General features: G+C 54.9%; 3 protein-coding genes across 4 annotated transcripts in view; 1 reads left to right on the top strand and 2 right to left on the bottom strand.

Annotated features, from left to right (window-relative positions):
* Positions 1–17488, bottom strand: part of PRPF4 (pre-mRNA splicing tri-snRNP complex factor PRPF4) — a 26413-nt gene extending 8925 nt beyond the window's left edge. The window contains exons 1-9 of one of the 2 annotated variants that reach the window (XM_078883052.1): positions 17423–17488; positions 11249–11382; positions 10190–10379; positions 8252–8342; positions 7176–7255; positions 6233–6326; positions 5378–5472; positions 3776–3834; positions 3385–3508 (exon numbers count right to left, since the gene is read on the bottom strand). In XM_078883052.1, the coding sequence (XP_078739178.1) occupies positions 3385–3508; positions 3776–3834; positions 5378–5472; positions 6233–6326; positions 7176–7255; positions 8252–8342; positions 10190–10379; positions 11249–11381 (866 nt within the window). In that variant the 5' untranslated portion in view covers position 11382; positions 17423–17488. Of the gene's footprint in view, positions 1–3384; positions 3509–3775; positions 3835–5377; positions 5473–6232; positions 6327–7175; positions 7256–8251; positions 8343–10189; positions 10380–10625; positions 10641–11248; positions 11383–17422 lie in introns of those variants that run through there. The other variant, XM_078883053.1, reaches the window with a different exon arrangement.
* A 1013-nt stretch (positions 17489–18501) lies between these two features.
* On the top strand, positions 18502–37956 carry PIGC (phosphatidylinositol glycan anchor biosynthesis class C). Its single transcript, XM_078883010.1, is given in 9 exon segments — positions 18502–18588; positions 18591–18704; positions 21304–21373; positions 23137–23276; positions 27366–27478; positions 28120–28175; positions 29281–29419; positions 31620–31789; positions 37112–37956. Coding segments are annotated over 9 exon segments (927 nt in total). The 5' UTR covers positions 18502–18533; the 3' UTR covers positions 37182–37956.
* Positions 37957–46525: 8569 nt separating this feature from the next.
* Positions 46526–129897, bottom strand: LOC144952532 (uncharacterized). Its single transcript, XM_078882980.1, is given in 45 exon segments — positions 46526–46654; positions 47336–47533; positions 48556–48641; positions 49154–49237; positions 53552–53641; positions 54835–55492; positions 55938–56035; positions 57830–57960; positions 58492–58786; positions 60002–60094; positions 60714–60788; positions 61139–61354; positions 62139–62329; positions 64313–64424; positions 67274–67371; positions 68205–68631; positions 69812–70038; positions 71465–71747; positions 73907–73985; positions 74726–74987; positions 75207–75861; positions 81128–81409; positions 81501–82432; positions 83656–83896; positions 84439–84601; positions 85236–85417; positions 86423–86658; positions 89603–89752; positions 91078–91252; positions 91254–91405; positions 93602–94075; positions 100618–100937; positions 102583–103472; positions 103973–104041; positions 104601–104775; positions 105225–105309; positions 105984–106204; positions 109817–109914; positions 110299–110696; positions 111591–111806; positions 115038–115110; positions 115700–115835; positions 117272–117449; positions 121210–121386; positions 129575–129897. Coding segments are annotated over 43 exon segments (10272 nt in total). The 5' UTR covers positions 121325–121386; positions 129575–129897; the 3' UTR covers positions 46526–46654; positions 47336–47382.
* Positions 129898–144179: the final 14282 nt, after the last annotated feature.

The following is a 144179-nucleotide window of genomic DNA, read 5'->3' as shown; positions in this document are numbered from 1 at the left end:
ACACAGCAGGACGCACGTCACACACAGCAGGACACACGTCACACACAGCAGGACGCACATCACACACAGCAGGACACACGTCACACACAGCAGGACGCACGTCACACACAGCAGGACGCACGTCACACACAGCAGGACACACGTCACACACAGCAGGACACACGTCACACACAGCAGGACACACGTCACACACAGCAGGAAACACGTCACACACAGCAGGACGCACGTCACACACAGCAGGACGCACGTCACACACAGCAGGACGCACGTCACACACAGCAGGACACACGTCACACACAGCAGGACACACGTCACACACAGCAGGAAACACGTCACACACAGCAGGACGCACGTCACACACAGCAGGACGCACGTCACACACAGCAGGTGACACGTCACACACAGCAGGACACACGTCACACACAGCAGGACGCACGTCACACACAGCAGGACACACGTCACACACAGCAGGTGACACGTCACACACAGCAGGAGACACGTCACACACAGCAGGACACACGTCACACACAGCAGGAAACACGTCACACACAGCAGGACGCACGTCACACACAGCAGGACGCACGTCACACACAGCAGGTGACACGTCACACACAGCAGGACACACGTCACACACAGCAGGACGCACGTCACACACAGCAGGACACACGTCACACACAGCAGGTGACACGTCACACACAGCAGGAGACACGTCACACACAGCAGGTGACACGTCACACACAGCAGGAGACACGTCACACACAGCAGGACACACGGCACACACAGCAGGACGCACGTCACACACAGCAGGACGCACGTCACACACAGCAGGACGCACGTCACACACAGCAGGACACACGTCACACACAGCAGGACACACGTCACACACAGCAGGAGACACGTCACACACAGCAGGACGCACGTCACACACAGCAGGAGACACGTCACACACAGCAGGTGACACGTCACACACAGCAGGAGACACGTCACACACAGCAGGACGCACGTCACACACAGCAGGACACACGTCACACACAGCAGGAGACACGTCACACACAGCAGGACGCACGTCACACACAGCAGGACACACATCACACACAGCAGGACGCACGTCACACACAGCAGGACGCACGTCACACACAGCAGGAGACACGTCACACACAGCAGGACGCACGTCACACACAGCAGGACACACATCACACACAGCAGGACGCACATCACACACAGCAGGACACACGTCACACACAGCAGGAGACACGTCACACACAGCAGGACGCACGTCACACACAGCAGGACGCACGTCACACACAGCAGGACGCACGTCACACACAGCAGGACACACGTCACACACAGCAGGAGACACGTCACACACAGCAGGACACACGTCACACACAGCAGGAGACACGTCACACACAGCAGGACGCACGTCACACACAGCAGGAGACACGTCACACACAGCAGGACGCACGTCACACACAGCAGGAGACACGTCACACACAGCAGGACACACGTCACACACAGCAGGACACACGTCACACACAGCAGGAGACACGTCACACACAGCAGGACGCACGTCACACACAGCAGGACGCACGTCACACACAGCAGGACGCACGTCACACACAGCAGGACACACGTCACACACAGCAGGAGACACGTCACACACAGCAGGACGCACGTCACACACAGCAGGACGCACGTCACTCACAGCAGGAGACACGTCACACACAGCAGGAGACACGTCACACACAGCAGGACACACGTCACACACAGCAGGTGACACGTCACACACAGCAGGAGACACGTCACACACAGCAGGAGACACGTCACACACAGCAGGAGACACGTCACACACAGCAGGTGACACGTCACACACAGCAGGACGCACGGCACACACAGCAGGACGCACGGCACACACAGCAGGAGACACGTCACACACAGCAGGACGCACGTCACACACAGCAGGACGCACGTCACACACAGCAGGACGCACGTCACACACAGCAGGTGACACGTCACACACAGCAGGACGCACGTCACACACAGCAGGAGGCACGTCACACACAGCAGGTGACACGTCACACACAGCAGGACACACGTCACACACAGCAGGACGCACGTCACACACAGCAGGAGACACGTCACACACAGCAGGACGCACGTCACACACAGCAGGACGCACGTCACACACAGCAGGAGACACGTCACACACAGCAGGACGCACGTCACACACAGCAGGAGGCACGTCACACACAGCAGGTGACACGTCACACACAGCAGGACGCACGGCACACACAGCAGGAGACACGTCACACACAGCAGGTGACACGTCACCCGTGCGGTCTCTACACGGCCACATCGTGTCTTTGTCGACATCGTGTGTCTATCAGCGTCGTGCCTCCCTGTTGTGTCTATACGCGCAATCTCGTCTCCTCATTCTGTCTCCATCTGCGTCTCTCCGTGTGTCTCTGCGTTTCCGTGTCTCTATCTGCGTCTCTGCGTATCCCCGCGTGTCGCTGCATGTCTCTGTGTGTGTCCGTTTCTGTGTCTCGGCGTGTCTCTCTCTGCGTGTCTCTCTCTCTGCGTGTCTCTCTCTCCGCGTGTCTCTCTCCGCGTGTCTCTCTCCGCGTGTCTCTCTCCGCGTGTCTCTCTCCGCCTGTCTCTCTCTGCGTCTCTCTCTCTGCGTCTCTCTCTGCGTGTCTCTCTCTCTCTGCGTGTCTCGCTCTCTGCGTGTCTCTCTCTCTCTGCGTGTCCCTCTCTGCGTGTCTCTCTCTCTCTCTGCGTGTCCCTCTCTCTGCGTGTCTCTCTCTCTGCGTGTCCCTCTCTGCGTGTCCCTCTCTGCGTGTCTCTCTCTGCGTGTCTCTCTCTGCATGTCTCTCTCTCCGCGTCTCTCCGCGTGCCTCTCTCCGCGCGTCTCTCCCTGCGTCTCTCTCCGCGCGTCTCTCTCTCTGCATGTCTCTCTCCGCGTCTCTCTCTGCGTCTCTCTGCGTGTCTCTCTCTGCGTCTCTCTGCGTGTCTCTCTCTGCGTGTCTCTCTCTGCGTGTCTCTCTCCGCGTCTCTCTCTGCGTCTCTCTGCGTCTCTCTGCGTGTCTCTCTCTGCGTGTCTCTCTCCGCGTCTCTCTCTGCGTCTCTCTGCGTGCGTCTCTCTGCGTCTCTCTCTGCGTGTCTCTCTCTGCGTGTCTCTCTCTGCGTGTCTCTCTCTCCGCGTCTCTCCGCGTGCCTCTCTCCGCGCGTCTCTCTCTCTGCATGTCTCTCTCTGCGTCTCTCTCTGCGTCTCTCTCTGCGTCTCTCTCTGCGTCTCTCTCTGCGTGTCTCTCCGCGTGCCTCTCTCCGCGTGTCTCTCTCCGCGTGTCTCTCTCTGCGTCCGTCCCCGCGTCCTCCCCTCACCTCACGAGGTTCCACAGCTTCACGGCCCCGTCCGCGCTGCAGGAAGCCATGTTGCAGTCCTTGGGGTCAAGGCTCAGAGTGGCTTGCGGGTGCCACACGATCGCCCCCACGTTCTGGTCATGGCCTGGGTCAGGAGCAAAAGGACAAAGGTCCCCCGCGTAGCCTTTAACAGACTGCTGGGGCAAGTGCCGCTAGCGAGCGGCAGGAGCGTCTACGAAGGGCGGCACGGGGATGGGTGACCGGCAACGTTCAAGCCCCGGTCGCCCTTCGTCTTCCCAGCGGTGACGTTGTTGCTTGAATGGAACTCGGGGTCGTAGCCGGGTAGGAGGCGTGTGTTTGTTTGAGATGGCCACTGTGAGCAGAGGGACACGGAGAGTCTTTGCGGACAAACCTCTCAGGGTGCGGATCGGGGTGCAGTCTGGGACGGACCACAGCTTGCAAAGTCCGCTCCTGCAACCATCAACACCACAATCAGCAACAACCACCACCACCAACACCATCACAAGCAACAACAACAGCCATCATTCATTCGCCGCCGAGTGGCGGTGACGTCACCACGGCGCTTGTGCCATACTAGGAGGCATGAAGTGTCGAAGGCTCATGCTGGCAGGAGGTCATGGGGACAGACCCAGGTGCTGTGGGTTGATTGACTGAGATGACTGGCAGATTCATATGCAACACGCACAAAGACAAAAGATCCCCCGTGTAGCCTTAACAGGCTGTTGAGGCAAGTGCCGTTAGCAAGCACCTATAAAGGCCGGCACTGCACACGAGGGGGTGGATGGCCAACACCACGTAGGCCGCCTTTGTCTCCCCAGTGGCGATGTATACCCATTTGAGGCTGAGTCGACCTAGGGAAGGCCTAGATCAGATTCAGATAATCGTCACTGGTGTTGGCCATGAGCGGGAATCGAACTTGGGTCGCCGGGTTAGCAGCGCAGTGCGCAAACCACTACACTACCGCTCCCCACGTATACGTACACACACACACACGCGCGCACACACGTACACACAGACTACACACATGCGCACACACATACGTATACAGACGTATACACACGCACGCACACACACACGTACACAGACGTATACACACGTACACGTGCGCACACATACACACGTACACAGACGTATACACATGCACACACACGTACACACAGACATATACACACGTACACACACACACACGCGCACACACACGTACACAGACTACAACACGCGCACACACACGTACACAGACACACACAAGCGCGCACACACACACGTACACACACGTACACACACGTACACACACACACACGCGCACACACACGTACACATACACACGTACACAGACGTATACACACGTACACACACACACACACGCGCACACACACGTAAACAGACTACACACACGCGCATCATACACACGTACACGGACGTATACACACGTACACACGCGCACACACACACACGTACACAGACGTATACACACATACACACGCGCATCATACACACGTACAGACGTATACACACGTACACACGCGCACACACACACACGCACGCATGCATACAGACACACACGTACACACGCGCACACACACACACACACACACAGACGTATACACACGTACACACGCGCACACACACACACGCACGCATACAGACACACACGTACACACGCGCACACACACACACAGACGTATACACACGTACACGCGCGCACACGTACACACGCACGCATACAGACACACACGTACACAGACACACACAGACGTTGTACAAGTACACATGCGTACACACACGCGTACACACGCGCGCATACAGACACACACGTACACATACGTATACAAGCGTGCACACACACGTACACAGACGTACACACATGTACAAGTACACACGCGTACACACGTGCGCACACACACACACGTACGCAAGCGAACACACACACATACACACATACACACGTACACACGCGGAAAACCCACCCCCCCCACCAACCACCGGGACTCACCAGGAAGCCGTGGCCAGCATCTTGGAGTTGGGGCTGAACTGGCAGAAGGAGATGGGCCGACTGTCCCCGATCTGACTGCAGAAGTTACTGAGCGACTGCGGGGTGACGGGGAGCGGGAGGGTGGGGTAAGGTGGGCGAGAAAAAATAATTAACCCGTAAAAAGAAAGTTTTTCACTATAAATCCTTTATATGCGTGGCGGCTAGAGTCCTCTCGTCCTCTGGCTTGAGATGGCTGCCACCTATGGGTCAGATGATTGCATTGCACCATTAAGCAATTGGTAATTAATTATAATATTTTTTTCCTAAAAAGTGGAAAATTTTGGAAAAAAAATGTTCACGAACATTAATTGTCACGCACAACGAGTCTGTGTGCAAAATGTCAGCTCGATTGGATCACGGGAAGTGGGTTAAAAACGACCGCAAGATTTGCACGGTCCTAAGCAAGCAAGCGAACTTAATATAAAGGATTTAAAAACAAGTAAACCCGTAAAAACTAAGTTTTTCACTATAAATCCTTTATATGCGTGGCGGCCAGAGTCCTCTCGTCCTCTGGCTTGAGATGGCTGCCACCTATGGGTCAGATGATTGCATTGCACCATTAAGCAATTGGTAATTACATATAATATTTTTGTCCTAAAAAGTGGAAAATTTTGGAAAACATTTTTCACGAAAATTAATTGTCACGCACAACGAGTCTGTGTGCAAAATGTCAGCTCGATTGGATCACGGGAAGTGGGTTCAAAAACGACCGAAAGATTTGCACGGTCCTAAGCAAGCAAGCAAGTGAGCAAGCGAACTTAATATAAAGGATTTAAAAATGATGATGTTGTCGCTGCTGCTGATATCATCGCTCACCCGTATCTGCCGATGGAGCTCCTGTCTCTTTGCGTTCCTCGCCGCCTCCGGCAGCTCCCGATTGGCTCTTGACTCCTTCAGCCTCTGCATCGCCCTGACAGAGCGAGACACGACCGACCAATCGCAACGCACCACGCGGTGGGGGGGTGGGGGGGGCGACCAATCAGAAAGGCGTCATCGACACAACACCGGCCAATGAGAACGTGTCGTTGGAACACGATGGCGGCCAATCGGTGTGTTCGCGTCGTCAACGCGTCGTTGACCTCGGCCAATCGGAAGCGTCCGCTGCGACGTCGGTGTCTCGGCCAATCGAACGATCCACGGGAAAGAAACCGACCAATCGAAATGAGTCAAGAGGAACCAATGACCAGTTAGAACTCGCCAGAAGAATTAAGCGATCCAAGGTTAGTGAGGGTGGTTACCGTGGTAACAACTGATTCTATTACCATGGCAATGAGTTGTTAGTGAACTGGACTATGACGGTAATGTGTATTTAGCGAGGAGGGCGGTTACCATAGTGATGAGCAGTTAGCTAGTGTGGTTACCATGGTAATGAGTGGTTGGCTAGCTGGGTTACCATAGTAATGAGCAGTTAGCGAGTGTGGTTACCATGGTAATGAGTGGTTGGCTAGCTGGGTTACCATAGTAATGAGCAGTTAGCGAGTGTGGTTACCATGGTAATGATCGGTTGGCTAGCTGGGCTATCATATTAATGAGCAGTTAGCGAGTGTGGTTACCATGGTAATGAGTGATTGGCTAGCTGGGTTACCATGGTAATGAATATTTTCCCGAGGAGGAGGGGTGGCTACCGTTGTAATGAGGAGTTGGCGAGGGTGGTTGCCGTGGTAACTGGCTGGTTGAAGGAGGGTGGTTGCCGTGGTAACTGGCTGGTTGAAGGAGGGTGGTTGCCGTGGTAACGGGCTGGTTAACGGAGGGTGGTTACCGTGGTATCGAGTATTTGGCGAGCCAGATGCGGGCGTCCTTCAGCGTCTCGGGCCCCTCGTGATACCAAGTCTCCTGCAGCTGTGGGGGGGGTAGGGGGGGCAGATGGTGAGTGTGGTGTGTAGTGTATAGTAGTGTAGTGTATAGTGTAGTGTATAGTGTATAGTAGTGTAGTGTATAGTGTAGTGTATAGTGTATAGAGTGTAGTGTATAGTGTAGTGTATAGTAGTGTAGTGTGTAGTGTAGTGTATAGTGTAGTGTATAGTAGTGTATAGTAGTGTATAGTGTAGTGTAGTGTATAGTAGTGTAGTGTATAGTAGTGTAGTGTATAGTAGTGTAGTGTATAGTGTAGTGTATAGTAGTGTAGTGTATAGTGTAGTGTATAGTGTAGTGTATAGTAGTGTATAGTAAAGTCACGTAGAAGGAAAATAATAAAAAAAACATAATTAAATATTTCTCACGACGTTTCGGCCACAACGCAAGCAGCCGTCTTCAGGTGGAGAACAGGTCTGTCGAGAAGACAGGTCTGTCGCCGAAACGTCGCGAGAAATATTTTAGTATTTTATTATTTATTATTATTTTCCTTCTACGTGATGACTTTACCGAAAGAACCAAGAAGATGAATCCCTGCAGTCACGAAAGCTTTAAATCGAAATTTAGTGTATAGTAGTGTGGTGAGGAGAGTGGTGAGCGGTGTGAGCAATGAATGAGCCGAGTGGTGAGTAGGGAGTCGTGTGAGTGGTGAGTAAAGAGTGGGGTGAGTGGTAGGGAGGGAGTAGTGAGGTGAGTAGTGAGTGAGGTGAGTGGTGAGTGAGGTGGTGAGTGGCGAGTGAGGTGAGTGGCGCGAGGGCTGAGTGGCGAGTGAGGTGAGTGGTGAGTGAGGTGAGTGGCGAGTGAGATGAGTGGCGAGTGGGGCGAGTGGTGAGTGAGGTGAGTGGCGAGTGGGGTGGTGAGTGGCGAGTGAGATGAGTGGCGAGTGGGGCGAGTGGTGAGTGAGTGTGGTGGTGAGTGAGTGTGGTGGTGAGTGGTGAGTGAGGTGAGTAGCGAGTGGTGAGTGATGTGAGTGGACATCTCTACCTCCTGTTTCTTCTTCTGAGCCCTCTCCTCCTCCTCTCGTTTCGATTTCTTGAGAGCATCTTGACCCACGACAGACAGGATGTTCCGCAGCCTAGGCTCAAAGACAAAGGTCCCCCCTGTAGCCTTAACACACTGTTGGGGCAAGTGCTGTTCGCTAGTAGGTAGCAGCACCTATGAGCAAGGCTGGCACGGCACACGAGGGGGTGGGTGGCCAGCACCACGCCCGGCCGCCTTTGTCTGCCGAGTAGCGATGTTGACACACCGTACCAGGTACTCATTGAGGCTGAGTCGACCTCGGGGAGCCCCAGGACCGGTTCAGATAATCGCCACTGGTGATGGGCGTGAGCGGGAATCAAACTCGGGTCGCCGGGTTCGTAGCGCGGCACGCTATCCACTGCGCCACCACACCCCACACAACTACCACCATCGCCGACACCACCACCACCATCGCCGACACCACCACCACCATCGCCGACACCACCACCACCATCGCCGACACCACCACCACCATCGCCACCACCACCATCGCCGCCACCACCACCATCGCCGCCACCACCACCATCGCCGCCACCACCACCATCGCCGCCACCACCACCATCGCCGCCACCACCACCATCGCCGCCACCACCACCACCATCGCCACCACCACCATCGCCACCACCACCGCCATCGCCACCACCACCGCCATCGCCACCACCATCACCACACCACCACCACCACCAACATCACCAACACCACCAACACCACCAACACCACCACCAACACCACCACCACCACCACCACCACCAACACCACCACCAACACCACCACCAACACCACCACCAACACCACCACCACCATCATCACCACCAACACCACCACCAACACCACCACCAACACCACCACCACCATCGCCACCACCACCACCATCGCCACCACCATCACCATCGCCACCACCACCATCGCCACCACCACCATCGCCACCACCACCACCATCGCCACCACCACCACCATCGCCACCACCACCGCCATCACCACCACCATCGCCACCACCACCACCATCGCCACCACCACCATCGCACACCACCACCACCATCGCCACCACCATCGCCACCACCACCACCACCACCATCATAGCCATCTTCCTCAACAGCAGCTTCATCGCCATCAACGGCATCAATCTCATCGCCATCATCAACAGCACAATCCACAGCGCAGCGAGTCTACACCGGTAGTGCAGTGCAAACAATTGTGTAGATACACTGATAGTGCTGTAGTCTACACTGGTAGTGCAGTGCAAACAATTGTGCAGATACAGATAGTGCTGTAGTCTACACCGGTAGTGCAGTGTAAACAGTTGTGTAGATACACTGGTAGTGCTGCAGTCTACACTGGTAGTGCAGTGTAAACAGTTGTGCAGATACACTGATAGTGCTGTAGTCTACACTGGTAGTGCAGTGTAAACAGTTGTGTAGATACACTGATAGTGCTGTAGTCTACACTGGTAGTGCAGTGTAAACAGTTGTGCAGATACAGATAGTGCTGTAGTCTACACTGGTAGTGCAGTGTAAACAGTTGTGTAGATACACTGATAGTGCTGCAGTCTACACCGGTAGTGCAGTGCAAACAGTTGTGTAGATACACTGATAGTGCTGCAGTCTACACCGGTAGTGCAGTGCAAACAGTTGTGTAGATACGCTGGTAGTGCTGCAGTCTACACCGGTAGTGCAGTGCAAACAGTTGTGCAGATACACTGATAGTGCTGCAGTCTACACTGGTAGTGCAGTGCAAACAGTTGTGTAGATACGCTGGTAGTGCTGCAGTCTACACCGGTAGTGCAGTGCATGTGAGTCTACCGTGGTAGTGCTGCAGTGTATTGTGCGCGTCCACTGCTCGTGCGTTGCACGTAGCGACAGAGCCGCTGACCTCCCACCCACTCCCCACCCCCCCCTCCCGCACCTCTCTCTGCGCTCGGCGGGCCCCTCTCCGAAAAGCGAGGCGGGCTCCGCCAGCTTGCGCAGCGCCACCTTCACCTCGGCGTCGTCGGTGGACACGTTGATGAGCCGCGCGCGCTTCCGCCGCTCAAACTCCGCCAGCATCTCGGCCTGGCGTGACGTCACGCCGCCCGCCTCCACAGGCATCGACTCCCCTGGGTCACGGCACGCGGAGGAGGAGGAGGTTGTGGTGGTGGTTGTGGTGGTGGTTGTGGTGGTGGTGGTTGTGGTGGTGGTTGTGGTGGTGGTTGTGGTGGTGGTTGTGGTGGTGGCGGGGGAAACCGGAGCGGGTAGGGTTCGGGGAGGCGATAGTGATGATGTGACAGCGATGATTGTGATAGTGATGATTGTGATAGCGATGATTGTGATAGTGATCATGATGACGATGTTGCCGATGTTACCGCTGGAGATGTTGATGTTGCAGGCGATAGTGATGATGTGATAGCGATGATTGTGATAGTGATGATTGTGATAGTGATGATGGTGATAGTGATGATGTGACAGCGATGATTGTGATAGTGATCATGATGACGATGTTGCCGATGTTACCGCTGGAGATGTTGATGTTGCATGCGATAGTGATGATTGCGATAGTGATGATGTGACAGCGATGATTGTGATAGTGATGATGTGACAGCGATGATTGTGACAGCGATTATTGTGATAGTGATGATGTGACAGCGATGATTGTGATAGTGATCATGATGATGATGTAGGCGATGTTACCGCTGGAGATGTTGACGTTGCAGGCGATAGTGATGATGTGACAGCGATGATTGTGATAGTGATGATTGTGATAGTGATGATTGTGATAGTGATGATTATGATAGTGATCATGATGATAGTGATCATGATGATGATGTAGGCGATGTTACCGCTGGAGATGTTGATGTTGCAGGCGATAGTGATGATGTGTCAGCGATGATTGTGATAGTGATGATGTGATAGTGATGATGTGATAGCGATGATGTGTCAGCGATGATTGTGATAGCGATGATCGTGATGACGATGTTGCCGACGTTACCGCTGGAGATGTTGATGTTGCCCGCCTCGATGGCCGCTTTGATGGCATCGGGCGCTCGTGCCAGACGCTCGTGAGCCCGTTCCGCGGCGCTGTGGTGCGCGCGACCCGACCTCGCTCCCTCGTCCCGCGACATCCTGCCGATTACAGTTGTAGTGACATAAGAAGGGAGGGGCTGCTGGGGGGCTCTGGGACCCTGGGCGGGCCAGACGCTTAAGCCTCTTGGCGCCAGGGCTGGGTTCCCAGGCGGGTCAGACGCTTAAGCCCCTTGGCGCCACCAACGGGGGGGGGCTGTGTGTGCTCTGTGGGATGTCTGGTGGCGCACACAGCCCCACCCCTCGTTGGGGACTAGGCATAAAAGGGGAGCTCCCTGGACGATCAGGGCCAGTTGTAGCTCAATGACCCAAGACCCAAGACCAGCCATCTCAGGACCCTGGGACGCTGTGAGGGCCAGTGGTGGGACTCTGGAACTCCCGACTCTACGACCTTGTGAGGGCGAGTTCCAGAGCGTAGCCAGAGTAGAGTATCTAGGCTGTGTACCTAGGCTGTGTACCTAGGCTGTGTACCTAGGCTGTGTACCTAGGCCGTGTACCTAGGCCGTGTACCTAGGCCGTGTACCTAGGCCGTGTACCTAGGCCGTGTACCTAGGCCGTGTACCTAGGCCGTGTACCTAGGCCGTGTACCTAGGCCGTGTACCTAGGCCGTGTACCTAGGCCGTGTACCTAGGCCGTGTACCTAGGCCGTGTACCTAGGCCGTGTACCTAGGCCGTGTACCTAGGCCGTGTACCTAGGCCGTGTACCTAGGCCGTGTACCTAGGCCGTGTACCTAGGCCGTGTACCTAGGCCGTGTACCTAGGCCGTGTACCTAGGCCGTGTACCTAGGCCGTGTACCTAGGCCGTGTACCTAGGCCGTGTACCTAGGCCGTGTACCTAGGCCGTGTACCTAGGCCGTGTACCTAGGCCGTGTACCTAGGCCGTGTACCTAGGCCGTGTACCTAGGCCGTGTACCTAGGCCGTGTACCTAGGCCGTGTACCTAGGCCGTGTACCTAGGCCGTGTACCTAGGCCGTGTACCTAGGCCGTGTACCTAGGCCGTGTACCTAGGCCGTGTACCTAGGCCGTGTACCTAGGCCGTGTACCTAGGCCGTGTACCTAGGCCGTGTACCTAGGCCGTGTACCTAGGCCGTGTACCTAGGCCGTGTACCTAGGCCGTGTACCTAGGCCGTGTACCTAGGCCGTGTACCTAGGCCGTGTACCTAGGCCGTGTACCTAGGCCGTGTACCTAGGCCGTGTACCTAGGCCGTGTACCTAGGCCGTGTACCTAGGCCGTGTACCTAGGCCGTGTACCTAGGCCGTGTACCTAGGCCGTGTACCTAGGCCGTGTACCTAGGCCGTGTACCTAGGCCGTGTACCTAGGCCGTGTGTCTAGGCCGTGTGTCTAGGCCGTGTACCTAGGCCGTGTGTCTAGGCCGTGTGTCTAGGCCGTGTACCTAGGCCGTGCACCTAGGCCGTGCACCTAGGCCGTGCACCTAGGCCGTGCACCTAGGCCGTGCACCTAGGCCGTGTACCTAGGCCGTGTACCTAGGCCGTGTACCTAGGCCGTGTATCTAGGCCGTGTACCTAGGCCGTGTACCTAGGCCGTGTACCTAGGCTGTGTACCTAGGCTGTGTCTCTAGGCTGTGTACCTAGGCTGTGTACCTAGGCTGTGTACCTAGGCTGTGTACCTAGGCTGTGTCTCTAGGCTGTGTACCTAGGCTGTGTCGCTAGGCTGTGTCTCTAGGCTGTGTACCTAGGCTGTGTACCTAGGCTGTGTACCTAGGCTGTGTATCTAGGCTGTGTACCTAGGCTGTGTCTCTAGGCTGTGTACCTAGGCTGTGTACCTAGGCTGTGTCTCTAGGCTGTGTACCTAGGCTGTGTCTCTAGGCTGTGTACCTAGGCTGTGTACCTAGGCCGTGTACCTAGGCTGTGTACCTAGGCTGTGTCTCTAGGCTGTGTACCTAGGCTGTGTATCTAGGCTGTGTACCTAGGCTGTGTCTCTAGGCTGTGTACCTAGGCTGTGTACCTAGGCTGTGTCTCTAGGCTGTGTACCTAGGCTGTGTCTCTAGGCTGTGTACCTAGGCTGTGTATCTAGGCTGTGTACCTAGGCTGTGTGCCTAGGCTGTGTACCTAGGCTGTGTACCTAGGCTGTGTCTCTAGGCTGTGTACCTAGGCTGTGTCTCTAGGCTGTGTACCTAGGCTGTGTACCTAGGCCGTGTACCTAGGCCGTGTATCTAGGCTGTGTACCTAGGCTGTGTCTCTAGGCTGTGTACCTAGGCTGTGTACCTAGGCTGTGTACCTAGGCTGTGTATCTAGGCCGTGTACCTAGGCCGTGTACCTAGGCTGTGTCTCTAGGCTGTGTACCTAGGCTGTGTCTCTAGGCTGTGTACCTAGGCTGTGTACCTAGGCTGTGTCTCTAGGCTGTGTACCTAGGCTGTGTCTCTAGGCTGTGTACCTAGGCTGTGTACCTAGGCTGTGTACCTAGGCCGTGTACCTGGGAGTTGTTACAGAGTATCAGGACTGTTGAAGTGTTGGAGTGTTGGATTGTAATAAAGAAGTTACTTTTACAAGCGTCTCCGGAACTCGTTACACAGTGACACCACCGGGGGGGGGGGGCTGATGCTGTTATTACGATGATACTGCTAATTTTATTATGTTTTATTTCTATTATTTTATTATTTCCATTCTACGTGACTTTACCGAAAGAACCAAGAAGATGATACTGCTGCTGGTGTGACTGCAATAACGATGGTACTACCGTTGCTATGACGATGACACTGCTGCTGCTTCTATGATACTGACCGGCATGACGTCAGTACTACTGTTGCTATGACGATGACACTGCTGCTGCTTCTATGATACTGACCGGCATGACGTCAGTACTACTGTTGCTATGATGATGACACTGCTGCTGCTCCTATGATACTGACCGGCATGACGTCAGTACTACTGTTGCTATGACGATGACACTGCTGCTGCTTCTAAGATACTGACCGGCATGACGTCAGTACTACTGTTGCTATGACGATGACACTGCTGCTCCTATGATACTGACCAGCATGACGTCAGTACTACTGTTGCTATGACGATGACACTGCTGCTGCTTCTAAGATACTGACCGGCATGACGTCAGTACTACTGTTGCTATGACGATGACACTGCTGCTGCTTCTAAGATACTGACCGGCATGACGTCAGTACTACTGTTGCTATGACGATGACACTGCTGCTCCTATGATACTGACCAGCATGACGTCAGTACTACTGTTGCTATGACGATGACACTGCTGCTGCTCCTATGATACTGACCGGCATGACGTCAGTACTACTGTTGCTATGACGATGACACTGCTGCTCCTATGATACTGACCGGCATGACGTCAGTACTACTGTTGCTATGACGATGACACTGCTGCTCCTGTTATGATACTGACCGGCATGACGTCAGTACTACTGTTGCTATGACGATGACACTGCTGCTGCTTCTATGATACTGACCGGCATGACGTCAGTACTACTGTTGCTATGACGATGACACTGCTGCTGCTTCTATGATACTGACCGGCATGACGTCAGTACTACTGTTGCTATGACGATGGAACTGCTGCTGGTTCTATGATACTGACCAGCATGACGTCAGTACTACTGTTGCTATGACGATGACACTGCTGCTGCTCCTATGATACTGACCGGCATGACGTCAGTACTACTGTTGCTATGACGATGACACTGCTGCTGCTCCTATGATACTGACCGGCATGACGTCAGTACTACTGTTGCTATGACGATGACACTGCTGCTGCTTCTATGATACTGACCGGCATGACGTCAGTACTACTGTTGCTATGACGATGACACTGCTGCTGCTTCTATACTGACCGGCATGACGTCAGTACTACTGTTGCTATGACGATGACACTGCTGCTGCTTCTATACTGACCGGCATGACGTCAGTACTACTGTTGCTATGACGATGACACTGCTGCTCCTGCTATGATACTACCCAGTGTCTCACCACCCAGTGTCTCACTAGCAGTGTCTCACTACCAGTGTCTCACCACCCAGTGTCTCACTACCAGTGTCTCACCACCCAGTGTCTCACCACCCAGTGTCTCACCACCCAGTGTCTCACCACCCAGTGTCTCACCACCCAGTGTCTCTCTACCCAGTGTCTCACTACCCAGTGTCTCACTACCAGTGTCTCACTACCCAGTGTCTCACTACCCAGTGTCTCACCACCCAGTGTCTCACCACCCAGTGTCTCACTACCAGTGTGTCACTACCCAGTGTCTCACTACCTAGTGTCTCACTACCCAGTGACTCACTACCCAGTGTCTCACTACCTAGTGTCTCACTACCCAGTGTCTCACTACCCAGTGTCTCACCACCCAGTGTCTCACTACCAGTGTATCACTACCCAGTGTCTCACTACCAGTGTATCACTACCCAGTGTCTCACTACCTAGTGTCTCACCACCAGTGTCTCACCATCCAGTGTCTCACCACCAGTGTCTCACCACCACCCAGTGTCTCACCACCACCCAGTGTCTCACCACCACCCAGTGTCTCACCACCCAGTGTCTCACCACCCAGTGACTCACCACCCAGTGTCTCACTACCCAGTGTCTCACCACCCAGTGTCTCACCACCCAGTGTCTCACCACCCAGTGTCTCACCACCCAGTGTCTCACTACCAATGTCTCACCACCCAGTGTCTCACCACCCAGTGTCTCACCACCCAGTGTCTCACCACCCAGTGTCTCACCACCCAGTGTCTCACCACCCAGTATCTCACCACCCAGTGTCTCACCACCCAGTGTCTCACTACCCAGTGTCTCACCACCCAGTGTCTCACCACCCAGTGTCTCACCACCCAGTGTCTCACTACCCAGTGTCTCACCACCCAGTGTCTCACTACCCAGTGTCTCACCACCACCCAGTGTCTCACCACCACCCAGTGTCTCACTACCCAGTGTCTCACTACCCAGTGTCTCACCACCCAGTGTCTCACTACCCATTGTCTCACCACCCAGTGTCTCACTACCCAGTGTCTCACCACCACCCAGTGTCTTACCACCACCCAGTGTCTCACCACCCAGTGTCTCACTACCCAGTGTCTCACCACCAGTGTCTTACCACCCAGTGTCTCACCACCCAGTGTCTCACTACCCAGTGTCTTACCACCCAGTGTCTCACCACCCAGTGTCTCACCACCCAGTGTCTCACTACCCAGTGTCTCACTACCCAGTGTCCCACCACCCAGTGTCTCACAACCAGTGTCTCACCACCCAGTGTCTAACTACCCAGTGTTTCACCACCCAGTGTCTCACTACCCAGTGTCTCACCACCCAGTGTCTCACCACCAGTGTCTCACCACCCAGTGTCTAACTACAAGACGTTGTTGCCCGTATTGAAACGGCTGTACACGCCGCACGGACAACTCCATTTCCCCCGTACAAGCACACGGAGTCAAACCGTGTGGGTCGACACGCTGTGTGTGTGTGTCTCGTAGCTCGCTGCCTCGAGTGGAGGCACTTGCAGGGGCTGTGCCTTTGGCTACGAGCCGTAAGGGGGGGCGAGAGGGGGGAGGGGGTGGGCGAGGGGGGGGTCAAGGGGGGGGCGAGGGGGGGCGAGAGGGGGGAGCGAGGGGGGGCGAGGGGGGGCGAGGGGGGGGCGAGAGGGGGGAGCGAGGGGGGGCGAGGGGGGGGCGAGGGGGAGGCGAGGGGGGGGCGAGAGGGGGGAGCGAGGGGGAGGGGCAAGGGGGGGAGCGAGGGGGGGCGAGGGGGGGGGCGAGGGGGGGGGCGAAGGGGGGAGCGAAGGGGGGAGCGAGGGGGGGGCGAGGGGGGGGCGAGAGGGGGGAGCGAGGGGGAGGGGCAAGGGGGGGGCGAGGGGGGGGAGCGAGGGGGGGCCGAGGGGAGGGGCGAGTGGGTGAACTCCGTTGCGATTGAAGCCTGAGAATCCCACGCGAGGCCTGCTAGACTAGGCCCGAGTAGTTGACAATGTAAAAACCTCCCTCTGAATGAAGCTGCGAATAAACAAACACCGCCGGTCGATGTCCCCACGGATAAACGATGTGAACGTCCGTTACTCGGACGCGACTCGTACTATAACGACGACGACGATGACGACAGACAACAAACTCACTCGGAATACGAAGTCGACGCTGAACCGTGAGGAGAATTAGTGCAGGAGGAGGGGGGCGGTGCTAAGGGAAGGGGGCGGGGCGAACAAATCCGTATCCGGTTCCGGCCCCGAGTTACCCGCCAAAAAAACGAGGCCCGCCGATTGGTTGTTCGAACAAACCACGTGACTGTTGGGGTACGTCTGTGAGCGGTGGTGGAAGCGGTGACGCGCTTGCGCTGCAGTCACAGAGCGCAACCAATGGGAGAGAGGGGAGTAGAGACCCCTGAGTAAGATGGCCGCCTTGTCCCCTTCTTCCCCTGAGTAAGATGGGCGCCGTGTCCCCTCTCCCCTGAGTAAGATGGGCGCCGTGTCCCCCTACCCCCCCTGAGTTAAGATGGGCGCCGTGTCCCCTCTCCCCCTGAGTAAGATGGGCGCCGTGTCCCCTCCCCACCTGAGTAAGATGGGCGCCGTGTCCCCTACCCCCTGAGTAAGATGGGCGCCGTGTCCCCTACCCACTGAGTAAGATGGGCGCCGTGTCCCCTCCCTCCCTGAGTAAGATGGGCGCCGTGTCCGCTACCCCCTGAGTAAGATGGGCGCGGTGTCTCCCCCCCCCGAGTAAGATGGACGCCGTGTCCCCCCCCCCCCCCCACCCGAGTAAGATGGACGCCGCGTCCCCTTCACCCCCCCCTACCCCCTAAGCAAGATGGACACCGCGTCCCTTCACACCCACCCCTAAGCAAGATGGACGCCGCGTCCCCTTCACCCCACCCCTAAGCAAGATGGACGCCGCGTCCCCTTCACCCCACCCCTACCCCTAAGCAAGATGGACGCCGCGTCCCCTTCACCCCACCCCTACCCCTAAGCAAGATGGACGCCGCGTCCCCTTCACCCCACCCCTACCCCTAAAGCAAGATGGACGCCGCGTCCCCTTCACCCCACCCCTACCCCTAAGCAAGATGGACGCCGCGTCCCCTTCACCCCACCCCTACCCCTAAGCAAGATGGACGCCGCGTCCCCTTCACCCCACCCCTACCCCTAAGCAAGATGGACGCCGCGTCCCCTTCACCCCACCCCCTACCCCTAAGCAAGATGGACGCCGCGTCCCCTTCACCCACCCCTACCCCTAAGCAAGATGGACGCTGCGTATTCACCGGGCGCGCTTTGCATGGCAACCGACATGAGCACGGAGGCAGAAAGACAACGACGGAGGCGAAGAAGCCTTGGCGAAAGGTTTTGTACGAGAAGCAAGACTACCCCGACAACTACGTGGACGCGCAGTTCCTCAAGGATTTGACCAAGAACGGTAACGACACCGCGGCCCCCGTCGCCCTGTTCTGTAACGCGCGCGAGGCCTACACCGCCTAGGCTTTTTACGCACTTTCCTAGCCGCGCTGCCCGGGATGGGGCGCGCCCGTCCGCCGGTCGCGAAAATGAATGAACCGCGGGGAATCAGAAAGAAAAGAGAGGAAAACTTCACGGAGAATGGCTTCACGACGACGACAACGACATCGTAATCACAAGAGATTGGTGCCAGAGAGACGTGGCATATTGGGCCACTACAAAACAGAGAGGGGGAAATGTAAACAACAGCTGACAACTTGTGCAGTGGTTCACCGACAGGCTGTCTGCCCACGGATCGTGATTACGATGTACTATATACTATACGCTACTATACACTATACACTACACTATACGCTACTATTACACTACACTATACACTACACTATACACTACACTATACACTACTATACACTACACTATACACTACACTATACACTACTATACACTACACTATACACTACTATATACTATACGCTACTATACACTACACTATACACTACACTATACACTACACTATACAATACACTATACACTACACTATACACTACTATACACTATACACTACTATACACTACACTATACACTACACTATACACTACACTACTATACACTACTATACACTATACACTACACTATACACTATACTACTATACACTACACTATACACTACACTACTATACGCTACACTATACACTATACTACTATACACTACACTATACACTACACTATACACTACACTACTATACACTACACTACTATACACTACACTATACACTACACTACTATACACTACACTATACACTACACTACTATACACTACACTATACACTACTACACTATACACTACTATACACTACACTACTATACACTACACTATACACTACACTACACTATACACTACTGTACACTACTATACACTACACTACACACTACACTACTATACACTACACTACTATACACTACACTACTATACACTACACTACTATACACTACACTACTATACACTACACTACTATACACTACACTACTATACACTACACTACACACTACACTACTATACACTACACTACTATACACTACACTACTATACACTACACTATTACACACTACACTACTATACACTACACTACTATACACTACACCACTATACACTACTATACACTGCACTATACACTACACTATAGACTATTAGTACACTTACACTATACACTACACTGTTACACTATACACTACACTACTGCATTTACTACACTGTTACACACTACTATACACTGCACTATACACTGCACTATACACTACACTATTACTACTGTTACTCTATACACTACACTATAACTACACTGTTACACTACACACTAGCACACAAACTACCAAACACTACTAAGATATGCACTACTTGAGCCAGAGTGCCACTACAAGACCGAAAGAGATGAAAGTGTAAACAACGAATGCCACTAAATTTCGATTTGAAGCTTTCGTGACTGCAGGGATTCATCTTATTGGTTCTTTCGGTAAAGTCACGTAGAAGGGAAGTAATAAAATAATAAAAATAAAACATAATAAAATAATTCTCACGACGTTTCGGCTACAACGCAAGCAGCCGTCTTCAGGTGAAGAATGAGACACTGCCAAGCTTGGAGCTTATATATAAGCTGGGTTGGAGGTGGAAGAAGAGCGCCTTAACAAAAGAATGTGCATATCAAGAAGAGCTAAGCTAGTTCTAGACAGAATTCGTTTAGCATTAGAAGAAGTTACAGCAGCAGATGTTAGTGTAAATGCGTTTGGTATTACCTTAGAGTCGCGGCATCTCTTCAGAAAGGTGAGAGACTCGATTAGCTGAGCCTTCTCATCCCGTGGAGTGGACATCTACAGGGCCGTCTGCCCTTGGCTCGTGATGATGGTGATGATCAGTGGCGGCTCCTGCAAAATCTCTCAGGGGGGGGGCAAATGTCTGGATGATTGATAAGGATAAGGTCCACCCATGCAATGGATAAATTAACAGCTTAAGCGTGTAAAGGCAACTTCACTTCTTTAATATTAATGCAAAATAAAGTGACTCTTACAATACATCTTGTTTGTTTCTATACTCACTATTAAAACAAACCGCTCGGTTTATTTTATTAAAGATTCCACTAGGTGGCGACAAATAATATTGTTGACTGAAACGTGCTTACGTATGATGACGTAGGCACGTATGATGACGTAAGCACGTTAGGGCGAGCCCTCCCGGAAGCCATAGAGAATGCATTGCAGCGCCCCCACCGTTCGAAAAAAAACATCTTTGAATGTAAGTCTATGGGACCACTCGGGGCGATTCTCAGCCGGAGGGAAATCGCCCAAAAAGAGGCGGTACTCCACAGAACGTGACATGACGCTGATTGGACTATATCCAGAGGCACAGTGACGGCTAGCGTGACTCTGTGGTTGAATGACACTGGTGGTGCGTCGCCCAATCGCCCTAATGAAGAAACCGCCCCTGGTGATGATGACTCGTTAAAAGCACTTGCCCCAACAGTCTTGTTCAGGCTATAACCGGGGGGGGGGATCTTTGTCTTTGGCAGTGCGGGTCCGACACTACGATTACTGGAGCGTGGTGAACGAGTCTGCCATCATAGCCCAGCAGCTGTGCAGGTCAGAATTCAAGTCATGTCATGTCTCTCTCTCTATCTCTCGATCTCTCTCTCCTGACGCTAGATGCTCAACTATTTTATTTAATACTCGTAGGTTTATTTTTTCGGTAAAGTCGCGTAGGTAAAAAGAAAATGAAATAAAAGAAATGAAAATAAAATCGATAATTTATTATTATTTTTTTACCTGCGTGACTTTATCGAAAAAAAATCCTTGCAGTCACGAAAGCTTCAAATCTAGAATTATTTTATCTCACTAGTTTTATTTGGCCAGGTAAAGGCCCACTGAGCTGTAAAGCTGTATATATGGGACCGTCCATAAATGACGTCACGCGATTTTGGACGATTTTTGACCCCCCCCCCCTCGTCACACGACGTCACAAAAAGTCAGACCCCCCCCCCTCAAATATGACGTCACAAAGCTCTGCCCCCCTCCCTAAAACTATAAAACATTCCTCAAATCGCTTTAAACTATTGCCATTGTAGTGCGTATTTAATGTGGCGCTGCACTGATGTTGTAGGAGAAAACATTTATTAAAAAGTCTATTTAATTAATTAGAACGTGTTGACTGTATTAATTACAAGTTGCGCATTTTGATGTGACGTCACATTTCTCAAACCATCGTCACACATCGTCACAAATGTCTGACCCCCCCCCCCCCACCTAGGTGCGTGACGTTATTTATGCCCCAAATGATAGGTCAACGAAGTTTCTTTATAGCAGCCAAATACTCCATTGGTACCTCATTTGCCAGTAAAAAAATATGATAATTGCTTTTTTACCCTTCTATCTGGCAACAAAACTGACACCTTTTTTACGAGGAGTCATGTTTGCATAGACCACAATACCTGCGGTCGTAATGCAAACAAAAAACACAACTCTGATAATGTATGCACTGTCCTTGAAGTTGATTGGTCCACACCCGAGACAGCTTTCCTTAGAGCCTAGTCTCACATGGGTTGTGCCTTTTGGCGTCATCTGGTCCAACCCATGTGAGACTAGGCTCTAAGGAAAGCTGTCTCGGGTGTGGACCAATCAACTTCAAGGACAGTGCATACATTATCAGAGTTGTGTTTTTTGTTTGCATTATGACTGCAGGTATTGCGGTCTATGCAAACATGACTCCTTGTAAAAAAAGTGTCAGTTTTGTTGCCAGATAAACGGGTAAAAAACCAATTATCAGCCAAATTCTCTTTAAACGCATGTCGCTTTATTCTACAGACTCATAAGAGATCCAGAGACCCACACCTCAGAGAGACCGACAGAGAGACCCAGAGATTCTTAGTAGAACCATAGAGACCCATACCCGTCGAGACCCATACTAAAACTAAATTAGATGAGTCCACACACTTTCCTGATGTATCGCCTCCTTAACGCCCACCAACAAGTAGAAATGGCGTGAGATGGAACAGATGGAGATTAGTCCACACACTTTTCTGGTCTGTACCGCAACCGTGATTCCCTGGGGGTGTCGGACGTTACCAACCAAACCGTGTGTGTGTGTGATTACAGGAGATACCACTCCGTATATATAATGGTGGTATCTCCTGTAATCTCTCATTTACTTGAGCTGTGACGGTTCCACCTGAAGACACAAGCTTGTGTTGCCTCCGAAACGTCGTGATTTTTATGTTATTTTACTTTTATTAATTTAAATTTTTTTTACCTACGTGACTTTACCGAAAAAACCTAAGAATATGAATCCTTGCAGTCACTGAAGCTTCAAATCTAGAATTAAACCACGTGTGTGTGTGTGTGTTTTGCAGCGTGTGCGCGCTGGTGCTGGTGTGGTGGCACCTGTCGGAGGGCTCGCTCTCGCCCCTCCTCTGCGTCTGCGTGGGTCTCCTCCTCACCCTCGTCGGCTACGCGCTGCACGAGGAACTCAGCGGGGGCGGAGGGCGCTCACGTGAGGCTCTGCGAGTTTACCATCATCATTATTATTATTATTGCTACTTTACACATCACATCTATGTAGTGCTGAACTTTACGCGGACAGTTTTCGATTTGAAGCTTCTTTCGTGACTGCAGGGATTCATCTTCTTGGTTCTTTCGGTAAAGTCGTCACGTAGAAGGGAAGTAATAAAATAATAAAAATAAAACATAATCAAATAATTCTCACGACGTTTCGGCCACAACGCAAGCAGCCGTCCTCAGGTGAAGAACAGGTCTGGCAAGTAGACAGTCTAAAACTGTCTACTGCCTACTTGACAGACCTGTTCTCCACCTGAAGACGGCTGCTTGCGTTGTGGCCGAAAGGTCGTGAGAATTATTTTATTATGTTTTATTTTTATTATTTTCCTTCTACGTGACTTTACCGAAAGAAACAAGAAGACTAAGGGGAGTCCCCAACTAGAGTCGTGTTCATCCGTCTGGTTCACTTGTTAATCTTGTTAACACACCAACAAAGTGTTTGTTTCCTTCATCACGAGGCCTCCTTTGCCAGTAGCAAAATATAATAATAGGTTTTGTACCCTATTTTCGATTTAAAGCTTCTTTCGTGACTGCAGGGATTCATCTTCTTGGTTCTTTCGGTAAAGTCATCACGTAGAAGGGAAATAATAAAATAATAAAAATAAAACATAATAAAATAATTCTCACGACGTTTCGGCCACAACGCAAGCAGCTGTCCTCAGGTGAAGAACAGGTCTGTCGGGGAGACCGCGTCATTCAGACAACCCCCCAGTCTCACCAAGAAGATTCCCGCGGACAACTCGTTCTTTTTCCGTCGTCACTTTATTTGATCAAACATTTCGCCACCACTCTCCGCTCGCTCGCCGCACTCCGCCCGGCCTCGCTCGCTCCGTTCCTCCCTCTCTCGCCCCGTCTCTCTCTCTCTCTCTCCCTGCCGACTCTCCTCTCTGCTTCGACCGTCTCGCTCTCTCCCGGCTTCTCCGTCAGCCTCCGACTGTCTGTCTCGGTCCCGTTGCACTGCTAGCCTATCCGTCAGAGGTGTGGACTCGAGTCATGTGACTTGGACTCGAGTCAGACTCGAGTCATGAATTTGATGACTTGCGACTCGACTTGGACTTGCATAACAATGACTTTGTCCCACCTATGAGATGTGGACTCGAGTCATGTGACTTGGACTCGAGTCAGACTCGAGTCATGAATTTGATGACTTGCGACTCGACTTGGACTTGCATAACAATGACTTTGTCCCACCTATGAGATGTGGACTCGAGTCATGTGACTTGGACTCGAGTCAGACTCGAGTCATGAATTTGATGACTTGCGACTCGACTTGGACTTGCATAACAATGACTTTGTCCCACCTCTGCTATCCGTCCTCTCGTCTCCTCTGCTTCTTCTCCTCCTCCACCGCTCCCCTTATTCTATCTCTCGTATCTTCCTCGTCTCCACTGCTACCCGAAACTTCTTCTCCTACTACTCCACTGCTACCCGAAACTTCTCCTATCTTCTTCTTCGGCTACGACCGTCTCCGTCCAGCTCCCGGCACAACTCCCCGTCTCACTCTGACCCTCCTGTATTTATCCCCGTCCCTATTAATTTCCAATTAATTAACTGGCCCCCCCCCCCGACGCCCCCCGCCGCCACCTGCTCCCATCGCCAGACTTACTGGCGCCACCTCGTCCCTGACAACAACAACCGGCCAATCACTGCCCTCTATCCCCGAATTGCCTCACAGCCAACCGGCCAATCACTGCCCTGTATCCCCGAATTGCCTCACAGCGAACCGGCCAATCACTACACTGCATCCCATAATTGCCTCACAGCCAACCGGCCAATCACTGCCCTGCATCCCATGATTGCCTCACAGCCAACCGGCCAATCACTGCCCTGCATCCCATGATTGCCTCACAGCCAACCGGCCAATCACTGCACTGCATCCCATAATTGCCTCACAGCCAACCGGCCAATCACTGCCCGGCATCCCATGATTGCCTCACAGCCAACCGGCCAATCACTGCCCTGCATCCCATGATTGCCTCACAGCCAACCGGCCAATCACTGCACTGTATCCCCGAATTGCCTCACAGCCAACCGACCAATCACTGCCCTGCATCCCATGATTACCTCACAGCCAACCGACCAATCACTGCCCTGCATTCCATGATTGCCTCACAGCCAACCGACCAATCACTGCCCTGCATCCCATGATTGCCTCACAGCCAACCGGCCAATCACTGCACTGTATCCCCGAATTGCCTCACAGCCAACCGACCAATCACTGCCCTGCATCCCATGATTACCTCACAGCCAACCGGCCAATCACTGCCCTGCATCCCATGATTGCCTCACAGCCAACCGGCCAATCACTGCCCTGCATCCCATGATTGCCTCACAGCCAACCGACCAATCACTGCCCTGCATCCCATGATTACCTCACAGCCAACCGACCAATCACTGCCCTGCATCCCATGATTACCTAACGAGCCGTCCGTTGTCCCCCAGCAACACCAGCTTGTCCCGATACGACCCCACTGTCCACAACCGACGCGTGTTTACAATGACCCCCCTTGGTGCGCGTTAAACCACCACATATATATTGGGAAGAAGTTTTTTTTCCCATCTGGCAACAAAACAGGTGTTAAGTTTCGATTTAAAGCTTTCGTGACTGCAGGGATTCATCTTCTTGGTTCTTTCGGTAAAGTCACGTAGAATGGAAATAATAAAATAATTAAAATAAAACATCATAAAATAATTCTCACGACGTTTCGGCCACAACGCAAGCAGCCGTCCTCAGGTGAAGACCAGGTCTGCCTTTCCGACGCTGTCTTTCCGACAGACCTGTTCTTCACCTGAGGACGGCTGCTTGCGTTGTGGCCGAAACGTCGTGAGAATTGTATTTGATTGTTTAATTTGTATTATTTTATTATCTCCCTTCTACGTGACTTTACCGAAAGAACCAAGAAGATTCATTCTTGATTTGAAGTTTTCGTGACTGCAAGGATCTTTCGGTAAAGTCACGTGGGTAGAAAAATAAACTGAGAATAAAAGCAAATAAATTAAACCCCGTGTGCTCGTGGTGCCCCCGTTCAAAGTTCATGTATTAGGTGTAGCCCTGCGAGCCATTCGGCTCTTGAATCGGGTGCAACCGCAACAAACACAAAACAAGAAAACATTTTAAAGTGGCGCGTGGTGCCCCCGTGTGGCGTGGTGCCCCCGTGTGGCGTGGTGCCCGCGTTTGGTGCAGAGGTCGCAACCGGGTACCCGATACCCGTACCCTACCCGATACCCGGCTACCCGTACCCGGCTGGGTACGGGTACCCGTTTGCGACCCTGGTGCGGCCGGGTACGGGTAGACCGTGAGTCACTGGTGAGTCACCGTTTGTCACTCATTTCCCAACGTCTTGTCTCTTCTCACAATTCAAGTTCCTAGAATCAACCCACCCGCGCCTGCAACGTGGCTTCATCCCAGAGGTCGCAATCGGGTACCCGATACCCGTACCCTACCCAATACCCGGCCAGGTACGGGTAGGGTACGGGTACGGCCGGGTACGGGTACCCGTTTGCGACCCTGGTGCGGCCGGGTACGGGTACGGGTAAGGAATCAAAACCCGTTTGCGACCTCTGGTGTGGCATGGTGCCTGAGCGTGTGCCGTGGTGACACCGTGTGCCGTGGTGACCCCGTGTGCCGTGGTGACCCCGTGTGCCGTGGTGACCCCGTGTGCCGTGGTGACCCCGTGTGGCGTGGTGACCCCGTGTGCCGTGGTGACCCCGTGTGCCGTGGTGACCCCGTGTGCCGTGGTGACCCCGTGTGCCGTGGTGACCCCGTGTGCCGTGGTGACCCCGTGTGCCGTGGTGACCCCGTGTGCCGTGGTGACCCCGTGTGCCGTGGTGACCCCGTGTGCCGTGGTGACCCCGTGTGCCGTGGTGACCCCGTGTGCCGTGGTGACCCCGTGTGGCGTGGTGACCCCGTGTGCCGTGGTGACCCCGTGTGCCGTGGTGACCCCGTGTGCCGTGGTGACCCCGTGTGCCGTGGTGACCCCGTGTGCCGTGGTGACCCCGTGTGGCGTGGTGCCGCTTGTCGCAGGCCTGGCCGATGTGAAGAGTGCCATCTTCTTCCTGGGCTTCTCCTACGGCTTCTCGCCAATCCTCAAGACGCTCACCGACACCATCAGCACCGACACCATCTACGCTATGACGGTGACGCACGCACTGCACGTGGTGGTGGCGGTGAGTGGTGAGTGGTGGTGAGTGATGGGGAGTGGTGGGGAGTGGGGAGTGATGAGTGGTGAGCGGTGGGGAGTGAGGAGTGAAGAGTGGGGAGTGGTGGTGAGTGGTGGTGAGTGGTGGTGAGTGGTGGTGAGTGGTGGTGAGTGAGGAGTGGTGAGTGGTGGTGAGTGGGGAGTGGTGGTGAGTGGTGGTGAGCGGGGAGTGATGAGTGGTGAATGGTGGTGAGTGGTGGGTGGTGAGTGAAGAGTGGTGAATGGTGGTGAGTGGGGAGTGATGAGTGGTGAATGGTGGTGAGTGAAGAGTGGTGGATGGTGGTGAGTGGTGGCGAGTGGGGAGTGATGAGTGGTGAATGGTGGTGAGTGGTGGGTGGTGAGTGAAGAGTGGTGAATGGTGGTGAATGGTGGTGAGTGGTGGGTGGTGAGTGAAGAGTGGTGAATCGTGGTGAGTGGTGGTGAGTGGGAAATGCTGGTGAGTGATGAGTGGTGAATGGTAGTGAGTGGTGGTGAGAGATGAATGGTGGTGAGTGAAGAGTGTTGGGTGGTGAGCGATGACTGGTGGTGAGCAGGGAATGATGAGTGGTGAGTCGTGATGGTGATGTTTATTTATTGCAGACACTGATGCTGCTGGGACATCTGCTACTGTTTGATTACGGGATGAGTCCGAAGAGGTGAGAGATTACACCATCACCATCATGATCACCACCACCATCACCACCACTGTCATTACCATCACCATCTTCGCCATCGACATGATCGGTATGGTGTGGGCAAGGTTTAGGACTGTGGCTCATGTAGCTGCAATGGCTGCTTTGGGTACACGGTCCAAACCTGCCCTGAGACCCCGGCTGACAGAGGAGGTATTCAGGATGGTTGAGAAAAAGCGACAGGCCCACTCTCATCGTCTACAGCATCCCACGTCAGAGAATGTGGAGGCTTATCGCAGCCTTCACTCGGAGGTTCGGAGAGCCGTGCGGCGGTGCAAGGATGAGCGGTGGTCGCGTATTGCACGGGACGCGGAGTCTGACTCAGAAGCTGACAAACTACCCTTTGTTCCATTAAAAAGGTAACTTGCAGTGGAATTTACAATAACTGGGACCAGCGGTGTCAAGATCGGCCTCTGTGGAGGAGGCTCGTGAAGGACGCTACTGGGCAGTTGGAGGCAGTCGCCCTCCAGCAAACACGGAGGGCGGAGGAGCGACGCTCACAACAACGAGCGGAGCGCCGGGTGGCTAAAGCACAGCGAGTTGGCACAGTAGGGGGCACAGGTGGTGCATCAGCCAGTCATCTCGGTCATCTCAGTCAGTCGACCCGTGGCACCTGCTGGGTCTGCCCCGTGACTTCCTGCCAGCGGGCGTTCGACACTTCACGTGGCCTTAAAAGTGCACATCGCCTGGCACAAGTGCCGTGGTGACGTCACCGTCACTTAGTAGCGAATGGTGGTTATTGGCACTGGTCAGTGAAAATATCAGTATATATGCAAGGACTGTTTTCTTGAAATTTCTCTCACTTGATACAGCAGTCGTGCTGTGACGGTTCCACCTGAAGACGGAAGCTTGTGTTGCCTCCGAAACGTCGCGATTTTTATTTTATTTTTATTTAACTTTTATTAATTTTTATTTTTTACCTACGTGACTTTACCGAAAACAACCTAAGAATATGAATCCTTGCAGTCACGAAAGCCTCAAATCTAGAAGTGAAAATAAAACCTGTTATGGATGGGTGTATGGTACGGTGTGCATGGTATGGTACGGGTGTGTTTGTGCGTGTCCTTAGGGTGACTTCTCTGAGCATGGCGGTGTTTGGAGCCGTGTGCCTGGCATCGCGTCTCCCCACCGCCCCCCACGCCTTCGCCATCACCGCATTCGCCTACCAGATCTTCGCTCTGTGGCCGTCGCTGCAGCTCATCATCAAGGTGATGATGGCGATAGCGGTGGTGGTGATAGTGGTGGTGGTGGCGATAGTGGTGGTGGTGGTGGTGGCGATAGTGGTGGTGGTGGCGATAGTGGTGGTGGTGGCGATAGTGGTGGTGGTGGTGGCGATAGTGGTGGTGGTGGCGGCGATAGTGGTGGCGGTGGTGGCGATAGTGGTGGTGGCGATAGTGGTGGTGGTGGCGATGGTGGTGGCGATAGTGGTGGTGGCGGCGATGGTGGTGGTGGTGGCGATAGTAGTGGTGGTGGTGGCGATAGTGGTGATGGTGGCGATAGTGGTGGTGGTGGTGGCGATAGTGGTGGTGGTGGTGGCGATAGTGGTGGTGGTGGCGATAGTGGTGGTGGTGGCGATAGTGGTGGTGGTGGTGGCGATAGTGGTGGTGGTGGCGATAGTGGTGGTGGTGGTGGCGATAGTGGTGGTGGTGGTGGTGGCGATAGTGGTGGTGGTGGCGATAGTGGTGGTGATAGTGGTGGTGGTGGTGGCGATAGTGGTGGTGGTGGCGATAGTGGTGGTGGTGGCGATAGTGGTGGTGGCGGCGATAGTGGTGGCGGTGGTGGCGATAGTGGTGGTGGCGATAGTGGTGGTGGTGGCGATGGTGGTGGCGATAGTGGTGGTGGCGGCGATGGTGGTGGCGATAGTAGTGGTGGTGGTGGTGATAGTGGTGATGGTGGCGATAGTGGTGGCGATAGTGGTGGTGGTGGCGATAGTAGTGGTGGTGGTGGTGATAGTGGTGATGGTGGCGATAGTGGTGGTGGTGGTGGCGATAGTGGTGGTGGTGGCGATGGTGGTGGCGATAGTGGTGGTGGCGGCGATAGTGGTGGTGGTGGCGGCGGTGATGGTATGCAGTCGTGGAAATATCGGTCTCGGGCTGCTGTATCGGCATCCGATTGATCCGATTGATCCGATTGCGCTGTAGAGCAGGGGTGCCCACCCCCGGGCCAATGATGAACTGCCCCCCCCCCCCACCACCCCCCGGTCCGTGAAAAAATTGTCTTCCACGTAACCGCTCCCTGGCGCCAAAAATGTTGGGGGCCCGCTGCTGCAGTAGAGGTTTCCAATAGTGTCGTACATCTGGCTGTTGCTATATCAGCAGCACTGGGTCCCTGCAATCGGAATCTGTCACCCCCTCCCTCCACCCCCCTCCCCCTTCTCCCAACCCCCTCCCTCCACCCCCCTCCCACCTCCACCCCCCTCCCCCCACCCTCCACCCCCCTTCCCCCACCCCCCTCCCCCCACCCCCTCTCTCCACCCCTCCACCCCCCTTCCCCCACCCCCCTCCCCCCACCCCCTCTCTCCACCCCTCCACCCCCCTTCCCCCACCCCCCTCCCCCCACCCCCTCTCTCCACCCCTCCACCCCCCTTCCCCCACCCCCCTCCCCCCACCCCCCTCCCTCCCCCTCTTCCACCCCCCCACCACCACCCCCCCCACCCACCACCCCCCTCCCCCCACCCCCTCTCTCCACCCCTCCACCCCCCTTCCCCCACCCCCCTCCCCCCACCCCCTCTCTCCACCCCTCCACCCCCCTTCCCCCACCCCCCTCCCCCCACCCCCTCTCTCCACCCCTCCACCCCCCTTCCCCCACCCCCCTCCCCCCACCCCCTCTCTCCACCCCTCCACCCCCCTTCCCCCACCCCCCTCCCCCCACCCCCTCTCTCCACCCCTCCACCCCCCTTCCCCCACCCCCCTCCCCCCACCCCCTCTCTCCACCCCTCCACCCCCCTTCCCCCACCCCCCTCCCCCCACCCCCCTCCCTCCCCCTCTTCCACCCCCCCACCACCACCCCCCCCACCCACCACCCCCCCTCCCCCCACCCCCTCTCTCCACCCCTCCACCCCCCTTCCCCCACCCCCCTCCCCCCACCCCCTCTCTCCACCCCTCCACCCCCCTTCCCCCACCCCCCTCCCCCCACCCCCTCTCTCCACCCCTCCACCCCCCTTCCCCCACCCCCCTCCCCCCACCCCCTCTCTCCACCCCTCCACCCCCCTTCCCCCACCCCCCTCCCCCCACCCCCTCTCTCCACCCCTCCACCCCCCTTCCCCCACCCCCCTCCCCCCACCCCCTCTCTCCACCCCTCCACCCCCCTTCCTCCACCCCCCTCCCTCCACCCCCCTCCCTCCACCCCTCTTCCACCCCCCCACCACCGCCCCCCCCACCCACCACCCCCCCCTCCACCCCCCCTCAGCGCCGTTGCCCGGCAACGCACGTGTGCGTGTCGGTGTCGTGGTCGCTCGTCTCGCTGGCGATGTTGTACCACGTGGGCGGAGCGCGCGCCGCCGTCGCCGCCCTCGGCCTGCTCGCCCTGCCCACGCTGCTCGCTCCACTCGCCCTCGTGGCCCTGCAGCCCTCCAAGGAGTGAGTCTAGGTCCACTCAGCCTCGACACGCCTCTGTGTGTGTCTCTCTCTGCTCGCCCTGCCCACGCTGCTCGCTCCACTCGCCCTCGTCGCCCTGCAGCCCTCCAAGGAGTGAGTCTAGGTCCACTCAGCCTCGACACGCCTCTGTGTGTGTCTGTGTGTGTGTCTGTGTGTGTGTCTGTGTGTGTGTCTGTGTGTGTCTCTCTCTGCTCACCCTGCCCACGCTGCTCGCTCCACTCGCCCTCGTGGCCCTGCAGCCCTCCAAGGAGTGAGTCTACGCCTAGGTCCACTCAGCCTCAACACGCCTCTGTGTGTGTCTGTGTGTGTCTCTCTCTGTGTGTCTGTGTGTGTCTCTCTGTGTGTCTGTGTGTGTCTCTCTCTGCTCGCCCTGCCCACGCTGCTCGCGCCACTCGCCCTCGTCGCCCTGCAGCCCTCCAAGGAGTGAGTCTACGCCTAGGTCCACTCAGCCTCGACACGTCTCTGTGTGTGTCTGTGTGTGTCTGTGTGTGTGTCTGTGTGTGTGTCTGTGTGTGTCTCTCTCTGCTCGCCCTGCCCACGCTGCTCGCGCCACTCGCCCTCGTGGCTCTGCAGCCCTCCAAGGAGTGAGTCTACGCCTAGGTCCACTCAGCCTCGACACGTCTCTGTGTGTGTCTCTCTCTGTGTGTGTCTCTCTCTGTGTGTGTCTCTCTCTGTGTGTGTCTCTCTCTGTGTGTCTGTGTGTGTCTCTCTGTGTGTCTGTGTGTGTCTCTCTCTGCTCGCCCTGCCCACGCTGCTCGCGCCACTCGCCCTCGTGGCTCTGCAGCCCTCCAAGGAGTGAGTCTACGCCTAGGTCCACTCAGCCTCAACACGCCTCTGTGTGTGTGTCTGTGTGTGTCTCTCTCTGTGTGTGTCTCTCTCTGTGTGTGTCTCTCTCTGTGTGTGTCTCTCTCTGTGTGTCTGTGTGTGTCTCTCTGTGTGTCTGTGTGTGTCTCTCTCTGCTCGCCCTGCCCACGCTGCTCGCGCCACTCGCCCTCGTCGCCCTGCAGCCCTCCAAGGAGTGAGCCCACGCCTAGGTCCACTCAGCCTCGACACGCCTCTGTGTGTGTCTCTCTGTGTGTCTGTGTGTGTCTCTCTGTGTGTCTGTGTGTGTCTCTCTGTGTGTCTGTGTGTGTCTCTCTCTGCTCGGCCTGCCCACGCTGCTCGCGCCACTCGCCCTCGTCGCCCTGCAGCCCTCCAAGGAGTGAGTCTACGCCTAGGTCCACTCAGCCTCGACACGCCTCTGTGTGTGTCTCTCTCTGTGTGTGTCTCTCTCTGTGTGTCTGTGTGTGTCTCTCTGTGTGTCTGTGTGTGTCTCTCTGTGTGTCTGTGTGTGTCTCTCTCTGCTCGCCCTGCCCACGCTGCTCGCGCCACTCGCCCTCGTGGCTCTGCAGCCCTCCAAGGAGTGAGTCTACGCCTAGGTCCACTCAGCCTCAACACGCCTCTGTGTGTGTCTCTCTCTGTGTGTCTGTGTGTGCGTCTGTGTGTGTCTCTCTGTGTGTCTGTGTGTGTCTCTCTCTGCTCGCCCTGCCCACGCTGCTCGCTCCACTCGCCCTCGTCGCCCTGCAGCCCTCCAAGGAGTGAGTCTACGCCTAGGTCCACTCAGCCTCGACACGCCTCTGTGTGTGTCTCTCTCTGTGTGTGTCTCTCTCTGTGTGTCTGTGTGTCTCTCTGTGTGTCTGTGTGTGTCTCTCTGTGTGTCTGTGTGTGTCTCTCTCTGCTCGCCCTGCCCACGCTGCTCGCGCCACTCGCCCTCGTGGCTCTGCAGCCCTCCAAGGAGTGAGTCTACGCCTAGGTCCACTCAGCCTCGACACGCCTCTGTGTGTGTCTCTCTCTGTGTGTGTCTCTCTCTGTGTGTCTGTGTGTCTCTCTGTGTGTCTGTGTGTGTCTCTCTGTGTGTCTGTGTGTGTCTCTCTCTGCTCGCCCTGCCCACGCTGCTCGCTCCACTCGCCCTCGTCGCCCTGCAGCCCTCCAAGGAGTGAGTCTACGCCTAGGTCCACTCAGCCTCGACACGCCTCTGTGTGTGTCTGTGTGTGTCTGTGTGTGTCTCTCTCTGTGTCTGTGTGTCTGTGTGTGTCTCTCTCTGTGTGTGTCTGTGTGTGTCTCTCTCTGTGTGTGTCTCTCTCTCTGTGTGTCTGTGTGTGTCTCTCTCTGTGTGTCTGTGTGTGTCTCTCTCTGTGTGTGTCTCTCTCTGCTCGGCCTGCCCACGCTGCTCGCTCCACTCGCCCTCGTCGCCCTGCAGCCCTCCAAGGAGTGAGTCTACGCCTAGGTCCACTCAGCCTCAACACGCCTCTGTGTGTGTCTGTGTGTGTCTCTCTCTGTGTGTGTCTCTCTCTCTGTGTCTGTGTGTGTCTCTCTCTGCTCGCCCTGCCCACGCTGCTCGCGCCACTCGCCCTCGTCGCCCTGCAGCCCTCCAAGGAGTGAGTCTAGGTCCACTCAGCCTCGACACGCCTCTGTGTGTCTGTGTGTGTCTCTCTCTGTGTGTCTCTCTCTCTGTGTGTCTGTGTGTGTCTGTGTGTGTGTCTGTGTGTGTCTCTCTCTGCTCGCCCTGCCCACGCTGCTCGCTCCACTCGCCCTGGTCGCCCTGCAGCCCTCCAAGGAGTGAGCCCACGCCTAGGTCCACTCAGCCTCGACACGCCTCTGTGTGTGTCTCTCTCTGTGTGTCTCTCTGTGTGTCTGTGTGTCTCTCTCTGTGTCTCTGTGTGTCTGTGTGTCTCTCTCTGTGTGTGTCTCTGTGTCTGTGTGTGTCCCTCTGTGTGTGTCTCTCTGTCTGTGTGTCTGTGTGTGTCCCTCTGTGTGTGTCTCTGTGTGTGTGTGTCTCTGTGTGTCTGTGTGTCTGTGTGTGTCCCTCTGTGTGTCTCTGTGTGTCTGTGTGTCTCTCTGTGTGTCTGTGTGTCTCTCTGTGTGTCTCTGTGTGTCTCTCTCTGCTCGCCCTGCCCACGCTGCTCGCGCCACTCACCCTCGTGGCCCTGCAGCCCTCCAAGGAGTGAGCAAGCGAGCCCGCGCCTAGATCCGCTCAGCCTCGACACGCTCGGGACACCACCCGTCTTGTGCCTCTCCCCCCACCCCGCCACCGATGTGAACTGCTATCCGAATGCAAACAAACACAACTCTGATAATGTTGTACGCACTGTCCTTGAAACTGATTGGTCCACATCAGAGACAGCTTTCCTTAGAGCCTAGTCTCATACGGTGTTCGACCAGATGACGCCAAAAGGCGCACAACTCAAAGACAATGCACCATCAGAATATGAGAGCTCGGGGTCTGAAGCTTTTACACCATGGGAACCTCATTTGCCAGTAAAAAATTATGATAATTGTTTTTTTACCCTTCTATCTGGCAACAAAAATGACACCTTTTTTTACAAGGAGTCATGTTTGCATAGACCACAATACCTGCGGTCAGAATGCAAACAAAAAAAACACAACTCTGATCATTTATGCACTGTCCTTGAAACTGATTGGTCCACACCAGAGACAGCTTTCCTTAGAGCCTTGTCTCACGCGGTGTTGGACCAGATGACGCCAAAAGGCGCACAGTTCAAAGGCAACGCACCATCAGAGTAATGAGAGCTTCCCTTTGCCGGTACCAAAATATAATCGGGGTTATGGGAACCTCATTTGCCAGTAAAAATATGATAATTGGTTCTTTACCCTTCTATCTGGCAACAAAACTGACACCTTTTTACAAGGAGTCATGTTTGCATAGACCACAATACCTGCAGTCATAATGCAAACAAAAGAACATAACTCTGATAATGTATGCACTGTCCTTGAAGTTGATTGATCCACACCCGAGACAGCTTTCCTTAGAGCCTAGTCTCATATGGGTTGGACCAGATGACGCCAAAAGGCGCACGAGTGCAAACATGACTCCTTGTAAAAAGGTGTCAGTTTTGTTGCCAGATAGAAGGGTAAAGAACCAATTATCATATTTTTACTGGCAAATGAGGTTCCCATAGTGTAGATGCTTGCCCCGAGCTCTCATACTCTGATGGTGCATTGTCTTTGAGTTGTGCGCCTTTTGGCGTCATCTGGTCCAACCCATGTGAGACTAGGCTCTAAGGAAAGCTGTCTCGGGTGTGGACCAATCAACTTCAAGGACAGTGCATACATTATCAGAGTTGTGTTTTTTGTTTGCATTATGACTGCAGGTATTGCGGTCTATGCAAACATGACTCCTTGTAAAAAGGTGTCAGTTTTGTTGCCAGATAGAAGGGTAAAAAAGCAATTATCATAATCGGGGTTTTTCCCCTTTTTTCTGCCAACAATAATTGACTGCAAGTATTGTGGTTAATGTAAACATGACCCCCTTGCAAAAGGTCTCAGTTTTGTTCTTTGGTTCTTTTCGGTTAAGTCACGTCTAAAAATAAAATAATAACTCAAAATAAAATAACACATTACGACGTTTCGATTGCAACACAAGCAATCATCATCAGGCATGAAAGAAATAGCAACAAAAATCTAACTAATGCCGTTGTGATGTCTGTCTGCTTGTATGTCTGTCTATAGTTTTTTCTAGTTAGATTTTTGTTGCTATTTCTTTCATGCCTGATGATGATTGCTTGTGTTGCAATCGAAACGTCGTAATGTGTTATTTTATTTTGAGTTATTATTTTATTTTTAGACGTGACTTAACCGAAAAGAACCAAAGAATAATTCCTGCAGTCACGAAAGCTCCTAAATTAAGATTCAGTTGTGTTGCCAGATAAAAGGGGGAAAACCCCTATTACTATATTTTTTTGGTACATGATGTGGATGTCACGTAGAAGGGAAATAAAACATGAGAAAATAATTATTTTATTATGTTTACTTTTTATTATTTTATTATTTCCCTTCTACGTGACTTTACCGAAAGAACCAAGAAGATGAATCCCTGCAGTCACGAAAGCTTTAAATCGAAATTTAGACCTGTTCTTCACCTGAGGACGGCTGCTTGCGTTGTGGCCGAAACGTCGTGAGAATTATTTAAGTTGTATTTTTATTATTTTATTATTTCCCTTCTACGTGACTTTACCGAACGAACCAAGAAGATGAATCCCTGCGGTCACGAAAGCTTTAAATCGAAAAATGATGTGGATGCTTACCCCAAATATAATCGTGTTAATCCATCTGGTTCACATGTTAATCTTGCAAACACACCAACAAAGTGTTTATTTGGCTGCATCCGATTTGCCTGTCCGGTCGGTATCCGTGAACTTTGCCGATGCCAATGCGGTTCTAGCCCTTTTCCATTTGCTTCCTCGTCTGCCGTTAAATTGTGAAATCTCTCCCCCCCCACACCACCTCTCCCCTCCGCCCACTTAGCAATATCCACGGACCATGGGACGAAGCCGAGATCAAGGACGACGACATCGCCAGCTTCTTGTCCCAGTGACCACCAGAGGTCGCCAACGGGTTTTGATTTTTTACCCGTACCCGCACCCAGCCGGGTACAGGTAGCCGTTCCCTACCCAGCCGCTACCCGAAATGAGTGACAAACGGTGACTCACCAATGACTCACGGCCTACCCGTACCCTGGTCGCATCAGGGTCGCAAACGGGTACCCGTACCCATACCCGGCCGGGTACGGATATTGGGTAGGGTACGGGTATCGGGTACCCGATTGCGACCTCTGGGATGAAGCCACGTTGCAGGCGCGGGTGGGTTGATTCTCGGAACTTGAATTGTGAGAAGAGACAAGACGTTGGGAAATGAGTGACAATCACGGTGACTCACCAGTGACTCACGGCCTACCCGTACCCGGCCGCACCAGGGTCGCAAACGGGTACCCGTACCCGGCCGGGTACGGGTAGCCGGGTATCGGGTAGGGTACGGGTATCGGGTACCCGGTTGCGACCTCTGGTGACCACGTGAGATGTCCACTCTCCCCACCACCACCCCCACCACTGTCGCCCACGACGTATACTCCCGCAACTCCAATCGCGCTCCCCAAACCCATAACTTACGCTGGCACCACCAAAGTGCGACGGCGGCAGTAATAAACTTGTTGTTAGTTCTTCCGGTAAAGTCACGTAGAAGGGAAATAATAAAATAGAAATAAAACATAATAAAATGATATATTTTATCATGTTTTATTTGTATTATTTTATTAAAGTCACGTAGAAGGGAAATAAAAAAATAATAAAAATAAAAGTCAAATATACTATTTTATTTTTATTATTTCCCTTCTACGTGACTTTACCGAAAGAAAAAAAACAAAAAAATAGTATAAAATTTTATGTTTTATTTATTTATTATTTCCCTTCTACGTGACTTTACCGAAAGAAATAAAACATAATATAAAATTTTATCATGTTTTATCTGTATTATTTTATTATTTCCCTTCTAAAAACAAAACAGAAAAATAATATAATGATTTTATTATGGGTTATTTTTATTACTTCCCTTCTACGTGACTTTACCGAATGAAGACGAATCCCCGCAAGTCACGAAACAAAGCTTTCAATAGTAATAAACTTGTTTTGAGGTTTTTATTTCGATTTCATTTGTACATTTTTCAGCCAAATTCCTCTCGCGAGTGGTTTCCCTGCTCCGCGCCGATATTACGATTCGTCGTATTTCGAAGAGACAATCAGCCCCCCACCGCCCGCCAAGGACACGCACGCCACGCACACATCTGCTCGTGGGAGCTATGCAACCAATAAGCATCCACATGATCCACTCCCCGGCCCCAGTCCTGTAGCTCCCCGCGATCCACCAAACGATTCCAGCGATCGGTCAAAAAAAAAAATTGCCCCTTTCTCTGCCGCGTAGGTCCTCGCTCTCCCCACCATTTGGAATGTGGAATTTCCTCTCCCGTGTTTCTGCGTGGTGCTGAGTTGACCCGCATTGAGAATCGGCGTCGTAAAAGCATCCGGGCTCCCCCCCCCCCCCCCCCCCAAAGCGTAGAAAAGGCTCCGTTAAGATTTGTCGTAGCGAGGGTCCTAAATGTCCTAAGAGAAAAGGGATCGTTGCTCAAAGTAAATAAATGCTCTTAAGATTTTGGGGGAAAGTCACGTAGGTAAAAAAAAATGAAATTAAAATTAATAAAAATAAAATAAGTTTATTAATTTTTATTTCATTTTTTAAATAAAAAATAAAATAATAATTTTATTAATTTCATTTTTTACCTACGTGACTTTACAGAAAAAACTAAGAGTATTTATTTAAAGTAAATAAAGCCCAAGAGCAGTTGCTAGGGAGCATGTCACCACACCCACCGCACCAGCCAATTAGCTGCCAAGAAGACAAGCCCCAAGCAACATGGCCGCCACGATGTCCCCGCCACCCCCAAGCAAGATGGCCGATGAGAAATCCCCCACGCAACATGGCCGCCACGATGTCCCCCACGCAACATGGCCGCCACGATGTCCCCCAGGCAACATGGCCGCCACGATGCCCCCCCCCCCACGCAACATGGCCGCCACGATGTCCCCCAGGCATCATGGCCGCCACGATGTCCCCCAGGCAACATGGCCGCCACGATGTCCCCCAGGCAACATGGCCGCCACGATGTCCCCCAGGCAACATGGCCGCTAGGATGTCCCCCACGCAATATGGTCGACCTAACGCCACGAATGTAAAGGGGAAATGTTCCCAATTTAAAAAAAAAATATCAAAGGTGCATCCCCGCAACTGCTCCCTCACCCCCCTGCTGGCTGAAGTGCCTCCCGCCAGAGGGACCTCTGTGAGACGGGGGCAATTTTGGCCTCTCCTCCGCTGGCCAAACCATCCTGGAAAGAGGTTTTGAGTAACCCATACTCAAGCTAAACTTGATTTTTTTTTATTTCATCAGCTAAAGCTCACTGAGCTCTAGAGCTTTTTTTTTAAGACGTGGGGCCTGGCCCACAAGTGGATAAGCTCAACTTAGCGGCTCGTCATCACAGCGGTAGCCCAAACACTCTGATAAACGCACGTTGTCGATTGTAAATGTGGGCAAGGGAAAGACCGGAGATGACTCCATGCGATTACCACGGTGGTGGTGGGGGGGGGTGAGAGAGGGAGGGGGGGTGCGAGAAGAGAGAGACGCAGACTCCAAATCTATACAGCAGGCATCGTCAGGTTTGGGATCGAACCCACGACCTCCTGCGTACCCGGGGCGAGGGAGACCACATCTCCCCCCTCTCTACCAGTCGATGGGGTCCGGACCCCGGGGGTGAGACTCAAAACTCGACGTGCCGAGTCCAGGAGATGGAGTCAAAAACCCGGGTGGGGTGGGGGGGGGCGTTTAAATTTTTCCACTCCCCAAAGAACTTTGACTTCGTACAAAATCCAAACCGGGAGGGTGGGTGGGTTGCAGAAGCGGACGTCTCGGTCGCTCTGCAACGCTGAGAACGGAGCGCGTGGGGGAAATTCCACGTTTCCAGGGCGGGAGAGCAGGCGGGGGGACCCCCCATTTGTCTGTCCCACGAGGTGGGGGGGGAGTGACGACAGTGTCGTCGTTGTCATCGCCGTCGTCAAATAAAAAGCCAGAAACGACAAAAAAAAATCGCTGAGCAATGGAGCCACCTTTTGAGAATGTTCAGTCCTCGGACGCCCGTCTACCTGTGAAATGTCGTGACCAGGACACGCAGGGGCGGGGGTCATGTGGGGGTCATGTGGGGGTCAGGGGGGTCAGGGGAGGTCAGAGACACGTGGGAAGGAACATTCACCGCGGCGGCGCTGGTCACGTTCAGTTAACCCGCGCCAACCCCAACCACGTGACTGCACACGCACGCACACAAGGGGACGGGGTAAATACCAATGCAAAAAGCGGGGCTCGTGCACACGCACGCACGTGCACATGTACACGCGCACACATACATGTACACGCGTGCGTACATGTACACGCGCACACATACATGTACGCGCGTGCGTGCATGTACACGCGTGCGTGCATGTACACGCGCACACATACATGTACGCGCGTGCGTACATGTACACGCGCACACATACATGTACACGCGTGCGTACATGTACACGCGCACACATACATGTACGCGCGTGCGTACATGTACACGCGCACACATACATGTACGCGCGTGCGTACATGTACACGCGCACACATACATGTACGCGCGTGCGTACATGTACACGCGCACACATACACATGTACACGCGCACACACGTACACATACATGTACACGCACGCTGCCACTGCGCGGAAGGAAACGGCCGAGCTGCTTCGTGTCGCGACTATTTTCGGGGCGGCGATCGCCGCTGCGATCAGTCGTGGTGACCCGCGGCACGACCCTCCGGCCGAAGTCCACCCTCCTCCCCACACCGCTGAAGTCCACCCTCCACCCCACACCGCTGAAGTCCACCCTCCTCCCCACCGCTGCCCCCCCGTAGCAGCAGCAGCAGCGGCAGCGGCGGGTCTGTTTGAACCGTGAGCCGAGGCGGTGACGATCCCGTCTCGTCCTCCTTTCACCGTCGTTCGTGGCGATCCGAGATGATGGTGACAACGAAGACGTGAGCGGAGGCGATTGTGTTTTCCCTCTCTCTCCGTCTCTCTCTCTCTCTGTCTGTCTCTCCGTCTCTCCGTCTCTCTCCCCGTCGTTTTTCCTCTCTTCTCAACGTAGCGGTTCGGGCAAAACAACATGCGCTGTGTGTCACTGTGTGCGTGCAATGGGTCACTGCGTGTGTGTGTGTGCAATGGGTCACCGTGTGTGTGTGTGTGTGCAATGGGTCACTGCGTGTGTGTGTGTGTGTGCAATGGGTCACCGTGTGTGTGTGTGTGTGTGCAATGGGTCACCGTGTGTGCGCGTGCAATCGGTCACTGCGTGTGTGTGTGTGTGTGATCGGTCACTGTGTGTGTGTGTGTGCAATGGGTCACTGTGTGTGTGTGTGCAATGGGTCACTGCGTGTGTGCGCGTGCGATCGGTCACTGCGTGTGTGTGTGTGTGATCGGTCACTGCGTGTGTGTGTGTGATCGGTCACTGTGTGTGTGTGTGATCGGTCACTGCGTGTGTGTGTGTGTGTGATCGGTCACTGTGTGTGTGTGTGTGTGCAATGGGTCACTGTGTGTGTGTGTGTGCAATGGGTCACTGCGTGTGTGCGCGTGCGATCGGTCACTGCGTGTGTGTGTGTGCGATCGGTCACTGCGTGTGTGTGTGTGTGATCGGTCACTGCGTGTGTGTGTGTGTGATCGGCCACTGCGTGTGTGTGTGTGTGATCGGCCACTGCGTGTGTGTGTGTGTGATCGGTCACTGCGTGTGTGTGTGTGATCGGTCACTGCGTGTGTGTGTGTGTGATCGGCCACTGCGTGTGTGTGTGTGATCGGTCACTGCGCGTGTGTGTGTGTGATCGGCCACTGCGTGTGTGTGTGTGATCGGTCACTGCGTGTGTGTGTGTGTGATCGGCCACTGCGTGTGTGTGTGTGATCGGTCACTGCGCGTGTGTGTGTGTGATCGGCCACTGCGTGTGTGTGTGTGTGATCGGTCACTGCGTGTGTGTGTGTGATCGGTCACTGCGTGTGTGTGTGTGATCGGTCACTGCGTGTGTGTGTGTGTGATCGGCCACTGCGTGTGTGTGTGTGTGATCGGCCACTGCGCGTGTGTGTGTGTGATCGGCCACTGCGTGTGTGTGTGTGTGATCGGCCACTGCGTGTGTGTGTGTGTGATCGGCCACTGCGTGTGTGTGTGTGTGATCGGTCACTGCGTGTGTGTGTGTGTGATCGGCCACTGCGTGTGTGTGTGTGTGATCGGCCACTGCGTGTGTGTGTGTGTGATCGGCCACTGCGTGTGTGTGTGTGTGTGTGATCGGTCACTGCGTGTGTGTGTGTGTGATCGGTCACTGCGTGTGTGTGTGTGATCGGTCACTGCGTGTGTGTGTGTGATCGGCCACTGCGCGTGTGTGTGTGTGATCGGTCACTGCGTGTGTGTGTGTGTGATCGGTCACTGCGTGTGTGTGATCGGTCACTGCGTGTGTGTGTGTGTGATCGGTCACTGCGTGTGTGTGTGTGTGATCGGTCACTGCGCGTGTGTGTGTGTGATCGGCCACTGCGCGTGTGTGTGTGTGATCGGCCACTGCGTGTGTGTGTGTGTGATCGGCCACTGCGTGTGTGTGTGTGTGATCGGTCACTGCGTGTGTGTGTGTGTGATCGGTCACTGCGTGTGTGTGTGTGTGATCGGCCACTGCGTGTGTGTGTGTGTGATCGGTCACTGCGTGTGTGTGTGTGTGATCGGTCACTGCGTGTGTGTGTGTGTGATCGGCCACTGCGTGTGTGTGTGTGTGATCGGTCACTGCGTGTGTGTGTGTGTGATCGGTCACTGCGTGTGTGTGTGTGTGATCGGTCACTGCGTGTGTGTGTGTGTGATCGGTCACTGCGTGTGTGTGTGTGTGATCGGTCACTGCGTGTGTGTGTGTGTGATCGGCCACTGCGTGTGTGTGTGTGTGATCGGTCACTGCGTGTGTGTGTGTGTGATCGGTCACTGCGTGTGTGTGTGTGTGATCGGTCACCGTGTGTGTGAGATCGGCCACTGTGTCTGCGTGCTCCCTCCAGTCTCGTGGTGACGACTCCCTCCGCCAACACCGACCACGGTGGGCGCGGGGGAAGGCTGCCGTCGCCATGACGACGACGACGACGACGACGAAGACGACGACGACGACAACCGCTTCGTTCGAGATTCTTTAAATAAATGTCGCCGCTCCGTCGCAAGGCGGACGGGACGCGGAGAAGAGCGAGGAGAGGAGTTCACGAAGGGGTCGCGTGCCCCCCCCCCCTCCCCCCACCGGAGCCGAGCCAGGCCGACCGCGGCGCCACACATCCATCCGACCTCGAGCTTTGCGCTAGAGGCGTTCCAAGGTTCGAGAAGTTCACCGCGTCCGCGACCCCCAGCCACACACACGACCCTCCACTCTGACCCGTACGTTGCGTAGCGTTGGCCCCCCCGTCGATCCGTGCCGCTCGCCACCGCCCCCCCTTGGACGGACGCGGAGGAACGGTGGGTGGGGGGGGGGGGGCGCGGTGGGGGGGGGCGCGGTGGGGTGGGGGGCGGTGGGGGTTTGGGGGGGGCCGCCACGTCCCGTTGTGAGGACGTCGAGCGACTGACCGCCGCCATCGTTACCGCCACCGCCGCCATCTCCGTGTGGAGTGGGGGGGAATGGGGGGGCGGTCACCGTGACGGCAGTGGTGGTGGCGGTAGTGGTGGTAACAGTGGCGGCAGTGGTGGCGGTAACGGTGTTGGCAGTGGTGGTAGCAGTGGTAGTAGTGGTGGCGGCGGTAGCAGTGGTTGTAGTGGTGGTGGCGGCGGTGGTGGTGGTAGCAGTGGTTGTAGTGGTGGTGGCGGCGGTGGTGGTGGTAGCAGTGGTTGTAGTGGCGGTGGTGGTGGTGTCGGTGGCGTCAAGTGATAAAGGGGGGGAGGGCGGGGGGGAGGGAGGGGGCAAAACAAAATAATAATAAACAACACGGTTACATTAATATATATATAAAAAAGCTAAGTCTAAGGTTTAAAATTAAAACGCTAACAAACAAAACCGGAGCACGCCTGGGAAACACAACAGGAGAAAGGTCGAAGGGGACTGACCCAGAACCCGTCGCTTAACTCAACGGGGGCGAGGGGGGGGGTGAGGGGGGGGGTGAGGGGGGGGGTGAGGGGGGGGGGGTGAGGGGGGATGTGTGGGGGGGGGGCAGGGGTTGGCGATCCACGCAGAGATGCCTGCAAGACTGCAACAAGAGTCCCCGGGCTATGAGAGGTGGGTGGGTGTGTGGGGGGGGGGGGGGGCGGCACTGTACAGTGCTGGCAGCACAGCAACATCGATCCACCCGTACGGAATCCGGAATCCATCCGTGCGGAATTCCCGCGGAAGGCCGGGGGAACGGGGGGGGGGGTGGGGGAGAGGGGTGGTGGCGATGGTGGCGGTTCTCCTGGATGCCGGGGGAAACCGCGGTGCACCCACGGCACGTGCAAACGCGTGCCGTGCGCGTCACCGATAAAGAGGACTTCCTTGTGGGAACGTCGAGCTGTGGACTAGCGTCACTCCCTCCATCCCTCCTCCCTCCCTCCATCCCTCCTCCCTCCCCGCGGGGCGAGCGGTGACGACGCGGCAAAAACCGCCAACGCGACCACCAGCCGCCGCCCATTCCCTCCGGCTCCCTCCCTCCCCCCCATCCCTCGTCATCTTCATCCACCGGATGATGGGGCCACAAGCCTTGAAAAAGCTGGACCGACTTCATTTCTTCCTCCTTCCTACCGCCCCCCGCCCCGCCCCCTCTCCTTTCCTTCATTCCACCTCCACCACCTCCACCTCCACCGCCTCCACCACCACCGCCACCACCACATCGCCGTCGTGGTGGTCGTCAGGGCAACTCCTCCTGATCGCCGACGGCCCTCGCGCCGAGCTGCGGCTTGATTGGGCCCGTCCGTGCCGGCTTCCCGCACGGCGGCAGCGGCCCCTGGTGGACGGCGGCGTCGGCGTCGTTGCCGGCGGCGACGGCGGTGGCACCGCCGTCACCGCTTGGAACGCCGGGGGCCACCGCGGCCCCGTCGGCTGGGCAAGCGGCCTGCTGATCGTGGGTTTGTTCGGCGGTGGAGGAGGCCGGTGGTTGCGCGCCAGGCTTGCCCTGCTGATGGTGCTGCTGCTGCTGCTGTTGATGCTGCTGCTGTTGATGCTGCTGCTGCTGATGATGCTGCTGCTGCCCGGCGAAGAATTTCTGGGTCGACTGCAGAACCTCAGCTCGCTGCTTGGCCTGGAGAACGGTGGAGAGAGGAGAGAGGGGGGGAGAGAGACGGCGTCACAACTACGATCGCTGCCCCCCCCCCACACACCACCCCCATCGCCACCGCCCCGTCGCGATCACCGCCATCACCAAACCAGAGGTCGCAACCGGGTACCCGATACCCGTACCCTACCCGATACCCGGCTACCCGTACCCGGCCGGGTACGGGTACGGGTAGGCCGTGAGTCACTGGTGAGTCACCGTTTGTCACTCATTTCGGGTAGGGTACGGGTACGGGTAGGGTACCCATTTGCGACCCTGGTGCGGCCGGGTACGGGTAAGGAATCAAAACCCGTTTGCGACCTCTGCACCAAACAGACCGTCGGGGCGAGCGCCGTGAGCGAGCGGCGGTGGCATCTACGAAGGCCGGCTGAGCGCACGAGGCGTGGGGGGAGGGGGTGGGTGGGCAGCACCGTGACCATCGACGACGCCGCCGCCGTCACCGCCGTCACCGCCGTCACCGCCGGGGTAGCGGGCGGAGGCGCCGCGTCATCCACGGCGTGCCGACCCGCGTCGTCGCTCCGGCACAGACTCGTGCGTCCGCTTGCCAGGCCGGTGGGTTCCGTGCCGGCTCGGCTCAAACCAGCCAGTGGCACAAAACAAAACAAAAAAACCCACCCCCATGCCAGCTCAGCTCGGTTCACCAGCCAGTGGAAAAAAAAACCACACAGCCGCGCTGGCGCCGGCGGCCAAGGGTGGCATCGTTGCCGGCTGCGTCACCGTGGCGGCGGCGGCAGAGCGCGCCACGTTCGACCGAACCCCCCGCTCACCTTCATCTCGCGCGGGTTGACGAACGGTGGCGGCGATGACACCGCCACTTGGCTGCCCACCAGCGCTAGCGCGGCCGCTTGCTCCTGCTGCTGCTGCTGCTGCTGCTCCTGCTGCTGCTGCTGAGCGGGGGGCAGCGCCGCGGGCTGCTGACCGCCGCCGCCGCCGCCGCTGGGTGGTCTGGTGAACCGGGCCGCGATGGAGCCGCCCGGCGGAGCTGACGACGGCTGCTGCTGTTGCTGCTGTTGCTGCTGCTGTGGCTGCTGCTGCTGCTGCTGCTGCGGCGGCGTCGCCACCCGCGGCTGAGGCGTTGGCGGTGGCGGGCGCTGGATGGGCGCGGGGAAGGTGGTACCCTGGGCGGGACGCACCGTCTGGCGCAGCAGCGCCGGCTGGGGCATGGCCTGCCATGAGGGGGGAGAGGGTGAGGGGGGGCGAGAGGGGGGGGTGAGAGGGGGGGGAGAGGGGGGGTGAGGGGGGGGGGGGACACACGCTTCGTTGGTTCAGGGATTGTCTATCGCTGCCCCGACTGGAACTTTGGTTGCATCTTCCCGACCCCCCCCCCCGCTGACCCCACACACACAAAGACAAATGCCCCCTCTCCGTCGGTATAGCCTCTCGCAGGCTGTTTCGGGCAAGTGCCGTTAGCGAATAGCCCCTGTGAATGCCGGCCGCCTTTGTCTCCCCGGTGGCGACGTTTACCACACCGCACGAGCTACTCGTTCGATGCCGGGTCGACCTAGGGGAGGGGGGAGGGGCGACGGGGGTGGTGGGGGGGCGGTGTCCCCCCCCCGGCACCGGTTCACAGCAGAGGTCGCAACCGGGTACCCGATACCCGTACCCTACCCGATACCCGGCCGGGTACGGGTAGCCGTTTGTGACCCTGGTGCGGCCGGGTACGGGTAGGCCGTGAGTCACTGCTGAGTCGCCGTTTGTCACTCATTTCGGGTAGGGTACGGGTAGGAAACGGCTACCCGGCCGGGTACGGGTACGGGTACCCATTTGCGACCCTGGTGTGGCCGGGTAGGGTACAGGTAGGGTACGGGGGGTAAGGAATCAAAACCCGTTTGCGACCTCTGGTTCACCTGCGTGGGGAGGTAGTGCGGCGGGTAAGGGGGGGGCCCCCCGACCCTCACGGCTCCGGCTCCCGGGTGCTTGGGGAAGCACGGTGGGGGGGGGGCGGCAGTCGTCGTCGTCGCCGGCGGCAACGGCTGCGGCCCGGCACCACCGGAGACGCCGTCACCGTCACCACCGCGGTCGTCTGGGGGGTCAGCCCGGCCGTCCTGGGGGGGTCGGGGTCAGAGGATCGAACGAGGTCACAGCGGCTCCCGGTTTGTTTTCCCCCCTTCCACGTTTCGGGAACACGCAGCGTCGAGATGATTTCCATGAAATCAGAATCAGAAAGGGTTTTATTCGCCGTGAAAGTTCGCACAGACAAGGAATTCACTTTGGCCGGCAGGTGCATACATTCAACATGTAGGAAGCTTAAATCTTGATGATATTATCGTCACGTGGCCCGTCGATGCCCACGTGATGACGGGGGCCACTTGCCCGAGCCATCGCTTGTGGTGGTGGGACAGGGTCGCTCCGGACAAAAATAAGTTCATACCTTCAGCGGGGCTGAAGGTATGAACTATCGCCACCACAATTCACCGTCACAATCACCACCATCATGACTCATCACGGTCACAATCGCCACCACCGTGATCACCATCACTGTCACGATCACCGCCATCATCACCGTCACGGTCATAATCGCCACCACCACCACCACGATCACAATCACCGCCACCATCACAATCACCAGCACAATTCACCGTCACAATCACCACTACCATGACTCATCACGGTCACAATCGCCGCCACCACCACCACCACCACCACGATCACAATCACCGCCACCGTCACGATCACCACCACAATTCACCGTCATCATGACTCATCACGGTCACAATCACCACCACCACGATCACAATCACCGCCATCATCACGGTCACAATCACCACCACCACGATCACAATCACCGCCATCATCACGGTCACAATCACCACCACCACGATCACAATCACCGCCATCATCACGGTCACAATCACCACCACCACGATCACAATCACCGCCATCATCACGATCACCGTCACGAACGGCAGCATCGCAACCATCGCAATCGCCACCCCACCACCGTTACCGTCGCAGTCACCGCCACCACCACGATCACAATCACTGTCACGATCACCGTCCCGAATGGCAGGATCGCAACCATCGCAATCGCCACCCCACCACCGTTACCGTCGCAGTCACCGCACACCTGAAGGTGCAGGAGGAGGCCGGGCCGCCGAGGGTGGAGGAGCCCTGGCCGAGGTCCTCTCCCATTCGCTCCGACTCCCCCGGCTGCTGACAGAGAGCGCCACAGTCGGGGTGAGGATCGGGACGAAAGTCGCTCAGGGCGAGCGTCAGGGGTGAAAGTCAGAATCAGGGCCAGGACCACCCCCTACCGCCTTTGTCTCCCCCGTGGAGATGTTTACACACCGCACCGGCAGAGGTCGCAACCGGGTACCCGATACCCGTACCCTACCCGATACCCGGCTACCCGTACCCGGCCGGGTACGGGTACCCGTTTGCGACCCTGGTACGGCCGGGTACGGGTACGGGTAGGCCGTGAGTCACTGGTGAGTCACCGTTTGTCACTCATTTCCCAACGTCTTGTCTCTTCTCACAATTCAAGTTCCTAGAATCAACCCACCCGCGCCTGCAACATGGCTTCATCCCAGAGGTCGCAATCGGGTACCCGATACCCGTACCCTACCCAATACCCGGCTACCCGGCCGGGTACGGTTACCCGTTTGCGACCCTGGTGCGGCCGGGTACGGGTACGAGGGGAGGGGGGCCCCCACACCTCCACTCACCTTGGCGGGCGCCGCTGCAGCGCGGATTCCAAACGGAGGCTGCGCCGGCTGGGCGGGGAGCAGAGTGGCCGGTGCAAAGGAGGCCTGGACAGACAAAGATCGCCCCCCCACCGCCCCCGTATAGCCTTAACAGAGCGTCGGGGCAAGCGCTGTTAAGCGAGCAGGTGAAGGCTGGCGCAGAACAGGGGGTGGATGGGTGGTGGCCAGCACCACGCCCGGCCGCCTTTGTCTCCCCCATCAAAGACAAAGATCCCCCGTGTAGCCTTAACAGAGTGTCGGGCCAAGTGCTGTTAGCGAGCAGCAGCTGTGAAGGCCGGCACGGCACACGAGGAGACGGGAGAGGCCAGCACCACGCCCGGCCGCCTTTGTCTCCCCAGTGGCGATGTTTACTACACACAGCACCGGGCACTCATTTAGAGGCTGAGTCGACCTAGGGGAGGCCCAGGACCGGTGCAGATAATGGCCACCGGTGTTGGCCGTGAGCGGGAATCGAACTCGGGTCGCCGGGTTCGTGGCGCAGCGTAGCGCTAACCTCTGCACTACCGCACAAAAAAAAGACAAAGATCCCCCGTGTAGCCTGAACAGACTGCAGGGGCAAGTGCTGTTAGCGAGCGGCACCTACGAAGGCCGGCACGGCACACGAGGGGGTGGGTGGCCAGCACCACGCCCGGCCGCCTCTGTCCACACACTTGTCTGTTTGACTGTCCATCCGTCTATCCATCAAGCCATCGATCTTCTGTCTATCCATCTGTCTCGTCTGTGTGTCCGCCTGCCGGCATGCGTCTCTGTGTGGGTTAGCCTGTGTGCGGTGTGTAGTAAGCGTCCCCCGCTGGGGAGACAAAGGTGGCCGGGCGTGGCGCTGGCCACACAATCCTCTCTCGTGCGCCGTGCCGTCCTTCATGGGGTGCTGCTAGCTAACAGCACTTGCCCCAACGGTCTGTTAAAGGAAATATACGGGGGGATCTGTGTCTTCGTCTGTATGTGTTGGTCTCTGTCTTTAGCAGTGTCTGCATGACTGTGTGTCTGTGTGTCCGTGTGTCTGTGTGTCTGCATGTCTGCATGTCTGTGTGTCTGCATGTCTGTTTGTCTGCATGTCTGTGTGTCTGCATGTCCGTGTGTCTGCGTGTCTGTGTGTCTGCATGTCTGTGTGTCTGTGTGTCCGTGTGTCTGCATGTCTGTGTGTCTGCATGTCTGTGTGTCTGCATGTCTGTGTGTTCGTGTGTCTGTGTGTTCGTGTGTCTGCATGTCTGTGTGTCTGCATGTCTGTGTGTCTGTGTGTTCGCATGTCCGTGTGTCTGCGTGTCTGCATGTCTGCATGTCTGTGTGTCTGCATGTCTGTGTGTCCGTGTGTCTGCATGTCTGTGTGTCTGCATGTCTGTGTGTCTGCATGTCTGTGTGTTCGTGTGTCTGTGTGTTCGTGTGTCTGCATGTCTGTGTGTCTGCATGTCTGTGTGTCTGTGTGTTCGCATGTCTGTGTGTCTGTGTGTTCGTGTGTCTGCATGTCTGCGTGTCTGCATGTCTGTGTGTTCGCATGTCTGTGTGTCCGTGTGTCTGCATGTCTGCGTGTCTGTGTGTCTGTGTGTCTGCAGGTCTGTGTGTCTGCAGGTCTGTGTGTCTGCATGTCTGTGTGTCTGCATGTCCGTGTGTCTGCGTGTCTGTGTGTCTGCGTGTCTGTGTGTCTGCGTGTCTGTGTGTCTGCGTGTCTGTGTGTCTGCATGTCTGCGTGTCTGTGTGTCTGTGTGTCTGTGTGTCTGTGTGTCTGCATGTCTGTGTGTCTGCATGTCTGTGTGTCTGCATGTCCGTGTGTCTGCATGTCCGTGTGTCTGCATGTCTGTGTGTCTGCATGTCTGTGTGTCTGCATGTCTGTGTGTCTGCGTGTCCGTGTGTCTGCGTGTCTGCGTGTCTGTGTGTCTGCGTGTCTGTGTGTCTGCGTGTCTGTGTGTCTGCGTGTCTGTGTGTCTGTGTGTCTGCGTGTCTGTGTGTCTGCGTGTCTGTGTGTCTGCATGTCCGTGTGTCTGCATGTCCGTGTGTCTGCATGTCCGTGTGTCTGCATGTCCGTGTGTCTGCATGTCTGTGTGTCTGCATGTCTGTGTGTCTGCATGTTTGTGTGTCTGCATGTCCGTGTGTCTGCGTGTCCGTGTGTCTGCATGTCTGTGTGTCTGCATGTCTGTGTGTCTGCATGTCCGTGTGTCTGCGTGTCCGTGTGTCTGCATGTCCGTGTGTCTGCGTGTCCGTGTGTCTGCGTGTCTGTGTGTCTGCATGTCCGTGTGTCTGCGTGTCTGTGTGTCTGCATGTCTGTGTGTCTGCATGTCTGTGTGTCTGCATGTCTGTGTGTCTGCATGTCTGTGTGTCTGCATGTCTGTGTGTCTGCATGTCTGTGTGTCTGCATGTCTGTGTGTCTGTGTGTCTGCGTGTCTGCATGTCTGCATGTCTGTGTGTCTGCGTGTCTGTGTGTCTGCATGTCCGTGTGTCTGCATGTCTGTGTGTCTGCGTGTCTGTGTGTCTGCATGTCTGTGTGTCTGCATGTCTGTGTGTCTGCATGTCTGTGTGTCTGCATGTCTGCATGTCCGTGTGTCTGCAGGTCTGTGTGTCTGCATGTCTGTGTGTCTGCAGGTCTGTGTGTCTGCATGTCTGTGTGTCTGCATGTCTGCATGTCTGTGTGTCTGCATGTCTGCATGTCTGTGTGTCTGCATGTCTGTGTGTCTGCGTATATGTGTGTCTGTGTGTCTGCATGTCTGTGTGTCTGCATGTCTGTGTGTCTGCATGTCTGTGTGTCTGTGTGTCTGCAGGTCTGTGTGTCTGCATGTCTGTGTGTCTGCGTATATGTGTGTCTGTGTGTCTGCATGTCTGTGTGTCTGCATGTCTGTGTGTCTGCATGTCTGTGTGTCTGCATGTCTGTGTGTCTGCGTGTCTGCGTGTCTGTGTGTCTGCAGGTCTGTGTGTCTGCATGTCTGTGTGTCTGCATGTCTGTGTGTCTGCATGTCTGTGTGTCTGCGTGTCTGTGTGTCTGCATGTCCGTGTGTCTGCGTGTCTGCGTGTCTGCATGTCTGTGTGTCTGCATGTCTGTGTGTCTGCATGTCTGTGTGTCTGCATGTCTGTGTGTCTGCATGTCTGTGTGTCTGCATGTCCGTGTGTCTGCGTGTCTGTGTGTCTGTGTGTCTGCAGGTCTGTGTGTCTGCATGTCTGTGTGTCTGCGTGTCTGTGTGTCTGCATGTCTGTGTGTCTGCATGTCTGTGTGTCTGCATGTCTGTGTGTCTGCATGTCTGCATGTCCGTGTGTCTGCAGGTCTGTGTGTCTGCATGTCTGTGTGTCTGCAGGTCTGTGTGTCTGCATGTCTGTGTGTCTGCATGTCTGCATGTCTGTGTGTCTGCATGTCTGCATGTCTGTGTGTCTGCATGTCTGTGTGTCTGCGTATATGTGTGTCTGTGTGTCTGCATGTCTGTGTGTCTGCATGTCTGTGTGTCTGCATGTCTGTGTGTCTGTGTGTCTGTGTGTCTGCAGGTCTGTGTGTCTGCATGTCTGTGTGTCTGCGTATATGTGTGTCTGTGTGTCTGCATGTCTGTGTGTCTGCATGTCTGTGTGTCTGCATGTCTGTGTGTCTGCATGTCTGTGTGTCTGCGTGTCTGTGTGTCTGCAGGTCTGTGTGTCTGCATGTCTGTGTGTCTGCATGTCTGTGTGTCTGCATGTCTGTGTGTCTGCGTGTCTGTGTGTCTGCATGTCTGTGTGTCTGCATGTCCGTGTGTCTGCGTGTCTGCGTGTCTGCGTGTCTGCATGTCTGTGTGTCTGCATGTCTGTGTGTCTGCATGTCTGTGTGTCTGCATGTCTGTGTGTCTGCATGTCTGTGTGTCTGCATGTCCGTGTGTCTGCGTGTCTGTGTGTCTGTGTGTCTGCAGGTCTGTGTGTCTGCATGTCTGTGTGTCTGCATGTCTGTGTGTCTGCATGTCTGCGTGTCCGCATGTCCGTGTGTCTGCGTGTCTGTGTGTCTGTGTGTCTGCATGTCTGTGTGTCTGCATGTCTGTGTGTCTGCGTGTCTGTGTGTCTGCATGTCTGTGTGTCTGCGTGTCTGTGTGTCTGCATGTCTGTGTGTCTGCATGTCTGCGTGTCTGCATGTCTGCGTGTCCGCGTGTCTGTGTGTCTGCGTGTCTGTGTATCTGCATGTCTGCATGTCTGTGTGTCTGCATGTCTGTGTGTCTGTGTGTCTGCATGTCTGTGTGTCTGCATGTCCGTGTGTCTGCATGTCCGTGTATCTGCATGTCTGCATGTCTGCGTGTCTGTGTGTCTGCATGTCTGCATGTCCGTGTGTCTGCATGTCCGTGTATCTGCATGTCTGCATGTCTGCGTGTCTGTGTGTCTGCATGTCTGCATGTCCGTGTGTCTGTCTCAGTGGTAGAGGCTTGCCTGATGCTGTAGGTTGCCTCCTGGAGCCTGTGAAAACCCATTCTGCTTGTGTTGCTGATGATGTCCAGATGGAAACACAGTCTGGCATTCCTATAAGAACCGCAACCACCACCATCACCACCACCACAACCACCATCATCATCATAACCACAACCATTATCACAACTACCGCCACCGTCATCACCAGCACCATCACCACCACAACCCCCATCATCATCATAACCACAACCACCATCATCATCATAACCACAACCACCACCATCATCATAACCACAACCCCCATCATCATGATAACCACAACCATTATCACAACTACCGCCACCATCATCACCATCACCACCACCACAACCACCATCATCATCATAACCACAACCACCATCATCATCATAACCACAACCACCACCATCATCATAACCACAACCCCCATCATCATGATAACCACAACCATTATCACAACTACCGCCACCGTCATCACCAGCATCATCATCATAACCACAACCACCACCATCATCATAACCACAACCATTACAACTACTCCTACCGTCATCACCAGCACCATCATTATTATCAACACAACCACCATCATCATAACCACAACCTTCATTACCATCACCAGAACCACCATCATCGTCATAACCACAACCACCATCATAATAACCACAACTACCACCATCGCCATCATCACCACCACCACCACCACCATAACATACATAACCACAACCTTCATCACAACTACCACCACCACAATCATCACCAGCACCACAACCACCACCCACAATGACTATAATAACCACAACCACCACCATCTTCAACACCAGCACCAACAACCACCACCATCATCATCACAACCACCGCCATCGTCACCACCAACACCACACACAAACACCACCGCACCACCCCTCTCCTCTCTCACATTGCCGCTCACCCAGAGGTCGCAAACGGGTTTTGATTCCTTACCCGTACCCGGCCGCACCAGGGTCGCAAACGGGTACCCGTACCCATACCCGGCCGTACCCGTACCCGTACCCGGCCGGGTACGGCTAGGGTACGGGTATCGGGTACCTGATTGCGACCTCTGGGATGAAGCCGTGTTGCGGGCGCGGGTGGGTTGATTCTAGGAACTTGAATTGTGAGAAGAGACAAGACGTTGGGAAATGAGTGACAATCACGGTGACTCACCAGTGACTCACGGCCTACCCGTACCCGTACCCGGCCGGGTATGGGTAGCCGGGTATCGGGTAGGGTACAGGTATCGGGTACCCGTTTGCGACCTCTGCGCTCACCTGAGTCGTGCCGTCACCAACCGGAGCTCCGTACAACACCGGCGCCGGTCCCGGCAACTTCCCTGGCACCACCTCCCCAACCACAGGCACCGTCTGCTGCTGTTGCTGCTGCTGTTGCTGCTGCTGTTGCTGCTGCTGTTGCTGCTGCTGTTGCTGGTGGTGCTGCTGCTGTTGCTGCTGGTGGTGCTGTTGCTGCTGCTGTTGCTGGTGGTGCTGCTGCTGTTGCTGCTGCTGTTGCTGCTGGTGGTGCTGTTGCTGCAGCTGCTGTTGCTGCTGCTGCTGCTGAAGATGCTGCTGCTGAAGATGCTGCTGTTGCTGCTGCTGCAGATGCTGTTGCTGCTGTTGCTGCTGCTGCAGATGCTGCTGCTGTTGCTGCAGGAGGTGGTGCTGCTGCTGCTGCTGCTGCTGCAGGTGGTGCTGCGGCTGTAGTGGTGCAGCAAAAGTGGCGCTGTAAGCGTGAGGTTTCGCGGTGGTGCTGGTAGAGAAGAGAGCGGCTGGCACTCCACTCAGCACCACAGGAGCTGAGGGTGACTGCTGCTGCTGCTGCTGATGCTGCTGCTGCTGATGCTGCTGCTGCTGATGCTGCTGCTGCTGATGCTGCTGCTGCTGTTGGTGCTGCTGATGCAGGTTCCCTTGCAGGTAAGCCTGCTGTTGGGAACTAGGGACACACACGCACAAGGGCAGAGCCGGCGCTGGCGTTAGGGTCGGCGTCTGTGATTGGCCGAGCGGTGAACCCACCAAACCCATGACCTCTCACCCCCCGAGTCCGAGTCCGTGCCACGGCCACCGACACGGGACTGAGACGATCTGTAACCCGCTTCAGTTGGGCCTCTCCTAGGTTAACTCGGCCTTAAATATGCCCCCCCCCCCACCTCTCCCGCCTCCCCCCGCCCCCCACTCCACCCTAACCGGTGCGGTGGGTGAAAAAAACTTCGGCGTTGGCGCGACCCCGTGAGCTCCATTCGCCCACCGCGGCTAACCGGCACCGGCGAAATCTGAACCGGTGCACCGGGGAGACGGAGGGGGTGCCGGCACTTGCTGCTAGAGGCTATCCGGTTGCGGGCAAGGGGGGGGTGCGTCTTTGTCTTTGTGCGAGCCGATACCGGAAGGGAGCGAGCGATCCGGTGAACACGTCCTGCGGTGGCGCCGGCGCCGCGAGCGACGCGTACACCGGGAACGCCACCTGCTGCACCGGCGGCGGCTGCGGGACGCACACACGCACGCACACACACAGACACGCACGCGTACACAGACACGCACACACAGATACGCACGCACGCACACAGACACACACAGACACACACGTACACATACAGACACACGCAGACACGCACACACACAGAAACACACATGCAGACACACACATGCAGACACGCCCGCACACACACACACGCACACACACACACACACAGACATGCACGCACACACACGCACACGGCCATTGTGAACCAAGGGCGATGAGCAAACACTCACTCACGGTCACTCTGCAGGACAGAGGGAGAACAAAACAAACTCCACTCACTCACTCCTTCACTCACTAACTCCACTCACTCACTAACTCCACTCACTCACTCCTTCACTCAAACACACTCCTTCACTCACTCACAAACTCAACTCACTCACTCACTCACTCCTTCACTCAAACACACTCCTTCACTCACTCACAAACTCAACTCACTCACTCACTCACTCCTTCACTCAAACACACTCCTTCACTCACTCACAAACTCAACTCACTCACTCACTCCTTCACTCAAACACACTCCTTCACTCAAACACACTCCTTCACTCACTCACAAACTCCACTCACTCACTCCTTCACTCAAACACACTCCTTCACACAAACACACTCCTTCACTCAAACACACTCCTTCACACACTCACAAACTCCACTCACTCACTCCTTCACTCAAACACACTCCTTCACTCAAACACACTCCTTCACTCACTCACTCCTTCACTCAAACACACTCCTTCACTCACTCACAAACTCCACTCACTCACTCCTTCACTCAAACACACTCCTTCACTCAAACACACTCCTTCACTCACACACTCCTTCACTCACTCACTCCTTCACTCAAACACACTCCTTCACCCACTCACTCCTTCACTCAAACACACTCCTTCACACAAACACACTCCTTCACTCACTCACAAACTCCACTCACTCACTCCTTCACTCAAACACACTCCTTCACTCACTCACTCCTTCACACAAACACACTCCTTCACTCACTCACAAACTCCAATCACTGAAACACACTCACGCATGGTCACTCGGCAGGACAGAGAGAGAACACACAAACTCCACACACTCCTTCATTCAAACACACTCCTTCACTCACACACTCCTTCACTCACTCACTCCTTCACTCACTCACTCACTCCTTCACTCAAACACACTCCTTCACTCACTCACAAACTCCACTCACTCACTCACTCCTTCACTCAAACACACTCCTTCACTCACTCACAAACTCCACTCACTCAAGCACACTCCTTCACTCACTCACAAACTCCACTCACTCACTCCTTCAAACACACTCACTCACGGTCACTCTGCAGGACAGAGGGAGAACACACAAACTCCACTCACTCACTCCTTCACTCAAACACACTCCACTCACTCACAAACTCCACTCACTCACTCACTCCTTCACTCAAACACACTCCTTCACTCACTCACAAACTCCACTCACTCACTCCGTCACTCTCACAGAGAGACAAACACACGACTTCACTGAACGCTCACTAGCCCCCCCCCCCCACCGTGTTAGCGCCCCCCCCCACAACCACGGTAGCCCCCCACCACCGTGTTAGCGCCCCACCCCCACCCACCACGGTAGCTCCCCCACCACCGTGTTAGCGCCCCACCCCCACCCACCACGGTAGCCCCCCCACCACCGTGTTAGCGCCCCACCCACCCACCACGGTAGCCCCCCCACCACCGTGTTAGCGCCCCACCACGGCGGCGGTGGTGCAGCAGCGTCACCTGAGAGAGCGCCGGTTGGAAGGACGCCGTCTGGCCCAGCGAGGGAGGCGGAGGGTGCAGGCGCGGCTGGGCGGTGAACAGGTGGCCCACGTTCATGTAGAACGCGGGGCCCCCCGCAGACGACGCAAACACTGGGGGGGGGGGGGGGTGAGAGGGGGTGAGTATTGTGGGTGCACGCTACGCGCACCACGCGCACCATGCACACACGTGCCGCACACGCCTCGCTCGCACCTCACCACACCCGCAGTCACACACACCGCACACACACACACACGTGCCGCACACACACACACCGCACACACACACCGCACACACACACCGCACACGCCTCGCTCTCACCACACCAGCAGTCACACACACCGCACCAGCGCCGCACCATGCACACACACACCGCACGCGCCGCGCTCATGCTCCGCAGTCACACACCGCACACACGCCCCACTCACACACGCACCACACCGCATGCACCCCAGAAGTCGCAAATGGGTTTTGATTCCTTACCCTTACCCGTACCCGGCCGTACCAGGGTCATAAACGGGTACCCGTACCCGGCCGTACCCATACCCAACCCGTAAGCGGGCGGGTACGAGTAGGCTTCGGGTATCGGGTACCTGATTGCGACCTCTGATGCACCCGCACACACGCGCCGCACCCCCACTCACCGGGCAGCGACGGCGGCGCCAGCGACGGCACCAGCATGGGCCCGGCTCCCGCGCCAAACGGGCCGTACCCAGCCATCGTCGCGCCACCGCCACCACCACCGCCACCGCCACCCACCGCCGGGACGGTTGTGGGCGGCGGTTGTAGCGGTGGCGGCTGCTGGTGGTGCGGTTGTGCCGTCTGCGCCAGCTGCTGCTGCTGGTGGTGGTGGTGTTGTGGGGGAGCGAGCGGGGGCGAGCGGGGGGCGGCGTGGGGGAGGCTGGGGGAGTTCTCCCAGGCCTTGCGAGCAAACTCCATCTGCGGACGCGAGCACACACACACACGCAAAGACAAAGATCCCCCGTAGAGCCTTTAACAGACTGCCGGGGCAAGTGCCGTTAGCGAGCGCCTATGAAGGCCGGCACTGTGGCACACGAGGGGGTGGTGGCCAGGACCACGCCCGGCCGCCTTTGTCTCCTCGGTGGCGATGTTTACACATGCACAGACACACACACACAGACACACACACACAGACACGCACACACAGACATGCACACACAGACACGCTCCCACAATCATCCACACTTTCACTAAAACCCACACACTGAACCCATGCCACTCTGGTATCTTCGCAGAACAAAAGACGATCACATAATGGCACCAACACTGGGGTGACACCAACACCCACGCTCCCCGTGTCCCCATGTCCCCGTGTCCCCGTGTCCCCCGTGTCCCCCGTGTCACCGTGCCCTACTCTCCCCGTGTCACCGTGCCCTACTCTCCCCGTGTCCCCGTGCCCTACTCTCCCCGTGTCCCCGTGTCACCGTGTCACCGTGCCCTACTCTCCCCGTGTCCCCGTGCCCTACTCTCCCCGTGTCACCGTGCCCTACTCTCCCCGTGTCCCCGTGCCCTACTCTCCCCGTGTCCCCGTGCCCTACTCTCCCCGTGTCACCGTGGCCTACTCTCCCCGTGTCACCGTGCCCTACTCTCCCCGTGTCACCGTGCCCTACTCTCCCCGTGTCCCCGTGCCCTACTCTCCCCGTGTCCCCGTGCCCTACTCTCCCCGTGTCCCCGTGCCCTACTCTCCCCGTGTCCCCGTGCCCTACTCTCCCCGTGTCCCCGTGTCACCGTGCCCTACTCTCCCCGTGTCCCCGTGCCCTACTCTCCCCGTGTCACCGTGCCCTACTCTCCCCGTGTCACCGTGCCCTACTCTCCCCGTGTCACCGTGCCCTACTCTCCCCGTGTCCCCGTGCCCTACTCTCCCCGTGTCCCCGTGCCCTACTCTCCCCGTGTCACCGTGCCCTACTCTCCCCGTGTCCCCGTGCCCTACTCTCCCCGTGTCCCCGTGCCCTACTCTCCCCGTGTCACCGTGCCCTACTCTCCCCGTGTCACCGTGTCACCGTGCCCTACTCTCCCCGTGTCACCGTGCCCTACTCTCCCCGTGTCACCGTGCCCTACTTTCCCCGTGTCCCCGTGTCCCTGTCACTGTGTCCCCGTGTCCTACTCTCCCCCGTGTCCCCGTGTCCCTGTCACCTTGAGCGTGAGGTCGGCGGTGGCTGGAGAGTCGTGGGCGAGGTCAGAGGGCAAACCGCCGGGTCGCGACACCGACACCCCGGGCAGCGTCACCTGTAACGCACAAAGACAAAGGTCCCCCACGTAGCCTTCAACCGACCATCGGGGCAAGTGCTGTTAGCGAGTATTGGTGCCCGTGAAGGAGGGGGTTGGTGGTGTGGTCAGAGTGAAGACCGGCCCCCCCCCTCCTCGCGCCTCTCCCCCCCCGCCCCCCTCCCCCCAGCGTCTCTACCCCCCCCGCGTCTATCCCTCCCCCCCCCTGGTCTCTCCCCCCCCCCCCCGCGTCTCTCCCCCCCGCATCTCCCCCCCCCGCATCTCTCCCCCCCCCCCTCTCTCCCCCCCCCCCCCATCTCTCCCCCCCCGCGTCTCTCCCCCCCCGCGTCTCTCCCCCCCCGCGTCTCTCCCCCCCCGCGTCTCTCCCCCCCCCGCGTCTCTCCCCCCCCCCCCCGCGTCTCCCCCCCCCCCGTGTCTCTCCCCCCCCCCCCCGCATCTCTCCCCACCGTGTCTCTCTCCCCGCCGTGTCTCTCCCCCCCCACCCGCGTCTCTCCCCCCCCGCGTCTCTCCCCCCCCCCCTCTCTCCCCCCCCCACCGCGTCTCTCCTCTCCCCCCCCCGCATCTCTCCCCCCCCGCGTCTCTCCCCCCACATCTCTCCCCCCGTGTGTCTCCATCGTACCCTGGGCCCCAGGCTCTCGGCTGCAGACAGCCCAGACGCTGTCTTCACGTCTTCCGAAGACGCGAATCCCGCGCTCTGCACGACAAGACACAGGCAGTCATTATACGCAGAAATGGTCAGAGGTACACAAAGACAAAGGTCCCCCCCCCCCGTATAGCTTCTAACAAACTGTTGGGGCGAGTGCTGTTAGTGAGCGAACGTCGAAGGGGGTGGGTGGGTGGCCAGCACCACGCCCGACCGCCTTTGCCCCCCCAGTAGCGATGTTCACTACACACACCGCAGCACCAGCTACTCATTTCAGCCCAGTCAACCGAGGGGAGGCTCAGGACCGCTTCAGACAATCACTACTGGTGTTGGTCGAAGGGCAGGAATTGGCAGGTGCACCACGCGTACGCAGACAAGACGGGCCACGGGCGGACGGGCACCTTGAACGCGGGCGGCGAGTGCGTGGCGCCGCAAGGCCCGTGCCCTCCGCCGTCGGCGCCAGCTGCGTGCGGAGACTTCTCCGGCCTCCGCTGGCGCAACCAGCGCTCCTTGCCGATGGGGCCGGGCCGGTGCTCCCCCGCGGAGGGACCCCCCCCTCCCGAGACCGCCCCCACGCCGGTGCCGCCGGCAAGCGCCACACGAACCGCCTCGCCCAGCTGGCGGCGAGGAGGGGGGGGGGGTGGTGGGGGTCACGCGAACGCGGCGCGGGTTACACGGCTATCAATGCACTCGCTCGCTCAATTACTCACTCACTCACTCAATTCCCCATTACAAACCCACCTACCCACTCACCTACCTACTCACCCACCCACTCGCCCACAAACTCACTCACCCACTCACCCACCCACTCACCCACTCACCCACACACTCACTAACTCACCCACCTACTCACGCACCCACTCACAAAACCATTCATTCACTCACCCACTCAATTACTTGCTCACTCAATCCCCCACCCACCAAACCACCTACCCACTAACTCACTCACCCCCCCATTAACTCGCCCACAATCACCCGCTCACCCACCCACCCACCCGCCCACTCACCCGCCCACTCACCTACCCGCTCACCCGCTCACCCACTCGCCCATCCACCCACTCACCCCGCCCACTCACCCACCCACCCGCTCGCCCATCCACTCACCCACCCACTCACTCACCCACCCACCCACCCACCCACCCACCCACTCGCCCACCCCGCTCGCCCATCCACCCACTCACCCGCCCACTCACCCACCCACCCACTCACCCACTCACCCGCCCACTCGCCAACCCGCTCGCCCATCCACCCACTCACCCGCCCACCCGCTCGCCCATCCACTCACCCACCCGCCCACTCACCCGCTCACCCCCCCACTCACCCACCCACTCACCCAACCACCCACTCACCCACCCACTCACTCACCCACCCACTCTCCGACCCACCCACCCACCGACCCACCTCTCGAGCGTCTCCTCCGAGAGCCCCCGTCACCGTCACCGCTCTCTGCTCCTTGGCTTCGGGCAGAGCGGACGAGGAGGAGGTGGACGAGGAGGAGGTGGTGGACACCGACACCGACGCTGCCGACGAGCTTGAGGATGAGGACGAGGAGTTGGAATCGTCCGAGCTGCTGGCCGATGCTGGGGCACTCACTGGCGAGGTGTAAGAGAAGGAAGAGGTCCAAGACGACGATGATGACGACGAGAAGGAGGAGGAGGCGGCGACGTCGGCGAGAAGGCTGCCGCTGGCATCCCCCGCCATTCACCACTACGGCTCTCGTGCCAGGCTAGGTGCACCTCGAGGCCATCGCGTGAGCGAATGAGCGGGTGAGTGAACGACGAGCGGGTGAGGGGATGGGCGAGTGAGTGAATGGGTGAGCGAGTGAATGGGTGGGCGTGTGAATGGGTGGGCGAGTGAAGGGGCGAGTTAATGGGTGAGCGAGTGAATGGATGGGCGAGTGAAGGGGCGAGTGAAGGGGCGAGTGAATGAGGGGGTGGGTGAGTGAATGAGTGAGCGAGTGAATGAGTGAGCGAGTGAATGGGTGAGCGAGTGAATGGGTGAGCGAGTGAATGGGTGAGCGAGTGAATGGGTGGGCGAGTGAATGGGTGGGCGAGTGAATGAGTGAGCGAGTGAATGGGTGGGCGAGTGAATGGGTGGGCGAGTGAATGAGGGGGTGGGGGTGAGTGAATGAGCGAGCGAGTGAATGAGTGAGCGAGTGAATGGGTGGGCGAGTGAATGGGTGGGCGAGTGAATGAGGGGGTGGGGGTGAGTGAATGAGCGAGCGAGTGAATGAGTGAGCGAGTGAATGGGTGGGCGAGTGAATGAGGGGGTGGGGGTGAGTGAATGAGTGAGCGAGTGAATGAGTGAGCGAGTGAATGAGTGAGCGAGTGAATGAGTGAGCGAGTGAATGAGGGGGTGGGGGTGAGTGAATGAGCGAGTGAGTGGGTGAGTGAATGGGCAAGTGAGTGAATAAGTGGGTGAGTCAATGGGCGAGTGAGTGAATGAGTGGGTGAGTCAATGGGGGAGTGAGTGAATGAGTGGGTGAGTCAATGGGGGAGTGAGTGAATGAGTGGGTGAGTCAATGGGGGAGTGAGTGAATGAGTGGGTGAGTCAATGGGCGAGTGAGTGAATGAGTGAGTGAATGAGTGGGTGAATCAATGGGCGAGTGAGTGAATGGGTGGGCGAGTGAATGGGTGGGCGAGTGAATGGGTGGGCGAGTGAATGGGTGGGCGAGTGAATGGGTGGGCGAGTGAATGGGTGGGCGAGTGAATGGGTGGGCGAGTGAATGGGTGGGCGAGTGAATGGGTGGGCGAGTGAATGGGTGGGCGAGTGAATGGGTGGGCGAGTGAATGGGTGGGTGGGTGAGTGAATGAGCGAGCGAATGAATGGGCGAGTGATTGAGTGGGAGACTGAATGGGCGACTGAATGAGCGGGTGATAGCAAGTTTGTGAATAAACGAGGGAAGATTGTATTCTACCTCGTCCCCCACCTCCACCCCCACACGTCCCCCACACGTCCCCCCCACCTCCCCCCCCCCACCTCCCCCCCCCCACCTCTTCCCACGTCCCCCCCCACACGTCCCACCTCCTCCCCCCACCTCTCCCCACGTCCCCCCCCCAGACCACTCCCTCCCCCGTGCCTCACCCACGTCCTCCCCCCTCCCACGTGCCCCCCCCCCTCACATTCCCCCCCCACACCTCCCCCGTGCCCCCCCCCACGTGCCACCCCCCACACCTCCCCCTCTCCTGCGTGCCCCCCACCCACACCCCCCCCCCACACCTCCCCCCCCCCCCGTGTGCCCCCCCACACCTCCCCCCCCCCCACCTCTTCCCACGTCCCCCCCCACACGTCCCACCTCCTCCCCCACACGTCCCACCTCCTCCCCCCACCTCTCCCCACGTCCCCCCCCCCAGACCACTCCCTCCCCCGTGCCCCACCCCTCACATTCCCCCCCACACCTCCCCCGTGCCCCCCCCCACGTGCCACCCCCCACACCTCCCCCTCCTGCGTGCCTCCCACCCACACCCCCCCCCACACCTCCCCCCCCCCCGTGTGCCCCCCCACACCTCCCCCCACCACACCTCCCCCCCCCGCGTGCCCCCCCACCCCCCCCCACCCCCCCCCCGTGCCCCCACCGGGAGACTTTGCCGAGCCGTATGGGGAGCTGCGCTGCGAGGAGTTGGCGGAGGAGCCGTGCGAGTCCATGCTGAGGTCCACGCCGCTGTCGTGCTGGCTGGCTCGCGGCACCTGGGGGAGACAAAGACGGACGGGGGGGGAGTTAGGGGGGGGGTAGGGGGGGGGCTCAACGATTTGGGAGAAAAAGTCTCATTGCGATTTTTCTGACAGATATTGCGATTACATTTTTTTTAGTTCAATATTCACCGTGTAATCGATTTAAAACACGTGCTATGGACCATTACCACGTGATGCCATCACAATATTAACTGCTCTATATATTAAATTTCGATTTAAAATCACGTAGAAGGAAAGTAATAAAATAATAAAAATAAAACATAATAAAAGAATTATTTTATTATGTTTTATAATAAAATAATAAAAATAACACATAATAAAAGAATTATTTTATTATGTTTTATTTTTATTATTTTATTACTTCCCTTCTACGTGACTTTACCGAAAGAACCAAGAAGATGCTCTATATAATCTAATGCAAGGATGATAACTGAAAAGATATGGATTGCTTCCAAGATGTATTTATTAAAATGTTTTATTGAAAAAGAACAATCAAACGTGGAACAATCGTTAAGTTAAATAAATAAAGCCATAACATAGTCGTAGGTTTCTTCCTTCACCTGAAGATGGAAGCTTGTGTTGCCTCCGAAACGTCGTGATTTTTTATTTAATCGCTTGCACGCCGTCGCCCACCATTTTGGCCTCGCCCCCCCTCCCTCCCGATACGTTCCATTCATTGGCTACCATAGTCTGATGAGCTCCCCCTCCCTCTCCTCCCCCCCTCAACTCGCTTTTAAGGGATTACATCTTGAATCATTGCCTCACTTGATGCAGCTAATCTGGCTGTGACGGTCCCACCTGATGACGGAGACTTGTGTTGCCTCCGAAACGTCGTGATTTTTTATTTTATTTTCATTCATTTTGATGTTTTACCTACGTGACTTTACCAAAAAAACCTAAGAAGATTTAATTTTTATTTTACTTTTATTAATTTACATTTTTTACCTACGTGACTTTACCGAAAACAACCTAAGAATATGAATCCTTGCAGTCACGAAAGCTTCAAATCTAGACAGTCAAAACAATAATACAAAGAAAAAACAATTCCAATAACAAAGTAATAGGATTTGAAGCTTTCGTGACATTTTTTTTTCTGGCCTGGACTTTTGCAGCTGTTCTAGACTAATTTCAGGGTGCTGATTCCAAATCTGATCTCAGATTTGCTATATCACATCTCATTTTTATGCTATCGGCATACCCCATTTTCATTGATTTTACCCGAAATTAACTCTGTCACTTATGATTGCAAGTTGTTGCGAGTCAGTGACTGCTTTAGTGTTAAAATACGGTGCTGTATTTTTAGGACAGTGTGTTTATAATATCATTTTATGTAGATATCCACATTTACTTAATATTTTTCTTCTGCAGTTTGTATTGAAAATGCAATATTTGATGTGATAGACAAAAACTGATGCCAGATCTGGAATCAGCACCCCAAAATTACCTTAAAACCGTTGGAATTACCTTATGCCAGAAAAAGTGTGTTGACCAGTGCAATAGCTCACGACGTGTCGATCGCAACAGATACTACAGCAGTTTGTTTTCTTGCTGTGTTTGTCCCACCTGATGACGATTGCTTGCGTTGCGGTCGAAGAAACGTCGTGATCTATTACTTTTCTACCTACGTGACTTTACCAAAAAGTATAAAGTAATAGGACTTTTCAACCATTGGAACCTCATTTGCCAGTAAAAATATGATAATAGTTTTTTTACCCTTCTATCTGGCAACAAAACTGACTCCTTTTTTTACGAGGAGTCATGTTTACATAGACCACAATACCTGCAGTCATAATGCAAACAAAAAACATAACTCTGTTTGCATTATGACTGCAGGTATTGTGGTCTATGTAAACATGACTCCTTGTAAAAAAAGGAGTCAGTTTTGTTGCCAGATAGAAGGGTAAAAAACCAATTATCATATGTTTTACTGGCAAATGAGGTTCCAATGGTGTAAATGTTTACCCTGAGCTCTCATACTCTGATGGTGCATTGTCTTTGAGTTGTGCGCCTTTTGGCGTCATCTGGTCCAACCCATGTGAGACTAGGCTCTAAGGAAAGCTGTCTCGGGTGTGGACCAATCAACTTCAAGGACAGTGCATATCCATCATCAGAGTTGTGTTTTTTGTTTGCATTATGGCTGCAGGTATTGTGGTCTATGCAAACATGACTCTTTGTAAAAAAAGGAGTCAGTTTTGTTGCCAGAAAAAAGGGTAAAAAACAATTATCAGGACTTTTCAAATCGCAAAAAATCGCAGGCTTTGCGATTTAATAATCGCATCGTTTCAAATTGCGATTTCGATTCGAAATCGATTCATCGTTCAGCCCTAGAACAATATGGGGGGCGGCGTGCCGTTCGTCACGGTTGGGTCACAGACACGAAGCCAGCGCCGCTTGATATCCTGGGACTGTCTTGAGTGTCTGTCTCAAGGAGGTCATCATCAGAGGTCGCAAACGGGTTTTGATTCCTTACCCGTACCCGGCCGCACCAGGGTCGCAAACGGATACCCGTACCCGGCCGTACCCGTACCCTACCCGGCCGGGTACGGGTATCGGGTACCTGATTGCGACCTCTGGGATGAAGCCATGTTGCAGGCGCGGGTGGGTTGATTCTAGGAACTTGAATTGTGAGAAGAGACACAAGACGTTGGGAAATGAGTGACAAACGGTGACTCACCAGTGACTCACGGCCTACCCGTACCCGGCCGCACCAGGGTCGCAAACGGGTACCCGTACCCGGCTGGGTACGGGTAGCCGGGTATCGGGTAGGGTACGGGTATCGGGTACCCGGTTGCGACCTCTGGTCATCATCACAATGGCCGTGTCTCTACCCCCAGGGGTCGTACCTCGGCGCTGGCCGTCACGTCCGCCACGCGGAAGGAAGCGAGGGGCTTGGTCCAGGCGCTCACGGGTGGCAGGGAACAGCTGATCGCTCCAAACGCCGCTGTGGCACACGGCATTGTGGGAGGGAGACAGAGGTGGGGGGGGGGGGGGTTAGGATGGGGAGGGGGGGGGTTGTGGTTGGGTCACGTCAGAGGTCGCAAACGGGTTTTGATTCCTTACCCGTACCCGGCCGCACCAGGGTCGCAAACGGCTACCCGTACCCGGGTATCGGGTAGGGTACGGGTATCGGGTACCCGGTTGCGACCTCTGGGTCACGTGCGTACGTTGGAATTCTTTCGCACCGTACGTAGCCAACCGTGGGGGTGTGGCGGTTAGCGCGGCGTACGCTACGAACACGGCGAAGACCCCGGGGGTTCGATTCCCGCTCACGGCCAACACCAGCGACGATTATCCGACGCCGGTCCTGGGCCTCCCCTAGGTCGACTCAGCATCAAATGGTGTGGCCATGTCAAATAATAAGAAAAACTTTTTTCTTCTTGGTTTTTTCGGTAAAGTCACGTAGAAGGGAAGTCATAAAATAATAAAAATAAAACAATAAAATAATTATCACGACGTTTCGGCCACAACGCAAGCAGCCGTCATCAGGTGAAGAGCAGGTCTGGCGTTGTGGCCGAAACGTCGTGAGAATTATTCTATTATGTTATTTTATTACTTCCCTTCTACGTGACTTTACCGAAAGAACCAAGAAGATGAATCCCTGCAGTCACAAAAGCTTCAAATCGAAAAATAAAAACTTTCTTTTTTAATAATAATTTAAAAAATCATCGCAACCAGGGGCGACAAAAAGAGGCGTTACCATCACCACCGCCCACCGCCGCCCCACACAATCACTCACTCACTCGCTCGATTTGACCATTACGAACCCACGCTCACATTTCTTGACGACGTCCGTCAGGATGGAGGGCGACGGTGGCAGGGCCTCCCACGCGGCGGCTTCTCCTCCTCGCTCTCCTCCCCCTCCCCCTCCGCCCGGTGCCCTCTGCTGCCTCCGTACGGATGCTGACGCCTGCGCCGCCGCCGCCGCCGTACCCACCGAGTGATCGGCGCCCTTCCTGTTGCCGCGATCGCACAGCGGCAACGGGAGCTCGCCGACAAGTCTGCCGGACAGAGCCGGGTGAGGCGCCTGCTGCTGCTGCTGGTGCTGCTGCTGGTGCTGCTGCTGCTGCTGGTGCTGCTTGCGAGCGAAGCGGGGCGGCACGTTGGAGCGCTGGGCCTTCGTCTTGTCGACGGCGCGCGCCTTGGAGACGCCGCCGATGGTCGGCGCGGTTGCGGTTCCGGCGTTGGCGGAGGCCGCGGCGGTCTTTTTGGGAGCGGCCCAGGGCGGGTGGACGGGTGTGTGTGTGGGGGGGGGTAGTAGGGGTGTGTGTGTGTGGGGGGGGGGGGGTAGTAGGGATGGAGGGGTGTGTGTGTGTGTGTGGGGGGGGGTAGTAGGGGTGGGCGGGTGTGTGTGTGTGGGGGGGGTAGTAGGGGTGGGCGGGTGTGTGTGTGTGGGGGGGGTAGTAGGGGTGGGCGGGTGAGAAAGAAGATGGGGGGTTGAAAGGTCAAAAGGTCGTCGCCAAGCTAGGAACCAAGTGCAAACGATAGCAACCTAAACACAATTGACGTTCGTAGCTAAAAGGGGGTACCCCGATGCACATAAATACGCTCATCCGGCTTACGATGAAAGTCGGTCGAACGTTATTCCCGGTCGCCCAACAGCCTCCAGGGTGGATGGGTGCCCCGACTGGACATTCGTGAAACAAAGAGCTTCATAGCTCATCAGATTTTCTCCAGGAAAAAATAAAATAATCAAGATTCCGATCCAAGACTCACCCTGTCCCCGCCCCGGCCGCTGCCCGCGGTCGCAACCGGGTACCCGATACCCGTACCCTACCCGATACCCGGCTACCCGTACCTGGCCGGGTATCGGGTACGGGTACCCGTTTGCGACCCTGGTGCGGCCGGGTACGGGTAAGGAATCGAAACCCCACCATTGGTACCTCATTTGCCAGTAAAAAAATATGATAATTTTTTTTTTACTCTTTAATCTGGCAACAAAACTGACACCTTTTTAAACTCTTAGTTCTTTCGGTAAAGTCACGTAGGTAAAAAATGAAATTAAAATTAATAAAAAATAAATAATTTTAATTTAATTTTTTTACCTACGTAGTGACTTTACCGAAAGAACTACGAGTATGAATCCTTGCAGTCGCGAAAGCTTCAAATCTAGAAATGACACCTTTTTGTCAGTTTTGTTGCCAGATAAAAGGGTAAAAAAACAATTGTCGAATCAAAACCCGTTTGCGACCTCTGCCCCAGAGCCTAGCTCCAGGTGCAGCGAACCACCCCGCCCCCCAAGACGCAGGCCCTCGCGTAGCGGGCGAAGGCCGTAGGCTAACGGAACACCAGTCGACGGCCGAGCCAAACCAATGCCCCTGGCTGGTACGAAAACCCCGGCGGGGACAAGGCCGCGGGACGGGCGGGCGCTCGCTCGTGCTCACGGAGAGGCCTCTGTCCTCGTGTTGCCGGCGCTGGCGTCGCGAAACCACCGGCATGAAGCCGTCCACGGAGACCGCAGCGCCGCCGCCGCCACGCGACATCACCGGGACCGCCTCTCCATCCTCCTCCTCTTCATCTCCCGCACACCCGGCCACCTCCTCCTCCTCCTCCTCGTGATCTTCGTTGCCTTCATCGTCCCCCTTCGGGCGGTGGTCGATCACCACCACGCCTAGCGGTGGTGGGGGGGGGGGGGAGGTGGAGAGGTCTGGGTCTCAAACAGAGGTCCGCAAACGGGTTTTGATTCCTTACCCGTACCCGTACCCGGCCGCACCAGGGTCACAAACGGGTACCCGTACCCTACCCGATACCCGGCTACCCGTACCCAGCCGGGTATCAGGTAGGGTATCGGGTACCCGATTGCGACCTCTGGGATGAAGCCATGTTGCAGGCGCGGGTGGGTTGATTCTAGGAACTTGAATTGTGAGAAGAGACAAGACGTTGGGAAATGAGTGACAAACGGTGACTCACCAGTGACTCACGGCCTACCCGTACCCGGCTGGGTTACGGGTAGCCGGGTATCGGGTAGGGTACGGGTATCGGGTACCCGGTTGCGACCTCTGGTCTCAAACGAGTAGCTGGTGAGCTGGGGGAGACAAAGACGGCAGGGGCGCGCGGTGCTGGCCACTCGCCCCCCTATCTCGTGTGCCGTGTTCGTGAGTAACAGCTGCTGCTGCTGCTACTCACGAACAGAACTTGAAATTCCCTTGGTCACCACCACAGCTATCAGCACCACCAGAACCGCCATCACACACTAAACACAAATCTAAACACAAAAATAACTCTGAAGAACTGCTTTTTGTGTTAAGTTTGTTGTCCTTCCCCCGCACCTCCCATTAGCGCGGTTGGCTACGTTACGGTTCGAAAGAAGTTTACCATAATTACGTACTAACTATACACTACACACTAATATACACTACACTATACGCTACAATAGACTACACACTACACCACGATACACGGACACCACAATACTTAACTGAAAACTAATTTCGACGGAGCTGCTTCTTGTGTGTTCGTTCGTTGTCCTTCCCCCGTAGCTCCGATTAGAGCGGTTGGCTTCGCAAGGTGCCAAACAAGCCCAACGCACACACACACCCAGACCACACGCTCACCACCACTAAGCAACCACCATCATTTACACCATTGGAACCTCATTTGCCAGTAAATGAGGTTCCAATGGTGTAAATGTTTACCCCGAGCTCTCATACTCTGATGGTGCATTGTCTTTGAGTTGTGCGCCTTTTGGTGTCATCTGGTCCGACACCATGTGAGACTAGGCTCTAAGGAAAGCTGTCTCGGGTGTGGACCAATCAACTTCAAGGACAGTGCATACATTATCAGAGTTATGTTTTTTGTTTGCATTACGACCGCAGGTATTGTGGTCTATGCAAACATGACTCCTTGTAAAAAAAGGTGTCAGTTTTGTTGCCAGATAGAAGGGTTAAAAAACCAATTATCAACCACCATCATCACAACCACAGCCGACATCTCCACCAGCGCCACCTCTCTCCACACACACACACCGCACCAGCACCGGGCAACCACCACCGCCATCAGCACCACACCAACCACCACCACCACCACCGCCCTCTCACCGGCGTAGTTGTTGAGGTCGAACTGCGCCAACGCGTCAGTCTTCGCCGACCTCCTGCTAGCGCTCACTCTCCCCCCATGCTGCTGCTGCTGCTGCCCTTGCTGGCGCTGCTGCTGCTGCTGCTGCTGCCGCCCCCCGGAGCCGTCACCGAGCCTCCGTGCGGCGCTGGCGGCGTTGGTGACGGCGCGGGCGATGGCGCCCGGGTCGCTGGGGATGACGCGGTCGACACGGAACACGGCGGCAAACGGGGAGACGGACGGCGCCACCGCTCCTGCCGTGGGGGGCTTCCGGGATGGGGGGGGGGGTTGGGGGCTGGTCAACTCTACGGTTCCGTGACAGTGGTGGTGAAAGTGGTGGTGGTGATGGTGTTGATGGTCATGGTAGTGTAATAATCCTTCTTGAGACGGCTTCGGAATCAGTCCTTTTGTTTCCACTCCACAATACACTTTGCTCACTCACTCTCCGTTGCTGGCCGACAACGGAGAGAGGACAGACTTCGCACTGAGTCCCCACCGCGCACGTGGCACCCAGAGCCCCCGTCCGCGCGTGAACCTGCTCTTGTCAGTTTCCAGTCTGCTCTCGATCGTTCTCTCTCTCTCTCTCTTAATCCCTTCGTCAGGTGGTCCCCCCCAGCCAATCGTCCATGGACAGCTTCGACCATTCTCGATGGTTCCCTGTCAATCCTGGGACCACGCCCCTCATCCGGCTCCCCATTAGCTGGGGCCCCGAATGGCCAGGCCAATCACTCCTGATGACATGCCGTGATCACGCCTGGGCCATGCTCCCTATCTCAACCCTTATTGGCTACAAGCAGGACCGGCAAGCCAATCCCCACGTGAACCCTCTATGGCTGTTATTACATCAGTGATGGTATTGATAGTGGTGGTGATGATGATGGTGAAGTGATGATGTTGATGGTGGTGATGGTATTGTTGACGGTGGCGATTATGCTGATGATGGTAGTGATGATATTGATAGCGGTGGTAGTGATGATGGTGTAGTGATGTTGTTGACGGTGGTGATGGTGTTGTTGACGGTGGCGACGATGCTGATGATGGTAGTGATGATATTGATAGTGGTGGTGATGGTGTTGATGGTCATGGTAGTGATGGTAGTGATAGTGGTGGTGATGGTGTTGATGGCCATGGTAGTGATGATATTGATAGTGGAGGTGATGATGATGGTGAAGTGATGTTGTTGACGGTGGTGATGATGCTGATGATGGTAGTGATGATATTGATAGCGGTGGTGATGGTCATGGTAGTGATGATATTGATAGTGGTGGTGATGGTCATGGTAGTGATGATATTGATAGTGGTGGTGATGGTCATGGTAGTGATGATATTGATAGTGGTGGTGATGGTCATGGTAGTGATGATATTGATAGCGGTGGTGATGGTCATGGTAGTGATGATATTGATAGCGGTGGTGATGGTCATGGTAGTGATGATATTGATAGCGGTGGTGATGGTCATGGTAGTGATGATATTGATAGCGGTGGTGATGGTCATGGTAGTGATGATATTGATAGTGGTGGTGATGGTCATGGTAGTGATGATATTGATAGTGGTGGTGATGGTCATGGTAGTGATGATATTGATAGTGATGATGCTGATGATGGTAGTGATGATATTGATAGTGGTGGTGATGGTCATGGTAGTGATGATATTGATAGCGGTGGTGATGGTCATGGTAGTGATGATATTGATAGCGGTGGTGATGGTCATGGTAGTGATGATATTGATAGCGGTGGTGATGGTCATGGTAGTGATGATATTGATAGCGGTGGTGATGGTCATGGTAGTGATGGTAGTGATAGTGGTGGTGATGGTCATGGTAGTGATGATATTGATAGTGGTGGTGATGGTCATGGTAGTGATGATATTGATAGTGGTGGTGATGGTCATGGTAGTGATGATATTGATAGTGATGATGCTGATGATGGTAGTGATGATATTGATAGTGGTGGTGATGGTCATGGTAGTGATGATATTGATAGCGGTGGTGATGGTCATGGTAGTGATGATATTGATAGCGGTGGTGATGGTCATGGTAGTGATGATATTGATAGCGGTGGTGATGGTCATGGTAGTGATGATATTGATAGTGGTGGTGATGGTCATGGTAGTGATGATATTGATAGCGGTGGTGATGGTCATGGTAGTGATGATATTGATAGTGGTGGTGATGGTCATGGTAGTGATGATATTGATAGCGGTGGTGATGGTCATGGTAGTGATGATATTGATAGTGGTGGTGATGGTCATGGTAGTGATGATATTGATAGTGGTGGTGATGACAACTGTGGCCACAGAAGTGACGATGTTGATGGAGATGATCGTGTAGGCGACGGTCGTGATGATGATGTTGACGATGGTGTTGGAGGCGATGTTGATGGTGACGACGACGACTTTGACGTTGATGACGGCGCGCCGTCTCTCACCGGGTCGCGGGCGTCGGCGCCGTCCGGAGCCGGGGAGATGGCTCGTGTCCCCGTGTCTCCAAGCGCGTCCTCCACAGAGCTGAGACACCACAGAGACACGGAGATTGGTGTCTCCCTGCCTCTCCATCTCGCCCTGTCCCCACCCTCCATTCCGTCTCTGTCCCCCTGCCTCCTGTATCTCCCCGTGTGTCTCCCCGTGTGTCTCCCCGTGTGTCTCCCCGTGTGTCTCCCCGTGTCTCCCCCCGTGTCTCCCCCCGTGTCTCCCCCCGTGTCTCCCCCCGTGTCTCCCCCCGTGTCTCCCCCCGTCTCCCCCCGTGTCTCCCCCCGTGTCTCCCCCCGTGTCTCCCCCCCGTGTCTCCCCCCCGTGTCTCCCCCCCGTGTCTCCCTCCGTGTCTCCCTCCGTGTCTCCCCCCGCGTCTCCAAGCGCGTCCTCCACAGAGCTGAGACACCACAGACACGGAGATTGGTGTCTCCCTGCCTCTCCATCTCCCCGTGTCCCCACCCTCCCTTCCCCGTCTCTGTCCTCCTGCCTCTCCCCGTGTGTCTCCCCGTGTGTCTCCCCCGTGTCTCCCCCATGTCTCCCCCCGTGTCCCCCCCCGTGTCCCCCCCCGTGTCCCCCCCCGTGTCCCCCCCCGTGTCTCTCCCGTGTCTCCCCCGTGTCTCCCCCGTGTCTCCCCCCGTGTCTCTCCCGTGTCTCCCCCGTGTCTCCCCCCGCATCTCCCCCCGTCTCTCCATTTCCACGACTCCCCGTCTCTCCCCCCCCCCACTCCCATCACCCCCCTCTCCTTCCCATAACCGCCCCCCCCCCCCGCGCCTCACCTGCGCCTCCTGCCCTTCGACCCCGGGCCGTTCCTCTTGTCTGCCCGCGCGTTGCCCGCGGGGCTGGCCCGCTGGTGCCGCCCCCCCCCTCCTCCTCCCCCTCCTCCGCCCGCGTAGCCCTGGCCCTGGCCGGCGCCGTTGCCGACCGGACGACGGTTCTGGCGGTCGAGGGGCCGCTGGCTCGAGAAGCTACGCTTGGCCGAGGCCGACGACGACCCCGGAGCGCCGTCCTTGCGGCCACCCCCGCCGGACTCCGCCAGATCTGCTCGGGGGGTGGGGGGGGGGGGGAGCGAGGAGGGGGGGCGCGCAGGCAGCAAGGTTGATCACGAGCAGTTCAGGAATCACTCGAGACCGGCCGCGGCCTGCCGATCGAGTGCGTGGATCGTTGAGCGGGTCCGCAGGCAAAGGGCGCTCGCTCGCCGACAGCACTTTGCCGAAAGGCTTCGCCGGGGGAAACTCTGCCGGCTTCGCGTCCACTCACCGTCGGCCGCCGCCCCGTCCGGCGCCGGCGCGGGCGCCAGGGCCAGGGCGGCCTGCAGCGCCTCGTCGCGCTCGTCGCGCTCCCGGCGGTCGTTGAAGTCGCTGCTCTCCGAGGCCGTCTCCCACTCCTCGTTGGCCTGGTCCGACGAGTTCTGATTGGACAGGTCCGGCGACTTGCTCCCCGACGCCACGCCGGCGCCGTTCGCTCCGGAGGCGGCGGCCACCGCCGAGTTGAGCTGCGCCGGCAAGTCGCACGAAACCGCGGCCGCGTTGTTGTTGTTGTCGTTGCCGCCGCCGCAGCCGCCGCAGTCGTCGTCGTCGTTGCCGGCGCCCGCCGGCGTCGGCGAAGGTAGCGGCGACAGGGTCTCCACCGAGCCGGCGCTGCCCGAAGCCGCCGCCGCCGCCGCGGCCACCGCCGCCGCCGCCGCGGCTTCGCGCTCCTGCTTGAGGCGCCGGAAACGCGGCGGTTTGTCCTGGCGGGGCGGCCGCGCCGGGCGCTGGCGCCGAGGCGGTCGCTCCGCCCGGCAGCGCTCGTTGAAGCAGGGCCGCCCGGCGCCGTCCGCAGCCGGCGGCCCCCCCCCCCGCCGCCGCCGGCGAAGACGCCGACAGCGGGCAGCAGCAGCAGCCGTCTGGGCCGGCGGGGCAATCGGCGCAATCTGCCGTAGGGAGCAAGGGGGGGGGAGGGGGGTGGGGTGGCGGTGAGGTACCGGGGGATCGAACCCACGGTCTGGGGAAGGGCACCGGCTGTTGGGGGTTACGTACATCGTACCACCACCCCCCCAACCACACCCTCCCCCGCTTTCCCCGCTGGCACACAAGCAGCCTCGCGCGACCTGCGGCGTTGGCACGGGGTGGGGGGCCAAGCAGGGCCAGGGCAATCGATACGTTCACCCCCCGGCGTGCGACGCCGTGGGTTTAGTTGAGCCGAATGATGATCTTAGACCCCCCCCCCCCTACACACCCAACACCCCCCCCCCGCCCAATCACCAATAAGCACATGAATAAAAAAATTAACCCGTAAAAACAACGTTTTTCACTATAAATCCTTTATATGCGTGGCGGCTAGAGTCCTCTCGTCCTCTGGCTTGAGATGGCTGCCACCTATGGGTCAGATGATTGCCTGCCACCATTAAGCAATTGGTAATTAAATATCAAAAAAAAAAATCCTAAAAAGTGTAACATTTTGGAAAAAAAATTTCACGAAAATCAATTGTCACGCACAACGAGTCTGTGTGCAAAATGTCAGCTCGATTGGATCACGGGAAGTGGGTTAAAAAACGACCGAAAGATTTGCACGGTCGTAAGCGCGCAAGCAAGCAAACTTAATATAAAGGATTTTTAAAAAACACCCCGTCACGTTAACTTTGCTTGCGCATTCGTTTTGGGGGGGGTGGGTAAAAGTCCCGTTGCTCAGGGAAGGAATTAACGGAGGCAGATCTGAGACAACCCGCTTCTCTCCAAGAGCAACGGGGAGGAGGGGTGGGAGGTGGTGTTTGTTTGTTGCTTCCATGCAGGGGGAGGGAGGGTTCCCCACTCCCCTCTCTCCCAGACGACGCCTCCAACCTTCAGCGTCCCTCTCGCAGCGCGACGGGAGACGGGGATATCCGCGGCCGAGCGCTTTGTAGCTCATCGTCCGACCCCTCCGGCACACGCTGGGTAAGCCAAGAGGCTCTTCCACTTCTTGGTTCTTTCGGTGAAGTCACGTAGAAGGGAAATAATAAAATAATAAAATATAAAACATAATAAAATACAATTCTCACGACGTTTCGGCCACAACGCAAGCAGCCGTCCTCGGGTGAAGAACAGGTCTGTCGAGAAGACAGCGTCTGAATGAGCACCACCAGGCTTGGCAGCGTATATATTCCTTTGTCAAGGCGCTCTTCCCCCTCCAACCCAGCTTAAATATACGCTGCCAAGCTTGGTGGTGTTCATTCAGACGCTGTCTTTCCGACAGACCTGTTCTTCACCTGAGGACGGCTGCTTGCGTTGTGGCCGAAACGTCGTGAGAATTGTATTTTATTATGTTTGATATTTTTATTATTTTATTATTTCCCTTCTACGTGACTTTACCGAAAGAACCAAGAAGATGAATCCCTGCAGTCACGAAAGAAGCTTTAAATCGAAATGTAGGCTCTTCTCCCCGTCTGTCTATCCTGGCTAATCGGTCTCAATCACATAGTTTTTTTGTTTATATATATGTGTGTTAACAGGTCCCTGCGGGGTGGGCTGGTAGGAACGAACAAATGAATGGCTATAATAAAATGAAATGGCGGGGGTACGATACGAAGGGAGAGTTTGAGGCCTAGTTCTAGGCTTTAGGCCTAGCTGTAGGCTTTAGGCCGCTGTGAGTTAATTTTTTATTTAAATTTTTAAATTAAAAACTATCTCAGGGAATTATAAGGGAATGTTACACTTGTTTAGCCAGGAAAGCCTCACTGAGTCTAAAGGTTGTTGTAGGGTCCTGCCAAGTGTTTGCAGTAGGGGGCGATGTTGCTACACCTAATCGGACATCGGACGGACGGACGATATAATCTATTGTAGGCTGGTTCACTTCGTTCCTACCAGTAATATTATAATATACATCAGGGTCTCAGAGTATGTGGGGTGGTTGGGATCCATGTAAAGCGTGAATTTACGTAAGTTGGGGTTCGCCCATAAGAATGTATATACACACACACACGACTATATACTACTACATTACTGCTATATACTACTAAATCACTACTATATACTCCACTATATTACTATATATAACTTTACGAGTGTAGATGTAAAAAGTAAGTGTATATAAAATGTACACAAGTACTGTCAATGATTCACTGATCGTCTGTCTCCATATATATAAAAGGCAAAGTTGTGATTATGTGTGTCTGTTCAAAATGTTTAGCGTACTTCCCGACATGCAACAAACTTCATATTTGCCATGTGGGTACTTATAAAAATACACTTGTGTTTTTTTTTTTGGGGGGGGGGGGGGGAGCTCAATAATGCATCGATTTTTTTGCACGGCAAGTGAGCTGTGACGTCACATCTGTCACGTGACCCGCGCATGTGGAAGCGTAACGCGTTGTAGTGTAGCGGTTAGCGCTACGCCGTGCTGCGAACCCGGCGACCCGAGTTCGATTCCCGCTCACGGCCACCACCTCAGCCTCAAACGAGTAACTGGTCTGCTGTGTGAACATCGCTACTGGGAGTACAAAGGCGGTGAATGCAAGTCCCGGGCGAAGCCGGGTAGTAAAGCTCGTATGTTATAAATGCGAAAGATGCGAGCGCTTTGGTGAGACCTGTTTCTCGCGCGTGGGGGGGCGATGCGGGTTACACGCCGTCACCGAAGAGCGTGGTCGGATGAACCTCCGGCCAACGACAAGACGGGATTGAACCCACGACCTCCTGTATACCAGGCGAGGTAGTTAACATCTCCTAGCCACATGCAAACTCCAAATATACAGCAGGCATTGTCAGGGTCAGGATCGAACCCACAACCTCCTTTATACCAGGCGAGGTAGTTAACATCTCCTAGCCACATGCAAACTCCAAATATACAGCAGGAATTGTCAGAGTCAGGATCGAACCCACGACCTCCTGTATACCAAGCGAGGTAGTTAACATCTCCTAGCCACATGCAAACTCCAAATATACTGCAGGCATTGTCAGGGTTGGGATCGAACCCACAACCTCCTGTATACCAAGCGAGGTAGTTAACATCTCCTAGCCACATGCAAACTCCAAATATACAGCAGGAATTGTCAGGGTCAGGATCGAACCCACAACCTCCTGTATACCAGGCGAGGTAGTCACCAACATCTCAAAGCCACCTGCGGTATTGACCGGGGAGGGGGGGGGCTACTGCCCCCCTCCTTCCTGGATTGTGACCGCGCCAACCTCTGCCGAGTGCCCTGAACAAAATTCGTCGGCTCCAATTGCAACGGTTTCTTACGCTCAGAATACAGGCAAAGCATGGTGCGCGTGACAATGGTTTTATTTTGTACGCAAATGGCTGCGAGAGAGACCGCACAAATGGGACAGTGACAGATGTTTGATGGGATACAAGGGGACGGGGGGGGGGCAACGTCAAGGTACAAAGCTACGAGCATTCCTGGCAGCGATTTCAGCCGCACCACCTCTACATAACAGAAGGCTCAGTCAACCATTCTACACAACAAAGACTCATTTCCTGGCAGCGATTTCAGCCGCACCACCTCTACATAACAAAAGGCTGAGTCAACCATTCTACACAACAAAGACTCAGTTCCTGGCAGTGATTTCAGCCGCATCATCTCTACATAACAAAAAGGCTCAGTCAACCATTCTACACAACAAAGACTCATTTCCTGGCAGCGATTTCAGCCGCATCATCTCTACATAACAAAAAGCTCAGTCAGCCATTCTACACAACAAAGACTCATTTCCTGGCAGTGATTTCAACTGCATCATCTCTACATAACAAAAGGCTCAGTCAGCCATTCTACACAACAAAGACTCATTTCCTGGCAGTGATTTCAACCGCATCATCTCTACATAACAAAAACGCTCAGTCACTTTCACACGCACCTTTACATCATCCGCACCGAGTTTACACAACAAAAGCTCATTCCTAGCAGCGTGCTTCAGCCGCACCGAACCTCACAAAAATAATATCCAGGGCCTACCTTGGCTCCTCCCACCCTCAACCAGTATATATACAAGGACTGTTTCCTTGGAATCTCTCTCACTTGAAACAGCTGTCGTGCTGTGACGGTTCCACCTGAAGACGGAAGCTTGTGTTGCCTCCGAAATGTCGTGATTTTTATTTTATTTTTTATTTTACTTTTATTAATTTTAATTTTTTACCTACGTGATTTTACCGGAAAAAACCTAAGAATATACAAGGACTCTTTTCTTGGAATTTCTCTTTACTTGATACAGCTATCGTGCTGTGACGGTTCCACCTGAAGACGGAAGTTTGTGTTGCCTCCGAAACGTCGCGATTTTTATTTTATTTTTATTTTACTTTTATTAATTTTAATTTTTTACCTACGTGGCTTTACCGAAAAAAACCTAAAAATATGGACGAGGCGGTCGACTTCTCCGACCGAACTACGGATTGTGAATGGCGATGATTTTGCGGCGGAGGAGAGGTGGGGGGTTGTTTTTTTTAATTATAAATCACGGCCTAGAATCCAATAGCGGCACCAGCAGCCACGGCCAATACTGCCGCCGTCATCACAAGCACCACAATGAGCCTTCTTCTTGGTTCTTTCGGTAAAGTCACGTAGAATGGAAAACAAAAAAAACAATAAAATAAAACATTATTAAATCATTCTCACGACGTTTCGGCCACAACCTGTTCTACCACCTGATGACGGTTGCTTGCGTTGTGGCCGAAACGTCGTGAGAATTATTTTATTATGTTTTATTTTATTATTTTTATTGTTTTCCATTCTAGGTGATGACTTTACCGAAAGAACCAAGAAGATGAATCCCTGCAGTCACAAAAGCTTAAAATCACAATCAGCCTATTAACAGACTGTTGGTGCAAGTGCTGCTGGCAAGTAGCGCCTATGAAAGATGGCACGGTGGAGCACGATAGGGTGGGTGGCCAGCACCACGCCCGGCCGCCTTTGTCTCCCCAGTAGCGATGTTTACTACACACCGCACCAGGTACTCATTTGAGGCCGAGTCAACCTAGGGGAGGGCCCAGGACCGGTTCAGATAATCGTCACCGGTGTTGGACGTGAGCGGGAATCGAACACTACCACAATCACCGCCATCACCACTACCAACATCATCATCACTCGCACCACCGCAACAATCACCACCCTCAAAAGCCATCACCATCATCACACTACCGGCATCACTACCATCACCACCACCACCGCTTAAGCACTCACAACACAAGACCCGTTCGTCTCTGCGGGTCTTGCGGTCCCCTCCACGTCTCACCGTGCTGGTGCTGCCGCTGCTGCTGCTGCTGCTGGTGCAGCTGCTGGTGCCGTGCCGACAGCACCATGCTGGCGCGCGCCACGCCCCGCGACAGCGCCCCACCTCGGCCCCGGCGACTCGGCTCCCCCCTCGGCGCAAACGGCCGGTCCTGCTTCTCTTCGCCTGCGGCCGGCGCTGGCGACGATGCCGACGATGCCGCCGCCGCAGCCGGCGCCACGGCGACCCTCGCCGCTCCAAACCCCGCCGCCTGCTGCTGCTGCTGCTGCGGCTGCGGCTGCTGGTCTAGCCCGAGCAACCGAGCTGGCACCAACAGCTGCTGCTGCTGCCCGCGGTTGACGCCGCCGCTGCCGTTGTTGTTGGTGGTGCCGGATGCCTCTCGCTTGCCGGTGCCGCCGCAACCGTCCAGCGCGTCGCTCTCGGCGTCGCTCACCGACGCCCGCTGCTGGCGCCGCCGCTTTGCCAGTTCCACGCCGGAGCCACCGCCGGCGCCACCGCCGGCATCGGAATTCTCGCTGTCGTCCTCCGCGCCCCACTGCCCGCCGCTGGCGCCGCCGTAGCGGAAGCGTGGGTCGCGGTAAACTGGGAATTCGCGGTGGTGCCCGGCGCCGGTTCTGCCCCGCGTCGCCGGTGAGCAACCGGGACCGGCGCCGCCGCACGTCCCACGCGACGCCGCCGCGAGCGAGCCGACGGCGCCGCCCCCTCTCGACACCCTCGTGCCGACGCCGCCGCCGGGGTTGGCGGCGAGCCCGCCGCCGCCGACGCCGGCGGAGGTCGCCCCGCCGCGGCCGCGGAAGGCGCGCTGCTCAAAGGCCGGGTCGCGACGGCGCAGAGGCCTCGATGGCAACACCCCGCCGCCGCCGTCCTTGCCGCCGTCGGGCGGGGGGAGCGAGCGGTCGGGACGCGCGTCCCTCCCGCCCGCCCCCCCCCTGGCGCCCGGCTCCTTGCCATCCGTGCCGGCGTCGCCGCCCGCCGCCTTGCCGTCGGAGAAGCCGGCCGATTTGTCGTCGCGGTCGGCCGTCTTGAGGTCCTTGAGCACCGGCTTCTTGATGGGGCCGGTGCGCCGAGGAGGCTGCTGCTGCTGCTGGTGCTGCTGCTGCTGTTGGAGCGGAGCCGAGTTGCTGACGGCGCTGCCGACCGCGGCGGCGGTGACCCCGCCGGAACCCGGCTTGGGCCCCCAGCGGGTCTCCAGCTTGCCGTCCTTCCAGTGCGGCGGCTTCGCAAATTCGCCGGCGCCGCCAGAGGCCGTGCTGCTGCCGCTGGTGCTGCCGGCGCTTGGCGGAGTGGCGGCCTTGGCGCTGGCCTTGCCTGCGGGAGGCGGGGGAGGATGAGAGGGGGGGGGGGGCAGTGAGGTCACCCTGCTGCTGCTGCTCTATATAAGAACGGGAGACACAGCAGAGCCCCTCACCATTCTGGCGAATTGCCCGATGATGCTGGATGCAATTACCAGCGAAACGTCGTGCTACTCAAATTGTAAATTGTTGTGGTTTCACACTTCAACACACCGGGGTGGGGCTAAAGCGGTGAACTATTTGTCTTTTGTCAACGTGACACTTTTTTACTGATTGGCCATGTCGGGTGGTGGAGGGTTACGACACATTTATAAAGAACGCGACGATCTAAACCCAAAAACGTTGATTATGAATAATATTGGTCGCGAAAGCCTTACGTGTTAAACCGTGAGGTTGTTGCGGGAGGTGGCGGTGGGTGGATTATCGGCAGCACCGTCGTCATTAACCAGCAGGTACCAGCGCCAGCTTCATCAACACAAGCACCAACATCCACGCAACTAGAGCTGGCAGCACCGGCTACTCAATTGCAAAACCCACCGCCACCACAATCACCACGACACTTTCACTGCAACTAAAACCTCGCAACACCATCCCTTGAACGGCAATACTTTTCATTCATTTGTCTATTAATTTTCGATTTTGCTTGGTAACAGGGTTTCCAATTGCTTGGTAGTGGCTCCACATGGAACTTTGGTCCTCGTATATAATGAACGTACGATCAGGTTTCGGAGTACGCGGGGGCACGGTTACACGCTTTATTCAACTCGTACTTTCGTTCGCAACGCACGGAAGCCAAGCCGAGGAAGTCACGCAGCCCGCCACCACGCCAGCTCGTGCACGTACACTGACACCCCCCCCCGCCGCATACCCTGAGACCTTGCTGTACAGCGTTGTGGGATACTATTAGCGTGAATGACACGCTATTGTTATAATACCACAAACACCGCAGTGGCCACTTCAATAACCACCACCATCATCACGACCAAAAGACAAAGAACCCCCATACAGCCCATTAACAGACTGTAGGGGCAAGTGCTGTTAGCGAGCAGTACCTATGAAGGCCAGCATGGCACACGAACGGGTGAGTGGCCAACACCACGCCCGGCCGCCTTGGCGCGATGTTCGCTACACACCGCACCAGATACTCATTTGAGGCCGGGTCGACCTAGGGGATCGCCAGAGGACCGGTTCAGACAGCCCTCGGCAACGGCAACCACTTCCCACCGGCGCGCCACTCACCCTCTCCCCTCTGCCGGGTGTCTCCCCGCGCCGCCAATCCGCCCACCACGGCTCCGGCTCCGGGTTCTCTCTCCCTCTCGTCGCCACGCGATGCCGAAACGCCTCCACCGCAGCCGCCACCGCCGCCGCCACCGCCGCCGCCAGCTTCCTTCCTGGTGCCGGACAATTCTCCGCCGATCCTCCGCGGCAGTGGGGAGCGAGGCGAGTCATCGGGAGACGCGAGCTCGGCGTGCCGGTACAGCTGCGGGCAGAAGAGGCGGTGGGGGTGGGTGGGTGGGCGGGAGGGGAGGGCGGGAGCGGTAACGACCAAGGCACACAATGGCCGCGCCGGAGTTAATTCCGGTGAAGGAGTTGGCGGGGGGAGGAACGCGACGGCGATGGGGGGGGGGGCGGTAGTGCGCCGGTTAGCGCGCTGCCCTACGGAACCCGGTGACCCGAGTTCACGGCCAACACCCGTGACGATTTCCCGCACCTCCGATTGGCACGACGTTCTTACCCCGTACCCCTGACTGGACATCTGTGAGAAAGAGCTTCATAGCTCATCGGATTCCTCCTGCGAGCATAAATCACCATGCTGATTCTGTGCGTGCGTACCAAACGCGGCACGTGCTTGGAACCGATCCCCCGTTTAATCGTCAGCCGGTGCGGCTCGCCGCGAATGGTCGAGGGTGTGCGCAGTCACGCTACCTTCTCGTAGTGCGGCAAGTGGTGCTGCTGCTGCTGCTGTTGCTGCTGTTGTTGCTGCTGCTGGAACATCTGCTTGTCCCGGTAAGACCGCGGGGCCGATCGAATGCCGCCACCGCCGCCGCCGCCACCGTCATCAAACAGGTCGCGGTACATCGCCGGGACGTGGTGGTGCGGGGATACTTCGTCCGTGTCGAAAAGGTGGTGCTGCTGGTGCTGCTGGTGCTGCTGCTCGGAGCGCGAGCCCAGCACGAGGTCACGCCTGCGCCGAAAACAAACGCGCCGCACAAACGCGACGACGCGTTAAACGCACGCACGTACGCATTCGTCGCAATGTACACGCTCGGATGACACCGGCTAGATCCCCCCCCCGCCCTCAACCTCCCACGACCCGTTCGCGCGGCGCCGTGGGAGGTAGGCCCTTCATCCAGCAGTGAATCGGCGCGTTGCTGTAAACCATTATCGTACGACATTCGATAAAAAAATGAACCCGTAAAAACAAAGTTTTTCACTGTAAATCCTTTATATGCATGGCATCGGTTTTATTTTATTATTCATTTCTGTTTTTCTTGAGTAAGAGTTTCATTTTTATCACATTGGTATTTAAAATTAAATATGACATTTTTTTTTTCCTAAAAAGTGGAACATTTTGGAAATTGTTTTTCACGAAAATAAATTGTCACGCACAACGAGTCTGTGTGCAAAATGTCAGCTCGATTGGATCACGGGAAGTGGGTTAAAAAACGACCGAAAGATTTGCACGGTCGTAAGCGCGCAAGCAAGCAAGCGAGTGAACTTAATATGAAGGATTTTTTAAAAAGTTTTGCTCGCTGGCGGGCCGCAAGTTTCTTTACAAAGAATCCGCCGCGCACTGTCATAGCCTCTTAACCCTTTGCCGGTACATCTTCAAGGTCGGAAGATGTACCGAGGCTCCCACAAGGCCATGCGGCGGCAGGGGGCGTTCGTGTCGCGCCGTGTCGGCGCCGGATATCGGTCGAGTGCCGGCGGTCGTGCCGCTACGCTTCTCCGTGGTGAGGAACGACGTCTTTAAACGCAGCGGCGCTGCTGTGACTACGGCCTCCAACAACGGCGTACGCGAATCGTACACGTTGTGGGTTTGCTCTCCAAGACACCGGGTGTGCTGTACAAGTAAACGAATTGGCCACGTTCTAGTTTTCGATTTAAAGCTTTCGTGACTGCAGGGATTCATCTTCTTGGTTCTTTCGGTAAAGTCACGTAGAAGGGAAGTAATAAAATAATAAAATTTAAACATAATAAAATAATTCTCACGACGTTTCGGCCACAACGCAAGCAGCCGTCCTCAGGTGAAGCGTCTGAAATTCAGACGCTGTCTTTCCGACAGACCTGTTTCTCCACTTGAGGACGGCTGCTTGCGTTGTGGCCGAAACGTCGTGAGAATTGTATTTTATTACGTTTTTACTTTTATTATTTTATTATTTCCCTTCTACGTGACTTTACCGAAAGAACCAAGAAGATGACCACGTTCTGTTTACCTTACTAATTGGCCGTGTCGGGTGGTGGCAGGTTTAACGACACAGCATTGACATTTACGAGAGAGCCTACGCGTAGAACTACTACCAACGCCTCTCGAAACAACAATTAACGGCCGAGCCGCTCGCGCGAGTTCCGAGATTCAACGGCGAACGGAACACCCCAAAACCGCCCTGCAATTTGCGTTCGTCTCACAACGGGGAAGGGTTCGTCGGCTGTTGGGGCCAACGCTGCGAGCGGCGAGTAGCAGCAGCAGCGCCTGAGGGGGGGGCAGCGGGTGGCCAGCGTCACCACGCTCGGCAAACCCTGCCGACCCCTGACACCCGTGCCCCTGCCGTACGTCCGTGCTAATTTGTTTTATTTTACTTTTATTAATTAAAATTCTTTACCTACGTGACTTGACCGAAAAAACCTAACGGTATGAATCCTTGCAGTCACGAAAGCTTCAAATCTAGAACGTGCTAAGGAGTTTTTGCGGCTGATCGGATTCCTCCTGCAGTAATAATTAGCGATGCCAAGTCCGGTTGCGCCCTGCGGGACGACCCGTAACCGCGGACGACTCTCCCGTTACCGAGAGTCTTGCAGGAAGCGGGGAGGCTGCTGCTGCTGCTGATGCTGCTGCTGCTGCTGCTGGTGCTGCTGCTGCGGTGGCGGCGAGGTGGGGGTGACGGCGCCGGCTGCGGCGGAGGAAGGGGAGACGCGGCGCGTCGGCTCCGACGGTGCCGCCGAACCCCAGACGGCGCGGGGGGGGGGGTGGCGGGTCCGCGGGGGGCGTCGCTCGCTCCCGCAGCAGGAGTCCCGCCGGCGCTAGCGGGGACGGACGGGGGAGATGGGCGCAGGCAAACGGTCACACGGCGAGTCGCGGCGGCGCCGGCCGACGATGGGCCGGGGGCGCCGGGCGGGTGAATGCACGGCAAGGTGGCACAATTGGTGGGTATTCTTAGGTTTTGTCGGTAAAGTCACGTAGGTAAAAAAAATTAAGTTAATAAAATTTTAATAAAATAAAAATCACGACGTTTCAGAGGCAACACAAGCTTCCGTCTTCAGGTGGAACCGTCACAGCACGATTGCTGTATCAAGTAAATGTCGTGATTTTGCTTTTATTTTATTTTTATTTTATTAATTTAAATTTAAATTTTTTACCTACGTGACTTTACCGGAAAAAACCTAAGAATATGAATCCTTGCAGTCACGAAAGCTTCAAATCTGGAAACAATTGGTGGGGTTGAGGGGAGGGGAGGCAACGTTTGGGTGGATCTGGCGGTCAGCGCCGCCGTTGGCGGAGGTGGGCGAGGGTGGCGCTGCAGCTGCTCGTGCATTAGGTGGGTGATGGTGGTGATGGTGGTGACGGTGGTGATGGTGGTGATGGTGGCATTGATGCTGGTGCATTAGGTGGGGTGATGGTGGTGATGGTGGTGATGGTGGCATTGATGCTGGTGCATTAGGTGGGTGATGGTGGTGATTGATGGTGATGATGGTGGTGATGGTGGCATTGATGCTGGTGCATTAGGTGGGGTGATGGTGGTGATGGTGGTGATGGTGGCATTGATGCTGGTGCATTAGGTGGGTGATGGTGGTGATGGTGATGGTGGTGACGGTGGTGATGGTGGCATTGATGCTGGTGCATTAGGTGGGGTGATGGTGGTGATGGTGGTGATGGTGGCATTGATGCTGGTGCATTAGGTGGGTGATGGTGGTGATTGATGGTGGTGATGGTGGCATTGATGCTGGTGCATTAGGTGGGTGATGTTTGGTGATGGTGGTGATGGCGGCATTGCCGCTGGTGCATTAGGTGGGGTGATGGTGATGATGGTGGCATTGATGCTGGTGCATTAGGTGGGTGATGGTGGTGATGGTGGTGATGGTGGTGATGGTGGCATTGATGCTGGTGCATTAGGTGGGGTGATGGTGGTGATGGTGGTGGTGATGATGGTGGTGATGGTGGCATTGCTGCTGGTGCATTAGGTGGGTGATGGTGGTGATGGTGGTGATGGTGGCATTGATGCTGGTGCATTAGGTGGGGTGATGGTGGTGATGGTGGTGGCATTGATGCTGGTGCATTAGGTGGGGTGATGGTGGTGATGGTGGTGATGGCGGCATTGCTGCTGGGGCATTAGGTGGGTGATGGTGGTGATGGTGGTGATGATGGTGGTGGTGATGGTGGTGGCATTGCTGCTGGTGCATTAGGTGGGGTGATGGTGATGGCATTGATACTGGTGCATTAGGTGGGGTGATGGTGGTGATGGTGGTGATGGTGGTATTGCTGCTGGTGCATTAGGTGGGGTGGTGTACATATGAATGATGAACTTGTTTTGCACCATACGTATCCGACCGTGCTAGGAGGAGATGGTGATGGTGGCGCTGCTGCTGCTGCTGCTGGTGGATTAGATGGGTGATATTCTGCGGGTCTTTCGGTAAAGTCGCGTACGTAGGTTCAAAGCGCGGAGGTGGCTATGTTCATGTGGAAATAACAAACAAAAAATACAAAAATAATACAAAATTCTGAAGATAATAAAAAATTATAAAAATAATAACAAATTATAAAAATAAAAAAACGACGACGTTTCGATCGCAACACAAGCGTTCGTCATCAGGAAGAAAAAAAAAAAAGAGGGGGAAAGCTGCCGAGGCAGACTGTTTTTAAAGGTTTAGCCTTCTTGTCTCGAAGTCTGTTAAAAGATCTAATAGTTGTGTGTAAACCGTCCCCGTAGAGGCGGTTAAACCTTGACTTACAGCTTTCGTGACTGCAGGAATTCACATTCTGCGGGTCTTTCGGTAAAGTCGCGTACGTAGGTTCAAAGCGCGGAGGTGGCTATGTTCATGTGGAAATAACAAACAAAAAATACAAAAATAATACAAAATTCTGAAGATAATAAAAAATTATAAAAATAATAACAAATTATAAAAATAAAAAAACGACGACGTTTCGATCGCAACACAAGCGTTCGTCATCAGGAAGAAAAAAAAAGAGGGGGAAAGCTGCCGAGGCAGACTGTTTTTAAAGGTTTAGCCTTCTTGTCTCGAAGTCTGTTAAAAGATCTAATAGTTGTGTGTAAACCGTCCCCGTAGAGGCGGTTAAACCTTGACTTACAGCTTTCGTGACTGCAGGAATTCACATTCTGCGGGTCTTTCGGTAAAGTCGCGTACGTAGGTTCAAAGCAGCGGAGGTGGCTATGTTCATGTGAAAATAACAAACAAAATGGGTGATGGTGGTGGTGCTGGTGCTGCTGGTGCTGCTGCTGGTGCTGCTGCTGCTGGTGCTGCTGCTGCTGGTGCTGCTGCTGCTGCTGCTGCTGCTGGTGCTGCTGCTGCTGGTACTACTACTGCTGGTGCTGCTGCTGCTGGTACTGCTGCTGCTGGTGCTGCTGCTGCTGGTGCTGCTGCTGGTGCTGCTGCTGGTGCTGCTGCTGCTGGTGCTGCTGCTGCTGGTGCTGCTGCTGCTGGTGCTGCTGCTGCTGCTGCTGCTGCTGGTGCTGCTGCTGGTGCTGCTGCTGCTGGTGCTGCTGCTGCTGGTGCTGCTGCTGCTGGTGCTGCTGCTGCTGGTGCTGCTGCTGGTACTACTACTGCTGGTACTGCTGCTGCTGGTGCTGCTGCTGCTGGTGCTGCTGCTGGTACTACTACTGCTGCTGGTACTGCTGCTGCTGGTGGTACTGCTGCTGGTGCTGCTGCTGGTGCTGCTGCTGGTGGTGCTGCTGCTGGTGCTGCTGCTGGTACTACCGCTGCTGGATGACAGAGGAGCGAGCGAACTCACCCCCGTGACCTTGAGAGAGCGGCTGTGCGTTGGTGGACGTGACGCCGCCGCCGCCGCCGCCGCCGTGCTGGAGATAAGACTCCAGCGCAGAGGCAGGAGCGCCGTCCGGGTGTTCCCGACGCAGGGCTTGCTTCGGCGCCAGCAGGCCGGCTGCGGTAGAGGCGGGGGGGAGAGAGAGGGAGGGGACGAGCGGATCCCGTTGAGTACGAAAGGAGCGAAGGCGCTGCCCTGAAATTGCCAGCAGCACACCCGGCCGCCTTTGTCGCCCTCCACAAAAGACAAAGATCCCCCGTGTAGCCTTCACAGACCGTTGGGGCAAGTGCTGTTAGCGAGCACCTATGAAGGCCGGCACGGCGCGCGAGGGGGTGGGTGGCCGGCACCACGCCCGGACGCCTTTGTCTCCACAGTGATGACGCTTACTACACACCGCACCAGGTAATAATTTGAGGCCGAGTCAACCTAGGGGAGGCCCAGGAGCGGTACAGATAATCGTCACTGGTGTTGGCCGCGAGCGGGAATCGAACTCGGGGTGGCGGGTCCGTAGCGCAGTGCGCTCGCCGCTACGCCACCGCTCTTCAGACGCACGCCACGGACACGCACGCACGGACACGCACGCACGGACACGCACGGACACGCACGCACGGACACGCACGCACGGACACGCACGCACGAACACGCACGCACGGACACGCACGCACGGACACGCACAGACGGACACACGGGCACACACGGACACACGGGCACACACGGACACGCACGCACGGACACGCACGCACGGACACGCACGCACGGACACGCGGACACGCACGCACGGACACGCACGCACGGACACGCACGCACGGACACGCACGCACGCACGCACGGACACGCACGGACACAGACGCACGGACACGCACGCACGGACACGCACAGATGGACACGCACACACGGACACACGGGCACACACGGACACGCACACACGGACGAGCGAGCGAGATTTGACTCTTCTTGGTTCTTTCGGTAAAGTCATCACGTAGAAGGGAAATAATAAAATAATAACAATAAAACAATAAAATACAATTCTCACGACGTTTCGGCCACAACGCAAGCAGCCGTCCTCAGGTGAAGAACAGGTCTGTCGGAAAGACAGCGTCTGAATGAAACACCACCAGGCTTGGCAGCGTATATTTAAGCTGGGTTGGAGGGGGAAGAGCGCCTTGACAAAGGAATACATATACGCTGCCAAGCCTGGTGGTGTTCATTCAGACGCTGTCTTTCCGACAGACCTGTTCTTCACCTGAGGACGGCTGCTTGCGTTGTGGCCGAAACGTCGTGATAATTATTTCATTATGTTTTATTTTTATTATTTTATTATTTCCCTTCTACGTGATGACTTTACCGAAAGAACCAAGAAGATGAATCCCTGCAGCCACGAAAGCTTTCAATCGAACTTTAACCCTTGACTGGTGAGTTTGCGCCGCGTCGCCTAGCGCCACCTGAAGGATGATGCATCCCTGCGGCCGCCTGCGTGGACGAGGAGCCGTGCCTCCCCCCCGCCTGCATCATCCGCGGGTCCATGTAGGTGGGCATCATCATCCAGCGCGGGTCGTAGCTGATGGAGAGCGATGGCAACGGAGGCCCGGGCACCATCCCGCCCTGGTACTGAGTCCGTTGCTGCTGCTGCTGCTGTTGCTGCTGCTGCTGTTGCTGCTGCTGCGGTGGCGGAGTCAGCCCCGAGTGCGACAGCTGCTGCTGCTGTTGCTGCTGCGGTTGCTGCTGATGCTGGTGCTGATGCTGCTGCCAGTGGTGTTTCAACATCTGCTCCTGTGGTTGGGCAGAGAGATGTGTCAGGACGTTAGTGCTCCCGCCGTGTGTGCGTGTGTGTGTGCATAGCGCGTGGCCTCAACGTGCACCTGGCCTGGCACAGGCGGCGTGGTGACGTCACCGCCAGCGAGTGGCGAATGGATTCCCACTCACGACCACGAACACCAACAACGCCGATTATCTCAACAGGTCCTGGGCCTCCCCTAGGTCGATTCGGCCTCGAACGAGTGCAGTGTGTGTAAACATCGCCAACAGAGAAAGCCGAGCGTGGTTGCTGGCCACCCAACCCTCGTGTGCCGAGCCGGCCTACATAGGTGCTGCTCGCAAACAGCACTTGCCCCAAGTCTGTTAATAGGCTATACGGGGGATCTTTGTCTTCGTGCACACGAGCGCACCGCCAGAGTGCACCTGGCCTGGCGCAAGTGCCGTGGTGACGTCACCGCCGCTCAGTGGCGAATGGCGGCTGCTGTTGTTGCTGCTGTGTATACGAGAGTGTCACACCGACGACTTGTTTATTTTCCGTTTGAGGCCACAGCCGCACGGAGAGACGTGCGCGTCACTCGCGAACAGTGGGCGCGGCGCAAGCACCGCACGCCGAATTACCAGCACTGCCCTCCCTCCTCACCACCACACCGCCAACCCACACCCACCCACCAAACCCACTCACCCACACCCGCCAACCAACCAAAACCCACCCACCAAACCCACTCACCCACACCCGCCAACCAAACCCACACCCACTCACCAAACCCACCCATACCCGCCCACCAACCCAAACCCACCCACCAAACCCACACCCACTCACCAAACCCACCCACACCCGCCCACCAACCCAAACCCACCCACACCCACCCACCAACCCAAACCCACCCACACCCACCCACCAACCCAAACCCACCCACCCCCACCCACCAACCCAAACCCACCCACCAAGCCCACACCCACTCACTAAACCCACCCACACCCGCCCACCAACACAAACCCACCCACACCCGCCCACCAAACCCACACCCACCCACCAAACCCACCCACACCCGCCCACCAACCCAAACCCACCCACCAAGCCCACACCCACTCACTAAACCCACCCACACCCGCCCACCAAACCCACACCCACCCACCAAACCCACACCCACCCACCAAACCCACACCCACTCACCAAACCCACCCACACCCGCCCACCAACCCAAACCCACCCACACCCACTCACCAACCCAAACCCACCCACACCCACTCACCAACCCAAACCCACCCACCAAGCCCACACCCACTCACTAAACCCACCCACACCCGCCCACCAAACCCACACCCACCCACCAAACCCACCCACACCCGCCCACCAACCCAAACCCACCCACCAAACCCACCCACCCACACCCGCCCACAAACCCAAACCCACCCACACCCGCCCACCAACCCAAACCCACCCACACCCGCCCACCAAACCCACACCCACCCACCAAACCCACCCACACCCGCCCACCAACCCAAACCCACCCACCAAACCCACCCACCCACACCCGCCCACAAACCCACCCACACCCGCCCACCAACCCAAACCCACCCACACCCGCCCACCAAACCCACACCCGCCCACCAAACCCACCCACACCCGCCCACCAAACCCACACCCACCCACCAAACCCACCCACCAACCCAAACCCACCCACACCCGCCCACAAACCCAAACCCACCCACACCCGCCCACCAAACCCACACCCACCCACCAAACCCACCCACCCACACCCGCCCACCAACCCAAACCCACCCATCCGCCCACACCCATCCACCGACCCACACCCACCCAAACCCACCCACACCCGCCCACCAAACCCACACCCACCCACCAAACCCACCCACACTCCGACCCACACCCACCCACACTCGCCCGACCCACACCCATCCACACCCACCCACACCCGCCCACTGACCCACAAAACACTCCCGCCCACCCCGCCCACCGAACCACACTCGCCCAGCCAACCCATACCCATCAACCGACCCAAACCCACCCACCGCGCACGCCCCCCCCCCTCCCCATCCACCCACCAACCCACCCACCCGTCAGCCCACCCACCCGCCCGTCAGCCCACCCACCCACCCATCCACCCACCAACCCACCCACCTATCCACCCACCAACCCACCCGCCCGTCAGCCCACCCACCGTGCACACCCCTCCCCACCCACCCACCCACCTGCTGCTGCTGGCGCTGGAATCTCGGTGGCAGCGTCTTCTGGAAGTGGCGGGAGTAGGCGTGCGCTGGCGCCGCTTGCTGTGCCACCATCGCCCCCACCCGCTCCCTCAGCGGCCCCCCCATGCCGCCCTCCCCCCCCACCGATTCCCCCGCCCCCCTCTCCTCGTCCGCGGGGCGGCGGTGGCGGCGGCGGCAAGGCTGGCGCCAACGCCGCTGCCGTCAGCGCAGCGACAGAGGCTGGCGCCCCCGGCGCTGTCGGCTTCTGAGGTGGCGGTGTCGGAGTCGGGGTTGGTGGCGGTTGTGCGGAAGCTGCTGCTGCTGCGTTTTTGACGGAGCTCATGCTGCTGCTGCTGCTATTGCTGCTGCTGCTGCTGTTGCCGATGTTGGCGGTGGCGCTAGCGGAGAGGGAGGTGGAGACGGGGAGGGACACGCGGCCCGCGCCCTCTTTCCAGCCCGCCGGCGCCAGAGGGGGATCTGTGAAGGCACAGGCGCGCAACCCGCGCGGTGGCAGAGAGCGAGCGGGTTGAGTGAGCGAGCGGGTAGATGAGCGAGTGGGTGGGAGAGTTTGTGAGCAGGTGAGTGAGTGAGTGAGCAGGTAGGTGAGGGAGGGGGTGGGTGAGTTTGTGAGCGAGTGAGAGAGTGAGAGAGCGAGCGGGTAGGTGAGGGAGGGGGTGGGTGAGTTTGTGAGCGAGTGAGAGAGTGAGCGGGTAGGTGAGGGAGGGGGTGGGTGAGTTTGTGAGTGAGTGAGTGAGAGAGCGAGCAGGTAGGTGAGGGAGGGGGTGGGTGAGTTTGTGAGCGAGTGAGCGAGTGAGAGAGTGAGCGGGTAGGTGAGGGAGGGGGTGGGTGAGTTTGTGAGCGAGTGAGAGAGTGAGCGGGTAGGTGAGGGAGGGGGTGGGTGAGTTTGTGAGCGATTGAGCGAGTGAGAGAGTGAGCGGGTAGGTGAGGGAGGGGGTGGGTGAGTTTGTGAGCGAGTGAGCGAGTGAGAGAGTGAGCGGGTAGGTGAGGGAGGGGGTGGGTGAGTTTGTGAGCGAGTGAGCGAGTGAGAGAGTGAGCGGGTAGGTGAGGGAGGGGGTGGGTGAGTTTGTGAGCGAGTGAGCGAGTGAGAGAGTGAGCGGGCAGGTGAGGGAGGGGGTGGGTGAGTTTGCGAGCGAGTGAGCGAGTGAGAGAGTGAGCGGGTAGGTGAGGGAGGGGGTGGGAGAGTTTGTGAGCGAGTGAGAGAGCGAGCGGGTAGGTGAGGGAGGGGGTGGGAGAGTTTGTGAGCGAGTGAGAGAATGAGCGGGTAGGTGAGGGAGGGGGTGGGTGAGTTTGTGAGCGAGTGAGCGAGTGAGAGGGTAGGTGAGGGAGGGGGTGGGTGAGTTTGTGAGCGAGTGAGAGAGTGAGCGGGTAGGTGAGGGAGGGGGTGGGTGAGTTTGTGAGCGAGTGAGCGAGTGAGAGGGTAGGTGAGGGAGGGGGTGGGTGAGTTTGTGAGCGAGTGAGCGAGTGAGCGGGTAGGTGAGGGAGGGGGTGGGTGAGTTTGTGAGCGAGTGAGCGAGTGAGAGAGCGAGCGGGTAGGTGAGGGAGGGGGTGGGTGAGTTTGTGAGCGAGTGAGAGAGTGAGCGGGTAGGTGAGGGAGGGGGTGGGTGAGTTTGTGAGCGAGTGAGAGAGTGAGAGAGTGAGCGGGTAGGTGAGGGAGGGGGTGGGTGAGTTTGTGAGCGAGTGAGTGAGTGAGAGAATGAGCGGGTAAGTGAGGGAGGGGGTGGGTGAGTTTGTGAGCGAGTGAGAGAGTGAGAAAGTGAGCGGGTAGGTGAGGGAGGGGGTGGGTGAGTTTGTGAGCGAGTGAGTGAGTGAGCGGGTAGATGAAGGAGTGAGTGGGTGAGTTTGTGAGCGAGTGAGAGAGTGAGCGGGTAGGTGAGGGAGGGGGTGGGTGAGTTTGTGAGCGAGTGAGAGAGTGAGCGGGTAGGTGAGGGAGGGGGTGGGTGAGTTTGTGAGCGAGTGAGTGAGTGAGAGAGTGAGTGGGTAGGTGAGGGAGGGGGTGGGAGAGTTTGTGAGCGAGTGAGAGAGTGAGCGGGTAGGTGAGGGAGGGGGTGGGTGAGTTTGTGAGCGGGTGAGTGAGTGAGAGAGTGAGCGGGTAGGTGAGGGAGGGGGTGGGTGAGTTTGTGAGCGGGTGAGTGAGTGAGTGAGTGAGCGGGTAGGTGAGGGAGGGGGTGGGTGAGTTTGTGAGCGGGTGAGTGAGTGAGAGAGTGAGCGGGTAGGTGAGGGAGGGGGTGGGTGAGTTTGTGAGCGAGCGAGTGAGTGAGAGAGTGAGCGGGTAGGTGAGGGAGGGGGTGGGTGAGTTTGTGAGCGAGTGAGAGAGTGAGCGGGTAGGTGAGGGAGGGGGTGGGTGAGTTTGTGAGCGGGTGAGTGAGTGAGAGAGTGAGCGGGTAGGTGAGGGAGGGGGTGGGTGAGTTTGTGAGCGGGTGAGTGAGTGAGAGAGTGAGCGGGTAGGTGAGGGAGGGGGTGGGTGAGTTTGTGAGCGGGTGAGTGAGTGAGAGAGTGAGCGGGTAGGTGAGGGAGGGGGTGGGTGAGTTTATGAGCGGGTGAGTGAGTGAGAGAGTGAGCGGGTAGGTGAGGGAGGGGGTGGGTGAGTTTGTGAGCGAGTGAGCGAGTGAGAGAGTGAGCGGGTAGGTGAGGGAGGGGGTGGGTGAGTTTGTGAGCGAGTGAGAGAGTGAGCGGGTAGGTGAGGGAGGGGGTGGGTGAGTTTGTGAGCGGGTGAGCGAGTGAGAGAGTGAGCGGGTAGGTGAGGGAGGGGGTGGGTGAGTTTGTGAGCGGGTGAGTGAGTGAGAGAGTGAGCGGGTAGGTGAGGGAGGGGGTGGGTGAGTTTGTGAGCGGGTGAGTGAGTGAGAGAGTGAGCGGGTAGGTGAGGGAGGGGGTGGGTGAGTTTATGAGCGGGTGAGTGAGTGAGAGAGTGAGCGGGTAGGTGAGGGAGGGGGTGGGTGAGTTTGTGAGCGAGTGAGCGAGTGAGAGAGTGAGCGGGTAGGTGAGGGAGGGGGTGGGTGAGTTTGTGAGCGAGTGAGTGAGTGAGCGGGTAGATGAAGGAGTGAGTGGGTGAGTTTGTGAGCGATTGAGAGAGTGAGCGGGTAGGTGAGGGAGGGGGTGGGTGAGTTTGTGAGCGAGTGAGAGAGTGAGCGGGTAGGTGAGGGAGGGGGTGGGAAAGTTTGTGAGCGAGTGAGAGAGTGAGCGGGTAGGTGAGGGAGGGGGTGGGTGAGTTTGTGAGCGGGTGAGAGAGTGAGAGAGTGAGCGGGTAGGTGAGGGAGGGGGTGGGTGAGTTTGTGAGCGAGTGAGAGAGTGAGAGAGTGAGCGGGTAGGTGAGGGAGGGGGTGGGTGAGTTTGTGAGCGAGTGAGTGAGTGAGAGAGTGAGCGGGTAGGTGAGGGAGGGGGTGGGTGAGTTTGTGAGCGAGTGAGTGAGCGGGTAGGTGAGGGAGGGGGTGGGAGAGTTTGTGAGTTTGTGAGAGAGTGAGAGAGTGAGCGGGTAGGTGAGGGAGGGGGTGGGAGAGTTTGTGAGCGAGTGAGCGAGCGAGTGAGTGAGAGAGTGAGCGGGTAGGTGAGGGAGGGGGTGGGAGAGTTTGTGAGTTTGTGAGAGAGTGAGCGGGTAGGTGAGGGAGGGGGTGGGAGAGTTTGTGAGTGAGTGAGCGAGTGAGCGAGTGAGAGAGTGAGCGGGTAGGTGAGGGAGGGGGTGGGTGAGTTTGTGAGCGGGTGAGTGAGCGGGTAGGTGAGGGAGGGGGTGGGTGAGTTTGTGAGCGAGTGAGTGAGTGAGAGAGTGAGCGGGTAGGTGAGGGAGGGGGTGGGTGAGTTTGTGAGTGAGTGAGTGAGAGAGCGAGCAGGTAGGTGAGGGAGGGGGTGGGTGAGTTTGTGAGCGAGTGAGAGAGTGAGAGAGTGAGCAGGTAGGTGAGGGAGGGGGTGGGTGAGTTTGTGAGCGAGTGAGCGAGTGAGAGAGTGAGCGGGTAGGTGAGGGAGGGGGTGGGTGAGTTTGCGAGCGAGTGAGCGAGTGAGAGAGTGAGCAGGTGGGTGAGTTTGTGAGCGAGTGAGAGAGTGAGAGAGTGAGCGGGTAGGTGAGGGAGGGGGTGGGTGAGTTTGTGATCGAGTGAGCGAGTGAGAGAGTGAGCGGGTAGGTGAGGGAGGGGGTGGGTGAGTTTGCGAGCGAGTGAGAGAGTGAGAGAGTGAGCGGGTAGGTGAGGGAGGGGGTGGGTGAGTTTGTGAGCGAGTGAGCGAGTGAGAGAGTGAGCGGGTAGGTGAGGGAGGGGGTGGGTGAGCGAGTGAGCGAGTGAGAGAGTGAGCGGGTAGATGAGGGAGGGGGTGGGAGAGTTTGTGAGCGAGTGAGCGAGTGAGAGAGTGAGCGGGTAGGTGAGGGAGGGGGTGGGAGAGTTTGTGAGCGAGTGAGCGAGTGAGAGAGTGAGCGGGTAGGTGAGGGAGGGGGTGGGTGAGTTTGTGAGCGAGTGAGAGAGTGAGAGAGTGAGCGGGTAGGTGAGGGAGGGGGTGGGTGAGTTTGTGAGCGAGTGAGAGAGTGAGAAAGTGAGCGGGTAGGTGAGGGAGGGGGTGGGTGAGTTTGTGAGCGAGTGAGTGAGTGAGCGGGTAGGTGAGGGAGGGGGTGGGTGAGTTTGTGAGCGAGTGAGAGAGTGAGAGAGTGAGCGGGTAGGTGAGGGAGGGGGTGGGAGAGTTTGTGAGCGAGTGAGAGAGTGAGCGGGTAGGTGAGGGAGGGGGTGGGTGAGTTTGTGAGCGAGTGAGTGAGTGAGAGAGTGAGTGGGTAGGTGAGGGAGGGGGTGGGAGAGTTTGTGAGCGAGTGAGTGAGTGAGCGGGTAGGTGAGGGAGGGGGTGGGTGAGTTTGTGAGCGAGTGAGTGAGTGAGAGAGTGAGTGGGTAGGTGAGGGAGGGGGTGGGAGAGTTTGTGAGCGAGTGAGTGAGTGAGCGGGTAGGTGAGGGAGGGGGTGGGAGAGTTTGTGAGCGAGTGAGAGAGTGAGCGGGTAGGTGAGGGAGGGGGTGGGTGAGTTTGTGAGCGGGTGAGTGAGTGAGAGAGTGAGCGGGTAGGTGAGGGAGGGGGTGGGTGAGTTTGTGAGCGAGTGAGTGAGTGAGAGAGTGAGCGGGTAGGTGAGGGAGGGGGTGGGTGAGTTTGTGAGCGAGTGAGCGGGTAGGTGAGGGAGGGGGTGGGTGAGTTTGTGAGCGAGTGAGCGAGTGAGAGAGTGAGCGGGTAGGTGAGGGAGGGGGTGGGTGAGTTTGTGAGCGAGTGAGAGAGTGAGAGAGTGAGCGGGTAGGTGAGGGAGGGGGTGGGTGAGTTTGTGAGCGAGTGAGAGAGTGAGAGAGTGAGCGGGTAGGTGAGGGAGGGGGTGGGTGAGTTTGTGAGCGAGTGAGAGAGTGAGAGAGTGAGCGGGTAGGTGAGGGAGGGGGTGGGTGAGTTTGTGAGCGAGTGAGAGAGTGAGAGAGTGAGCGGGTAAGTGAGGGAGGGGGTGGGTGAGTTTGTGAGCGAGTGAGAGAGTGAGAGAGTGAGCGGGTAGGTGAGGGAGGGGGTGGGTGAGTTTGTGAGCGAGTGAGAGAGTGAGAGAGTGAGCGGGTAGGTGAGGGAGGGGGTGGGTGAGTTTGTGAGCGAGTGAGAGAGTGAGAGAGTGAGCGGGTAGGTGAGGGAGGGGGTGGGTGAGTTTGTGAGCGAGTGAGAGAGTGAGAGAGTGAGCGGGTAAGTGAGGGAGGGGGTGGGTGAGTTTGTGAGCGAGTGAGAGAGTGAGAGAGTGAGCGGGTAGGTGAGGGAGGGGGTGGGTGAGTTTGTGAGCGAGTGAGAGAGTGAGAGAGTGAGCGGGTAGGTGAGGGAGGGGGTGGGTGAGTTTGTGAGCGAGTGAGTGAGTGAGCGGGTAGATGAAGGAGTGAGTGGGTGAGTTTGTGAGCGAGTGAGAGAGTGAGCGGGTAGGTGAGGGAGGGGGTGGGAGAGTTTGTGAGCGAGTGAGAGAGTGAGCGGGTAGGTGAGGGAGGGGGTGGGTGAGTTTGTGAGCGAGTGAGAGAGTGAGAGAGTGAGCGGGTAGGTGAGGGAGGGGGTGGGTGAGTTTGTGAGCGAGTGAGAGAGTGAGAGAGTGAGCGGGTAAGTGAGGGAGGGGGTGGGTGAGTTTGTGAGCGAGTGAGAGAGTGAGAGAGTGAGCGGGTAGGTGAGGGAGGGGGTGGGTGAGTTTGTGAGCGAGTGAGAGAGTGAGTGAGTGAGCGGGTAGATGAAGGAGTGAGTGGGTGAGTTTGTGAGCGAGTGAGAGAGTGAGCGGGTAGGTGAGGGAGGGGGTGGGTGAGTTTGTGAGCGAGTGAGAGAGTGAGCGGGTAGGTGAGGGAGGGGGTGGGTGAGTTTGTGAGCGGGTGAGTGAGTGAGTGAGCGGGTAGGTGAGGGAGGGGGTGGGTGAGTTTGTGAGCGGGTGAGTGAGTGAGAGAGTGAGTGGGTAGGTGAGGGAGGGGGTGGGAGAGTTTGTGAGCGAGTGAGTGAGTGAGAGAGTGAGCGGGTAGGTGAGGGAGGGGGTGGGAGAGTTTGTGAGCGAGTGAGTGAGTGAGAGAGTGAGCGGGTAGGTGAGGGAGGGGGTGGGTGAGTTTGTGAGCGGGTGAGTGAGTGAGTGAGCGGGTAGGTGAGGGAGGGGGTGGGTGAGTTTGTGAGCGAGTGAGTGAGTGAGAGAGTGAGCGGGTAGGTGAGGGAGGGGGTGGGTGAGTTTGTGAGCGGGTGAGTGAGTGAGAGAGTGAGCGGGTAGGTGAGGGAGGGGGTGAGTGAGTTTGCGAGCGGGTGAGCAAGTGAGCGAGCAAGCAGGTAGATGAGCGAGTGTGTGGGCGAGCATGTGAGCGGGCGAGCGAGTGAGCAAGCGAGCGCGCAGGGAGACGTGACAGTGGATGGGTAGGTGTGCGAGTTCGTGAGCGGGTGAGCGAGGGTGTCAGCCGGTGAGCGGACAGATGAGTGGGTGGGTAGCTTGGTGAGTTGGTGAGCGAGCGACCGGCTACACAGTCTCCAACCCCGGCCATTTAGACCTTCGTGCACCCCCCACCCCATCTCCGTACCGTGTGCCCCGATACTTCGATTGCCGGCTCCGCTCTCCGCGCCGATCCGGATCCGGCACGCGCCGGTTCCGCCGGTGACGCCGACCGGCGCAGCCTCCGCTTCTTTCTTTGGCGCCGGCGCGGGAGCCGGCTTCAGCGGGGGGAGGGGCGGGGCGGAGCAGGTGGTGCCCGAGGGGAGGGGCGAGGAGGAAGAGGAGGAAGAGGAGGGGGGGGCGGGCGAGGTGGTGGTGGTGGTGGACGACGCAGCAGCAGCAGCAGCAGCGTCGGGAGGAGGAGCGGCGGGAGCCACTTTGAGCTCCGAGTCGGATCGGGGAGTTCGACTGTGAGAGAGAAGATGGCGATGATGATGAGGATGATGACGATGAGGATGATGACGAAGGTGATGATGACAATGATGACGATCGTGAGGATGACGATGATGACGACGACGACGAAGATGATGATGACGATCGTGAGTATGACGATGACGACGATGACAATGATGACGATCGTGAGAATGACGATGATGACGAAGATAATGATGACGAAGGTGAAGATGACAATGACGACAACGAAGACAATGATGACGATCATGAGGATGACGATGATGACGACGACGACGAGGAAGATGATGATGACGAAAGATGAGATGACAATGACGACGATGACGACGAAGACAATGATGACGATCGTGAGGATGACGATGACGAGGGAAGGGAGGGAAAAGGGTGGAGGAGAGGCGTGAGCCCGGTAGGAGGCACAAAACAGAGAGAGGGGAAAAGGAGAGGAGTGAGAAGGGTGCAGGAGGGGAGATGGGAGGGTATGAAGAGAAGAGAGGTGGAGAGAGTGATGCAGGTGAGAGCGCGGGGAGAGGGAACAGAGTAGAGAGAGCACGAGAGATGAGAGAGGAAAGGAGTGGGGGGGGGGTGGGGAGATGCAGGGGAAACAGAGAGAGTCATTTGCTAGTCCAATTACACAGAGCTCCACTCACACAGAGCGGTGCGCAAACCAACGCACGGCACACGTACGGAGCGCACAAACACCGTGCCAACAACAACACCACCTTCTCCAACCATTATATAAACGGAGTGGTAGCTCCTGCAATCTCTCATTTACTTGATACAGCTGTCGTGGCTGTGACGGTACCACCTGAAGACGGAAGCTTGTGTTGCCTCCGAAACGTCGTGATTTTTATTTTATTTTTTAATGTTTTTACCTACGTGACTTTACCGAAAAAAACCTAAGAATACGCAGTGCACAATACATGGCACCAGAGGACGCCAAATACAAAGATCCCCGAAATTTTGACCGAAAACTTTCGTGGCCGCAGGAATTCATATGCTTGGTTTCTTTCGGTAAAGTCACGTAGATAGAAAATACAATCAATTGAGAATAATAAAAGCAAAAATAACCACGACGTTTCGGATCGCCTGATGAAGACCGCTTGTGTTGCGATCGAAACGTCGTGGGTTTTTTGCTTAAATTATTTTCTATTTATTTATATTTTATTTTTTATTTACGTGACTTTACCGAAAGAACCAAGAATACAAAGATCCCCTGTATAGCCTTAACAGACTGTAGAGACAAGTGCTGTTAAGAGCGAGCACCTATGAAGGCCGGAACGGTACACGATGGGGGTGATGTTGGCCAGCACCACGCCCAGCACCGGTTCAGATAATCGTCACACCGGTGTTGGCCGTGAGCGGGAATCGAACTCGGGTCGCCGGGTTCACAGCGCGGCGCAGCGCTAACCGCTACACTACCGCTCCCCACACAAAGACAAAGATCCCCCATGTAGCCTTTAACAGACTGCCGGGGCAAGTGCCGTTAGCGACCGCCTATGAAGGCCGGCACTGTGGCACACGAGGGGGTCGTGGCCAGCGTAGCGCTACCCGCTACACCACCGCTGTGCAGAGTACACCACACACACACGCAACAGCACGCGCGCACGACACACAAACTCCACCCTCCCCGGCATCCACTCACATCGCCAATTCCGTCGCCGCCGCCGCCGCCACCGGCGCCGTCACCGCCGCTCCTCCGTCGCGCAGTTCGGCGGAGCCGGCGCGCGCCTGCCCGGTCCCCACAGCCACCGCCACCACCTGCTGCTGCTGCCCTCCGCCGGCTAGCGCCGTAGCCTGCGTCATCAGCATCATCTTCGCGTCGAGGCGCTTCAGCTTCTCGGCGCAAGCGGCCAGGCGCTCCTCCTCCATGCGCCGCTCCTCCGCCCCGCGCCGGCGCCGCGCCCGCTCCACCGCGGCCGACACGCCGCCGCTCGCCTGCTGCCGCCGCTGCCGCCACGCCTCGTCCTCCGCCTCCTCCGACGGCGCCTTGGCTCCCGGCGCGGGAGCCACGGGCGAGCCCGGCGCCGGTGGTGGCGGCACCGGCAAGGACCCCCCTCCTCCTCCGGGGGCGGGGAGGATGCCCCCACCCGCTATGCCACCGCCACCGCCGCCGCCGCCGGCACCGGCAACGGACGCCGCGGCCGCCGCTGCCGCCACGGCCGCGGCCGCCACGGCGACGGCGACGGCGGGCGGCATGGACGACGGCGCCTGCAGGCTGGGACGTCCCGGCATGAGCGCCAGCGGCAGCTGCAGCTGTTGCAGGTGGTGCTGCTGCTGTTGCTGCTGTTGCTGCTGTTGCTGCTGCTGAGGGAGGTGGTGGTGCTGTTGTTGGTGCGGGTGGTGCTGCTGCGGATGCTGCTGCTGCGGGTGGAGCTGGTGGAGGTGGTGCTGCTGTTGTTGGTGCTGCTGCTGCTGCTGCTGTATTAGGTGGTGCTGCTGCTGCTGCTGGTGCTGCTGCTGCTGAAGGTGGTGCTGGTGGAGGTGATGGGGCGCAGGCTGCGAGCCCAAGAGTGGCGACTGCACTCGCTGCCCCTGTGGACAAGACGGGCACGGTGTGTTAGGAATGACGGCGGTGGGTGGGTGAGGGCGGAGGGGTCACATCTGCTAGTGCCAAGGCTGCTGGTGTTGATGACTTCTCCCGCTGGAAGAGTTAACACTTCCTCCCTCAACGCTGCTTGTACCCGCTAGCACTAGTACCGCTGTTGTTACTGCGAGTGGTAGTACCTGCACCAGCGATGGTGGTGCTGTTGCCAGTGCTGGTGCTGCTTCTAGCACCGTTAGTGTTACGACCGACAGCGCTGTCAACGCAACCGCCACTGCCGCCAGTAATCGTGCGAGGACTGCTTGTGCTCTTGCAAACGCTGCCGGTATTACTGCTGATAGTGCTGCTGCTGCTGGTGCTGACAGTGCTGCTACTGCTGGTGCTACCAGTGTTACTGCTGCTAGCGCTGCTTTCCCTCTGCGTGAGCCGTTGCTGCTAGTGCCGGCGTGAGTGCCGCTGGTGGTGGTGGTGGTGCTGCTGCGAGCGCTACCACGGGGCAGGGGAGTTCCGGCGGGGCGAGACGGCGCTCGAAGCCGGGGCGGCCGGGCAACTTCCAGCTCTGAGGCACAGCGAGAGAGAGAGAGATACGAAGGGGTCACACAACGCCTGCCTGCTGCCCATGGGCCAGACACGGCCCGGTTACTTTGTTTCATACGACCCACGACCTCATTTCAAAAGGCCCACATGTTGCCTTTGGTTCAAGGCCTGGGTCCGAGTTCATAACGGCCGTGTCGGTTTCACTGCGTCTGCACTTTTCGATTTAAAGCTTCTTTCGTGACTGCAGGGATTCATCTTCTTGGTTCTTCCGATAAAGTTATCACGTAGAAGGGAAATAATAAAATAATAAAAATAAAACATCATAAAATTATTCTCACGACGTTTCGGCCACAACGCAAGCAGCCGTCCTGAAGGACGCTGTCTTTCCGACAGACCTGTTCTTCACCTGAGGACGGCTGCTTGCGTTGTGGCCGAAACGTCGTGAGAATTATTTAATGTTTTATTTTTATTATTTTATTATTTCCCTTCTACGTGACTTTACCGAAAAAACCAAGAAGATGCGTCTGCACTGCCAAGATTCCCGGGTTCCAGTCCTTGAGTCGGGGTGCATCCTAACTCGCCTGCTGATGCTGCTGCTGTTGCTGCTGCTGATGGAGCTGCTGCTGCTGCTGATGGTGATGGAGCTGCTGCTGATGCTGATGTTGCTGCTGATACGGCCCAGCTTGCGAAGACTGCATCAGTGCAGATGCCTTGATGGATAGCTCCGAAGAGGCATCCGCTCGCTGCTGGGCCACCCTGGAGAGAGAGAGGGATACACGGGCTCTCAAGGGGCACACAAACGGCCGCGTCAGGCACGCCAAGCCGGCAAATCAGAGAACCCGAAAAACGTGGCTGGCTCAGAATGGCCGTGCGACTCTTGACCACGGGCCGTACCAAAGCTTCATCTTCTTGGTTCTTTCGTTAAAGTCACGTAGAAGGGAAGTCCTCAGGACGGCTGCTTGCGTTGTGGCCGAAACGTCGTGAGACATTATTTTATTATGTTTTATTTTTATTATTTTATTATTTCCATTCTACGTGACTTTACCGAAAGAACCAAGAAGATGAATCCCTGCAGTCACGAAAGCTTTAAATCTAAATTATTTAATAGGTTTATTTTTATTATTTCCATTCTACGTGACTTTACCGAAAGAACCAAGAAGATGAATCCCTGCAGTCACGAAAGAAGCTTTAAATCGAAATCGTACCAAAGCTTCTTCTCCTTGGAGCCGTTGGGTTCGTCGTCGTCGCTGAAGTTGAGCTTCTCCGAGTAGTCGACCTCGTCCTGAACGCCTGGGGGGGCGGGAAGGGGGCGAGCGCCACGCACGTCAATAATGGAACAGCCCGCCGGGTCGACGGAATAGTCCAACTGAAGAGTCACGAGAGGGAGCAGCTTCCTGCTGCTCAAATGAGCATCGAGACATTGGCGACCAATCTCCTGCGCGGAGCCAGTGGTGGACATTCCACGACCCTATGGCTGAGGGGGGGGTGGCAGTACATCCATAGGTACCCCTAACTGTTGACTTACTCCCTCCCCACCCCCATCCCAGCATAAATAGTCGCTGCAAGCCTGGGGCGTGCCATTCAGACTCTGTCCTCTCGACAGACCTGTTCTCCACCTGAGGACGGCTGCTTGCGTTGCGGCCGAAACGTCGTGAGAATTATTTTATTATGTTTTATTTTTACTATTTTATTATTTCCCTTCTACGTGACGACTTTTCCGAAAGAACCGAGAAGAGAAAAGTGGTACTCATTCTATCAACCCAGGAGGGATGATGATGATGATGATGGGCCGGGTCAACCGCTAACCCCGCTCCCACCCCAATCAAGCGGAAATTGAACTCCGACCTTCTGACTGCGAGCCACCCGCCGCTCAACCGACAAACCACCACCCGGCCGCATCCAAATCTACAATCGGGCGGGGGCCAGGGTTGGTGGGACACGATGAGATGCGTGTCTTTACGCACCGGCCCATCCGTCGTCGGCCTCGCTCTCCAGCGTGTCGAACTCCTTCAGGTCGTTGACGTTGACGATGCAGGGACGCTCCAGCGGTTGCTCGCCGCCCGCTGGCGGCGTGGCGCCGCCCCCCGAGGACAAGGCTGCGGCTGCCGAAGACGCCGTGATCACGCACAGGCCTCCCACCACGCCCGGACCGCGTGGTACGGCGCGGCCAGCTCCCTGGGCAAACCTATGGGGGGCGGGGGAGCGCGTGACATCATCGTGCTGAGTCTACGGGCAGTGCTGGGTCTATTGGCAATGTTGAGTCTATTGGCAATGTTGAGTCTATGGGCAGTGCTGGGTCTATTGGCAATGTTGAGTCTATTGGCAGTGTTGAGTCTATGGGCAGTGTTGGGTCTATTGGCAATGTTGAGTCTATTGGCAGTGTTGAGTCTATGGTGCAGTGTTGAGTCTATGGGCAGTGCTGGGTCTATTGGCAATGTTGAGTCTATAGGCAGTGTTGAGTCTATGGTGCAGTGTTGAGTCTATGGTGCAGTGTTGAGTCTATGGGCAGTGTTGAGTCTATAGGCAGTGTTGAGTCTATGGGCAGTGTTGGGTCTATTGGCAATGTTGAGTCTATAGGCAGTGTTGAGTCTATGGTGCAGTGTTGAGTCTATGGGCAGTGCTGGGTCTATTGGCAATGTTGAGTCTATAGGCAGTGTTGAGTCTATGGTGCAGTGTTGAGTCTATGGTGCAGTGTTGAGTCTATGGGCAGTGTTGAGTCTATAGGCAGTGTTGAGTCTATGGTGCAGTGTTGAGTCTATGGGCAGTGCTGGGTCTATTGGCAATGTTGAGTCTATAGGCAGTGTTGAGTCTATGGTGCAGTGTTGAGTCTATGGTGCAGTGCTGAGTCTATGGTGCAGTGTTGAGTCTATGGGCAGTGTTGAGTGTACGGGCAGTGTTGAGTCTATGGTGCAGTGTTGAGTCTATGGTGCAGTGTTGAGTCTATGGTGCAGTGTTGAGTCTATGGTGCAGTGTTGAGTCTATGGTGCAGTGTTGAGTCTATGGTGCAGTGTTGAGTCTATGGTGCAGTGTTGAGTCTTATGGGCAGTGTTGAGTCTATGGTGCAGTGTTGAGTCTATGGGCAGTGTTGAGTCTATGGGCAGTGTTGAGTCTATGGTGCAGTGTTGAGTCTATGGTGCAGTGTTGAGTCTATGGGCAGTGTTGAGTCTATGGTGCAGTGTTGAGTCTATGGTGCAGTGTTGAGTCTATGGTGCAGTGTTGAGTCTTATGGGCAGTGTTGAGTCTATGGTGCAGTGTTGAGTCTATGGGCAGTGTTGAGTCTATGGGCAGTGTTGAGTCTATGGTGCAGTGTTGAGTCTATGGTGCAGTGTTGAGTCTATGGGCAGTGTTGAGTCTATGGTGCAGTGTTGAGTCTATGGTGCAGTGTTGAGTCTATGGTGCAGTGTTGAGTCTTATGGGCAGTGTTGAGTCTATGGTGCAGTGTTGAGTCTATGGGCAGTGTTGAGTCTATGGTGCAGTGTTGAGTCTATGGTGCAGTGCTGAGTCTATGAGCAGTGTTGAGTCTATGCTGCAGTGTTGAGTCTATGGTGCAGTGCTGAGTCTATGAGCAGTGTTGAGTCTATGGGCAGTGTTGAGTCTATGGTGCAGTGTTGAGTCTATGGTGCAGTGTTGAGTCTATGGTGCAGTGTTGAGTCTATGGGCAGTGTTGAGTCTATGGTGCAGTGTTGAGTCTATGGTGCAGTGTTGAGTCTATGGGCAGTGTTGCGTCTATGCTGCAGTGTTGAGTCTTATGGGCAGTGTTGAGTCTATGGTGCAGTGTTGAGTCTATGGGCAGTGTTGAGTCTATGGGCAGTGCTGAGTCTATGGTGCAGTGCTGAGTCTATAGTGCAGTGTTGAGTCTATGGTGCAGTGTTGAGTCTATGGTGCAGTGCTGAGTCTACGGGCAGTGTTGAGTTTATGGGCAGTGTTGAGTCTATGGGCAGTGTTGAGTCTATGGTGCAGTGTTGAGTCTATGGAGCAGTGTTGAGTCTATGGGCAGTGTTGAGTCTACAGGCAGTGTTGAGTCTATGGGCAGTGTTGAGTCTATGAGCAGTGCTGAGTCTATAGGCAGTGTTGAGTCTATGGTGCAGTGTTGAGTCTATGGTGCAGTGCTGAGTCTATGAGCAGTGTTGAGTGTATGGGCAGTGTTGAGTCTATGGGCAGTGCTGAGTCTATGGTGCAGTGCTGAGTCTATGGGCAGTGTTGAGTCTATGGTGCAGTGCTGAGTCTATAGTGCAGTGTTGAGTCTATGGTGCAGTGTTGAGTCTATGGTGCAGTGTTGAGTCTATGGTGCAGTGTTGAGTCTATGCTGCAGTGTTGAGTCTATGGTGCAGTGTTGAGTCTATGCTGCAGTGTTGAGTCTATGCTGCAGTGTTGAGTCTATGCTGCAGTGTTGAGTCTATGCTGCAGTGTTGAGTCCATGGTCCAGTGTTGAGTCTATGCTGCAGTGTTGAGTCTATGGGCAGTGTTGAGTCTATGAGCAGTGCTGAGTCTATGGGCAGTGCTGAGTCTATGGGCAGTGTTGAGTCTACGGGCAGTGTTGAGTCTATGGGCAGTGTTGAGTATATGGGCAGTGTTGAGTCTATGGGCAGTGTTGAGTCTATGAGCAGTGCTGAGTCTATAGGCAGTGTTGAGTCTATGGGCAGTGTTGAGTCTATGGGCAGTGTTGAGTCTATGAGCAGTGCTGAGTCTATGGGCAGTGTTGAGTCTACGGGCAGTGTTGAGTCTATGGGCAGTGTTGAGTCTGTGGTGGAGTGTTGAGTCTATGGTGCAGTGTTGAGTCTATGGGCAGTGCTGAGTCTATGGTGCAGTGTTGAGTATATGGGGAGTGTTGAGTCTGTGGTGCAGTGTTGAGTCTATGGTGCAGTGTTGAGTCTATGGGCAGTGTTGAGTTTATGGGCAGTGTTGAGTCTATGGGCGGTGTTGAGTCTATGGGCAGTGCTGAGTCTATGGGCAGTGTTGAGTGTACGGGCAGTGTTGAGTCTATGGGCAGTGCAGAGTCTATGGGGCAGTGTTGAGTCTATGGGCAGTGCAGAGTCTATGGGCAGTGTTGAGTCTACGGGCAGTGTTGAGTCTATGGGCAGTGTTGAGTCTATGGGCAGTGCTGAGTCTATGGGCAGTGTTGAGTCTACGGGCAGTGTTGAGTCTATGGGGCAGTGTTGAGTCTATGGGCAGTGCTGAGTCTATGGGCAGTGTTGAGTCTACGGGCAGTGTTGAGTCTATGGGCAGTGCAGAGTCTATGGGGCAGTGTTGAGTCTATGGGCAGTGCAGAGTCTACGGGCAGTGCTGAGTCTATGGGCAGTGCTGAGTCTACGGGCAGTGTTGAGTCTATGGGGCAGTGCTGAGTCTATGGGCAGTGCTGAGTCTATGGGCAGTGCAGAGTCTATGGGGCAGTGCTGAGTCTATGGGCAGTGCTGAGTCTACGGGCAGTGCTGAGTCTATGGGCAGTGCTGAGTCTACGGGCAGTGTTGAGTCTATGGGCAGTGCAGAGTCTATGGGGCAGTGTTGAGTCTATGGGCAGTGTTGAGTCTACGGGGCAGTGTTGAGTCTATGGTGCAGTGTTGAGTTTATGGGCAGTGTTGAGTCTATGGTGCAGTGTTGAGTCTATGGTGCAGTGTTGAGTCTATGATCAGTGTTGAGTCTGTGGTGCAGTGCTGAGTGTACGGGCAGTGCTGAGTCTGTAGTGGAGTGTTGCCCAATGTACAGGGGGAGTTGATTCCAGTGGAGGGGTGGCGATGAGCGTGAAGGAGCGTCAATGGGATCGGGCGCAGGGTGGACGCGGCGGGCTCGGCACACTCACTTGGCCGCCTCAGCCGGCGTGAACGGGAAGCGAAATTTCGTGGGACCAAAAGCCGGGGCGAATGTCATCCCTCGCAGAGACCCCGAGGGGTACCCCATCTGTGGTAAGGAGGGGGAGCGGGGGGGGGTGGTGGTGGTGGGGGGGGGTCAGGGGAAAACGGGGACGAAAATACAAAGCACGGTTTAATTTGTGGTGGTGAACCGGTGATAGCTGTGGAATTTTAGGCACGTGCCAACGTACAAAGGGCGCAACGGGACTCGCCGCTTCTCGGTTCAAACGGCGAGGGTGCAGCCCTGCAATCGCTCTGCTCGCTCACGCAAACGCCGGCCAAAGGGCCTCCGCTAGCGGGCGCTCTAAGAAGAGGTGTGTTTGTTCTCCACCCGTCAACAACAACAACAGCCGCACAACAACCACAACCCCTAACCACAACAACCGCAACGCCGCGCAATCCCACGACCCGCACACGATGTCGCCACGCTTACAAAAGGAGGCCCCCCCGGGCCACGGAAGGGCGCCGGCGAGAACGCATTGCCGACGGCGCCAGCAGCAGCAGCTGAGGAGGAGGAGGAGGAACCGGGCGCCATCATCTGCGGCGTCGCCAGCAGTCCCGGGCTGCTCGTCTCGTGCGCCGGCGCCCCCCCCACCCCCACCCCCCCCAGCACCCCTCCCCCTCGGGGGCCGACGCCGTTTGCGCCTCTGGGGGGCTCGGGGTCGCCGAGGCTGGCGCCAGGGGGGACGCCAGCGCCTACGGACCCCGCCGAGCCGGCGCCGGCTGCCGATGCCGACGATGATGATGATGCCGCCGCCGCCGCGTTTCCTCCAGCCGACGCTGCAGCTGCGCTTGCGATGCGCCCTCCGCCCTCCCGCCAGCTTGCCACGTCTGTGACGGGGGGGGGGGGGAAAGGAGATATTGCCACATCGGTGTGGGTGCCATCGTCATCCATCGACATCGGTACCATCGATAATTGTTTTTTTACCCTATTATCTGGAGTCATGTTTGCATGACTCCTCGTAAAAAAGGTGTCAGTTTTATTGCCAGATAAAAGGGTGAAAAAACTATTAGCATATTTTTTACTGGCAAATGAGGTTCCAATGGTGTAAATCGGTACCATCGTCATCCATCGTCGGTGTAGGTGCCATCGTCATGATCATCATCATCATCGGTGTAGGTACCATCGTCGGTGTAGGTGCCATCGTCATGATCATCATCATCATCGGTGTAGGTGCCATCGTTATGATCATCATCATCATCATCATCGGTGTAGGTGCCATCGTCATGATCATCATCATCATCGGTGTAGGTACCATCGTCATGATCATCATCATCGTCGGTGTAGGTGCCATCATCATCATCATCATCGGTGTAGGTACCATCGTCGGTGTAGGTGCCTTCGTCATGATCATCATCATCAGTGTAGGTGCCATCATCACCATCATCATCATCAGTGTAGGTGCCATCGTCATGATCATCATCAGTGTAGGTACCATTGTCGGTGTAGGTGCCATCGTCATGATCATCATCAGCATCATCGGTGTAGGTGCCATCGCCATCATCATCATCGGTGTAGGTACCATCATCGGTGTAGGTGCCATCGTCACGATCATCATCAGCATTATCACTGTACGTACTATCGTCATCATCATCAGCATCATCGCCGGTGTAGGTGCCATCGTTCAGCACCATTCCCGGCCGCCTGAGCCTCCCCACAGACAAAGATCCTCCATATAGCCTTCAACAGCCTGTTGGGGCAAGGCATCATGGACCCCCACTCACTCTGTGGGCGCAGGCTGGGACCGGGTCCGTACGCTGGCACGGCACCGTCGTGGACAGCATCCCCGCGTTGCTCCGCCTGCTGCTGCTGCTGCTGTTGCTGCTGCTGTTGCTGCTGTTGCTGCTGTTGCTGCTGCTGCTGTTGCTGCTCCCCGGCCGCCTGCAGACTGGGGAACTCCTGCTGAGACAGCCGCGAGCGCTGGCTCGGAGCAGCCACTACTGTGGTGGGGGCAAGGTGGGAGGGGGACGGGCAAGGGGGCAGAAGGAGGAGAGGTCACACACACAGTGGCGGGATGGAGGGGGGAGGCCTCGCAATCATAATAATTATCGTTTGTCAAGTGACGCGCGTTGTATCCGTAGATCCCACCAATGAGCGACCGTGTGTGGAAAGCCAGGAGATAATCAGAACCTGCAGGGTAGACAGCCAGCGTGGACAAGGACATGGTGGTTGTGAGGAGGAGGATGATGATGATGTTGTTGCGATGGGTTCGAGTACCAGGGCCATAAACATCACCAAGAACAATAACACGAACCTGACCACCACCACCACCACCACCACCGTCGTCATAATCGCTACCATCCCCCCAAGCGCCACAATCGTTACGTCGAAAATAACTATCCCCACCACCGCAACACCATCCCCGTCGCCAACAATCGTAATTTACATTTGGAAAGTGGCGCTTATCACGGATCTTCATGCGCCACCGCCGTGTATGGCAAGCCAGGAAATGAACACAGAACCTGCGGTGTAAACGGACCGAATCGGAAGATTGATTTGCACTGCAGGAGGAATCCGATGAGCTATGAAGCTCTTTAGCGCAGATGTCCAGTCGGGGCACGGGGTAACAACGTTACAACAAACAGTACAAAAAAACACGATAGTCGTACAAAGGTAAACAAACCAGCAAAATAATAAAAATAAAACATTATAAAATAATTCTCACGACGTTTCGGCCACAACTCAAGCAGCCGTCCTCAGGTGAAACCAGGTCTGTCGAGGCGACAGCGTCTGAATGAAACAGCACACGTGCTTGGAGCATATATATATGCATATATATATGCATATATATATGCTCCAAGCATATATATATATGCATATATATATGCTCCAAGCACGTGTGCTGTTTCATTCAGGGGGCAGAAGGAGCTGGTTTCACCTGAGGACGGCTGCTTGCGTTGTGGCCGAAACGTCGTGAGAATTATTTTATTATGTTTTATTTTTATTATTTTATTACTTCCCTTCTACGTGACTTTACCGAAAGAACCAAGAAGATGAATCCCTGCAGTCACGAAAGCTTTAAATCGAAATTTCAATCAGCTAAAGTACATAGCGAAACTAAACTAACCCCATCCTACCAGGCAAAGGCTTGAGGTATTAACGCATTTCGATTTAAAGCTTTCGTGACTGCAGGGATTCATCTTCTTGGTTCTTTATTTTATTATGTTTGATTTTTATTCTTTTATTATTTCCCTTCTACGTGACTTTACCTAAAGAACCAAGAAGATATGAACGTATTGTTTAAAAAGTGACTTGGCTACCACAAATGGTAGCCCAATAACAAATTGGTCCATCGCTTGGACATTTCTAGCACCAAATTAATCGAAATAATCCTCAACGCACGTTTTCTAAACGGGGAGGAAAAAAAATCCACGCGACCACGGGAAGAGAGACACGCAAACTCCAAATATGAAACTTAATTTGGAGCTATCGTGACTGCAGGAATTACCCTTTGGTTCTTTCGGTAAAGTCACGTATAAAGACAAAATAACAAATTAAATACTAGCATACGACGTTTCGATTGCAACACAAGCAATCATCATCAGGTATAAATGAAATAGCAACACAAATCTAGTATATTTAGAAATGTAATGTAATACAACAGAGAGTCAATGTAAGTAGGCGAGTTTTCAAGACGAGACTTAAACAGCGCTCACGACTCCGAATGTCTTGATCGCAAAGGCAACGCATGCCAAAGCACGGCAGCTGCACTGGCAAAAATCCCGATCGTGGTACAGTAATCCCTCGCCACTTCGCGGTTCAAGTTTCGCGGCCTCAGTGCATCGCGGATTTTTCGAACTGATTTAAAGGCCTCATTATACCTGTGCAGTAACACCATCATCATCATCATTCATCATCACATTCATCGAACTGCACAGGTCTGTCATCGTCGTCATTGTCATCGTCATTGTCATCGTCGTCGTCGTCATTACTGGAGTCAAGTCTCAAGATACTACTGTCATTGGTGAGTGTAGAACACCATAATACGTATCGTATGAGAGAGAGAGAGTGAATGTATAATATTAAGGTTTTATAATTAAATAGATTTAAGTAAAATATAAAGTATAAATATACATATTTTAAACATTCTGGTAGCCACACACACATATACGGAAATTCCTAGGGGGGCCAATCCCACTTCGCGGATTTTCACCTATCGCGACGGGGTTCCGGTCCCCATTAACCGCGATCAACGAGGGATCACTGTACTTTGGCAAGGCCACCCCTCGACATCTTGCCGCCCTATCCGCCCCCTGCTCCTCGTTTCCACCAAAAGCATAGCTGGGTAACTGGCTACGCTATCATTCACGTGGGATTAAACTGAGCACCAGGAAAAGAACGCAGCCATGTGCAGCAGCAGCTGCAGGAGCAGCTTAGCCACCACCGCCCCCACCACCACCAGCACCACCGCCAGCACCACCGCCAGCACCACCGCCAGCACCACCACCGCCAGCACCACCACCGCCAGCACCACCACCGCCAGCACCACCACCGCCAGCACCACCTCCAGCACCACCTCCAGCACCACCACCACCACCACCAGCAGCACCACCACCAGCACCACCACCACCACCAGCACCACCACCACCACCACCAGCACCACCACCACCAGCACCACCACCAGCACCACCACCAGCACCACCACCAGCACCACCACCACCAGCACCACCACCAGCACCACCACCACCAGCAGCAGCACCACCACCACCACCACCACCACCAGCAGCACCACCACCACCACCAGCACCACCACCAGCAGCACCACCAGCACCACCACCGCCAGCACCACCACCAGCACCACCACCACCAGCACCACCAGCACCAGCACCACCAGCACCACCAGCACCGCCACCACCGCCACCACCGCCAGCACCGCCAGCACCGCCAGCACCGCCAGCACCGCCAGCACCACCACCAGCACCACCACCAGCACCACCAGCACCACCACCGCCAGCACCACCACCGCCAGCACCACCACCGCCAGCACCACCACCGCCAGCACCACCACCGCCAGCACCACCACCGCCAGCACCACCACCACATCCACCGCCACCAGCACCACCACCACATCCACCGCCACCAGCACCACCACCGCCACAACGCACCCATCGCCGCCACCACCATCCGCACCCAGACCAGGGAGTCAAACCCCACAGATGTGGGCCACTCACCTTCTACGTGAACCTTGGTGCCCCTGGGAGCAGGTGGAGCCCAGGAGGTGACATTCGTCTTGCAGGTCGCACTCTGCCACCCAAACACGAGCAAAGAAACACACGAACCCCGGACAGAGTCAGAGGGGGGGGGGGGAGCGCCGGGGTGGGCGGGGGCTGGGGAGAGGGGGCGTCACGCCGGACAAACGCGATAACCCACGGCAACTTCAGCGCCCGCGGGAGAAGCCGGCTTGCGATTGGCGCGATGTAGCAGCTCGCAAATTACCGGCAGCGATCGTCGCGCGGTCGTCTACGGGGCGATGGTCAAATTATGACGGTAATAAGAAAAACCAGAGCTGGGATACAGCCGACTTATCTAGGAAATGGCCCCGGTGGCACTGGACATTGCCGCTGGACGGGAGGTGATGAGCGGCGCTCGGCAATACAATCGGCGTCGTCATTGGCGGCATTGCGACCCGCTGGGCGGGTGGGGGAGGTTACAATTCCACGGACCACGAGGACGGTCCATGTACATGCGCGCGTGCACACGTATGTACGTGCGCGTGTGCGTGTACACGTATGTACGTGCGCGCGTGTGTGTGCCTGGCACAAGCGTCGTGGTGACGTCACCGCCACTTAGTGGCGAATGGCGGTTGTTGTTGTTGTTGTGTGTGTGCCCTCACCTCTGTGGTGGTGGTGGTGGTAGTTGTGGTGGCGCTGGCGTTGGCCGAGGGGGGCGAGGGGGCGGAGGAGACGGCGCAGCTCGGCGTAGCCGGCGGCGGCAGCGACTCTGGCTGCAGTGGAGGCGGCGCCCGAGGCCTGTCAACACGAACGGCGACACGCGCAGACACAAACAACAACAACGACGACGACAAAAACGTTCCCCCGTCGAGCCTCACCAGTGCTCTAAGCGAGCAGCATCGCCTACCAAGCCCGGAACGGCACACCGAGGGGATGGGTGGCCAGCACCACGCCCGGCCGCCTTTGTCTCCACCGTGGAGATGTTTACCACACACAGCGCCAGGTACTCGTATGAGGCCGAGTCGATCTAGGCGAGGCCCAGGACCGGTTCAGATAATCGTCACTGGTGTTGGCCGTGAGCGGGAATCGAACTCAGGTCACGGGGTTCATAGCGCAGCGTAGCGCTAACCGTTACACGACCGCTCCCCAAAAACACACACACACAGATATAGACACACACGTAGATATAGATACACACACACGGAGATATACACACACGCAACCCACAAAATGGACATAAGTGTGTGTGCGTGTGTGTGCGTGCACAAGTGGGGAGCAGTGGCGTAGTGGTTGGCACTTGGGCGTAGCAGAGTGTGAGTGTGCCAGTGAGCAATTCGAGTGAGCGAGTAAGAGAGCGAGTGGGTGGGCGAGTGGGTGGGCGAGTGACCGAGCGTGTGAGCGAGTGAGCAGTTTAACGCGTGAGCAGGTGAGCGTGCAACTGAACGGGTGGGCGAGCAAGTTGGTGAGCGAGTGATATCGGTGAGTGATCGAGCAAGCGAGTAACGGGATGAGTGAGTGGGTGAGTGGGCGAGCGAGTAGGCGAGCGGGTGAGTGAGTGGGCAAGTGGGCGAGCGAGTGAGTGAACGAGTGGGCGGGCGAGTGAACGAACGAGTGGGCGGACGAGCGAGTGGATGAGCGAGTGAGTGAGTGGGCGAGCGAGTAGGCGAGCGGGTGAGTGAGTGGGCAAGTGGGCGAACGAGTGAGCAGGCAAGTGAACGAGCGGGCGGGCGAGTCGGCGAGTGAGTGAACGAGTGGGCGAGCGAGTGGGAGGGCGAGTGAACTGAGCGGATGAGTGAGTGGGTGAGCGAGCGAGTGGGTGAGGGAGTGAGTGGATGAGCGAGTGGGTGAGCGAGCAAACTGAGTGGGTGAGCGAGTGGGTGAGCGAGCGAGTGGGTGAGGGAGCGAGTGGATGAGCGAGTGGGTGAGTGAGCAAACTGAGTGGGTGAGCAAGTGAGTGGGTGAGCGAGCGAGTGAGTCGATGAGCGAGTGGGTGAGCGAGTGAGTGGGTGAGCGAGTGAGTGGGTGAGCGAGCGAGTGGGTGAGCGAACGAGTGGGCGAGCGAGTGGGCGGGCGAGCGAACTGAGCGAATGAGCGAGTGGGTGAGCGAGTGAGTGAGCGAGTGGGTGAGCGAGCGAACTAAGCGGGTGAGCGAGTGGGTGAGCGAGCGAGTGGATAAGCGAGCGAGCGAGCAAGTGGGTGAGCGAGCGAGTGGGGGTGAGCGATCGGGCACGCACGTCTTGTCGTCGCGAGGCTCCTGCTTGCTCGCCCATCCCGATCCGTCCTTGGGCACCAGCGTCACGTTGGGGTCGTTGCCTTTGTTCTCTGCCTTCAGGCTCGGCAGGTTGGCAGGTGGCGGCATGCGCCTCGCCGTGGCCACCTTCCCCAGGCTCTGCAGGCCATGTCTCGTAGCGACTGCATCACCATCACCGCCATCGGCACACGAGCATCCCCGGTTAGTCGGGGTCGAGCTCGCAGTCGGGTTTGCCAGTTGGTTCAAAAGAGCTTCACAGCTCACAAGATTTCTCCGGGGCAAATAACAATTGCATTTCCGGTTCACGGGCCGAAGGATCATCTCCTTGGTTCTTTCGGTAAAGTCATCACGTAAAAGGGAAGTAATAAAATAATAAAATTAAAACATAATAAAATAATTCTCACGACGTTTCGGCCACAACGCAAGCAGCCGTCCTCAGGTGTAAAGCATGTCTGTGTTCTTCACCTGAGGACGGCTGCTTGCGTTGTGGCCGAAACGTCGTGATAATTATTTTATTATGTTTATTTTTATTATTTTATTATTTCCCTTCTACGTGACTTTACCGAAAGAACCAAGAAGATGAATCCCTGCAGTCACGAAAGCTTTAAACCGAAGGATCATCTTCTTGGTTCTTTCGGTAAAGTCACGTAGAATGGAAACAATAAAAGTAATAAAATAAAACGTATTAAAATTATTCTCACGACGTTTTTTATGTTAGGTTTTATGTTTTATTTTATTATTTTTATTGTTTCCATTCTACGTGACTTTACCGAAAGAACCAAGAAGATGAATCCCTGCAGTCACGAAAGCTTTAAATCGAAGTTTAACCGGCCCGAAGGATTTTGATTATTTTTTTTTGCTTTTTGGTTTTCACGCCTCGACGCACCGGGCCGCAGGCTTATCCCTCCTCCGCACTGAGAACCGGCGTGCGTTCAGAGCAGCAGTCCCTGGTAGGTTACAAATTGTTCAGAACGCGGCAGTTATAGGGGTGATCACCCGAACCCCCCCCGGTTGCGTGACATTTCTCCGGGTTCTGTTATCATGACACTGGCTTCATTGTCTTGAAACGTGTAGAGTTCTAGAGCCTTCTAACTAGTACCGGTAGGAACCTCCTGGTTACACCAGCCGAGAGGGGATTATTGTGTCCGTCGTGCAGGGAGGGGAGGGTGGGGAGGGACTGGGTGGGGAGGGTGGGGCTGGGTGGGGGGGGAGGGTGGGGAGGGGCTGGGTGGGGAGGGGAGGGTGGGGAGGGGCTGGGGGGGGAGGGTGGGGAGGGGCTGGGTGGGGAGGGTGGGGCTGGGGGTGGGAGGGGAGGGGCTGGGTGGGGAGGAGCTGGTCACCCCGTGGTGCCCTTATAAAACTCAACGTTTCACCTACTCACGCCGGCTTGTGCCCGCCCTCACAGTCGGGCATATTTGCGGAATACACCACGCCGCCGTTGACCCTGCAGGCCATTGACCGAGCAACCCAACGTTCCTACCAGCTCCCTCCGCAGCAGGAATGTGTTTTTTAAAGACCTTGCATGGACTGGCACCAACACCATATATTCGCGAGTTAATGCATCCGTACAACCTCCCTGAAGGTCGTTAAGATCTACAGACTTCTTTGCGTACCTCGATCCCGGCTGCGTTCCTGGGGTGTGAGCGGGTCACTTCCTGCGTCTGTGCCACGGTTGTGGAATTCCCTACCGCTGGAAATTCGTTGATCCGACAACGTGGATACTTTTAAGCCTCGCCTTAAAAACACGTCCTCTTAAGTCCGTTTATTCTTCGATGTAAAGCTTTCGTGACTGCAGGGATTCATCTTCTTGGTTCTTTCGGTAAAGTCACGTAGAATGGAAATAATAAAATAATAAAAATAAACCTATTAAATAATTTCGATTTAAAGCTTTCGTGACTGCAGGTATTCATCTTCTTGGTTCTTTCAATTAAATAATTCTCGCGACGTTTCGGCCACAACGCAAGCAACCGTCCTCATGTGAAGAACAGCTTCTGTCTCTCCTAGCCTTTCCCCAACAATTATTCTTACAAAGGGGCCTTGAGACATCAGTGTATGGCAACTCGCATATAAATGTAAATTGATATTCTCACCCACCCCCCCCCTTGTTGAATTTGCATTGAGCCAACAGGAGTTCCGAAAAATGAATGCATTAATTATGAGAAAATCGATTTTTTTTTTTTTACCCGATTGTCCATTTTGTCAGGTATCCTCTAACTAGCTATGTAACTTCACGCAAAAAATAATCAACAAAGCATGTGATGTCATCTGTTCGCGCTTGCCGGTTACCCTTGTAAACCCGCATTGTTTAAGATCAGTGAGTTTAGAAAGGTCTTTCATATCATTCTCAGTAACCACCTGGATTTGTTATCATAGTTACCTTATCTTGGCAAATTCATACACGATAATTCACCAATGGGCTCGCGTGTGTATCAATTCACACGTTTATACATCACACTCGCGTACCCTCTGGGACATTGCCACGTACACCCCCAGGAGTCTGCGTACCCCCGGTTGAGAACCGATGGTTTTAGATTCTAGATTTGAAGCTTTCGTGACTGCAAGGATTCGTGCTCTTAGGTTTTTTCGGTAAAGTCACGTAGGTAAAAAATAAAATTGAAAGTTAATAAAAGTAATAATGGAAATAAATAAAATAATAAATTATAATTATTTTATTTCCATTAAAAGTTAATAAAAGTAATAATGGAAATAAAATAAAATAATAAATTATAATTATTTTATTTCCATTATTAGTTTTATTAACTTTTAATTTTATTTTTTACCTACGTGACTTTACCGAAAAAACCTAAGAGTATTTGGCTCCTACTGCTGCTGCTCCTATAAATTTCCACACTGTGATGATGAGCCACTCACTTCCTTGAGCTATCATTGGTGGTGGCCGAGCCGCTTCTGAAACAGAGCTACGTGGCGGGGCTCAGTGGGCCTCTGGTGGTGGAGACGTCTCTGGTCCTGCGACTCGCACAAAACCAGGTTGGTCTGCCCGTGTGTCCCCCTCGTCTGGCCGTGTCTCCCCCCCCTTGTCTTCCCGTGTCTCTCTGCGTATACCTCGTGTCTCCCCACGTTCGCCGTATCTCCCCGTGTCTCCCCGAATGTCCCCACGTCTCCCCACACGTTCCTCATGTCTCCCAGTGTCTCCCCGGATGTCCCTATGACTCCCCACACGTTTGCCATGTCTCTCCGTGTCTCCCCTGTATGTCCCCCATGTCTCCCCGTGTGTCCCCCCTTGTCTTCCCGTGTCTCTCTGCGTATACCTCGTGTCTCCCCACGTTCGCCGTATCTCCCCGTGTCTCCCCGAATGTCCCCACGTCTCCCCACACGTTCCTCATGTCTCCCCGTGTCTCCCCGGATGTCCCTATGACTCCCCACACATTCGCCATGTCTCTCCGTGTCTCCCCTGTATGTCCCCCATGTCTCCCCGTGTGTCCCCCCTTGTCTTCCCGTGTCTCTCTGCGTATACCTCGTGTCTCCCCACGTTCGCCGTATCTCCCCGTGTCTCCCCGAATGTCCCCACGGCTCCCCACACGTTCCTCATGTCTCCCCGTGTCTCCCCGGATGTCCCTATGACTCCCCACACGTTTGCCATGTCTCTCCGTGTCTCACCGCATGTCACCATGTCTCCCCACAAGTTGCCCGTGTCTCCCCACACATTGCCCGTGTCTCCCTGCATCTCTACCCACATGTCTCCACGTCTCCCCACACATTCCCCACACATTCCCCGTGTCTCCCCGTGTCTCCCCGTGTCTCCCCGTGTCTCCCCGTGTCTCCCCGTGTCTCGCCGTGTTTCGCCGTGTCTCCCCGTGTTTCGCCGTGTCTCGCCGTATCTCCCCGTGTCTCGCCGCACTTTACCCGTGTCTCCCCGTGCGTGTCCCCATGTGCGCCCCCCCCACTCCCCACCCAACGTACTGGTAGTCTTGTGGGTCTCGATGCTCTTGCCCTTGTAGGTGTTATAGAGGCTGAGCGACGCGTACTTGGTCTTGCCGTCCTTTCCCTTTGCGCTCTGCCCCGCACGCTCGGACATGGCTCAGAGCGATCATTGAGTACGGGTGGCTCACGGCGTCGCTCCCAGGACGCGGCCCCAACCTGCGCGGCGACAAACGGGAAGCGTGAAGTGGCGGCGACAGTGGCGGCAAGCAGGGGAAGCATCAGGAGGGGCAGCAGTAGCAGCAGCAGCTCCCACCACCACTCTCTTATCCCCACCAGGTGGAGGTAGGGGGTGGGCAGAACCACTCTTCCTTCCTCCCACGTCACCTCATCAATAACGTCATCACACCGCGGACTTCAATCCTCAGCAGTTAAAGGTAACTCGCATGATGTTATCGTTGTTAATTCAGCGATTTGAACACTCGCTGCTTTTTGTAATATCACTTGTGTTTTTATTTGTGCTTAGTGAAGGAACCGGCAATTTAGTTCGGCTTTTGACGAGTGCGACCGTGGCTTGCCCTAACCCCCTACATTACCCATAATGCCTTGGCGGTTTTGCCAACCACGGCGGTTATCAGGACGGTAAGCCCCGCGGTTGGCGAGGTGGATTGTTGCATGGTTAAAATTGCCACGGGCACATCAATTCCCAAGCTCGGGCGAAGCAGCAAGAACCGCGGCAAGATAACACACAGTCCCTTCGTAAGAATCGGAGTACAATGAAACGCAAAACGGAACGGCAGAAATTTCTAGAGGCAGCAGCAGCAACAGAATGAGAAGCACCAGTATGTGCGTGTGTGTGTGTTGAACTTCTTTCACGCCGTACGTAGCCAACGGTACTAATCGGAGGTGCGGGGGAAGGACAACAAACTAAACACGTAAAGGAGTTCTAAATAAATGAATGTTCTATTTGTATTTTAAAATGTGTAGCTCCAGCGGCTTCCAAATATCGGAAGAAGAGCGTTCCAGACGGCCGAAGAAGTGCATCTGAAATCGCGCGATTCGTCTTTGTTCGACGGCGAGCCAAAATCCGCTGCGAGGATGACCGTAGTTACAGTACGCGTAGGTTTTTTCGGTAAAGTCACGTAGGTAAAAAATAAAATTAAAAGTTAATAAAAGTAATAATGGAAATAAATTAATAAATCACGACGTTTCGGAGGCAACACAAGTCTCCGTCATCAGGTGGGACCGTCACAGCTAAAATTACTGCATCAAGGTTTTTTTTTTTAGCTGTGACGGTCCCACCTGATGACGGAGACTTGTGTTGCCTCCGAAACGTCGTGATTTATTATTTTATTTCCACTATTACTTTTATTAACTTTTAATTTTATTGTTTTACCTACGTGACTTTACCAAAAAAACCTAAGAGTTTGAATCCTTGCAGTCACGAATGCTTCAAACGTAGTTACAGCGATGGTTTATATTCCTTGATGAGATCGGCAAGATATTGTGCTTTTCGATTTAAAGCTTTCGTGACTGCAGGGATTCATCTTCTTGGTTCTTTCGGTAAAGTCACGTAGAAGGGAAATAATAAAATAATAAAAATAAACCAATTAAATAATTTCGATTTAAAGCTTTCGTGACTGCAGGGATTCATCTTCTTGGTTCTTTCAGTAAAGTCACGTAGAAGGGAAGTAATAAAATAATAAAAATAAAACATAATAAAATAATTCTCACGACGTTTCGGCCACAACGCGAGCAGCCGTCCTCAGGTGAAGAACACAGACCTGCTCTTCACCTGAGGACGGCTGCTTGCGTTGTGGCCGAAACGTCGTGAGAATTATTTTATTAGGTTTTATTTTTATTATTTTATTACTTCCCTTCTACGCGACTTTACCGACAGAACCAAGAAGATATTGTGCTTTGTTTGCGGCAAGCACTTTGCGCGTGCGTAACGAGAGCATGGCAGCAGCAGCAGCAGCAAGAGGATTGAGAAGAAGCGAGCTACAAGCAACGACAACAGAGGCAGCCGGAAAAGCAATAAGTATAACCAGCAAAAACAAAGTTTTTCACTATAAATCCTTTATATGCGTGGCGGCTAGAGTCCTCTCGTCCTCTGGCTTGAGATGGCTGCCACCTATGGGTCAGATGATTGCATTGCACCATTAAGCAATTGGTAATTAAATATAATATTTTTTGTCCTAAAAAGTGTAACATTTTGGAAAAATTTTCACGAACATTAATTGTCACGCACAACGAGTCTGTGTGCAAAATGTCAGCTCGATTGGATCACGGGAAGTGGGTTAAAAAACGACCGAAAGATTTGCACGGTCCTAAGCAAGCAAGTGAACTTAATATAAAGGATTTTAAAACGAGAGGCATCAGCGGAAGCCGGAGGGGGGGGGGGAGAAAGAGCAGCAGGAGGTGAAGCGGTCGAAGCGTGCGGCAGAGGTCGCAACCGGGTACCCGATACCCGTACCCTACCCGATACCCGGCTACCCGTACCCGGCCGGGTACGGGTACCCGTTTGCGACCCTGGTGCAGCCGGTTACGGGTACGGGTAGGCCGTGAGTCACTGGTGAGTAACCGTTTGTCACTCATTTCGGGTACGGGTACGGGTAGGGAACACGGGTACGGGTAGCCGTTTGCGACCCTGGTGCGGCCGGGTACGGGTAAGGAATCAAAACCCGTTTGCGACCTCTGGCGTGCGGTGAAGTGGAACGGAAGCAGGGAAGGTAAAGTGAAGCAGGAGTAGAGGAAGCAGCAGTTAAAGCAGCAGAAGCACGGGAGAAGAGACAGAGACGCAACAGCAGTCGCTTGAGCTGCACGTGCCGCTTGCCGTCTCGTACAATGCACGCGTGTACACGGTCAATTCCGTATTCAGTGCCGGATTAAGCGAGTGCGGGGCCTGCCTGTAGCCCATGTTATAAAGGGGCCCTAAATAATAAAAAACACACAAATATGAAAACACATTTTACTTGCATAGTAAAATAATTGTAGTTTTTCATTTGCTATACAGCCAGATAATACGACTAATCGCTAACCTTAAACACCCGGTCGTTCATAAAAGTTGAAGGCGGTATAGTACTATAGTAATAGAGCAAGTGCAGAATCGTTGAACAGGAATTGATAGATTTAAAGCTTTCGTGACTGCAGGGATTCATCTTCTTGGTTCTTTCGGTAAAGTCACGTTATTTTATTACTTCCCTTCTACGTGACTTTACCGAAAGAACCAAGAAGAGGAATTGATAGCTTGAAAGCATTTAGCGCGGGGCCCTTGAAAGTGCGGGGCCCGTAGCTACTGCTACTTTTGCTTCGAGGATAATCCGGCGCTGTCCACGTTCCTGTGACAGGGCCAAGGTTACCCATCACTGATCAAGGAGAAGAGAAGCAGCAGCAGCAGCAGCAGCAGCTGGCTTTCATTTCTCTGATGCGAGTGGTACCTATTTTATTCACCATGGAAATCATGACAACTATGACGACGATGTGCATAATTGACGGGCGCAAAATCCACGCGCGCACAGGAGGCAACCAACCTCTTGGGGGTTCAATCATCCCTGCCGGGTTCATAAAATCACAACCAAGTCAACATGTGATGCAGCGCTGCACAGCATCCGCTCGCTCTCGAAGAGAGGACAACGCAGAGAGAGAGGACGACTCGGAGAGAGAGGACGACTCGGAGAGAGAGGAGGATGACAGAGAGTGTGGACAAAGAACCACAAACCAGCGGGAAGGCAGCGGCAGCCACACAGCGACCCGTAGACCAGAGGTCACAACCGGGTACCCGATACCCGTACCCTACCCGATACCCGGCTACCCGTACCCAGCCGGGTACGGGTAGCCGTTTGCGACCCTGGTGCGGCCGGGTACGGGTACGGGTAGGCCGTGAGTCACTGGTGAGTCACCGTTTGTCACTCATTTCGGGTAGGGTACGGGTAGGGACCGGCTACCCGTACCCGGCCGGGTACGGGTACGGGTACCCATTTGCGACCCTGGTGCGGCCGGGTACGGGTAAGGAATCAAAACCCGTTTGCGACCTCTGCTGTAGACTCACTCTCACCCACAGATTCAAACACAGACACATCGACTATATAGGTACAACCACAGCATTGCATCGAAACCCATGTCGTCACGTAGAGATGTGATTAAACTGGATTCTCACGCGTAGTAAGTTGATGGTTTCAGCCCGGTGACAAGAGACCTGTAAACTCACACAGAGACCCGTAGACTCGCTTTACGCCATAAGATTCAAACACAGACACATAGACTAGCAGGTTGGTTACCCAGTCTTGCATTAGGCAATTATATCGTCTCGTAGACAACAGTCATTCTTCAATTGGCTTCTCCAGTGTAAATGTGGTTGGTTTTTGCACTCGATGTCACCAAATCCCAGCTACGAGAATTAAGGATACCAATTTGACCGTCGCGCAAATAGCAGTTTTCAGGGAGAATAAATTACGTGGTGCCTCTAAAAATAATTATTTTATAGGCAATACCAAACAAACTCATCAAGTTCATCAAAAACATTCTGATGTTAAAATGAGAAATATATCATAGGTAGCTAACATCTCGCCACGGTCGCTAGGTGATGTTAACTACCTCGCTTGGTATACAGGAGGTCGTGGGTTCGATCTCGACCCTGACGCCTGCTGCTGTATATGTAGAGTTTGCATGTTCTCCCCGTGGTCGCGTGGATCTTTCTCCGGGTCCTCCGGTTATTCCTTCCACATTTAAAGTCAACAACACGCGTATTTGGCTTGCGATACATTTCCACGTGATAAAAAGACACTTTATTGAGCTATAATTTGTGATACCCAGGTTGATTCTGAACAAGAGGCTACGTTGCTCAGTGGAGCCTTCCCTGGCAAATCAAAATAGTTAAAATGTAGTGTGTGGGTCTCGATGTATCTGTATGGGTCTCTATGCATCTGTATGGGTCTCTATGCGCCTCTGTGTCTCTATGGGCCTCTATGGGCCTCTATGCATTAATATTAATTGCCTGCTGCTATAAATCCCCATGTGATGATGATGATGAACGACTTCGTTGAGTTATCATTTGTGATATCCAGCTCGCTTCTGAAAAAGAGGCTACGTTGCTCAGTGGGGCCTTACATAGTGAAATAAAAATATAAAGTTTATCTTCTTGGTTCTTTCGGTAAAGTCACGTGGAATGGAAATAATAAAATAATAAAAATAATTCTCACGACGTTTCGGCCACAACGCAAGCAGCCGTCCTCAGGTAGAGAGCAGGTCTGTCGAGAAGACAGAGTCTGACTCTGTCTTCTGTTTTATTTGTATTATTTTATTATTTCCATTCTACGTGACTTTACCGAAAGAACCAAGAAGATGAATCCCTGCAGTCACGAAAGCTTTAAATCGAAATATGTAGTTTAGTTCAATTAAAACGTCTGGTGCCACAAAATAAAGAGGACACCAGAGGGTGATGACGCAAAGGCTGAGAAGGGCCCTTTCCCCCATCAAATGCTCGAGCTACATTTGATATGCAGATACATTGATAGATATTTCCACACACGATGTGCATATACATTGTATGTATAGACAAAGATTCCCCCCCCTCCCCCCCTCTGTATAGACTGAGCAAACCTTTGGGGAAAGTGCTGTTAAGTGATGCCATTTGTCCGAAACGCATACCTGTCAACCCACACGCGGTTTAGGCCATATTCTTGAACTGGGAAATTTAGTTTTTCAGGCCCAAACGGCGCGTACAGCCGTTTCAATCCGGGCAAAAAAAATGCGTTTGTCAATTTGTTTGAGGTCCTCCCTTGTGATGGGACTTTGTAGGATGAACGGTGAGGTTTATATGGGCACGCGGGGTGGCCAAAAATGTCTAAATTGGTCTGTAATAAGGTAGGACAACTGATAAGGGGTTGACAAGTATGTAGTAGTGTAGTGTACAGTGTAGTGTACAGTGTAGTGTATAGTGTAGTGTATAGTGTAGTGTATAGTGTAGTGGAGTGTAAAGTGGAGTGTATAGCTTAGTGTATAGTGTAGTGTATAGTGTAGTGTATAGTGTAGTGTATAGTGTGGTGTATAGTGTAGTAGTGTATAGTGTAGTAGTGTATAGTGTAGTGTGTAGTGAATAGTGTAGTGTGTAATGTATCGTGTAGTGGAGTGTAAAGTGGAGTGTATAGCGTCGTGTATAGTGTAGTGTGTAGTGTATAGTGTAGTGTATAGTGTAGTGTGTAGTGTAGTGTGTAGTGGAGTGTGTAGTGGAGTGTATAGTGGAGTGTATAGTGTAGTGGAGTGTAAAGTGGAGTGTATAGTGTAGTGTATAGTGTATAGCGTAGTGTATAGTGTAGTGTATTGGATGAACGTTGACATTCATGAGGGCACAGGGTGACCACCTATAAGGTCTGAATTGGTCTGTAATAAGGTACGGCAACTGATGAGGGGTCGACAGGTATGGAACACGTCACATTTGTCTTCTTTTTAAAGGGCATTTCTCGACGAACGCGTTTGCGTTAATGGTATTTTGTGCCAAAGCGGGAGGGTTGTCGCCAGATAAACGTTAATTTCAGCACTCCTAGACTCAACCAGATGTATCTTTCGACGAAATTCAGGGAGGGGGGGGGTAGAAGCGACACACGCTCTCTCACTATGCTCACAACCCCATTGGGACACAGCGGTCGTGCCAGGCTAGGTGCGCCAAAGAGGCCGCGTGACACAAAGGTTTGGTTGGGGAGGGGTGGTGGTGCAAATCTCACTCGCACTGGATGCGTTCTGCGAGCTCGGAAAATGAGCGGGCATTTGTTTGCGTTCGTGTACAGCAGCACATGGATACGTACAAAATATACACACACACACGGTACCGTTGTTCCCTCTATTAAATGTGTTTAACGCGTTTCTTTAGAACCGCTTGGTTGCGTTTCGTTTGCCGTCCTTCGCCCGCACACGCCGGCTACGTACGGCGCGAAAGAAGTCTAACATGCCTCACACGCACATTCCGTACTTGCACCAAGGCGCCTTCGTTTAAATAGGCAATGACCGGCGCGGTGAAGTATGGTTAAAGATCCCCTCCCTACAACAACATCCACCACCACCATCATGAGACATACATACGGGCGTGATGATGGAGAAAATCCCACCCCACCCCCCCATCTCTCCTCCACCCCCAATCTCATCCAGCAGTGGATAAAGCCGGTGGGGTGGTGGTGGTGGTAGTGGTGGTGGTGCTGTGCATGTTAACCACACGGCACAGAGATCGACGGCCGAGACGAAACGAAAGCAGCAAATGTGGATGGAGGGAGAAACGTGGTGGGTGACTGCATGGGTTTCATCCCACATCGCGTTGACGTTTTGACGGCCACGCACCACGCGTGAAAGCGACAGCGGTACCGTAATGCGAAGACAACAACAACAACAACAGCAGCAGGAGCAAGCAAGCAAGCAACAACAACAACAACAACGCCGAATGCATCAATCGTTCGATTAACTTGCGCACGAGAAAAATGACAAAGGCCGATGGTTAAGTCAGCCTCAGCCTCGCCACCCCCCCCACCGGCGTCATTTTACAGCCGCGATTACAATAAAGTCAACGCCTAGCGCCTCTTCGTACGCAAATAGTGTTGTTGTTACGAGTTGGGACGTTTAAATGTAAACAAAAAATGTTTTCTCGTTAATTTCAAGTCACTGTCTGCAGTCGCCATTTTGACACCCCCCCACCCCCTCTACAACCGCTAATCAATTAAAAGGAACACAATTGCAACTTATTACAACTGCATCTGAACGAGCTCCGTTTTCACGCGTTTCCCAATAGCTCCGTCACACGCGGCGTTTTTAGTTGCACGATGCAAAATTAATAGCGCGGCGATCGCACCTTTATCAATTTGGTATGCGTCACTTTTTTTTGTAAATTAATATCACACCAGGCCGCAAACGGGCCCTAGGCCCTCGCCTGAATCGGCTGCCTGCGCGCGTGGGGGGTCTCCCCCACCCGCCCGCCCGCCGAGCCCGGCACGGGGTTGAGAGGGAGTCGGCGTAATCGTGGGGTTAATTTTTTTCGCTACTTTTTTTTTAACGACGTGAATGTCCGACGCGAGTCGCGACAAGGATAGATATAGATCCACACGGGAGGTTTGATTAGAAATTCACCGTTTAAAAGAAGAGTCAGGCCGAGGGAAATCTGTGCGGCATCCGCTGGTTTAAGATGGCGGCGGCTGCTACGGGTCTCTCTCCACCCCCCCCCCCGTTAACAACACACACAAAAACCCTCTCGCGACGTGGAAATACAAACTCGAATTAGGCAGGAAAAAAATAACAAAAAATATACCGAGCAACGGTGAAGAGTACCGAATCGGAATCCGACGAGAGAAAGGCGCGACGGGTTAAGATGGGGGGGGGGGAATTTACAAGAAAATAGCAAACGTGACGGTGCGCCGCCGCCGCTCACCTTTAGTGTTATTCTTAGACGCGGGAGTTGACGGCACAGAGGCGGTTGACGTTTAGCCGATTGTAATCAATTGCGAATTAAATGTCTTTAAACTTGCTTTTTTGTTGTCCCCCCCACCCAACACCACCAACACGCTAGCGCTTTATTGTGTCGCTGTAAAATAACTGCAGGTGGATCGGCGTTCTTTTTTTTTGTGTGTTACTTTGCTATTTTGCCCAAATGTATTTCTTTTCTCTTTGCAAAGCGGGCCCCCGCGTGGAATGCGACCGACTATTGCGGTCCCCACAGATGCCCGCGCGCAAGCAGCAGCCGCCGCCGCTTTCGCATAAATTATGCTAATTTATGCTAAGTGTGAGCGTCCTCCAACCCGTCTGGAGGTGACGTCACGCGATTGTCGACATAAATTATGCTAATTTATGCTAAGTGTGAGCATCCTCCAACCCGTCTGGAGGTGACGTCACAGATTGTCGACATAAATTATGATAATTTATGTTAATCGTCCGCATCCTCCAACCCGTCTGGCGGTGACGTCACGCAATTGTCGACATAAATTATGCTAATTTATGCTAAGTGTGAGCATCCTCCAACCCGTCTGGAGGTGACGTCACGCAATTGTCGACATAAATTATGATAATTTATGTTAATCGTCCGCATCCTCCAACCCGTCTGGCGGTGACGTCACGCAATTGTCGACATAAATTATGCTAATTTATGCTAAGTGTGAGCATCCTCCAACCCGTCTGGAGGTGACGTCACGCAATTGTCGACATAAATTATGATAATTTATGTTAATCGTCCGCATCCTCCAACCCGTCTGGCGGTGACGTCACGCAATTGTCGACATAAATTATGTTAAGTTATGCTAAGTGTGAGCATCCTCCAACCCGTCTGGCGGTGACGTCACGCAATTGTCGACATAAATTATGATAATTTATGCTAAGTGTGAGCATCCTCCAACCCGTCTGGAGGTGACGTCACGCGAGTGTCGACATAAATTATGATAATTTATGCTAAGTGTGAGCGTCCTCAAACCCGTCTGGAGGTGACGTCACGCGATTGTAAACATAAATTATGCTAAGTTATGCTAAGTGTGAGCATCCTTTAACCCGTCTAGTGGTGACGTCACGCGATTGTAAACATAAATTATGCTAAGTTATGCTAAGTGTGAGCATCCTCCAACCCGTCTGGAGGTGACGTCACGCAAGTGTCGACATAAATTATGATAATTTATGCTAAGTGTGAGCATCCTCCAACCCGTCTGGAGGTGACGTCACGCAAGTGTCGACATAAATTATGCTAATTTATGCTAAGTGTGAGCATCCTCCAACCCGTCTGGAGGTGACGTCACGCGATTGTCGACATAAATTATGATAAGTTATTTCTAGATTTGAAGCTTTCGTGACTGCAAGGATTCATACTGTTAGTTCTTTCGGTAAAGTCACGTAGGTAAAAAATTGAAATTAAAATTAATAAAAATAAAACAATAAAAAAAATATCGATTTTTCTTTTTAATGATTTTTCTTTTTTATTGTTTTCTTTTTATTAATTTTTATTTCATTTTTTACCTACGTGACTTTACCGAAAATTAATAAAAATAAAACAATAAAAAAAAATCGATTTTTCTTTTTTATGATTTTTCTTTTTTATTGTTTTATTTTTATTAATTTTAATTTAATTTTTTACCTACATAGTGACTTTACCGAAAGAACTACGAGTATGAATCCTTGCAGTCACGAAAGCTTCAAATCTAGAAGAGTATGATAAGTTATGTTAATCATCCGGCAGACTCCAACCCGTCCGGCGGTGACGTCACGCGATGATTTACATTAATTATGTTAATTATTAGCGCGCTTCGAGCCGTCTAGCGATGACATCACGCGGGTGGTCTGCATAAATTATGCTAAGTTATGTTAATTTTTGGCACGCTCCGACCGTTTAGCGGTGACGTCACGCTACTGTCGACATAAATTATGTTAATTATTAACATCAAAGCTCGTTCGGCACGTGCGAACTTCTATCGCGCCGTACGTAAGCCAAACCGCGCGAATAATCGGAGATGCGGGTGAATCACAGCAGACCAAAGCTGTCTCGGGTGTGGACCAATCAACTTCAAGGACAGTGCATATCATTATCATCATCAGAGTTGTTTCTTTTTGTTTGCATTTTGACTGCTTGTGTTGTGGTTATTGCAAACATGATGCCTTGTACAAAGGTGTTAGTTTTTGTACCAGTTGAAAGGGTAAAAACCTATCACTATATTTTGCCACTGGTAAAGGAGATGTCTCAGCAGGAATAAGCGGTTCTGAAGAGATGAGTTTATCAATCTATTTGATGATGATGATGATTTAAAAGTGCACCGAAGTTCCAGTAGCTTCCTAATATGGGTCGGGTAAGAGCCAGTGCAGGATGAAGCGAGTGTGGGGCTTGTAGCAGATGTTTTACAGGGGCCCTACATTTTTTATTTTTAAACATAAATGTTAAAACACCTAAATTTTAAGTTGCATTGTAAAATAATTGTATTTTTTCATTTGCTATACAGCCGGATAATACGACAAATCGATAACCTTAAACACCCGGTCGTTCATAAAAGTTCAAGGCGGTATAGTACTATAGTAATAGAGCAAGTGCTCTATTACTGTGCCTAGGGCCTACTCACTCCCGCACTCACTCACCCACTCACCCACCCACTCACTCACACACCCACTCACTCACACACTCACTCACCCACTCACTCATCCACTCACTCACCCACTCACCCACTCACTCACCCACTCACCCACTCACTCACTCACCCACCCACCCACTCACCCACTCACTCACCTACCCACTCACTCATTCACCCACTCATCCACCCACTCACTCACCCACTCACTCACCCACTCACTCACCCACTCATTCACCCACCCACTCACTCATCCACCCACTCATCCACCCACTCACTCACCCACTCACTCATCCACCCACTCACTCATCCATCCACTCACTCACCCACCCACTCACTCAATCACACACCCACTCATTCACCCACTCACTCACCCACCCACTCATTCACCCACCCACCCACTCACCCACCCACTCACTCACCCACCCACTCACTACCCCACCCACTCACTCACCCACCCAATCACCCACTCACTCACCTACCCACTCACTCACTCGTTCACCCACCCACTCACCCACTCATTCACCCACCCACTCACTCATCCACCCACTCATCCACCCACTCACTCACCCACTCACTCACCCACTCACTCACCCACTCATTCACCCACCCACTCACTCATCCACCCACTCATCCACCCACTCACCCACCCACTCACTCACCCACCCACTCACCCACTCATTCACCCATCCACCCACTCATCCACCCACCCACTCATTCACCCACCCACTCACCCACTCACCCACTCACTCACCCACCCACCCACTCACCCACTCACTCACCCACTCACCCACTCACTCACTCACCCACCCACTCACCCACCCACCCACCCACCCACTCACTCACTCACCCACCCACTCACTCACTCACTCACCCACTCACTCACTCACCCACCCACCCACCCACTCACCCACTCACCCACCCACTCACCCACTCACTCACCCACCCACTCACCCACCCACTCACCCACCCACCCACCCACTCACTCACTCACTCACCCACCCACCCACTCACCCACTCACTCACCCACCCACTCACCCACTCATTCACCCAACTCACTCATCCACCCACTCATCCACCCACTCACTCATCCACCCACCCACCCACTCATTCACCCACCCACTCACCCACCCACCCACTCATCCACCCACCCACTCATCCACCCACTCACTCACCCACTCACTCACCCACTCACTCACCCACTCATTCACCCACCCACTCACTCATCCACCCACTCATCCACCCACTCACTCACCCACTCACTCATCCACCCACTCACTCATCCATCCACTCACTCACTCACCCACCCACTCACTCAATCACACACCCACTCATTCACCCACTCACTCACCCACCCATTCATTCACCCACCCACCCACTCACCCACCCACTCACTCACCCACCCACTCACTACCCCACCCACTCACTCACCCACCCAATCACCCACTCACTCACCTACCCACTCACTCACTCGTTCACCCACCCACTCACCCACTCATTCACCCACCCACTCACTCATCCACCCACTCATCCACCCACTCACTCACCCACTCACTCACCCACTCACTCACCCACTCATTCACCCACCCACTCACTCATCCACCCACTCATCCACCCACTCACCCACCCACTCACTCACCCACCCACTCACCCACTCATTCACCCATCCACCCACTCATCCACCCACCCACTCATTCACCCACCCACTCACCCACTCACCCACTCACTCACCCACCCACCCACTCACCCACTCACTCACCCACTCACCCACTCACTCACTCACCCACCCACTCACCCACCCACCCACTCACTCACTCACTCACCCACCCACTCACTCACTCACCCACTCACTCACTCACCCACCCACTCACCCACCCACTCACCCACTCACCCACCCACTCACCCACTCACTCACCCACCCACTCACCCACCCACCCACCCACCCACTCACTCACTCACTCACCCACCCACCCACTCACCCACTCACTCACCCACCCACTCACCCACTCATTCACCCAACTCACTCATCCACCCACTCATCCACCCACTCACTCATCCACCCACCCACCCACTCATTCACCCACCCACTCACCCACCCACCCACTCATCCACCCACCCACCCATCCACCCACCCACTCACTCACCCACTCACTCACTCACCCACCCACCCACCCACTCACTCACCCACCCACTCACTCATCCACCCACCCACTCACTCACCCACCCACTCACCAGGGCCCTATTATCCACTTGTGCCTAAGGCCTACGAAAACTAAAAGGACCTAAGAAAAATTATTTGACCATGTTTTTTTTTTATTTGTATGATAAAGAATGTAACCAATGTATACCTTCATGAATACATATATTTATTTATAGAAAGCAAGGATAGCTTGTCAATGTCAAACTTTTGTCTTCATTAGGTGAGTGGCAAATTAACACCGAGGATGAAACTGGTCTAGATTTTTAGTGACATTGCAAATTAACAATAACATCTTCAAGTGGCGTTTTTCGCACAATCTCAAGATTTTATTTGCAGCATGTATTGGGTTTAGAGGATGGCAGGAATAAATCAGATTTCAAGGTAAGGGGCCGTCCATAAATGACGTCACGCGATTTTGGACGATTTTTTACCCCCCCCCCTCGTCACACGGCGTCACAAAATGTCAGACCCCCCCCCTCAATTATGACGTCACAAAGCTCTGCCCCCCGCCCCCCCCAAAACCATATTTCCATTTTGAAAATAAAACATGCTTCAAATCGCTTTAAACTATTGTCATTGTAGTGTGTGTTTAATGCGGAGCTGCACTCTGATGTAGTAGGAGAAAACATTTATTAAAAAGTCAATTTAATTAAGCAGAACGTGTCGTCTATATTTATTTAAAGTTGCGCATTTTGATGTGACGTCACATTTCTCAAACCCCCCCCCCTCTCGTCACACATCGTCACAAATGTCTGACCCCGCCCCCCCCTAGGTGCGTGACGTCATTTATGGACGGCCCCTAACGATGCTCACAATTTAGTTCTAGATTTTGAAGCTTTCGTGACTGCAAGGATTCATATTCTAATTAATAAAAGTAAAATAAAAATCACGACGTTTCGGAGGCGGATGCTTGTGTTGCCTCCGAAACGTCGTGATTTTTATTTTTATTTTACTTTATTAATTTTAATTTTAATTTTTTACCTACGTGACTTTACCAAAAAAACCTAAGAACACAATTTAGTCATCGTGCGTCTTGCGTTCATACGCATGTCAGTTCACCAAAAACAAATCCTGGTGTTAAGCAGGAGCCCTAGGCACTTTTGTTTCGTAGTTACTGCTGCCCCATGTTACAACTACTACACTCTGTCTTCTTGGTTCTTTCGTTAAAGTCACGTAGAAGGGAAGTAATAAAATAATACAAATAAAACAATAAAATAATTCTCGATTTAAAGCTTTCGTGACTGCAGGGATTCATCTTCTTGGTTCTTTCGTTAAAGTCACGTAGAAGGGAAGTAATAAAATAATACAAATAAAACAATAAAATAATTCTCGATTTAAAGCTTTCGTGACTGCAGGGATTCATCTTCTTGGTTCTTTCGTTAAAGTCACGTAGAAGGGAAGTAATAAAATAATACAAATAAAACAATAAAATAATTCTCGATTTAAAGCTTTCGTGACTGCAGGGATTCATCTTCTTGGTTCTTTCGGTAAAGTCACGTAGAAGGGATGTAATAAAATAATAAAAATAAAACATAATAAAATAATTCTCACGACGTTTCGGCCACAACGCAAGCAGCCGTCCTCAGGTGAAGAACAGGTCTGTCAAGTAGACAGCATCTGAATGAAACAAAGCTGTCTCCCCGACAGACCTGGTCTTCACCTGAGGACGGCTGCTTGCGTTGTGGCCGAAACGTCGTGAGAATTATTTTATTATGTTTTATTTGTATTATTGTATTACTTCCCTTCTACGTTGACTTTACCGAAAGAACCAAAAAGATTACTACACTCCGCTTGATTCACACGGTACTTTCGTTGGCACTTTCTACCGGTTGGTAGGGCCGGATGAAGGTCCTTGTGGGCCCTAAGCACTTTTATTTCCTAGCTTCTTCAGTGATTATTTCCCAACAGTTGGTTATTGCTGCCCCATGTCACTACTACTACAGCCGGTGTCACTCCGCTTGGTTCACGCGGTCACTTTCGTTGGCACTTTCTACCGGTTGGTAGGGCCGGATGAAGGTCCTTGTGGGCCCTAAGCACTTTTATTTCCTAGCTTCTTCAGTGATTATTTCCCAACAGTTGGTTACTGCTGCCCCATGTCACTACTACTACAGCCGGTGTCACTCCGCTTGGTTCACGCGGTCACTTTCGTTGGTACTTTCTACCGGTTGGTTAGGGCCAGATGAAGGTCCTTGTAGGCCAAAACACTTCGATTTCGTCGTTACTGCTGCCCAATGTTCCTACTATGATTGTCGCCGTCACTGGCGACGCGGTCATGATTTAGCCTGTACCCCTGATTCGATGGGGAGAGCGCGCGGTGTGTGTCGCTGACGAGCAGATTTATTAATTGTTTTTTTACCCTTCTATCTGGCAACAAAACTGACACCTTTTTACAAGGAGTCATGTTTGCATAGACCGCAATACCTGCGGTCATAATACAAACAAAAAACACAACTCTGATAATGTGCACTGTCCTTGAAGTTGATTGGTCCACACCCGAGACAGCTTTCCTTAGAGCCTAGTCTCACATGGGTTTTGGCGTCATCTGGTCCAACCCATGTGAGACTAGGCTCTAAGGAAAGCTGTCTCGGGTGTGGACCAATCAACTTCAAGGACAGTGCATACATTATCAGAGTTGTGTTTTTTGTTTGTATTATGACTGCAGGTATTGTGGTCTATGCAAACATGACTCCTTGTAAAAAGGTGTCAGTTTTGTTGCCAGATAAAAGGGTAAAAAACCAATTATCATATTTTTACTGGCAAATGAGGTTCCCATAGTGTAGATGCTTGCCCCGAGCTCTCATACTCTGATGGTGCATTGTCTTTGAGTTGTGCGCCTTTTGGCGTCATCTGGTCCAACCCATGTGAGACTAGGCTCTGAGGAAAGCTGTCTCGGGTGTGGACCAATCAACTTCAAGGACAGTGCACATTATCAGAGTTATGTTCTTTTGTTTGTATTTATGACTGCAGGTATTGTGGTCTATGCAAACATGACTCCTTGTAAAAAGGTGTCAGTTTTGTTGCCAGATAGAAGGGTAAAGAACCAATTATCATATTTTTACTGGCAAATGAGGTTCCCATAGAGCAGATTTAATTTGAAATTATTGAAGAAAAAAACAAGGTAAGCCTAAAAAAATAGTATAAGCGAAGATTTCTTCAACTATATATTTTTTACTGATTATAACGTAGCTTTAAAAGGATGCCGTTAATTTTTTTTTGATCATACAAAAAAAAACAGGGTCACATTTTTCGTTTCCGTAGGCCCTTTTAGATTTCGTAAGCCCGAGGCACAGTGCCTAATGTGAAGTGAATTAATTATGTTAATTACACTGGTCAACAAAAAAGAACGTTTTTTGTGGCCCGGATTTTTGCAGCTGTTCTAGACTAATTTCAGGGTGCTGATTCCAAATCTGATCTCAGATTTGCTCTATCACATCTCATTTTATTGCTATCGGCATACCCCATTTTCATTGATTTTACCCGAAATTAACTCTGTCACTTATGATTGCAAGTTGTTGCGAGTCAGTGACTGCTTTAGTGTTAAAATATGGTGCTGTATTTTTAGGATGGTGTGTTTATAATATCATTTTATGTAGATATCCACATTTACTTAATATTTTTCTTCCGCAGTTTTTATTGAAAATGTAATATTTGATATCTCAAAAACCTGATGTGATAGACAAAAACCGATGCCAGATTTGGAATCAGCACCCCAAAATTACCATGTGACTGCTTTAGTGTTAAAATATGGTGCTGTATTTTAGTGTGTTTATAATATCATTTTATGTAGATATCCACATTTATTTAATATTTTTATTCTGCAGTTTTTATTGAAAATGCAATATTTGATATCTCTAAAACCTGATGTGATAGACAAAAACTGATGCCAGATTTGGAATCGGCACCCCCAAAATTACCTTAAAACCGTTGGAATACCTTATGCCAGAAAAAGTGTGTTGACCAGTGTTATCAAAATTCATGGTTAAATAATGGAAGCCAGCCACAAGACACAGACAATCTCAATGGGGGGAGGGAGGCACTGGGCATGGTTAAATAAAGGAAGCCATCCACAAGAAACAGCGGATATAGCATATGAAAGCCCAACGCAATGAATTTGAGAACGCGGATAAACCATCTCTTGTTTATTTCTGTGCAAAACTTTCCACAAACACAACATGCGCAAATCTAAAACTAAAAACACCAAATTAACGCCCCTCCCACCCGCCCCACCCCCACACCCTCCCGGCTAAATACAGCAACCAACCTTCAAACACCGTTGTCAACCTGTGAACTCGGAAAGGGCATCAATCCCCAGCAAAATATTTTTCAAAGTCAAATCTCTCTCAGCCCCTCCGCCGTCTCTCCCTGACGAAAGGAAACGCCATCGCGAACGCGTCACCGTTTAGCGGCGACAACGTCCGCGTGCCGACGTTGGACCGACGTTGGGCCGACGTTCAGTCGCAACCGCGTGCCAAAGATGGACCGACGTTGAACTGACGTTCAGTCGCAACCGCGTGCCGAAGTTGGACCGACGTTGAACTGACGTTCAGTCGCAACCGCGTGCCGAAGTTGGACCGACGTTGAACTGACGTTCAATCGAAACCACGTGCCGAAGTTGGACCGACGTTGAACTGACGTTCAATCACAACCGCGTGCCAAAGTTGGACCGACGTTGAACTGACGTTCAATCGCAACCGCGTGCCGAAGTTGGACCGACGTTGAACTGACGTTCAGTCGCAACCGCGTGGCGAAGTTGGACCGACGTTGAACTGACGTTCAATCGCAACCTCGTGCCAAAGTTAGACCGACGTTGAACCGACGTTCAGTCGCAACCGCGTGCCGAAGTTGGACCGACGTTGAACTGACGTTCAGTCGCAACCGCGTGCCGAAGTTGGACCGACGTTGAACTGACGTTCAGTCGCATCCACGTGCCAAAGTTGGACCGACGTTGAACCGACGTTCAGTCGCAACCGCGTGCCGAAGTTGGACCGACGTTGAACTGACGTTCAATCGCAACCGCGTGCCGAAGTTGGACCGACGTAGGTAAAAAAATAATGAAAATAAATTCATAATAAATGAAAATAAATCAATTAAATCACGACGTCTCGGAGGCAACACAAGTCTCCGGCTTCAGGTGGGACCGTCACAGCGTGTTGCCTCCGAAACGTCGTGATTTAATAGATTTATTTTCATTTTCTTAGGTTTTTTCGGTAAAGTCACGTAGGTAAATAAATTAAAATTAATAAAAGTAAAATAAAAATAAAATAAAAATCACGACGTTTCGGAGGCAACACAAGCCTCCGTCTTCAGGTGGAACCGTCACAGCACGATATATATATTATTTTATTTTTTCTTTTACTTTTATTAATTTTAATTTTTTTACCTACGTGACTTTACCGAAAAAAACTAAGAGTATGAATCCTTGCAGTCACGAAAGCTTCAAATCTAGATTTATTTTCATTTATTATTATTTTACTTTCATTATTTTCTACCTACGTGACTTTACCGAAAAAAAACTAAGAGTATGAATCCTTGCAGTCACGAAAGCTTCAAATCTAAAATTAAAAAAATAATTTTTAAATATTACTTTTTACTTTAACACATCCAAATCGACGGTTCCGTTTGCGCTTCGCGGCGATTGAAAATCTCGCCGAACTTGTGACTTTCCCGCGATTCGACGATTCGACGATTCGCAACGACGCTCCGTTTCTTTTTCTTGGCGAGAGGGATCATGAAATTACCGACGCAATCGGGACCCGGAAAGGATCGGATTGTGAATCGTAACAGTGATCGCGAACGCAAAACGGATATAAATACGTGCGTGTAATTCATCCACGATTACTATCTAAACGGATTTTTATTTTTTCTTCCCCCCTCCCCCCCCCAAGCGGTTTAACCTTCATACCGTGTCAACCCATCCCGTTCACCCCGTATTCTTGTACGGGGGAAATTTACCTTCTAGATTCATCCGGTGTACTGCCGTTTCAATGCGGGTATATTGCTATTGGCAATTTTTTGTGTTGCTACCTTGCGATCGGACTTTGTAGGATGAATGTTGAAGATTTATCAGGTCACGGAGTGGTCTGTAATGAGGGAGGGTTGACAGGTATGGTAGTGAGACACTGGGTAGTGAGACACTGGGTAGTGAGACACTGGGTGGTGAGACACTGGGTGGTGAGACACTGGGTGGTGAGACACTGGGTGGTGAGACACTGGGTGGTGAGACACTGGGTGGTGAGACACTGGGTGGTGAGACACTGGGTAATGAGACACTGCTAGTGAGACACTGGGTAGTGAGACACTGGGTAGTGAGACACTGGGTGGTGAGACACTGGGTGGTGAGACACTGGGTGGTGAGACACTGGGTAGTGAGACACTGCTAGTGAGACACTGGGTAGTGAGACACTGGTGGTGAGACACTGGGTGGTGAGACACTGGGTGGTGAGACACTGGGTGGTGAGACACTGGGTAGTGAAACACTGGGTAGTTAGACACTGGGTGGTGAGACACTGGTGGTGAGACACTGGTAGTTAGACACTGGGTAGTTAGACACTGGGTGGTGAGACACTGGGTAGTGAGACACAGATGGTGAGACACTTTGTAGTGAATAGCTGTCAACCCATACGATTTACCCCGTACAGTATTCTTGTAGAGGGGAAATTGAATTTTCAGGTCCATACGGTGCGTTTCTCCCTTGCTGATGGAACTTTGTAGGATGAACATTGCGGTTTATAAGTGGCACGGGATGACCAGTGAGGTCTGAGTTGGTTTGTAATAAGGTAGGCACTGATCCGCTTGGAGATAAACACCGACGTTAAAACCATTTCCGCAAAAACATTAAATCGCTCAAAAAAAACCCCCATTGTGGTCGTGGCGCGTTGAGTACGAAATTGCGTGTAAAAGTATTACAAACTTCTAGGATTTCACGATCTCCCCCCATTCTATCCGCTCGAAAAAAATGACGTTTCAACGAAACCCACGTCCAACCAGACGCAGCGACGACACCGACAAAAACAACGACCGCCGGTTCACCGCTAAGCGGCGGTGACGTCACCGCCGGCGCTTGTGCCATCACAGATGGCAGCGTCGTAGGCTGTCGGCGGCCGGAGGTCACCGGACAGACCCAGGCGGTGCGACGGGTCGACCGGCATGAGATGACCGGCAAATGGACCACTGCCCGTGCTTTGTAAACTCGCTCCGTTTTGTCCGCCCGGCGCTCCGCTCGTTGTTGTGAGCGTCGCTGCTCAGCCCTCTGCTGCTACTGGAGGCCTCAAAGTGCCCCACAGCCTCCTCCTCCACGGAGGGCGATCTTGACACCGCTGGTACCGGTCATCGGCAAGTCCGCTCAGCTCCACGTCCTCCCGTACCGCATCCGATTCAATCTCTTCTCCAGCCCGTGCCGCGCCGTTTAGCCACCACCACCAACTCACGGCAGCAGGTCTACAGCCCTGGCGAGGGCCTTGACACCGCCACTCTCAACCTTAACCACATTGCCTTTCACCACACCACCACACCACACCACCGCACCCCCACCACTCACGGCAGCAGGTCTACAGCCCTGGCGAGGGCCTTGACACCGCCACTCTCAACCTTAACCACATTGCCCCTCACCACACCACACCACCGCACACCCCCCTCCCCACCCACCACCACCATCACCCTACTCATCAACCAAACCACCCCTCACCACACCACCACACACCCCCTCCCCACCCACCACCACCACCACCCTACCCATCAACCACACCACCCCTCACCACACCACCGCACACCCCCCTCCCCACCCACCACCACCACCACCCTACCCATCAACCACACCACCCCTCACCACACCACCGTACACCCCCCTCCCCACCCACCACCACCACCACCACCACCCTACCCATCAACCAAACCACCCCTCACCACACCACCACACACCCCCCTCCCCACCCACCCACCACCACCACCACCACCCTACCCATCAACCAAACCACCCCTCACCACACCACCACACACCCCCCTCCCCACCCACCCACCCACCACCACCACCACCCTACCCATCAACCAAACCACCCCTCACCCTCACCACACCACCACCCCACAGCACACCTCACCCCCCCTCCCCACCCACCCACCACCACCGCTCACACAACTCACACCGGCAGCCCCACGGCCCTGGCGAGCGCCTGGAAGCCGGCGGCCGACACCCAGAGCGCCTCGACGAGGCGAGCCTCCGCGCAGCCGACGGCGAACCCGCACAGCACGTCGGTGACGTAGTGGTGGCCCAGCGCGACGCGCAGCAGCCCCACCAGCAGCGCCCACAGCAGCAGCAGCACCCGCAGCGGGAAGCCCAGCACCAGGTGGCGCGGCAGGAAGAGCACCAGCAGGGCGGCGCGCGTCGCCTGGTTGGCGGGGAACGAGAAGGCCGAAGCCTCCAGGGCCCGGCGGAGCAGCGGCGGGAGCAGGCGGCACGGGGCGGACGGGGCGGTGGCGGAGTTCCTGCCGCCGGCGCCGGCATAGAACGCCGGGGAGGCGGACGAGGAGTAGTAGGGGGCGGGCGGGGCGGAGGCGGCGAGGGAGACGGCGCTCGAGAAGGGGGAGGAGGAGGAGAGGGGCGAGGATGGCGCGCCGCGCTGGGGAGGGTGGTGAGGGGCGGCCGGGTCGCAGTAGGAGGGGCCCTTGCGGCGCACCAGGCCCTTGATGGTGACGGCGACGACGATGTCGAAGATCAGGGCTGGGAGCGCAGGGGCAAGGGCAGGAGCGGGGAGAAGACGCGGAGACTGAGACCCGGTGTCAAGTCACTGACCCCCTGAGACCCGGTCTCGAAACACTGACCCTGAGACCCGGTGTCTAGACACCGACCCTGAGACCCGGTCTCAAGACACTGACCCTGAGACCCGGTCTCAAGACACTGACCCTGAGACCCGGTGTCTAGACACCGACCCTGAGACCCGGTGTCTAGACACCGACCCTGAGACCCGGTCTCAAGTCACCGACCCTGAGACCCAGTCTCAAGTCACTGACCCTGAGACCCAGTCTCAAGTCACTGACCCTGAGACCCAGTCTCAAGTCACTGACCCTGAGACCCAGTCTCAAGTCACTGACCCTGAGACCCAGTCTCAAGTCACTGACCCTGAGACCTGGTCTCAAGTCACCGACCCTGAGACCCGGTCTCAAGTCACTGACCCTGAGACCCGGTCTCAAGTCACCATCAATGGGACGTCCGACCCGTGGCTCTGGGAGTGATGCAGCAGTGCTAACGGCAGGCACACGCAGGTCAGAGGTCGCAACCGGGTACCCGATACCCGTACCCTACCCGATACCCGGCTACCCGTACCTGGCCGGGTACGGGTACGGGTACCCGTTTGCGACCCTGGTGCGGCCGGGTACGGGTACGCCGTGAGTCACTGGTGAGTCACCGTTTGTCACTCATTTCGGGTAGGGTACGGGTAGGGAACGGGTACCCGTACCCGCCCGGCCGGGTACGGGTACCCGTTTGCGACTCTGGTGCGGCCGGGTACGGGTACGGGTAAGGAATCAAAACCCGTTTGCGACCTCTGACACGCAGACAGACAGCGGGCGGCGGTGTCGCAAACACTCGCTCCGCCAGGCGAGGTTATTTAGAATCGGCCCGTGGGGCCGCGTGACCACGTGACCCTCACCACCCACAGCCACCTCCCCACCGCCAACGCCAACCCCAAAAATATCCGCCCAGCTCTCGAAAACGTAACGGGCGACGACGAAAATAACGCAGATCTGGACCC

The sequence above is a fragment of the Lampetra fluviatilis genome, chromosome 68, assembly GCF_964198595.1.
Source record: "Lampetra fluviatilis chromosome 68, kcLamFluv1.1, whole genome shotgun sequence".
Taxonomy (NCBI): Eukaryota; Metazoa; Chordata; class Hyperoartia; order Petromyzontiformes; family Petromyzontidae; genus Lampetra; species Lampetra fluviatilis.
Note: the sequence above shows the minus strand (reverse complement) of the source record. Positions and strands in the feature narration are given on the sequence as shown.